A 144,179-nucleotide genomic window follows, 5' to 3' on the forward strand; every position below is an offset into this window, starting at 1 on the left:
TCCAAACAAAAGAGAGGATCTGGCAAACCGTTAGTCTGGACGCCTAAAGGCCACCGCACACTACACGATCAGACTGGTCTTAAAGTCTTAAGCCAAGCTGGGTCTTAAGACCAGTCGTACGACAGGACACCGCACACTATACGACCCGACTGTAAAGCGTGCGTAGTGCGCACTGCGTGCGCTTGCATTTTACTGCATTGTGAATGGCTGAAAGCCTACGACCAGTCGTAGAAATTCAACATGTCAAATCTCTACGACTGGCGCTAAGACCCAGTCGTACGACTGGAAACTGGCAAGACTGTGACGTCACACTTCTAGTCTTAAGGTCTTAAGACCGGTGAATCGGGGCAAAATCGTGTAGTGTGCGGCGGGCTTTAGAGTACACAAGCCCTCTGTGACATAGGCGTTATCACACACCACCATGTTGGTGCATCCCGAGATCAACGCTACGCTAACTGATGCATGATGCATCTGATGTCGCCGTGGACGGGTACTGCAACAACTTGTTGGAGATTCAATTCAATTCAATTCAATTCAAAGGTTTTATTTTCACTTCTTTCAACAGAATGTACAAAAAATATAAATTCGACATACGTTTGAAGGAATGATACATAGATAGCAAAGGATAGCATTTGTCAATAATCATTACAAATTTAGGCATTTTTCATACAGACATATTTATACATTCTGCCAAAAAAAAGTGGAGGTACCCACTCAAAAGACTATGCTTGTACAACGTGGGCACCTCACAGGAAGAAAAAAAAAGGTGAAAACTTAACTACAAGTGTGCGGGATGAAAAAAGAAGTGGAAAAGGGGAAAGGGAAGAAGCATAAATACAAGTAAAGAGACGAGACAACTAAGAACAAAAAGCCTAGATCAATCGGTACATTCAAGATCAAACCAACAGAGACTATTAGCCATATTAGAAGTGTAGAGCATTAAAAGCGACGAGAAAGTGATATATACAATTGTATTGAATTGCTGATAGCAGAACACATTATCTGTTCTGTGAAGGCACGTAAGTTTGCAATAGGAAAAACAGGGGATGCGATGCGGAATTCCGCGAAAGACGCGACCTAACAAGCCTATGAAAAATCAATAGCATCCTGGTGCTTACAAAACCTACTTACTGAAAAAAATAAACAAACAAAATTAATTTCTTTCTGTTACATTATAAGACTTAAGAAGGAATGATTTCAATCTTTTTTTTGAATGAAAACAAAGAAGGAGCATTTTTTATGTCTGGACTAAGGGAGTTCCAGTCTCTTGGGCCTGTATATATAAATGTCTGCTGAGCTAAAACCGTTCTAAGCAGGGGCAAATGAAATTCATTAGACTGTCTTGTTGGGTAACTATGGTATGTCAGGTTACGAGGAAACATAGAATCGAATATAAGCGGAAGACAGTTATTATTATAACTATACATAAATTGTCCTAAATGAAATAAAAACAAATCCTTAATTTTCAGAATCTTATTTTCAGAAAACAAAGAAGCTGTATGAGAGCAAGGAGCGGCATTACAAATGATTCGAAGTGCCTTCTTTTGTAACAATAAAACCCTATCTAATAATGTTTGATGCGTGTTTCCCCATGCCAAGATTCCTTAATTTAAATAAGGTAGTATCAAAGACGAATACAGTATGAATAATGAATGTTGGGGAAGAAACAATTTGAACCTGTTAATGACGCCTATATTGCGCGAAATAATTTTACAAACATAATCTATATGAAATTTCCAAGAAAGTTTATCATCTACTGTGATTCCAAGAAATTTTGTATATGAAACACTTTCTAAAACAGTGTCATCAAAATAAATATCCATATTCAAATTATCTAAAGTGTTACTAAAAAACATATACTTGGTTTTATTGATATTCAGGGACAGCTTATAAGCTCGTATCCAATCTCGTAAATTTTGTAACTCCGCATTTACTGTGTGCACAAGAATATTTGGATCTTCATGTGAAAAAACACATTTGAGTCATCGGCGAAAAGTATGAATGATAACACTTGGGAGGAAGCACATAAATCATTAATATAAACAATAAACAACAACGGCCCCAATATACTACCTTGTGGCACGCCACACATTAATTCTCTCATATCAGAGTTATAATTGTTTATTGAAACATATTGTTTACGATCAGTTAGATAACTCCTGAACCACTCCAAGGCCTTCCCACGTATACCATAGTGGGACAACTTATAAAGCAATATATTATGATTAATAGTGTCGAAGGCCTTGGAGAAGTCCAGGAAGATACCGATCAAATGAGAATGATTATCTAAAGCATATGCTACTTTATCAATAAAATTCAAAAATGCATGAGAGGTGCTATGCTTTTCTCGAAAACCAAACTGGGAGTTTGTCAGAACACAATGCGTCTTCAAAAAATTCATTGTTCTTTTATATATAATTTTCTCTAAGATTTTTGATATACAAGATAATAAAGAAATAGGTCTATAATTACTAATATCCAGGTTGTCACCATTCTTAAATATAGGAATAACTTTTGCTATTTTCATTTGTTCCGGAAACTGACCGTTTGACATTGACAAATTGAAAATATACACCAAAGGATCCACAATAGAATATATTGCTCCTTTTAAAATCATATTGCTTATATCATCATAACCTGCACTTTTTTTATTTTTCAAACCAGAAACAATATCAACAACCTCATACCTAGTGGTAGGAGTAAAGAATATAGAATGTGTATTATACTGATTCAAAAAATCCGTAAAATGTTTATCAGTATTGGGAATTTCTTGAGCAATATCTTCTCCAATAGTTGTAAAATATTTATTGAAAATATTTACAATATCTTGAGAATTATCAATAATCTTGTCATCAAATCGAATTTTTGATATACCAGAGATTTCGGTAGATGTATTCATAGCTTGTTTTAACACATTCCACGTACTTTTTATATCATATCTATATCTCTGCAATTGCTTATGATAATACTTTTTCTTTTCTATACGTAATATTTTTGTGAGGGTATTTTTATATGATGTGTATTTCAAACGTGCTTGCTCAGTACTTTTCATCTTAAATGAATAAAACAATTTATTTTTTCTGTTAATAGATCGCAAAATGGACTTTGTAATCCAGGGAAGCCTTGGTGTTGTTTTATAATTCCCCCGTTTGTATTTTCTTTTGGGAATACATATATCCAAATGATTATTCAAAACATCAAAAAAATTATTCAAAGACAAATTAATGTCATCTGTATCAAACACACATTCCCAATTAGCATTATCTAAAGAAGCACAAAAAGAAAACAAGTTTTCTTGAGTTACTCTACGCCTTTCCTGACGATGAAATGAATTAACATTAATATGATTATACTTAAAATGCGTCATAACAGGAAAATGATCAGTAATATCAGACAAAATTATAGAAGAATCTGGGAGAGTTAAAACATTACAAAAAATATTATCAATCAAAGTAGCCGAATGACTAGAAACACGAGTTGGTTTGGAAATAAGGGGTAAAAAAGAAGAGGATAAGAATGTGTCAAGGAATTCACCCGGTATATTGTCTGTTGTATGTTTTAACAAATCAATATTAAAATCACCGAGTATAAAGGACTCTGAGTTAGCAAATAAAGGATCTGTGAGCAACTCGGTGAGATATGATAAAAAATCTTTGTTATTAGAATTTGGGGGTCTATAAATGATACCTATCACAATATTTTTACTACCAGGAACATTAATTTGAACAAAAAGGGACTCCACAATGTCATTCATTTTACTCAACTTTTCACAAACAATACATTCAAAACTGCTTGAAACATATAAGGCAACCCCACCACCAGAACGATCGGGTCTGTTATTCACAAAAACATTATATCCTTCAAGCGAGAAAGATCGTTTGGGGCATGAAGATAACCACGTTTCAGTTAGTCCTATCACAGTAAATAAAGGGTTATTTGGGTTATCCAATAACTGTAATTCATCAAAATGCTTACTTAAACTTCTTATATTCAAATGTATCAACGAAAATGTGTCTTTACATAAACCCTTACGAATTTCTTTAAATTGATTCATAGTAACATAACTACATAATGGGGCTTGGGTTAAATCATCAAAATCATACTGCATTTCTTCAGCTGTTGAGTTCATATTATCGGCAACTAACTTATCATAAAAAGATGTATGCGAATTAGAAACATCATCTAGGAAATCAAATTCTGGTGTAGTAGGTCTAAATAGATCAAAAAACTCATCATCCAATACGGAACGAAAAGGCGCATTTATCCCCTCAGCCATTTTGAATGAGAAATTCTCTGACATTTGAGCGCGCAAATGATGCTAACAGGAAGAAACCAGCATAGGCATAACAGCAAAGTCGACGCGGCAGATACCGCACCGGATTCTGCGCAAAGTGAAAAGGTAGGCTGGCGCCATGTGTGACAATGAAGGGTAAGTGCCTCTCACGGGCATACAAACAAAATGTTCGGGCTAGTTGGCTGTCAGCAAAACCAGGGGTACTAGAGTAGTTAGAGGCAAGGAAATAAGAGGAACAGTGAACAATCAAGAAAACATAAAACATGGCTAATGTCTCTGTAGGCTTACACTTCGTTATAAAACACAACATACATAGAAAAGAAAAGAACAAAATGTTGAGAATACACATAATGGACAATGATCTTACACGATACACTACAGTACAGGTAAATTTCTCGTATGAAACGAGGGTGTAATCCCAGTTGCGGGTAGAGCTCCCGCCAATAAGTGCTAAAAAAAACATCAACAGCTGATTTATAACGAGATACACGGAATGAGGTAGGCCTTTGTGAAAAGGATAAAAAAGAGAGTGGGATAATCGATCAAGAGGGTGAATAGTGAGCGAGCATTATCAGAGCACCTTGTATTTTGAAAAGAAATAAGTGCGGCGGGGAGAGTCTCGTCTCAGTGGACTTGAAATATGCAGAATGAAACCGAATAAACCCAAGAGCTTCAAAAGGGTAAAGATTTGAGAGACTTTGACGTATTCAATAAAAACAGAAGATCAGGTTAAGAAAGATGTGCATATATCATGAAATAAAACATGTACATCTGAGCAATTTATCGACGTGTTGACATCAATCAGCGATTTTTTTTATCAATGTGCAGCTGTTCAAAAACTTACTCAACATCAGGGTCAAGGACTTACGTAAGACATAATATGAAGAAAGAAAAAAAATAAGAAAGAGAAAGAGAGAAAAGAATGTGTAAAGGGAAGGTGTCAGCAAGTAAAACGTATAGAACCGCATACTTCCGAACTGGGTGTGGACAAAACAACACCAATTGAACCCGGTAATCTGCTACATCGACAAAGACTTAACAAGGATAATGAACTGAGGGAATTTGATCTGTTCCTAACTTGTAACAAGACAAACAAAAATCGGAGAAAAATTCCTGTGACAGGGAACAAAACGTTTGTACTTGAACATTGAATCTATTAAAGGGAATGTGTATCGGTTCAAAAACTTGCTAAGCATTAGCGTTTAGTCAGAGGACTTGCGTAAGACAAGAAACTTGCATATCAAAACGAGTATTCAGGGGCGTCACCAGCTTTTTTTTGAAGGGGGTGCGTTTTGACACTAAATGTTTACGAGATTTTTTTGGACAGACATTTGGAATATAGGAAGCTCTCAATCCCTAGACTTTTAATGTTAGCTAGGATTTCATCGGGGGGGGGGGGGGGGGGGAGGGTGTGGAAGTGCCGGAGAGCGGGTTGCATCCCTTATAAATGGATTATGGAATGACGGTGTGAAACGACAAATTACTGGCAGCGATATCAGGGGGATGGCATAACGACTACATACGAGCGAGCGGAGCGAGCGAGCTTGGAAATTTTGACATTTTACAGTCCAAAAAACTGCCGTTTGTAGACATATTTTTTTTGCTTTGTAAATTAAGGGGGCGCACCGAGCACAACTGCTGGCAATTCCTGGCAGCAATATCAGGTGAATGGCATGATAATTAAATGCGAGCGAGCAAAGAGAGCGAGCTTGGAAATTTTGACATTTTACAGTCCCAAAACTGCCATTTGGAGCCATATTTTTTCGCTTTGGAAATAAAGGAGGGGTGGGGCGCAACGGGCGCAACTGCCGGTAATTACTGGCAGCAACATCAGGAGAATTGCATAACGACTACATACGAGCGAGCGAGCGAGCGAGCTTAAAAATTTTGACATTTTACAGTCCCAAAACTGCCGTTTGTAGCCGTATTTTTTTGCTTTGGAAATTAAGGGGCACACCAGGCGCAACTGCTGGCAATTACTGGCAGCAACATCTGGTGAATGGCATAACAATTAAATGCGAACGAGCGAAGAGAGCGAGCTTGAAAATTTTGACATTTTACAGTCCCCAAACTGCCATTTGGAGGCATATTTTTTCGCTTTGGAAATAAAGGAGGTGGGGGGGGGGGGTTCACCGGGCGCAACTGCCGGCAATTACTGGCAGCAACAACAGGAGAATTGGGTAACAATTAAATGCGAGCGAGCGAGCTTGAAAATTTGACATTTTACAGTAAAAAACAAACTGCCGTTTGTAGGTATATTTCTATATTTAAGGGGGCCCATCGGGCGCAACTTCTGGCAAATACTGGCAGCAATATCAGGAGAGCATAATGATTACATTCGAGCGAGCAGAACGAACGAGCTTGAAAATTTTACATTTTACAGTCCAAAAACTGCCGTTCTTTTCTTAGCCATATTTTTTCGCTTTGGAAATTAAGGGGGAAGGGCACCGGGCGGAACTGCTGGCAATTACTGGCAGCAACATCAGGTGAATTGCATAACGATTAAATGCGAGCGAGGGAAGAGAGCGAGCTTGAAAATTTTACATTTTACAGTCCAAAAACTGCCGTTCTTAGTCATATTTTTTCGCTTTGGAAATTAAGGGGGGCGCACCGGGCGCAACTGCAGGCAATTACTGGTATCTAGCAACATCAGAAGAATGGCATAAAGATTAAATGCGAGCGAACGGAGCGAGCGAGCTTGAAAATTTTGACATTTGAAGACCTGAATATAAGAACGACCCAAGTCCAATTTTTGGCCAAATTCAGTTTGACATGGGAAATTGTAGCTTATGCATGGACTCATCTTGTGTATAAATGATAAATCCCAATTACCCCCCGGAAGTGCCTGAAATGAATGAGTTAAATCTTATATTAATGTAAGAATGAAGGACTTGGGTCATTCTTACATTCATATAATAGCGCTCTCTCTCATCCTTCTCTCATCTCTATAGCAGAATATCATGTATATGAATCAAAGAACGACCCAAGTCCACCACACAAAATGGTCTCTCAACAATTAATGTAAATGTTAATTATTATATGGTTTTTTTTTAGTTTACTCGAAATGGTCTTCCATGGACTTGGGTCGTTCTTATATTCATATACTCATTTTACAGTCCCCAAATTGCCGTTTGTAGCTATAATTTTTCGCTTTGGAAATTAAGGGGGGGCGCACCAGGCGCAACTGCCGGCAATTACTGGCAGCAACTTCAGGAGAATGGCATTACGACTAAATGCGAGCGAGAGGAGCGAGCGAGCTTGAAAATGTTGACATTTTACTGTCCCAAAACTGCCGTTTGAAGCTATATTATTTTTTTTTTTTTCGCTTTGGAAATTAAAGGGGGGGCGGACGCCCGGTGCGCCCGGTGCGCCCCTCCCCCTGGATCCGCCACTGCAAGGGTGTGGGTTTATGTTCATGACTGGGGGAGGTATGACCAGCGAGGTGGCGTCGAAGTGACCAGCGGGGAAAGGATGTCCAAAATCTGCACTTTAGAGCATCCCCTAAACTAATTGTGCGTGTTTGTTTGTGTGTGTGTATTATATGTACATGGAAAAGTTAGGAATTAGCCCAGGTCAAGTCTTTTTATTGGCAATGCAAGACATTTTTACATAGACTAGTATGTAAAGCAACACTGCAAAAGCAATGATCTAGCTTTGATATAACGAAGCGTAAGGTACAAAGGTGCTGTACATTCTACATCACATTGCGCAACATTGTAGCGACTCTTCGTTCGGATGTACTGAGTACACTGCGCACATCCTGCTTATATGCAGAATGCCAACCAGGAATCACGCTGAATCACAATCTTTTGTCGGGTCCGGGCTTTTTGAACAATGTTTCACACTATATACCTATCTAAAATGGTTAAAAGAAATCCGATAGAAAAATATCTTATTTCTTGATCACCCTTTCATTCAAAAGCAGTTTACTAACACTTGAATTACTATTTCGGTAAGTCTTTTTTTTTTTTACCAGCGGATTATGAGGGGGCGCACCCCCCCCCCCCCGTAGTTACGCCACTGCTTTTGGGTGAAATAATTGGACATATTTCTTGAATTCTAACAAAAAAGCAAGACAATCTTTTCATCGCGGGAATTATGATCATGTGGGGTGGGGCAAATGGTGCGCTTGCCTTCCAATATTTTTATGGGGGCAACATTTTTGTTTTATTTCAAAAGCAAGAAAATTTCTCATTTCGAGAATTATTAATTATGGGGGGGGGGGGCAAAATTAAAATATGCTTGCCCCTCCAATATTTTATGGGGGTAACTTTTTGTTTTTCGGTCCAAAAAAAAGATAAGAAAATCTTCTCGTCTCTGGAATTATGGAGGGGGGGGGTGGGCAAAATAATATGCTTGCCCCTCCATTTTTTTTCATCTTTTTTTAATGAGGCTAAGGCTCGCTCTTGTGATGGGCTGGCAATATGGATTGGTCAGAAGTAATGTACATAGACCCTACTATGTACTTGTAAGTAGCACACGTACATGCAAACGTGTATAGGTGCTCGGTATCGTAGGGATGTACAGTACGGTCGATAAATAGTAAACACTGTAGAATACTAATAGATATGTATAAAATCAGTGCTGCCAGAACCAGGGGTGCGAATTGATTTTTTTTTTTGTGTGTGTGTGTGTGTGTGTGTCCCTGGTGCAAAATATGAAAAAAAAAAATAGAAAAGAGTAATTATCTAACGTCCGGCGTTGAGGTCGCTCGCAGACTGATTTTTTTTTTTTTTTTTTTTTTTTTTAGGATCTGAAGGGGGGTGCTTTCGCACCCAACGCACCCCCCCTGGTGACGCCCATGGTATTAAGTGTAGAATGAATGCTAGACAAACATCAGCAAGAAAGAGAAAAAATGTACATATATTTTGTGATAATGCACGTAAAGCTGAATATTCTGTCGATGTGTTGACATAAATCAACGATTATTCTATCAGTGTGCAGCTGTTCAAAAACTTACTTAACTTCAGGGTCAGGGACTTACGCAGGACAAGAATATAAAGGAAAACAGAACAAAAGAGAGTGAGAAAAAAATGTTAGAAGGGAAGGTGTCAACAAGTAGGATACGTGGGTATGAATAGCCAGAAAAGAATAACCATTTTAAAATTGCAGAACCACATACTTCCGAACTAAGTGTGATGGGCAGAACAACTCCAAGTAAACCCGGTAATCTACGACATCGCCAAACAAAAGACTTAACAAATCTGGGACAGGGAACAAAAAAGATTGAACCTGGGTATTGGGTCAATTAAAAAGAATGCGTATCAGTCATGTCGTTTCAAAGACTTGCTAAGCATTTGTTGGAGGACTTACGTAAGGCAAGAAACTTACATGTCAAAAAAGCATGTAGGAAGCATACATGACAATGAAAGCTAGAGCAACAACAGCAAGGTTGGAATTCTGAAATTGCATACGTTGAAATGTGCGTAGGAAGTGAAAGTACTGCTTGCCGACATGTTACAAAGGGCAGTGACTTAAAAAAGAATTGATACGTTTTCTGGTGTGTAACAGAAGGCTCGCTCAAAAGAGAACTGCATTCGTGAATAAATATAGCGTGTGCTAAAAAGCATTAATGACATGTACAGAGACGCAATAACAAAAATGTGGAGCAGTTCATGATGGAGTAACAGAAAATTCTTATCTGAGCTATAGTATGCGTAAAACAGCGAGAAATTTGAAAGGAAAACACACAGATACACACCAAAATTTGTACATTTACGCGACCCGAAAACCAAAATCCAAAAATAAGACTTCAGTATCGTAACATGAAGGCCTATGACATGGAAATAATGATTACATGTCTTTTCGATAATCAAGGAAAATTCAGCGCATGTTTTCAGTTATCAAACGCTTTTCGTTGACCTTACGTTGACATTGTGAAGAACATTTGAAATAAAGAGGGCACAGCGTAAATGAGTATGAATAGCCCAGAGAAAAAAGAAACTCCACTCATTACAGGAGCGTACTTTACAGTCATTACGTGTGAGTTACTTCATAAGGTAAATGGATTAAGATGAAAAAGTACCTGAACAGCTGTAGTACAATAAACTAACAAACCAGACCATTCAATACTCTGTGACTTTTCGAGTGTTGAATTCTCCTGCTTCTCGTTTCACCGTGAAACGTGATGATAGTACAGTGCCAGTGGCAGACCGAGGCCCGGAGCAGACAAAGCACTGGAGGGGTACCATGTGCGCCAGTCCAACGCCCCGCCAGCCCCAAACCCCAGTCCGCCACCGGCGCGTAATTGGTTACTCTGTTTTCGACATTTATAAAAGAACAACGATTATATATTGGGGAGAATGAGAAGTAGTTGCAAATCATGATATACAGGCAGGCAAAAACAGTCTTCCTATTAATACCCTAATTTGGAACGATGTATCTAACAACCATTTCATATTATCTTGGTATTGCAAACATACCGATATGAAAGTAATTTACAAAAATTGTTTTAAAATAAATACATGCAATTTAAATGGTGGATGTGTCTTGCTTGCAGAGAGATGTGAAAAACAATAACAGCGACAACGTGATTGCGCTGAGAAAAAGGATATTTATGCTTAGTGCAATATCAAAACTGATACATCTAATTTCCTTCTCTCAAATCACATTAATCATTCACCTGCCCATACACCTATCAAAGTATATGTTGCATTCACACATAATTAAATGCAATATAGTGATTATGAGTAAATCACTGAGTTGCAGAGAAAATTTTTATCATGAAAATTTTGTTTAGTGGGTTTTGTGGGTATGAATAGCCAGAAAAGAATAACCATTTTAAAATTGCACAAAACCACATACTTCCGAACTAAGTGTGATGGGCAGAACAACTCCAAGTAAACCCGGTAATCTACGACATCGCCAATCAAAAGACTTAACAAATTTGGGACAGGGAACAAAAAAGATTGAACCTGGGTATTGGGTCAATTAAAAAGAATGCGTATCAGTCATGTCTTTTCAAAGACTTGCTAAGCATTTGTTGGAGGACTTACGTAAGGCAAGAAACTTACATGTCAAAAAAAAAACATGTAGGAAGCATACATGAGAATGAAAGCTAGAGTAACAACAGCAAGGTTGGAATTCTGAAATTGCATACGTTGAAATGTGCGTAGGAAGTGGAAGTACTGCTTGCCGACTTGTTTACAAAGGGCAGCGACTTAAAAAAGAATTGACACGTTTTCTGGTGTGTAACAGAAGGCTCGCTCAAAAAGAGAACTGCATTCGTGAATAAATAAAGCGTGTGCTAAAAAGCATTAAGGACATGAACAGAGACGGAATAACAAAAATGTGGAGCAGTTCATGATGGAGTAACAGAAAATTCTTATCTGAACTATAGTATGCGTAAAACAGCGAGAAATTTGAAAGGAAAACACACAGATACACACCAAAATTTATACATTTACGCGACCCGAAAACCAAAATCCAAAAATAAGACTTCAGTATCGTAACATGAAGGCCTATGATATGGAAATAATGATTACATGTCTTTTCGATAATCAAGGGAAAATTCAGCGCATGTTTTCAGTTATCAAACGCTTTTCATTGGCCTTACGTTGACATTGTGAAGAACATTTGAAATAAAGAGGGCACAGCGTAAATGAGTATGAATAGCCCAGAGAAAAAAAGAAAATCCACTCATTACAGGAGCGTACTTTACATTATGTGTGAGTTACTTCATAAGGTAAATGGATTAAGATGAAAAAGTACCTGAACAGCTGTAGTACAATAAACTAACAAACCAGACCATTCAATACTCTGTGACTTTTCGAGTGTTGAATTCTCCTGCTTCTCGTTTCACCGTGAAACGTGATGATAGTACAGTGCCAGTGGCAGACCGAGGCCCGGAGCAGACAAAGCACTGGAGGGGTACCATGTGCGCCAGTCCAACGCCCCGCCAGCCCCAAACCCCAGTCCGCCACCGGCGCGTAATTGGTTACTCTGTTTTCGACATTTATAAAAGAACAACGATTATATATTGGGGAGAATGAGAAGTAGTTGCAAATCATGATATACAGGCAGGCAAAAACAGTCTTCCTATTAATACCCTAATTTGGAACGATGTATCTAACAACCATTTCATATTATCTTGGTATTGCAAACATACCGATATGAAAGTAATTTACAAAAATTGTTTTAAAATAAATACATGCAATTTAAATGGTGGATGTGTCTTGCTTGCAGAGAGATGTGAAAAACAATAACAGCGACAACGTGATTGCGCTGAGAAAAAGGATATTTATGCTTAGTGCAATATCAAAACTGATACATCTAATTTCCTTCTCTCAAATCACATTAATCATTCACCTGCCCGTACACCTATCAAAGTAAATGTTGCATTCACACATAATTAAGTGCAATATAGTGATTATGAGTAAATCACTGAGTTGCAGAGAAATTTTTTATTTTGATTTAACAAATTAACGTAAAATATTTCTGAGACATTGGTGAGACGAAAAGTTACAAAATCTCATGACAAAGTTTTAAAACCTATGCTATCTAAGTATAGGTTGTCAATTCTTACTTTAGCACAGGTGACTCAGTCATTCCAGGCTTTCCAAGGCAGTGGGGTTGCATTTTCATTTGGCTTTCTCGTTTGCAAAATTACTTTGGTTCCATTGACTATGATTCTTGTAGCCAGCTTTTGCTCCTTTCTGAGACGGTAGGCGGTAGCTGCCAGCCTTCCGCGCTCTCTCTTCATCGATGCCGGTAGGTCGGTCCTGACTGTTATGCGCGGTTGAGGGCTCGATGCTGCGTTGGCATAGGACATTTCAGCAGCCTGCGGTGGCCGGGGACCTGGACGTTCACGCTGGGATGCATGCAGGATACGCTCACGGTCGCACATTCGCCCAAATCGGACGATAATCGGGTCGGGATTCGCAACACCATCACCGGGCGATGTTTGGGATTGGTGGTCGTTGGGTCCTCGGGCTGGTTGTCTGTGCATTGATTACGGGAATTCGGGCCGCTTCCTCTTGGGATATGTTGAGCAGCATGGCGAAGACCTCCGCGCACACTTTCAGGACATTTTCGTTGGATTCCTTTGGCACCCCGTACAGCAGTAGGTTGAGTTTGCGTTCGTGGATCTCAAATAACAAAAGTTTTTCATTTAGCTCACTTTTGGCCTTTTCGATTTCTTTTAGTATGTTCGGCATTTTTGTAGACTCTATCTCGTCTAGTCGACTACTGGTGTTAGTGGCACTCACCTCCAGATCGGAAACGGTTTTCTTGGTGGTCATGAGGTCCAGCTTTAAGGAGGCCACGTCGCTCATGAGTAGGTCTATCTTTGAGTTGAGTTGGCGATTGTTAGCTTCATTTGCCTGTTTTAGATCAGAAATCATTTCAGCAATGTCTCCAATAGTAGCAGTGGTGTCAGCTTGGTCCGAATGGTCAGCTGCCGGCGCACGGTCTCCCACAGGATGGGAGGGGCTCCCCGCAGTGCTTGACGTAGCGTCGTCATGTTCCTGATCCGAGTCTGCCGCACAACTTTCATTTGCTGTTTTCTGGTTTCTTGTAGATTTATTTCTGGTTGACATTCTGGTAGATTTCACTGCTGGAACTTTGGGTCTCACTGCTGGGTTAGACATCCTCTCTTTGGTTGGGATGGGGTTAACGTAAGCTCACTTTCAGCTGAGTGTTTTATAGTTGAGATGAGTTATTGGGAGCGGGAGCTCAAGAGGACACGTCCTATCAGTTCCACGTCATTCGATCGAATGATTCATGGTAATCCATGGATTCATGGTAATCCATCGCTTTTTAGTCCCACAAACTCCTCCATGCAGCGACAAAATTTTTCTGGTTATTGGCTATCTATCTAACCATCCGGCATTTACGGCATATACTGGAAGGCAGACTGTTCTGCATTCACACGGATCATAAGCCACTAATATCATACACCTTCAATGCCTGCCCGGATCGCCATAGCCCACGTGATATACACCCACTAGACTTCACTGGAGGAAGCATCACCTGCGACATGTCTACAGGCAGTCCACGGCCCTTCGTGCCTAAAGGACATAGGCGAGCAGTATTTAATGCTATCCACGGGCTTTCCCATCCAGGGAATAGGGCGACTCAGAAGGGGAATTCTTCACGCTTTGTGAGGCCTGGAATGTGAAAAGATATCCACACTTGGGCACAGACATGTCTACATTGTCTGAAGTCAAATGTGCACCTTTACACATTAAAGCTCCACTCGGAGGAAATTAGCACCCCTGACAGTCGATTCTCCCATTATAATGTACACTTGGATATTGTTGGACCGTTACCAGTTTCACACGGTTTTTCCTACCTGCTGACTTGCATTGACAGATTCACATGCTGGCCGGAGGCTATTCCTCTTCAGGATATGATGGCTGAGACTGAAAGGCGTTCGTCAATAGATGGATTTCAGTGTATGGCACTCCTGCAACCATAACAACAGACCGTGGACATCAGTTTGAGTCGCCTCTCTTTGTGAAGCTGACCAGAGATTGCTCGGTACAAATAGACTTCGCACGACGGCATACCATCCAGCGTCAAATGGACTGGTTGAGCGATTTCATCGCACCTTGAACGCTGCACTAGCTGAAAGCACACGACGACCCCGACCACTGGTTCGAGTATCTCCCTTTAACCCTTCTCGGGATCCGCACCACAGTCAAAGCGGATTTGAACTGTTCTCCAGCGGAACTGGTGTATGGTACGACGCTTCGACCACCCGGCCAGTTCGTTGCACCAGAACCACCTACCCCTCCATTAGGTTCTGGTAGTTACGTCGAGCGAATTACGCAAATACATGCACCATCCTGCTCCAGCTCGCACACGAGACCAACAGGTAAAGAGTGATGTACCCACAAATTTAGCGAACGCTTCATTTGAATTTGTGCGTGTGGTCATGGTTAAGAAACCATTACAACATCCTTCCATCTGCCCCTTTCATATCTTGAAGTAGAGAGAGGAATTCTACACACTCGACATGAATGAGTGGAAGGAAAACAACACAGGGCGGCGAGTACTCACCGCCCTGTGTTGTTTTCCTTCCTCCCTGCATTCATGTCGAGTTGGCTCAGTCGGTAGCGCGTCTGGCTCACGATCACACGGCCCGCCCGGGTTCGGATCGAACCCGAGTCTGAACTGAGCAATGTTGTGTGTAAGCATACCGTCCCCTCTAGCAGGAGACAAAACACTCTGTCCCTCGGATAGGACATAAAATGGAGGTCCCGTGTATGAGAGAGTAACAACTCATGCACCATGCACGTAAAAGATCCCGCTTCATTCATTAATCGCAAAGAGCAGGGTGTTTAACCCGGTGAAGTGGTCCCACCTCACATCCAACTGGACCCCGTGGAAGACCAGCTTAACGTAGCTGAATATGGGCTATCCAGCCATCTTCTCAGATGGACATGAACAAACAAACAAACAAACAAAAAGAACAAACCTTGATCGCCTAAAAGTAGCCCATCTTGGACAGCCTTCATCGTCAGAATCTGAGAACCAGCCTGTTTCTTCACGAGATGCTGACGTATGGTCATATCTAGTCAAGGGTCAACTTCCCTCCTTTCCCCTCCTTTCCCCTCCCAAACCTCCCCAATGTCTTTTTTTATGTCGTAGTCAGATTTCACAAGGTCAGGACAATAGAAGAAAACGACGAAGACTCGTTGATTGAGGGGATGAGTTCTTTTATTGGGCTGGCAGCATTGGTGCTCGCATGTAGAAGATAAAACCAAAAAAAAAAAACCTCTGCATAAAGCAGAAAACAAGAGAAATCGTAATCAGTACATGGTCATGATTTGATTCACTTCATTTGAATAAACGTCATTAGACACATATCACCGACGGGAATTCATATCACCTCTTGCTATATCATTCGCCTGAAAAAAGGATTGTTATTTTCAGTCATAACAATGCATCTCGTTGATTAACTCTAATCAAACCAATTATTTATCTGTTTGTAACTCGATCCCTCCTTTTCATATTCTAACACATGTACATGATGATACAGAACACAATACTGACTGCAGTGTGCAATCTCACTTCATAAACACTAAGCAACAACTGGTATTGTTTGATGAACTACAAAAAAATAGGATAACACTCTACAAATACTTGACGTATACATTCGTTCACTGATGGCACTATAAACACTTTGGAACAAACCCATTGCTTGATGAGGATGGATGATACAAAAAAAATGAAAATACATGTATATCATAAACTCGGCCATCCTGACTCTTAACTCACCCAACTGAGGTTTTGCTCTCACCAGCCTTGGACGCCAACTGCAAGACCAGTAGACTCGCTCACCAGCTGAATCTATTGTGTGTGCAATATAATAAACCCTAAGTGTACCGAATTGTACTAAACAACTTTGAATCATAAACAATAATAACAGTGATTAAACCCAATGACACCATACAGTGTATAACATCACTGTCACCTAAGCTCCTATTCCTGTCATAATTCGTTCACAAAATTATCTGTATAAGTTATAAATCCACAACATGCAATTGTATGTATGTGAACACAACCATAATGCTCATATGTAACTGCATGTGATAACTCAAGACAGATGTTGACTGTCTCTGGCATGCTACGATTCACAGAGAAGGATAGCATATTATATCTCAAACATACTGTTAAATGCTTGAACACTTTTCATGTGTTACCAGATACACAAATCTCATGCGTGACACAATGTGCTTTTACATTTCAGTGATCAGCATAAAGTGTATTATGTGGAAACTCAAAGGAGTACAGTGTACATTTATATTCCACAAAATGAATAATTAGTCATGTAACTAATACCTCTTCAACACTGACCAACTACCATAATCATACAGGTATATAGTAAATATTACCATAATATTCACTTACTAATAAGCCATTACTGTGCTGTTATGCAATACACAAAATTCTTATAAACAAACATACCTTCACTCTTCGAAGAGCTGTAATCTGTGTCACCCTCTAGTGACTCAGACACCAGACTTTGACTTTGGTTCTCCCACGAAACGGAACCCTGATTAAAATTAATGATAATACTTAATCAATACCTCCAAATGTTATACTAATCACATTCCTAATTAACACATGTAACATCACCTCTAGTGTTAATCTGAGTATTACAGCACTATAACTTTTATCCGCATATAAAATAACCTTTGTCTATAAGTATGTTAACCTGCAACTGAGTCTGAAAAGTAGACTAACCCAAACTTTACGCAGGGCACAGTACCCGGTAGCGATTTTTTTTTCCGTAACCCTAACGCGTCGAAATTGCCCATTGTGTCACTTGAGCAAAGACTATCAGTGTACAAGTTGGTTTTTGTACGCATGTGCGTGGACTTCGCAGTTAGGCGTTGAGTTCGTACTGTTACACAGTATACAGAGTACCATAGGCATGGTCGTCTGCTAACCACAGAATCAGATTACAATGTGAGAATGGGACGCCGTCCTTCAAGCAGAAACATAACAACGGGTTTGTGTGTATGGGTATGTGTATGCGCGTGTGTGAGTGTTTGTGTGTGTGTGTGTGTGTGTGTGTGTGTGTGTGTGTGTGTGTGTGTTTCCACTTCATATGTCATCGCCATCGCGTTCGGCTTCGGTGGTATTTCTTGAGTTTTGTTCGCCGTCTGCTGACTTGCGTTTAATACTACTAGGATGCATGCAAACTCGACGTCGTCATCAATATCTTGCAAAAAGTAAATTGGAAGTCTAATTGAAGCTTGGAATAAATCATAATCAAAGTATTATATATACGTAGCGACACGTAGCGGTATTTAGGTTAGTGAAGCAACCTTCTTTGTCAAATTTGTAATCTGCTATTTACATGCAGATTAACGTCTGTATATCTGTTCATTTTACTCATGTTTGTATTCCCATATACACTATAATCTTGTATATCTTTTGTGTCATGTGTAATCGTTAGTATTGTATTCACTGGTTTGTTATATTGTTATTCATACCCTTTGTTTGCTACTCTCATACCCCGAGAGGAGGTCGAAAGAGTCAATGAAATTCACAAAATTCACAAATATTTAGGTCTGCAGCGATTGCTATTGTTAACATTGATCATGTTTATTAAGCCCCACAAAATCATATTCGAAGAGGGCATTTGGTCTTGGGTAACATGGATGAACTCCTAGGTTAATTTGGGTTTATCCTCCAACTTCACAATGATTCAGAAAGGCGTAGTATAGGCTCCTTTTTAGTTCAGGTTTATATATATCAACGTAAAGGTATGATTACATTCTCATGCAATAACATCCATGATGAAGATGGGGGGGGGGGGGGAAGAGAAACTGCGGGAGGCGGGGGGAGCTAGTAATCATCGATTTTGATCGATGAAATCTCTCTATAAATATTTTAATTTAATCAGCTTTAAAAAGGCATTTTGGATCGGCATTTAAAAATCAAAAGATGTGCTATTTCCATCAAATTCAATTTATTTTCCCAGTCCATACATGTGCAAAATTGCTCTAGTATCACGGTTTGAATGGCTCTATCAATAATTTTTTGATGTTCACTTTATCATTGCCAACCCTATAGTCCTTCTCATCACTTACCATCGTCACCTCTACCATCACGACCATCATTGAAGGAAACCAAAACCCAAAAAGAAATGTGGATTGAGTGAAAGGAGCAACATTAGTAGAACACATCAGTGAAAGTTTAAGGAAAATCGGGCAATCGATGCAAAAGTTATGAATTTTTAAAGTTTGGATGTTGGAACCACTGGATGCATGACATCATGTGTGGGCAACAACATAAAGAAAACCAAAGAAAACAAATATGTTTTCACTTTTCTTGAGTAATGGAAGAGCATTTGATTAACCACTTTCAGAAAGTATAGGGGGAATGATTACTACCCTTAACATAAATTATGTCAGTATCAATCAAGTTGATGGAATGTATAATTTTATCGATTTTTTTTTTGGGTGGAATTCTCTTCATATTTTCTTTACATTGTCGCCCATCATGGTCTCTAGTAGTCTCTTTATTCAGTGATTACAACACAAAAAATATATAAACGAAAAACTTTGCATCGATTGTCCGATTTTTCCTCAAACTTTCACTGATGTATAATGCTAATGTTGCTGGGTTCACTCAATCCATATTGGTCTTTGGGTTTTGGTTTCCTTTAATATCAACCAATCATCACTACCATCATTGCTTTTATTAGATTACCATGCACGACCATAAACATCATTACTATCATTTCACAACTGGATATCATCTTATCATCATCACCACGATTATCACTCGTATTACCATTGTATACATATCACCACAAGCAATATCTTCCACCACTATCAATACTTTTTTCCATGTCATCAATCCATCAACAACAACTTCACGAAATCTCTTTTAAAGTTGTCGGCATCATCATCATTATCATAAGTCTAAATAAGCATTGCGACTGGCAATATATTCATACTCGATCCCTCCCTCCATTGCCCACATGGCCTAGCACCCGTAATTGAAATGATGAAGAGAAACGATTGAATAGTAAAACACTGATTTGTTGGTTTGTTTGTTTGTTTGTAAGAACACTAGCTGTATTCACACGTACAAAATAGCTGGTTACCGAGCGCGCTCCAAAACTCGAGAGTTCTTGTTATACTCGCAACTTTTTATAAACTTCATGATCGATATATTATAGAAACAAACACCAGGCTTTAACTGGTATCAGATTCCCAGGTGGGTTCATGACTTTAAATGTGTATAAACCATTTGTTGTCGACTGACACTCAAAAAAGGAAGCCATGCGTAATTTGTTGTCTCGAAGTCGTGCAGTATCGTACACATAGAGCTGTGATAGTAGTTTACCAGCATATGAAGTTTATCAATATCAGAATAGCCATATGTTTACTATATGTGAGAGAGAGAGAAAAAAAAAATCAAACCCACAGCCCCGATTCTCAAGTACAACACATTTGTAGAAAAGATTTGAAACGATCGTTTTATAATGTGTCATTTGGCACAAAATAATTTCACTTATTTTTAACAATATTAATCGATAACCAAATTAAAATCAATTTGCCCGATATTCAGCCAAATTTAAGGTCTTTTCATTAAGTTGGAGCAACGAGCATTAGTTTAGAGTCACAGAGGCTACTTTCGAGTTTTTATGAAATACATTCATAGGAAACTGATAGCTATAAGTTTGAACGATGATAGCACCCCAAATATCATGATTACAGTTCGTTAGTGAGAAGGTTCGTTATTCCAAAGATTCGTTATTCCGAAGTTTCGTTTTCCAAAGGTTCGTTATTCCGAAGGTTTATTATGGACCCTATTTCATTGTCGGATCAATGAACCTTCGGAATAACGAACCCTATTTCATTTTCGAAAAAACGAGCCTTCAGAAAGCGACCCCTATTTTTTCGGATAAACGAACCTTCGGAATAACTAACCTGCGGAATAACGCCACAAATGTTCGGATTAACATACCCTTTTTGATTTCCGAATTAACGAACCTTCGGAATAACGAACATCCGAAACACTCAAATTCCCTATACTTAGAGGTTTGTTAACCCTAAATTCAAGAACAGTTCGTTAATCCGAGAATATTTAAGTGACGTTATTCCGAAGGTTCGTTAGTCCGAAAATAAAATAGGGTTTCTATTCCAAAGGCTCGTTTATAGGGTTCGTTATTCTGAAGGTTCGTTAATCCAAAAGTCAAACAGGGTTCTGGAATGGGTCATAAGACTTTTTTTGTTCAAAAGTTATCTGGATGTCTATAACGTACAAACGTTTTTCTGTCGGTCCTTAACGAATAAGAAAGGTTTCTTGTTATTTTAACGTTAAAAAAAAACGTTTTTATAACGTCCAATTGAAACGTTTTGAATTCGTCGAAAATCTTCCAGAAAAATGATGTTCTGAAAACATTTTGACAAAACGTCCAAATAACGAATTCGGAACGTTTCAAGAACGTTTAGAAACGTCCAAATGTCAGCTAGGACCCAGATTTGTATCATGGTTGTACTTTGAGGTACTCACATGCGCTTTATTAGACCTTAACCGCCCACGATCTAAAAATGACGTCAAAATCACGTCCATTTTCCTTGTTTACATAGTTTTCGTGAAAAAGGCGTCTTTCAGACGTCTTCCTTTTTTTTCTTTTCCAATATACATCAAAACGGCAAGAATTAACGTGTAGATGACGTGCTCGTGACGTTATTCTGACGTAAATCTTGTCTTTAGAATTGTGATTTACACGTCATTTAGACGAATCTAATGACCACCAATGACATCTTTGGGACAACTTCCATTTGAGCAAAAATACGACATAATTTATATTGACGTCAGTTTGAAAATTACGACATATTCATGTCAGTTTGAAACGATTATGATGTCAAGTATCTGTGTTTATTTTCGTCTATAAGACTTTAAATTAGTAATCTTCACGTCTTTACAACGTCGTCGTATAACCAACCAGGAGTCAGAAAGACGTCACAAATATGACGTCTTTTTAGATATGGGTTCAAACAACAATACGATTTATTGGCGTCAGTTTGAGACGTCTTAATAGCGTCTGTTTTCTTTGCTTATTACCGCAAACAAACGACAGTTATTACGCCTTTCTAAAGTCTAGATAATGACGTCTCTCTATGTCTTCCATTTGAGTAAAAAAAAAAAATATTATTTTTGACAGTTGACTGACGTGAAATTGTCGTCGTTCTGACGACAGTATATATGTCGCAAACTGATATAACTCTATAAGATTAAAATTCCTAGGCCTTATCATATGAAGTTACAAAGACGTCGCAAAACTGACGTAAAGTTAACGTCACGTCATTGATATGACGTGGTAAATAGATTGCAAAGCAAAGTAAATTTTATTTCACTAATACGTCGTAAATATGAAGTGAATAATGCGTCTCAAAACTGACTTGAATTTTACGTCTTTACCCAGTTAACACAAAGACGTTTTCTAAACGTTCTTGAAACATTCCAAGTTCGTTATTTGAACGTTTTGTCAAAACTTTTTTCAGAACGTCTTCTTGTGGAAGGTTTTCGACGTATTTAAACGTTTCAAACGTTGTTTTAAACGGTAAGATAACACTAAAAAAACTTTCTAAAGTTTTAAGGACCGACAGAAAAACGTTTGGACGTTATAGACATCCAGATAACTTTTGAAAACCCTCTAGAACGTTTAAAAACGTTTTAAGAACGTTCAAAAAAAAGTCTTATGACCCGTTCCAGAACCTTGTTTGATTTTGGGATTACCGAATCTCGGAATAACGAACCCTATTTCATTTTCGAATAAACGACCTTTTGGAATAGCGAACCCTATTTTATTGTCGGACTAACGAACCTTCGGAATAACGTCACAAATGTTCGGATTAACGAACCTTTCTTGAATCTAGGGTCAACAAACCTCTATAAGTATATAGGGAATTTGTGTGTTTCGGATATTCGTTATTCCGAAGGTTCGTTAATCCGAAAATCAAAAAGGGTATGTTATTCCGGACATTTGTGGCGATATTCCGCAGGTTAGTTATTCCGAAGGTTCGTTTATCCGAAAAAAATAGGGTTCGCTTTCTGAAGGCTCGTTTATTCGAAAAACTTATAGCTATCAGTTTCCTATGAATGTATTTCATAAAAACTCGAAAGTGGCCTCTGTGACTCTGAACTAATGCTCGTTGCTCCAACTTAATGAAAAGATCTTAAATTTGGCTAATATCGGGCAAATTGATTTTCATTTTCAATAAAATAGGGTTCGCTATTCTAAAAGGTCGTTTATTCGAAAATGAAATAGGGTTCGTTATTCCGAGATTCGTTAATCCCAAAATCAAACAAGGTTCTGGAACTGGTCATAAGACTTTTTTTTGAACGTTCTTAAAACGTTTTTAAACGTTCTAGAGGGTTTTCAAAAGTTATCTGGATGTCTATAACGTCCAAACGTTTTTCTGTCGGTCCTTAAAACTTTAGAAAGTTTTTTTTAGTGTTATCTTACCGTTTAAAACAACGTTTGAAACGTTTAAATACGTCGAAAACCTTCCACAAGAAGACGTTCTGAAAAAAGTTTTGACAAAACGTTCAAATAACGAACTTGGAATGTTTCAAGAACGTTTAGAAAACGTCTTTGTGTTAGCTGGGTAAAGACGTAAAATTCAAGTCAGTTTTGAGACGCATTATTCACTTCATATTTACGACGTATTAGTGAAATAAAATTTACTTTGCTTTGCAATCTATTTACCACGTCATATTAATGACGTGACGTTAACTTTACGTCAGTTTTGCGACGTCTTTGTAACTTCATATGATAAGGCCTAGGAATTTTAATCTTATAGAGTTATATCAGTTTGCGACATATATACTGTCGTCAGAACGACGACAATTTCACGTCAGTCAACTGTCAAAAATATGATTTTTTTTTTACTCAAATGGAAGACATAGAGAGACGTCATTATCTAGACTTTAGAAAGGCGTAATAACTGTCGTTTGTTTGCGGTAAATAAGCAAAGAAACAGACGCTATTAAGACGTCTCAAACTGACGCCAATAAATCGTATTGTTGTTTGAACCCATATCTAAAAGACGTCATATTTGTGACGTCTTTCTGACGCCTGGTTGGTTATACGAAGACGTTGTAAAGACGTGTAGATTACTAATTTAAAGTCTTATAGACGAAAATAAACACAGATACTTGCCATCATAATCGTTTCAAACTGACATGAATATGTCGTATTTTTCAAACTGACGTCAATATAAATTATGTCGTATTTTTGCTCAAATGGAAGTTGTCCCAAAGATGTCATTGGTGGTCATTAGATTCGTCTAAATGACGTGTAAATCACAATTCTAAAGACAAGATTTACGTCAGAATAACGTCACGAGCACGTCATCTACACGTTAATTCTTGCCTTTTTGGTGTATATTGGAAAAGAAAAAAAAGAAAGACGTCTGAAAGACGCCTTTTTCACGAAAACTATGTAAACAAGGAAAATGGACGTGATTTTGACGTCATTTTTAGATCGTGGGCGGTTAAGGTCTAATAAAGCGCATGTGAGCACCTCAAAGTACAACCATGATACAAATCCGGGTCCTAGCTGACATTTGGACGTTTCTAAACGTTCTTGAAACGTTCCAAATTCGTTATTTGGACGTTTTGTCAAAACGTTTTCAGAACATCCATTTTTCTGGAAGATTTTCGACGTATTCAAAACGTTTCAATTGGACGTTATAAAAACGTCTTTTTTAACGTTAAAATAACAAGAAACCTTTCCTATTCGTTAAGGACCGACAGAAAAACGTTTGTACGTTATAGACATCCAGATAACTTTTGAACAAAAAAAAAAAGTCTTATGACCCATTCCAGAACCCTGTTTGACTTTTGGATTAACGAACCTTCGGAATAACGAACCCTATAAACGAGCCTTTGGAATAGAAACCCTATTTTATTTTCGGACTAACGAACCTTCGGAATAACGTCACTTAAATGTTGAGATTAACGAACCTTTCTTGAATTTAGGGTTAACAAACCTCTAAGTATAGGGAATTTGTGTGTTTCGGATATTCGTTATTCCGAAGGTTCGTTAACTCGGAAATCAAAAAGGATATATTAATCCGAACATTTGTGGCGTTATTCCGCAGGTTAGTTATTCCGAAGGTTCGTTTATCCGAAAAAATAGGGGTCGCTTTCTGAAGGCTCGTTTATTCGAAAATGAAATAGGGTTCGTTATTCCGAAGGTTCATTGATCCGGCAATGAAATAGGGTCCATAACAAACCTTCGGAATAACGAACCTTTGGAAAACGAAACTTCGGAATAACGAACCTTCGGAATAAAGAACTTCGGAATAACGAATCTTTGGAATAACGAACCTTCTCAATAACGAACTGTAACCATGATATTTGGGGTGCTATCATCGTTCAAACTTATAGCTATCAGTTTCCTATGAATGTATTTCATAAAAACTCGAAAGTAGCCTCTGTGACTCTAAACTAATGCTCGTTGCTCCAACTTAATGAAAAGACCATAAATTTGGCTGAATATCGGGCAAATTGATTTTAATTTGGTTATCGATTAATATTGTTAAAAATAAGTGAAATTATTTTGTGCCAAACAACACATTATTAAACGATCGTTTCAAATCTTTTCTACAAATGTGTTGTACTTGAGAATCGGAGCTGTGGGTTTGAATTTTTTTCTCTCTCTCTCACATATAGTAAACATATGGCTATTCTGATATTGATAAACTTCATATACTGGTAAACTACTATCACAGCTCTATGTGTACGATACTGCACGACTTCGAGACAACAAATTACGCATGGCATCCTTTTTTGGGTGTCAGTCGACAACAAATGGTTTATACACATTTAAAGTCATGAACCCACCTGGGAATCTGATACCAGTTAAAGCCTGGTGTTTGTTTCTATAATATATCGATCATGAAGTTTATAAAAAGTTGCGAGTATAACAAGAACTCTCGAGTTTTGGAGCGCGCTCGGTAACCAGCTATTTTGTACGTGTGAATACAGCTAGTGTTCTTACAAACAAACAAACAAACCAACAAATCAGTGTTTTACTATTCAATCGTTTCTCTTCATCATTTCAATTACGGGTGCTAGGCCATGTGGGCAATGGAGGGAGGGATCGAGTATGAATATATTGCCAGTCGCAATGCTTATTTAGACTTATGATAATGATGATGATGCCGACAACTTTAAAAGAGATTTCGTGAAGTTGTTGTTGATGGATTGATGACATGGAAAAAAGTATTGATAGTGGTGGAAGATATTGCTTGTGGTGATATGTATACAATGGTAATACGAGTGATAATCGTGGTGATGATGATAAGATGATATCCAGTTGTGAAATGATAGTAATGATGTTTATGGTCGTGCATGGTAATCTAATAAAAGCAATGATGGTAGTGATGATTGGTTGATATTAAAGGAAACCAAAACCCAAAGACCAATATGGATTGAGTGAACCCAGCAACATTAGCATTATACATCAGTGAAAGTTTGAGGAAAAATCGGACAATCGATGCAAAGTTTTTCGTTTATATATTTTTTGTGTTGTAATCACTGAATAAAGAGACTACTAGAGACCATGATGGGCGACAATGTAAAGAAAATATGAAGAGAATTCCACCCAAAAAAAAAAATCGATAAAATTATACATTCCATCAACTTAATTGATACTGACATAATTTATGTTAAGGGTAGTAATCATTCCCCCTATACTTTCTGAAAGTGGTTAATCAAATGCTCTTCCATTACTCAAGAAAAATGAAAACATATTTGTTTTCTTTGGTTTTCTTTATGATGTTGTTGCCCACACATGATGTCATGCATCCAGTGGTTCCAACATCCAAACTTTAAAAATTCATAACTTTTGCATCGATTGCCCGATTTTCCTTAAACTTTCACTGATGTGTTCTACTAATGTTGCTCCTTTCACTCAATCCACATTTCTTTTTGGGTTTTGGTTTCCTTCAATGATGGTCGTGATGGTAGAGGTGACGATGGTAAGTGATGAGAAGGACTATAGGGTTGGCAATGATAAAGTGAACATCAAAAAATTATTGATAGAGCCATTCAAACCGTGATACTAGAGCAATTTTGCACATGTATGGACTGGGAAAATAAATTGAATTTGATGGAAATAGCACATCTTTTGATTTTTAAATGCCGATCCAAAATGCCTTTTTAAAGCTGATTAAATTAAAATATTTATAGAGAGATTTCATCGATCAAAATCGATGATTACTAGCTCCCCCCGCCTCCCGCAGTTTCTCTTCCCTCCCCCATCTTCATCATGGATGTTATTGCATGAGAATGTAATCATATACGTTGATATATATAAACCTGAACTAAAAAGGAGCCTATACTACGCCTTTCTGAATCATTGTGAAGTTGGAGGATAAACCCAAATTAACCTAGGAGTTCATCCATGTTACCCAAGACCAAATGCCCTCTTCGAATATGATTTTGTGGGGCTCACACACGCGCATACACATACCCATACACACAAACCCGTTGTTATGTTTCTGCTTGAAGGACGGCGTCCCATTCTCACATTGTAATCTGATTCTGTGGTTAGCAGACGACCATGCCTATGGTACTCTGTATACTGTGTAACAGTACGAACTCAACGCCTAACTGCGAAGTCCACGCACATGCGTACAAAAACCAACTTGTACACTGATAGTCTTTGCTCAAGTGACACAATGGGCAATTTCGACGCGTTAGGGTTACGGAAAAAAAAATCGCTACCCGGTACCACACTTCCAAGACAAAACTTCATTACTGTACTTATGCTCCACTGCTCGTTGAGGGATTTTGTTCATGTAACTTGACTCTTCCTACTATGCCTGTTCTCAAACCATTTCTTACAGTGTACCTCACACTTGAGAAAAGGAGCATGCATATTACATGATATACAATATAACATTATTCAACACAAATGAATAACACATAAAAGTTTCCCTTCATTAATCAGTCACAAAACTAAAAGTTTGTGATACACACTCTTCATTCTTATGGCGTGTGTGTACAGCACATGTATACTTAATCAGTGCCGCTGTCCACAATGTTGGCTCTATATTACACTGGACATATACTGTGATGCTACTCATACCACTAACTTCTGCAAAACAAAGCCAAACTTATAATGGTCATTAAAAGTCATATTCCTTTGTTGATCTGACCTTAAATCACATAGTGGATTATACAAAAGTATATCCTACATTACTGATACATAAATTGATCAAACATACCTCACAAGTCTGCCAAAAACCCAGCTCTTTCGATGACTCTTTTCAGCTAGCACATCCAGCAATCCAACACATCCAAAAACCACCAGTGCATCTCAGGAGGAGTGCTGGTCAAGCACTTTTCCTGGCAGAGGGCTAGTTTTCCTTGCCACCTCACCTCATTAAGTATGCAATATTAATCCACCAACTACTAGTCAAGTAGTCATATAACCAAATTTTGTACCCAATCAATTGCCTTTTACACGATATGCAATCGCAACATACTCTTAGTGACAATAACAAAATAATTATCTGAATATTTACGATGTGGCATGGTACTATATTTCCTCCTCAGTGGAAGGATATAGAGTGATGAGGCCTACTGACCAGCTGACCAGCTGCTCCCTGTCACTCTTTCTGGCATACAGTGCCTACCGTTGTCCTCCAGATCCTTATCTTTGACACTCTGGCTTGCTCTGGCACAGCCTCCTTTGTTTACACTGTGGATACACATCTCATAGGGAGAGTGCAAATTTCCACTCTCCTACATTTACACTTGCCACTGCCTCTTCACCTCCAACCCCAATTACACGTTCAGGGAAGCATGTTCATTTCCTCAAGCATTTCGCACAAAATGCTTTTGTGTAATGCGTTTAACACATGGGTATGCGTTGATATTTTTTTTTTCTTTTTCTTAAGAGATATATAATACATTTTTCCTGTTTAAGGTTGTGGTGTAATGCTCATGCAGTTTCATAACCACCAATGAATTAATGCTCATGTCCCTATACATTGTGTGCATGGGGTATTGTATGTTTGACACTACACATACAAATAATGTATGCACATTGCCTTGGTTTTTTTTAATTTGTTGACTATGCTGTTTCAATTTTTGTCGCCACTCAGAGGTTTTTCACAACTTCGTGTCTAGCGATGGGTTGATGTAGCAGATCAACATGTGTCTATGCATAAAGAGATATGACGTGCATTTTTTGTAACTCTTAACAGTATGAAACGCAGCGTGCTTAATATGAACTACACTGCTGTAAGTTTATACACAGCTTTTCAACATCTACTGTAGATTGCTGCTAACAAAGTTATTTGTTAAGTACCACAACAATCTATTTGCAAGCTAGACATACCCTGGATGCCCAGGTCTCTTCCTGTCTGGAAAGACACGTGACGTCTGGTTTGTATGCTAATGAAGTAATTATGAATAATTATTATATCCCTCATGTAAAGCTTCTTGCCATAGGATTGTACAGAGCACGAACATGGTGTAGTTTTACTAGCTAGCTACGAGCAGCTGGATGCGGTGCAATTGGTTACTAGCCAGCGTGATATAGTACTTTTGGGAATCCACGATTTGCACCCATCGTGATCGTGTGATCGATATCTACATTTCTCACTTAAGAATGTACGCAGTGCGCGTAGTAGCGATACTTTTGAGCGACAGTCCTGTGGCTTAGGTAGCTAGCTAGCTAGCGCTAAGAGAGCGCGCGGTGTGATGTGCGACAGCATTACAGAAATCTGTGTGGTGCGATGGATATGGCGTGGCCGGTCGGTGAATAACGTGTGGACGTGTGATACGTGATCAATGCATTCAGCTCAATTGACAAAGTGACTGCTTCCAGTAACGGAAGAATGATCGCAGGAGGACACCATATCAGGTACGAATTAGGAATAAACTAAAACCGATTTTGAAGATGATCTGGGTAACGAAGCCGCTTTAGGCCTACTTCTAACGTAGTCCTGGACCTCGATCTTTCGGAGTTTTGCACGCTGTAGTGTAGCTCGTGTGTAGGAATCAACAACAGCGCAGCGGTGTCGTTCGATACGCGCTGCACGCACTGCTGCTGCACTGCTACAGCCTAACGTTAGATTTATCGTTCACGAAACCTGCACACTTTTCCAAAAGGGAACCGTCATTACTCTAGTAAAATGCTCGAGAGGGATATGATATAAAACAAATATCGACTGCTTTCTTTCGGGCCATGGTAAAACTATTTGACCTCGGTGATGTCTCAACAGTGCCATGTCCCTCGACTTCGTCTCGGGACATAGCACTGTTGAGACATCAGCTCGGTGCAAATAGTTTTACCATCTCCCTCTGCAGCAGTCGATATTTGTATACTATATGCCAACCAATCATCCCCACAGACCTATATCCCTATATAGTGCGTGCAGACATTAAACTTCTTCGGAACCAGATTGATAACAAAGGAGAATGGTGTGTGACGTCAGCGTTGTGGTCTATTTGTTCTCCTAGTCTTAATCCTAAAGTTCCGGAGGTTCGTTAGTACACACTCTTTCTTTCTTTTTTTTTTCTTTTCCTTTTTCATTTTCAGATTAACAAAGCTTACTAATATCTAATTTTCGGACTATCGAATCTTCGGATTAACAAACTTTATTTCACTTTCGGACCAACGAACCCCCGGAATAACGCCTTGATAATGACCCGACAAATTAATGTTTGGATAAATAAACCCTGTTTCATTTTCTGATTCACAGACATCTTAGTATATAGAAAGTATGTGTTTCTGAATAGCGAACCTCATTTCATTTTTTTTTCCAAATTTGTTTACTATACATACAACACTAGATAATTAAATTGTTAATGCAATATCCTTCGTACTTTTATCTGTCCTTGAAATGGAGTGGCGTGCTCATAGAACTGTCTTCCTTTCTTGTCTGATCTTTGACCTTTCTCATCGTTCTTTGTTGTGAAGTAATTTCATTTTCTGTTCTTTACTGTAGAATATTACGTCTTTGTTCATGCGTGATTTTTTTTTCTGTTGCATGGCTACCTCTGTGTCTTTGTGTGTTGGGCTTTTGTTGTTTTTGTCACAATATTTTCCTGGCACACACTGCTCAATGAATGGTGTCTGAGTCGCAATATTGTTATCTTACTTTAAGTTGTTCTTTTTGTATTTTAAAACAAGCACTGTTTACGCTTCTACCTCATTACCTTCATAAAAGTTGATGATAATATGTATATATATATATATATATATATATATATATATCTTCCATTTAGCTGGCGCTAATCCTGTCGCACGACGCTTTGGAATTCTCTGCAGGAATATGTTGGGCCATCCCAAAAACATCTACGAGCAAAAAGTAGGCCTGTTCTTCACTCACCGAGCAGCCGAAGCATTCTATACTTCAGATGCTCATTACTCGTAAGTTTCTCACGGTTCTCGTTTAGAAAATTTACCACCACCCCGAACACGGACTCACGTACACAGCTTTAGCGCCATCCCCAGGACAGAGTTATAAATGTAACCAAGTTAGTTCGGTAAAACAAAAGTATATTCCTTCGGGCTGTGAAGAGGAATAAAGAACGGTCTATAACGTGATGATTTGAAAAGCTATCAGGACATTGAAAGATAAGTTATGGATCTTGTCACGTTGTCTTCCTCCTATAGCTTCCCTCAATAGCTCCTTCAAATCTAGCTCTCCCATGGAACATACAGTATTATGTTCCTAGTACAGTCATCGTCTACAAGTAGCGATTATCTTTATCACTTCTAAGAGGCCGTAAAAACAGAGAAGAAAAAGAATATACTCAGTACAAATTCCGATCCATATATTTCTGCAAGCACATTTTATTCGCCGTCTTGTTCAATTCACATACTAACTCTACTTGAAACCAGGTTTTCCTGGTATATAATACTGCCTATATAAAAACTGACACGTATGCCGTGCATTTATTATTATACAACGATATGACATTCCTTCTCTTTTTTTTTCCCGCTTGCTTTCTTAATATTACAACACAAACTCAACACAACACATTTATATTCAATTGCTATATACATCCAACTGCCACAAGTTATTTTGACTGTTACTCAGTCTTTAATTTTGGCAAATATATTGATCAATGAATCGATTTAGTTGTTTACTGAATGTTTTACGAACGATCCTCCTCCCCTTTGCCTTGTGCACAAACACATAGAAACAGCCAACAACGAAAACATAAACAACCATTGCAAAGTTTATAAAGGGCTAATGACATGATTATTAAAATGCTACAAACATTTCGTCACCTTCATTCCAGAAATATACGGAAAATGATTGTAGAATCTAGAAGGAACTGTGTTTTGCTATAATTACATACCAGATTATTTCATGAACAAGGATATTACAATCATAATGTGGTTTGTTATACCATCTCTATATAGTTATCTAGAACTGTTTTCTATGAATGTCATTTCCAGTTACTCCTGTCAACTTAATATGTTTAAATACCAATACATAGCTGCGGTGTAGATGATGAATTATAATTTAATCAAATCGTACATATAACTTTATTTCCAAGTTCTGAGGTATAGAGAATCAGACTGTAGGCCTATACACGGTGCTCCGTGTAGCTCTTTATTCAATTTGTTGATAGAAACTTTCTTTTGCAATAACGAATGCAGGGAAAACTGAATGGTATACTATGCAAAAGAGAATGCTATCTGGCAGGCCTTTGAGCAGAATTGAAGTGAGAAAATGATTATGAGGATGTACGTCTGAAAGTGCCACAAGAGATTGAAAGTTCACAATAAAATTTTAAATAACAGAAAGGATGAATTAAAGTGGATTTTCCTGCATTCCATCTAACCTGAGGGATTGGATAAGGAGCCTCTCTGTATATACTACCCAACATTTAAACCCCAGGACACTTACATCGACACATCCATCCTCGAGCGCATCCATCTTTTCAACTCTTTTGCTTGCTCGATTTCTCAAGAGATTGGCGGTTACTATTTAACTTTCCATTCCTATAGGCTGTAAAACCCTGATGTTTTGGCAGTTAAGCTTTGCATTTGTGTGCGTATGAGTGTGCGTGCGTGTGTGTATGCTATTGTGAATAGGGATCTTTCGATTTTGACGCGCGGACGTTTGAGACGACGCTTGCGCTGGACGTTCTCCTCTTCCTGCGTCGTGCTGAAAAGCAGGTTTAGATTACGCTGGGACGCAACGTATAGAAAATAAAATGGCGCCCCCATATTATGATCAATGCATCAAGTAGCTCTTTACGTTGCAAACTGTGCGGACGTAAAAATAGCCCAGTATGCGTAGTGAAAAACTAAGGCGACGCAAGCTAAAAATAGATCGACTTGAACCGCGCTTCTGCGCATGCTCAGAACATTTTTTTTTTCCTCTGCTGAGCGTCACCGTCGCGAAAATCTAAAGCTCCCTATTGTGTGTCGGTGCGCGCGCCCTTTCGTACACGGTTGTGTTGTTCTTTCACAGTCGAAGAGAATAGGGAGCTTTAGATTTTCGCGACGGGGACGTTCTGAGGAAGTAAACATATTCTGAGCACCGTATAAGGGTTAATTGTTAATTATACCAATATTTCGTGAAATAGTTTTACATATATCATCAATATGAAATTTCCATGAAAGCTTATTATCAACTGTTGCGTACGTCCCAGTGTAATCTAAAGCTACTTTTCAGCATAACGCAGGGGAGAGGAGCTCGTCGGGGTTGTCCAGCGCAGGCGTCGTCTCAAATGTCCGCGCGTCAAAATCTAAAGCTCCCTAATAAGGATTTTGATAGAGCATTCAAGCTGCAGGAGAATTATCTCCAGCATCGATCTTTTTGTCCTTCTCACTGTCCAAGCGGATTTGAAAGATCGTCGCCGAGCTGTTGGGGGAACAGGTGACCAACTCTGCAAGCGCCTGTCTGAACTTCGGATGTGCGGCAGTGTAGATGAGGGGATTCGCAACGGCATGGCTAGCTGCCAGTAGGCTGATCGCATGATCTAGGATGGAGCTTGTGTCTGCGTATTTGTCGATCCCACCGAAGTTGAAGCTGAGATCGACAACAGCGTGTGGAAAAAAGCATACGATTATTTTGACGTAGATCCCAAATAAGAGCCACAGAAACTTCTTGTTGGCTTTTAGCAATCGGGACTCAGCTGAGGTGGACGTACAAGCTCCCCCTATGTTTCTGTTTTTTATTTGCATTTGTTGCTTCTTCAAAGAGTGAGCCGAGAATCCGATGGCAGTGATAGTCACTAGAGAGGGCAGAGTTACGTGAGTCATGAAAGCGAAGATCCCTGAGAAAATATTAAATATTCTAGAAGAACGAGTGACTTCGCATCCACGCATCGTGACGTGCACTGGAACAGTTCCCAGGACATACACTTCTTCGATTATGATGACCGTATAAATGAATACATTGAGAGCCATGACAAGCGGTTTTGCCGACACGCCAGTGAACATTGAAGAATGAGTGATAGACAAATACCGTTCAGTGCACATTGCTGCAATGGTGTAGAATGAAACGGTGGTGAAGAAAGAAAATATCAGCGTAGCATACAAACCGCGACAGTACAGCTCTCCTTGCCAGGTTTGTGGAACCCGAGTCGCAATCGGACGGGGTAGGGTGCCGACAGCAGAGAAGAAGTCTGCAAAGGCCACCATGAAAATAAGAGTGTCCGTGAGATGTCTGAGACATCTGTGCCGAAACATGACGGCCATTACCAGGAGGTTGCTTGCAATACCTAAAGAGGACAAACCGAGTCGGCAAATACCCCACCAGGACTGAAGACTCGAGGACCACTCCCATTCTGGGGCCTCTTCCATCAAGATCGCTGGGCTCGTCATGTCTTTGAGAAACGCTGGCACCGCGGTTGCTGTGTTGTTTGACAGCCACTTCACTGTTTCAGGTGGGATGACTTCGGGATCTGTCGACGTAGTTATGGTGACCAGCATCCCCTCGTTTGGATGAGCAGTATTGACAGTGGCGGGGCTTTTCAGGATGATGTGGGTAGAATTGACAAATCCATTGTCTTCCGAACCGGTAGTCGTCATCGTCAGGAGGAACAGGGCCATGATTTTACCTACAGTAGTCTCCATAGCTACCCTGAGGATGAAACGATTTGGTGGAATGGTTAGGTCACCTTAAGCATCCTTGTGTAATTCTGAGTGAGACAGGAGATGTGTGTATTAATAGCCTACAAAATAGATGATTATAATATGGTGTTCTTTATCCAACGTAGTCTCTTTAGTGTTGCCGCTGGTCTACCAGAGGGCCCTGCCATTATCATTTTCCTGGAGTTGCTAGGTACCTGGGTCGAGAGGGACGTGTTGGCTTAAAACGTCATGTCCAAAGTCGAAAGCAGTGGGTGGGATTCGCATTCGGGTCCTCCGATTTAAAGTCAGAAGTGTCACAGTGTCCCCACTGTGCCACAGAAAATTCTGAAATCATACGATGAGCAATAAACTGGCACTCACAAGTATTATCTTCTTCCTTTTGTATATAAGCATTGCACTGGTCCACAATCTCCAGCTGGCACGAGCGACTACAGATTCAACAAATTTAGACCGCCCTTGACTTCTTCAATGCATATTTTACCCTATCCATTGTACAGATCTGTAACTTCACCAGTGCATACTAGTATACCAACGTCAAATTTGAGTGACATGACACCAGATGAATTTTACCAATAGGCCTACTTGGATCTTGTGACGTTTATGGGCATTGTGCAGTTGACAAATATAGGTCTACAAGTCCCATGTATAATTCCCCTCTCCAGCCTTTTACAATGTCTTCCAAGAGATTTCAAACCATCGATGCCTTCCAACTATTGCCAATCTCATACACACTCTGACGGAAGGAAAAGACTTCAAGTTGACTTCTTAATACGCATTACAAAACTGTAAAGAACTAGACATCCCATGAAGATATTTCTCTTTAGACGAAAGAATGGCGAAGTCCAAAAGTCCATATGGTATTATGTTATCATATCATATTATGTTTTACCTTCTTCATGATTGTTTTTTTCATGAACTGTTCGTTCACACATATCAAAATAATGATATCATATGTGCTTCCCATTGTTATTGTGAAGGGTCTATAGGGCAATTACCCCTTGTATGGGCAATTACCCCGGACCCTTCCTCTTCCCCTGACCCCCCAACCCTAATCCTAACCCTGAAGCTAATCCTAACCCTAACCTAAACTCCGAATCCTAAACCTATCACCATAACCCTAATCTTTACCCTAACCTTATCACTAACAAGTACTTAGCCGGGGGTAATTGCCCTCGGAGGTTATTGCCGTGATACAATTATGAAATGTGTACAGCACAGTATTCAAGCATATAGTCACTCGATGTACTAAAGATTCTGTCGATGGGGATCTTGACGATTAAAATATAAATATGGTTACTAAAAGACACTGAAATGCACTTCCCCAAACCTGCGCTTAACTTGCATATTGTTTGCAATAATGTTTTCAATGTTTCCTTTATTCTTTCCAATGATATAAATATAAGAAACGATTGATACTGATATTGTGGAATGATCTTTTGTGTGCGTGTGCGTGTGTGTGTGTGTGTGTGTGTGTGAACGTTGAAAGATTATTTAGAAATTCTTCACAGTTACTCTCTCCCTTTCCACTTTGTTTTACTCTCGGTGTATACAGTATTGTACAGTAATACAATAGTCATGTAAAAGAAATGTATAGTTAAGTTTATTTCTCTTGTCTATACCATTATTTGTATTTGTCTGAATCACGTTATTATTTGTCATTCTATCCTTTGTAACGATACAGGGCGCAATTGTAAAGCTAGCAAACTTAATGTGTCTATCCTATTTTTTTTTCTAAGAAAACATGAGTGAATGAAATTTCCACGCATGTTACGATTTAAAAGAGACATTATAAGGAATATCATACATGAAACATTTGGCACATAAAAACTTAGATAATATCCATTTGACCACATAAAAATCGTGATCAGGTATTATAAATCAGCACAAGTCCATGTGCTTTTGCATTGCAGAGGTCCTGTGAAGTATAGAATTGAACACTATTTTCTGTATCAGCATATTTTTTTTTTTTAAATCACAGCTTAATGCAAAATAACATAGAGAAATAAAAGTTAATTGAAATTGATTCGTTACCATGGCAAGACTTTTATATTTCCTCAGTTCCGTCCCTAGCTCCGTCTGCGCAGCATGCCGGCCCTTTAACGGTCCTCTGAATATGTACAGCAAATTTAGCTCTATCACTTTAACTCTTTTGGTTCAAGAGAACATTTGACAGATTCCCTAGTTTCTGGCCCGGGTTTGGGCCAGGAGGGGGCATGGTGCCCACTGAATAAATTGAGATTCTATCACCCTGGGGATGCTATAACTGCATGCTAAGTGTGTTGAAAATTCGTCATTAAAGCTGAAATATATTTGAGTACAGCGAATAACGAACGATGGACGATACGATCACATTAGTTTAATAGACCCTTTTGCTCAAGTGAGATATCAAACAAGATAAATAGGAAGTCTTGTAAGCTTTTAACCCTCTTTCTTTACAAAGAAAGGGAGGACTGTGAAAAAAATAAACAAACAAAAAACCGTTGGTTGGTTCTTCATGACAAGTCCTTCACAGTTTGATGCATGCAAATACATTATGACACCTGTAATATAGTTACGATCATAGTAGGCCTCCAAAGCAGATAAGACGATCAGGTATTCGTTCAAACTACATGAACAACACCGATCATATAATGATGGCATATTTCTCGTCTCCTCCAGGGCAAAGACGGTTACAGTAATCATTCCGAAGGTTCGTTAATCCAAAGGTTCTTTAATCAGAAGGTTCGTGAATCAGAAGGTTCGTAAATCCGCAAATGAAATAAACTTTGTTATTCCAATGGTTCGTTAATCCGAAAATGAAACAAAAAACGTCCGTAATTCCAAAGGTTGTTCATCCAGAAACGAAACAGGGTTGGTTTGTAAGCATCCACTTTACATTTTCAGATTGTTAAACGAACCCCATTTCAATTTCGGATTAATGAGCCTTTGTAAAAATCTATTTGCTTCCGAAATTACGGACCTAGCTTCGAAATAACGAAGAATCGGAATAACGCAACAAATTGTTGGGATGAGCGAACCCTTTTCTTTTCGCTTAGCGAACATTTTGGTTGCATACGGAATTTGTGTGTTTTTGGAATTACGATCTTATATTGACATTATGTCATTTTCGGGTTAACGGCACCTTCAGAATAAAGTGAAGACACCCTAATATTATTGTGTGATAGGGGGCCTATGTACTCTTACTCATTCTCCTCTGATGTTCATAATGTTGATGAATTTGCTTCCTTAATAGTCCCTGAGAATTGAAATCCATGGTTGATTGGTTCACAGTCCAGATGAGTAGAGTGTATACGATATTATGAGTTCGACTACATGACACATAAATTCACGTGCATTCTCACACGCCACTCTAAATAGATAGGGCCTATCCCATAGTTTTCAAACACAGTTTAACAAACACTATAAGTTCTGATGTTGCTGTTATAAAAGAAAAAATATTTGTTTGAAATGAAGAAAATATCCACTAAGCACAAAAATGGAGATTACAGAAATATACACTGTACCATAATGACGCATTCATAGCAACAACTTTCCTTTCTTAAATCACCATTATACCTATTGGTCTGTGCCACGATCATATAATTCACTTTTTTTTTGCTCGAAAGTATGATCGCATGAGGTCTCGCTCTCATCGACATATCAGGAGACGACAAAAACACATGACCGACAAAAAAAATCCTGTGCACTTGAAGACAAGACTGACTAAATCTTATTTGACTTTTTAAAGTTCTGTGGGCGACGGATGTTTAAATGGTTTACGGTTCTTTATCATAAAGGCTCGTTATTATGGAGGTTGGTTAATTCAAAAAAGTGTTAGTTATTCCGAAGGTTCGTAGGTACGCAACCGCTTTTCATCTTTGGATTACCGAAATTTTGGCAAAACGAACCTTATGATTTTCCTATTTTGATTGATGAACCTTTTTAGTTCGTAATAACGAACCTCATTTCATTTTCTGATTAACGAATCTTCGGAATAACGGACATTACTATGGTGGTCATGAAGGGACATCGTAAATCGCAACCAAATCTGCGACATCCCATACTTTGTCTCAAATATCGGCGTCAATATTCCTGACGAGTTGTGAATTCCATCGTGAATGTTGAAGAAAATATTCACGACGGGTCCTGAATATCGTCGAAATTCGCGACCAGTCGCGAATATCGGCGCCAATATTCACAACGAGTCGTGAATTTCGTCGCGAGTGTCGAAGAACATATTCACGACGATATTCACGACCAGTCGCGAATATTGGAGCCGATATTTGCAATTTCGCAGAGTAAGTCGCGAATATCGGCGCCGATATTTGCGACGAAACTCGCTACATCGCACACTTCGTCGCGATTCTTGGCGCCGATATTCACGACGAAGTTCGCGACTAGTTGCAAATTTCCCCGTGAATTTTATTTCAAGTACCTAACTTTAAGCAGTTGCAAAAAAAAAAAAAAGCGAGGCAGATTGAGTTTCTAGCCATATTTACTTCACGCATGGACGAACCAAAACCGATGTAGAACCTCAATCTGGCTCGCCTTTTTTATGCGACTGCTTAGGTACTTGAAATAAAATTCACGACGAAATTTGGAACCAGTCGCAAACTTCGTCGTGAATATTACAGCCGATATTCGCGACTAACTCTGAGATATTGTACAATTTGTCGCAAATATTGGCGCCAATATTTGCAACGAAGGGTGAGATGTAGCAAGTTTCGGCGCCGATATTCGCGACGGGTCGCGAATTTCGACGAAATTCACGACTAACTCTGCGAAATTGCAAACATCCGAGCCAATATTAGCGACTTGTCGCTAATATCGTCGTGAATATGTTCTTCAACATTCACGACGAAATTCACGAATCGTTGTGAATATCGGCGCCGATATTCGTGACTAACTCTGCGAAATTGCAAATATCATCGCCAATATTCGCGACTGGTCGCGAATATCGTCGTGAATATGTTCTTCAACATTCACGACGAAATTCACGACTCGTAAATATCGGCACGATATTTGCGACAAAGTATGGGATATCGCCGATTTGGTCGCGAATATCAGCGCCGATATTTGTGATTTAGGATGTCCCTTCAGGACAACCATACATTACTCGTTTCCATTAGTTACAGTGTAATCTGTCATTAGGATTTAGAATACATGGTGGTCTCGAGAGGTTTAATCATATGACTCTAAAATTTCAACTCCAAGCTACCTTGCTATTCATTCTGTCTCGAAATAGTATTTCATAACAAGTGCCACAAGGGATTACACAATCTGTTGAAAAATCTTTATAATTATTGATATTTGCAGTAATGATACATCATGCAATTATATTTGTTAATTGAACAAGAAAACCGACTGTTCTTGACCAAAAAAAAAAATGCTTACCACATCGCAAGGAACGCCGTTAGTTCTCTTTCACATCAAGTTGCGATATCGCTAATAGACGAAAATAATCATATTGTGTATACACAAGATGGCCTCGAGTTGATGGCTCAAAACATTGCGGAACTTTCTGCATTTGGCCTCTTTGTCAACAGTTAGATCCCATTTGCTGACTGTTTTTACCCAGAATGAGTAAAATCGTCTTTTTGACACCCAGAAACATCACAGCTTATAGTTTCAACGAATATAAATTATAGTATATTAGGCCTACAGATGTAAAATCATGTGTGTGTACTGATATCAAGATTTGTACACATATTATTATCAGGCGTTGCATGGACTAATATTCGCAGTAAACACCTCGTCTTTTAAAGTTGACAAAATATAAAAAAAAAAACTACGCAAGTCCTGTGTAATATCAGCGCCAGTAAATTAATGATATTGATATCTGTATGATGTTTATATCTATCGTGACTTCTTGTGTCACATTATGTTTTCAAGTGTGTGCCCGGAAGGCTTATGCAATGCAGTATTCAGTAATATGTTTACAGTGTTTGGTATTTATTGCACTTTGTTTTCTTTTGTTTTTATACTATTGACAGTAATGAAATTGACGATCATAAAATGGGCCTAAGCATGTATACATTCTGAGTGCAATATCCGTTTCTGGAAGGAAACTATAATGCAGGCGTAAAAGTAAGAGTTTACAAGAAATGAGATAGTTATCATCTATACCCTCAGTTACTCAAATATAATGATGAACAATATTTGATTTGTTTCTATGATATACGAAATGATAATTATGATGATTATCTACAATACGACCATGACTTACCGACTTGACAGGCTTAACGTGTCAGAGAAAGATCAGAAGCTCGAACAAAGTATATGTTTTAGGAAAGCAGAAGTGTAACAAACTCGGGGAGCATACGATAGCGAATCACTGGTCTGTTAGCGTCTGGATGGATGCTATTAAAGTACCAGCTAGGCGGGTTTTTGCAGCTGTCGACAATGTAAAGGCGGCTTTATGCGATACTTTGATGCACCTGTACCCAGCGCTCTTGTTGAGACAATGCGGCTCAAAAAAAAAAGGGGGCGTGGCGCAAAATTTAAGAGCATTGAAAAAGACATGCATAGGAGGAACTTTGTAAGCTGAATATGCAAGCCTAGTCCATAGGCTTTGACGTAGGTAATTTGGGACTTGACTGTTGCGCATTCGTATAATCATATTAATGAGCTTACCGTTGAGCTTATACATGGAGTTCCAACTGGCTGTAATTATTCAAGCAGTTGTCAGATTTCTATTGATGTACAAAAGAATTCCACAGGTGCACTTGTGCCTTTGATGATCGATGTTCCAAGCCGCCGTCTTGCTGAGCAATGTGAAGATTCATTTTGAACGTTATCATAAAGTTGGCCATATTTTGCCTATTAATTTATTAAATGAAATGAAATTTCACTTAATAATAAAGTATATAAAACAAAAGTCAATTCCGTTCAGAAATTTGCGCAAAAGTGTAAATCAGAGCCGATTATGTGAAAATATTTAAAACTACACCATCCTGGAAAGCTGGTTTTATCACTGTCGACTTAATTTCCCCAAATGAAACTAACATGGAACAATCTTCAAATATAATTTTTTTATTGATAGATATATCAGATTAGTGCCCGCGTATGCCCAGTCGAGTAATTTTCATCTTCATTTCAGCATTTTTCCTCAATTTCTGTTCGCGCATCCTCGTGTCTGTACCACCTAGCTTTAAAAGAAGGGATAGCGAAAAGTAATTACCATATCACAAAGACATATCTTCCTTTGAAAGTGGCTGGTGATTATGCAATGAGACACGAGTCAATTGTCTTCGTATCGGCGCGGCAGATCCTGTTTGACACATGCTTCAAATATTTTTGAGCGGTGGCTTCGAACATAGATCAAAGGGAATAACTCTGTTGTTACTCCATCTCTCCAACCTCCTTGATAGGACTCGTGGATGATTTCTTAGAAAGAAGAAAATCGAGTGAGAGTTATCAAATTTCAAAATTTTAAAAGTTTCAGAGTGCCAGGAAAACCGTATCAGGGCAATTACCCTCCGAGGGCAATTACCCCCGGCTAACTTCTAGTTAGTGGTAAGATTAAGGTAAAGATAAGCGTTCGGATTAGGTTTAGGGTTAGGAGTTTGGGTTAGAGTTAGGGTTAGGGTTAGGTTTAGGATTAGAATTAGGATTAGGGCCACGGGAAGGGTCCGGGGTAATTGCCATGGCGCTAATGAACACACGAAAACAAACTGCAATCCTACTTTCTCGTATAAAGCGAAAGAGACGACAGTCACGAGTGACGAATGCGGTTGATGAGTAGGCGTGGCCTCAGAAGATCGGCCTCATTCGAAACTCAAACCATTCTTCTCACCAATACTCATTTCCGAGTAAAATTTTTCGTAACTATTTTGCAGCATTTACAGCTTGAAGTAATTGTTTTCTTAGGCCTTTCTTGGCTCACCGCATTTTATGCTTAAACTCAGAACACCTGACACATTTAGCTGAGATTTGGCAGAGCCTTATGGGCAACGGCGTAAATCCGTAATGAGGAGTAGGGAGGATGATCGGCGATAGTCACCATTTCCACTGCACGATTACAAGCCCATAACTGGACCGGCGCAGCCTTCAGGGGGCGGTATAAGTTTTGTTTTGTTTTTGCTATTGTTTATTTGTTTGTATTCGTACATAATGTGCAGGTCGTCCCGAGTTGCTCGCGTCATCAGTGGCGTATATACCGTGGGTTAAGACATTGGGGGGGGGGGGGGGGGGGCACCACGTGGAAAAGTAATTTTGAGGGTGTGTATGCTTGTGCGTGCGTTAGTTTGTATGTATGTGCGCGTGTGTGCGTGCGCTGTCAGTCTGTAAACTTAATGGGGATTAGAATACATAACGGAATGTGATACATTCCACAGCGCAGCCATTGAGCAGCATTGTAAGTTTTCCTTACATGGATTATGAAATGTCCGTGTGAAACGACAAATTACTGGCAGCAATATCTGGAGAATTGCATAGCAATTAAATGCGAGCGAGCGGAGCGAGCGAGCTTGAAAATTTTGACATTTTACAGTCCCAAAACTGCCATTTGTAGCTATATTATTTTCTGTTTGGAAATTAAGGGGGCGCACTTGCTGGCAATTACTGGCAGCAACATCAGGAGAATGGCATAACGATTGAATGCGAGCGAGCGAAGCGAGCGAGCTTGGAAATTTTGACATTTTATAACACAGTCCAAAAACTGCCGTTTTTAGCTATATTTTTTCCCTTTGGAAAGGGGGGGGGGCGCACCGGGCACAATTGCTGGCAGTTACTGGCAGTAATATCGTGGCATAACGATTAAATGCGAGCGAGCTTGGAAATTTTGACATTTTACAGTCCAAAAACTGCCATTTCTAGCTATACTTTTTCGCTTTGGAAATTAAGGGGGGAGGGCGAACCGGTCGCAACTGCTGGCAATTATTGGCAGCAACATCAGGAGAATGGCATAGCGATTAAATGCGAGCAAGCGGAGCGAGCGAGCTTGAAAATGTTGACATTCAAAGTCCAAAAACTGCCGTTTGTAGCTATATTTTTTCGCTTTGAATATTAAGGGGGGGGGGACGCCCGGTTCTATACGCGAAGAAGAGATATACATGGAAAAGTTAGGAAATAGCCCAGGTCAAGTCTTATTACTGGCAATGCAAGGCATTTTGATAATAGACTAGCATGGAAAGGAACACTGCAAAATCATTGAGCTAGCTTTGATAACGAAGCGTTAAGGTACAAAGGTGTACATTTATACATCACATTGCGCAACATTGCAGCGACTCTTTTTACCGTTCGGATGTTCTGAGTACACTGCGCACATCCTGCTTATATTCATAATGCCAAGCAGGAATCACGCTGAATCACAATCTTTTGTCGGCTTTTTTTTTTTTACCAGCGGATGGGGGGCACGTGCTCCCCCCCCCCCCCCCGTAGTTTCGCCACTGCGCGTAATAGCACATGTAGGCCTTTACTATTTGACGTTGTCAACGTCTGGACTATACCTTATGTCGATATTACTTTCTTCGCGAGCGCTTGAGAAAATTATGTATACATTATCCTACAAGATGGAATACTGTTCAGCTCTGTTACCTCTCTGAAGGTGGGCGTACGAATGTCATGCAATATGCCAAAATTGATACAATCACATTTCTGCTTTCTCCATTTTTTTCTTCAAATTTTAGGGGGATGATTGTACAGGCCATCCTTCTTCTCCATTTCAGGGGGGGGGGGGGGCGGATTTACGCCAATGCTTATTGGTTGTTCTTTATTACACTGCTGACGACATTGTATACCACAAGGTGGCGCTGCTAACTCAATATCAACAGGAGATGTGAACATTGCACATGAAACTCCGTAACATCTTTCCTTCTTTGAAAGCTAATACCATAGAGTCACCACATAGACTGATCACTATGAATAATTTCTGAATACACTGGATACCTGTGCAAACTGTTGTTACTTTCCATAACCTGATGCATCTGTATCTACATCTAAATAATAGATGCAAATACACCGTATACTTTAGTTGTGAGGAAAATGACACATATTATAATCCATTTAGGCATGCAGTGGTTAATACCTAGCCTCTGACATTTTTCTGTCCATGTCTATTACAAATTTCTTTTTGTCAGCACACAAACATACTATATAACATACCGGTACAACTGGTACCATGATAATCTTTAGAGAATGCATTGAGCACCATTTTAACCTTTGGAGAGTGCACTTTGTATGAAGTGTTGTAATGAACCAACCTGTTCCTATAGTCGGATTTTCTTGTTATGTTTTTGTTTTGTTTTCATTGATACTCGTGCAAATCTCCTACTCACAAGTATACAGATATCAATTCTCATGGTAGGGGTAACTTTCCCAAATAAGTCTTATCAGCTTAAATAATATAACGCCTGAAGAGATCCTTGTAATTTGATTGGTTGTTTGACATTGATTATTCGGCCCATTTCACTATGACGTCATCATCCGTGCAATTATGGTTCCATTTACCGTGCAATTTTGGATCAATACGATTTGCTCCATTGCACTCTCACTGAGAGCCTGGCATACTACGCGTATACGGTTGCGTTTTGCAGTGTATTATGCGACAGCGCGCTACCTAGGGTAAGGCGCTAAGTGAGCGCTCCCGCGATCTCATATTCTCTATATATTGTTTCTATACAAATGATGCACAGGATAGAGTGCGTTAGTGTAGGCGTATAGTAGTGGGGGGCGCAAGGGATTTTTGGTTCAAATTTTTCCAAAAGCACCAAAATTTGGCACACATGTAGCCCAAACCATACTATTTCGATTTTTGATGGGCGCCAAGAAGGGCGCCCTCTGGGGCGGCCATATTGGCAAAATCCAATATGGCCGCCATATAGTTTTAAAGGTCACTTGCATTTGAAAACATAAAAGGGTTACAATCGTTTAAAAAGTCAGGTTAAGAGGTTTTTTGGATCAAGGAATTCGAATTTGAAGTTGTTTTTATGGTCTCAAGTCAATTTTTCCTTATAAGGTCACCTAAGGTCATTTAGGGGTCAAGCCATTGTATTCATAACAGTTTATTGAAAAAATGGCTTGCCCATGGTCAATATTCCAGGAATGCCAGACTTAGTAATAGAATTGCAGTTGTCGACGGCTGAAAAAAAAAGGCGTATTTCTTGTGAAGGGCGCCCTCCGGGGAGAATATTTGCAAAATCCAATATGGCTGCCACCTACGTTTAAAGGCAGTCCAAAAAAAAAAAAAACCTTTAACGTGTTACAATAATTTGAAAAGTCAGCTTTAGAGGTTTTATGGGTCAAGGAATTCGATTCTGAAGTTGTTTTTAAGGTCTGATGTCAACTTTTCCTTACAAGGTCTCCCTAAAGGTCATTTGGGGTCAAACCATTATATTCACAAAAGGTAATTTAGAAAATGGCTTGCCTATAGTCAATATAGGAGGAATGCCAGCCCTGCTAGTAGAATTGCAGTTGTTGAGGGCTGTGGGAGAGGGAGAGGTGGGCTTTCTCACGAGTAACATCAATATATCTGCTTTCGTGTTGAGATTTCAAACACTAGGTATACACTCATGAATTATGATAAGAACCCCTTTCTGAGAGTAATTAGGTTTAAGGGATCTTACTCAGATCCTTATTTCACAATCAAATTTGAAGACTTGGTAACCCTTTAATTTCATTTTTAATGATTACGTACGGTAATTTTTTTCTGCATCATTTCAATTATGGCCTGTTACAATATGGCTACACATGCTTTTAAGTGAGGTTCTGTCCAAAGCTATGGAATATCATAGTTCATGTCACAATCATTCCATTTATTATTTTTACATTACAGGCGCTAAGAGGAAATGTCCTCACCGACTGGTCATATTTGCGGAATTCAATATATTTGCATTTGCTTTAATGACAGCCAAAAGAGCTAGTTAGATTTATGGGTAATGCCCTTTAAAAGAATTTTCAAGATTTGATTATTGGATTATTATTTTCACCTTCATCTGAAAGGAATGCAATAAAAACATACATATATGAGAAATAGAATCCTATTGGTACCTAATATATTAATCGTTTAGCAATAAAGTGGGGGGGGGGTGCTACTCTTTATATTACCAGCGTCCTTGACGTTGCCACTAAAAAGAGAAGTGTTTTTATTTCTCTGTTGCAGTTCAGGGATCCTCAATCACAATAGATATTCACAATTCACATTTAAATTCAATGGAATAATAATTATGAAGATCACTCCTAATCTGGATGAAAAAAGAAAAAAAAAATCTGTCGTGTTTAAGAGAGTTTTTAGTACATCAAGTTGGCATCAATTTTCTATTTTCGAACTTGTGTAAGAAAGTTCGATCCTACAGTCCTTGTAGGAAATGTATGTGCCTCCACAGCTAAATATGCCGTTCAGAGAACATGACGGTCCTGGTGACGCCATGTAGGGAACAAGCATATTTCACAGGTGCCACAGCGACACCACTAACAGGGTATACAGATTGAGATTAGATATGCTATAGTACAACTTTCATGACACCTTCTAGGGTCTATTAAGATTCTATCCAAAGTGCTTGGACGCAAATTGGTATGATATCACAAGACTTTATAAGTTGGTATCTCGTTGGTCTGAAGACAATAGGTTGCAACTCTAGTCTCCGCAACATCTCTACGACGCACGTCTCCTGGAGACGAGCCCAATCTCCAGGATTCGCAGGAGAATCGAACATTTCCGATTTTTGCAGAGACTATTTCCGTCTTCCAGCTTGTCTCCGAGACGTCTCTGCGAAGTCTCCATCACTGTGGTCATGTCGTGGGAACTAAATTTGTCTGCAACATCTTTAAGATGTCCCCGCATCTTGAGGAGACCGTAATAACATAATGGCGACGAAAGAGAGAAGTCGCTGAGAAAAGACGTCTCTGATAAGTCCCTGCGACTGCAAAAGCCGTGCCAACATCCAAGCAAATAAGTTGTCCCTTTGTTTGAAGACGCATGTGCGACAATGTCTCCTCCCGTCAGATAGGCCCTCAATCCCCCCTCCCCCCCCCCCCCCCACTTTAAGTTTGCAGCAATATCAAACTACTGACCCATGGCTCGTCTGACACCTGCTCTACATTGTGCATTTTCACCTTCATTCATTTATTCATTTCATAAAATTTTTTTCCATTTCCATGTTTTCCACCTCCCAATGCATGCCTTGAAACAGTTGTGGTGCAGAAAAATGAAATTTGGTACTGAAGCATTGCGGAGAGTGGTTGATAGTACTAGTAATTGCCATGTACCTGTGCCATCTTTCCTCCAACTCCACTCCCGGAAGTCAGGGATCACATCAGATAGGATGATTTCTGATGATCTGCTCCCACGTTATGACGAGATGGTGCCTACGCAGGCTGCCCTATAAACCTTGTTGCTCATCAGTCCTTGCTGGACATGAGCACGATTATCAAAGTACGGGGTAGTTAATGTGTCAGTGAGCTCTGGTTTGCTGACCCATACTACTTAGGCATTTTGCATGCCACATCGAAGCATGTCTGAAGTAATGTCGCACCCTGTCAGTGCCTGATGTTGGGTTCTGGAAGAGAGGTATGCTGTACAGGAAAGAGCTGAAAAGGCCTTTATCTTTTCAATACCACGACCCACCCGTAACTCCCTCTGATCAAAGGGATAAAAAAAGCACACTACCGAAAATGTGATGTTATGCTCATCAGTGCGATTGTATAATGTTTTCAGAAAATGCTTTCAGAAAACATGATGTCATCCTTTGTAAGGATATCTTTGCGCAGATCGCATCTAAGTTGTTGGAAAGCTGAAGGGTTGTGAGATCACAATTCCTGTTGGATATTTCCGTCTCGATTCAGGTGCTCAGGATGAGTTGTCCGTCCCATTTATTCTTGGATATCTGTGCGCTGATAAATGAGGGCAGTTCTTTATTTTTCAATCTTAATTTTCAGGAAGCCGCTACGCTCTTCCAATCATAATTTGAGATTTGAGTGGTGCCATCACCATCTCTTGTCAGAGGACTGCACGGTGTTGCTGCGCAAAAATGTTAAGATTATTTTCTTCAGGATCAGTATCCCATACAACATCAATAGGTGTTCAGTTTCCCTAGTCATTTGCGCTTTCAGTAAAGAAACGGTTTCGTTTGATAAAAAGAGAATAAAAAAAGATAAGAAAAAACCTTCAGCTGAATTGTCTTCACCTACTCTGATACGATACTGCCATTAAAGGACTTTAATGATCGAATTTAGTTAACTGCCCCTAGAATACTGGTCTGACCTGGATTGAGGAGCTCGATTCCCCGGAAGCAAGGGAGAGCAGGCATACACCAATTTCAGCAGGAGGAGAATCATATCGCTTGCCAGCTGGAAAGTTATAATTGACCATGAAAGGTGACGAGGTGGCTCAGTCGGTAGCGTATGGCTTGCGGTCTAAAGACTTGTGTTCCCGCGCGGGTTCGAATCCCACTTATCTCAAGTCTAGCTGAGCAATGGTGTGTGTTGTCATACCTTCCCCTCTAGTAGAGGCACAACACTTTGCACCTCATCACTTGGATATAAAAAGTGGAAGTCCCTTGTGTGAAAGAATCACAAACCCAGACACATGAAAACATCCCGAATCGCCATTCCGTTATCGGAAAACTCAAGGTGCATAAACCGGTAAAGTGGTCCACCCCAAGTACATACAAGTAACTGACCAGCTAGTTGCATACGGGCTATCCAGCTCTCTCGTCAGAAGGAACAACGAAGACAAAATAAGATTAGGCGTGTTTATTACCCTCTTTGCCATTGCACCCTGATTCGGCACCTTGGAATAGGATGGCGGCCGTATTTAAGCATGTATATATATCTATATATATATATATATATATATATATATATATATATATATATATATATATTGAAACAAAGAAAGGAAAAACTGACCAGAAACAATTGCTAAATAGTGAAAACTTTGAGCAAAGAAAATGAGAAAAGAAAACGAAACCGATGGAAGCCCGTTTTCTGTGCTCAAAATTTCAATATATATATATATATATATATATATATATATATCTTAATTTTTCATTTATTTGTCATAATCATTATTGAGGAGGATGGAACCGCTCTTGGCCCTAATTGACCATTGAAGGAGTGTGGAAGAGATGACAAATGGGACAAAATAGGGGTACCAGTGAATTGCAGTTGAATGCTCACAGACGCCATTTCGAAAAATGCACAAAATGCCTGGTTTGACCCTTATTTGACCTTGAAGAAAGTGTCCTTGAGAGGTGATGGTGACCTTGAATTGCAGAAATGATATTTAGAATCACATTCTCTAACCCCGTAAAATCTTCCACATGGGATTCATAACATTAATCAACCTTTTCAATTTGTAACTGCAGTTGACCTTTAACGTGGATGGCGGCCATATTGGATTCCACCAATATGGCGGCCCCAAGGGTTTTAGTCTTGGCGCCCATCAAAAATCGAAAGAGTATGGTACAAGGGACCTATGAGCCAAATTTGGTGCTTTTGGAAGAATCTGAACCAAACAACCCATTTTGAGCCCTTAGGCCCCCAACTATAGTGCACTCGAGGGTATTTACAATTGTGAAACATGCACGAGGCTTCGCCTCGTGCATGTTTCACAATTGTAAATACCCTCGAGTGCACTATACGCCTACACTAACGCCACGAAATAATCCTGTGCATCATTTGTTTTATAAAATGGATCGAAAATTCGAAAACTAACAGCATTTTTCAGCGTTTTTCACGTATCTTTGTGGGTCAAGACGTCCGAAGATGTTCGTCCCAAACATTTACGCACGTCGCACTCGGAACTCCCGCACATATAAGTATGGTGGGGGGTTGGGTTTCCGGACACTTAAGTTCCCGCATGAAAACTTACTTATTTTACATAGAATATGCACCCTTTACCTTAAAGACTTGATATAGACTCCTCATATAGGCCTACTAGACAATATACTCTGAAAACGGCGTGAGAATTAACCTGCTAAATCGTTGGATTTGCCCTTCAAAGTGACTCCATGTACGCGTCCGGTCCCACAACGCTTGGTCTACTGTACACTGTACGTATGACACGTACGCCACACGTGTTATGCACAAGGGAAGAAAGGCCGGCCGGCCGGTGTAGCGGCAGATAGCGTTCCGCGGCGTTTTTTGCTCTAAAACAGTATCCGCCGGCAGATCGTGTCCTAACACTGGCGGATACTGTTCTGAAGAGCAGGTATCGGTTTATATCGTTACTTCTCGCTGTGGTTTCTTCTTCGGAATATTGTGTGTGTGTGTGTGTGTGTGTGTGTGTGTGTGTGTGTGTGTGTGTGCTCGTGTGTGTACGCGTGTACAACTCATCTGTGCACTAGCTGTCTGCACCAACCACGATCTGTATTCTGGAAGTAAGAAGAGGAGAGGTTCTCTTCCGCGGTTTGGGCAAATGATTATTGTACCTCCTTTGTAGAGCGATGGAGCTTCTAGTATTTGATCGGATGATTTTATAAATACTGATATATGGTTGTGAAGTATAAGGCTATGAAGATACTGCTCAATTCGAAAATTTTCAGTGAAAGGTTTAACGTTAGAGAATTATAAATGTACTCCAGATACAATGGAGTGTGGAGAAACTGGGCGCTCCGCTCTTAAGTCATGTTATAGCTGTAAAATGACAGGATTTTGGCTCAGAATTGTGAGAGGTCAGGAGGGCAACACGTTTTATTGATTTATCATGGTTTTGCTTTTAATATGGACAAAGATCCAATTATGTAGTTCACGTCAAGATGGATGAGTTACATTGAAGATACTACGGAAAGCATGCTTTGAAGTTTCTTTTAAAGGATACAATACAGAACAAGATTGGCATGCAGCAACATGTTCAAATCGTCTTTGTTCGAATTATAAGATGATTAAAAAGACTTGGCTTTTGAGACGTAATTCCAGTTTTTAAGTGATACTGATCGATGCAACTACATTGTGTAAGATTCAGATGCACGTCTAATATGTTACCCTTCACTAACAATCGATTTCTGGAGTTTAGTGAATGATGATAAATGAAGGGCCTAGATTGTAAGAGATGAGTTCCATTTAATTCATTTGTGTGCTCTTTCTTTACTAGAGAAACACAGTCGCTGTAGGCCTACATACCAAAACAATATTTCATCTAACCTTGTGCCGGGGCTTACCAAATGGGTAGATTGTTTTGCGTGGCGATAACAGGTGACATAAACAAAAGTAAAATTCACTACAATGTAGATGTTGTATTCTCTAAATCGTTAATTGATGAGAGTTTTCTTTTTTTAAATGATAATAATACAACAGTTATCACAGTTAATGTAACTACTGGTGAGCGGCAGCGTGGTTAAACAACCAGTGCGTTTTACAATGTAATTTTGCTAAACACTAGCTCCAGGGATATTTTAATTAATGAATTCGCAATGCAAACATTTGTGTTCATTATTGTATATATCTTCATTTTTTAGGAGATATTCATCACTGAAAATATGCTCATGAATATACACTTATTAATTATTGTAAATATGTTTTTGTTGAGACTGTCATACTCCCAATCGGGCGTCGGCAGAATTTAATAACATCTTACAAATCTTACAACACGTCATAGTACAATTGAGGATTAACAACTGGACTCACTTCCAATGTGCACGTAATGATTTTAGCTCTTCATCACTCATTTTTTCCCAGTTCGCCTTGAGCACATTAGTCATGTGGCATTGGCGCATTAAGTAGGCCCTACCCTGCACTAAAACGATAAGTCTAAACATTCACTACGGTATACTGGACCTGTATTGTGGTATGATTTGAATGTGAATTATATTTTTTTCTACAATACAATTCAATAATATTTATTTGAAAAAAAAGTTTGAAAAGTATCTTCTGAGTTCATACTGATGTTCTGTGTGAAAGCATTGGTTTTAAATTGTATGTTATGTATATGTATTTTGACTATGGCATTTTTTTTTCGTTTCAGATTTGTCTTACAAGCCATATTAAAGCTTTCTTATGTACATTTCATTTTTCATCATTACATGTATTGTGAATTTTGTGCTGATTTGTATAGTGCATTTTATGTATCAATACTTTGTGTCCACGTTGTTTTGATTTGTAAGTTATGTGTTTTTATCCTTGAATGATGGGAATGAATAGAATGAAATGAAATGAAATGAAATGAAATTATTGTGATTAAGCACCAGTGAGAGAGATAGGCCTATACAATATGCACTCAACAATATTGCCTATAGTATAGTGATCGTCCGTACCCAATAGTTGCGGTTCTGTCGTAGTGGTTGAGCAGTCTTTTCACATTGGCTACCTAATGTTTTCTTCCATATTGTATAGCATATTGTTTATCGAGCCCCATTATTATTTTTTCTTTTTATGATTGTTATTCCTCTCAATAAGCTGTGTGCTTGGAACCCTTGATAATTGGTGATTGTACCCGATACTTATAGTTGAAGTTCTGTGTTACTTAAGTTGGTAGGCTTTTCACAATGTCTTGATAAATGCCCCGGATTCCTTGATTGTTTCCAGATTGTATAGCACATTATTTGTTAGGTCCCATTATATTTTCTTTTTATTACTAGCATCCCTCTCAACAAACTGCATGCTGTGAACCTTTATATTGCTTAGTATAGGCCATGAGGTTGTCATGTATAGTGCTCAGCATTTGTATGCATGTTACTGATACTTAGAGTCACACCTTGTGGACTATGGTTCACAAGAACATATCCTATTAAAAAAATAAATAAAGATCATCTGTATATTTGTATCCACTCATATGCTTTCCCCCCATGGAGGTGGAGAGCATCTCATTCCATGATCCTGCTATACTACATTATCAACTTCAAAACTCACAACCAGCGATCTCTGCTTGATGTACCTTTATTTTGCTGAACACAAAATGCACATAATTATTATAGACTGTATGCCATGAACACAAAAATACATATTTTTTACGCCTTCACTGATTTATGATACAAGAGCCAAAGAAAATATCAAATAGCAAAATTATTCACGTGCACAATGTATTGAACATCTACATGTCTAGTTGCACTATATACTGATAATCCCCATTCACTCTGCTACATATTCGAGACTTCACCCCCCCCCCCTCCCGTCTGAGTAATAAATATTCATAAGATAATCCTCGCTTGCCTACGAAAAAAAGGCGGGATCCGTGCATGCGTACGTGGCCTCTTGATATACCAGGGCACGTGATCGGAAGCAATGCAACTCGGGTATGACATACATATATGTATATATTTACTGTTTAAAAGATTGTGAGTTCTAAATCATCTTTGACTTGCACAAATCTGAATGAGTAGTGGATTTCAATTTATCATATTTAATCAGTTCTTCAGGATCAGAGTAAAAAAAATCCCATTGCCCATCTGTTTGTATTGACGGATAAAAAACTGGAAACATAAACCTTTTTTTTTTTAATTTGTCTATTAAATGAAGATGAAATCGTTCAGTGTGTATAAGATTGTCAAAAAATTTAATTTGGACATCAAAAGAGAAGTTTTAGAAAAAGAAAAGACAGATTCTGAATAAAAGGTCTGGATTGGACACTGATGGCTGTCCCAGATTTTTTTTCTCTGCTCTTCTTACGGTTATCCTAAAAGAAAGTGGTCACAAAATGTTGATTTATAGAAAGTCACTTGTAAAGTGAAGAATTCAAGTTTTACATACTAAGTATGGGAGTATATTTCAGCAATAGGTCTATGTATTAGCTAACTGAACATTAGCATAAAATAAAAGATAGGAAACGGCCATGCATGAGAAAAGATAATTATGTTATTTATGTTGTAGTCAGGATCTCTTTTGGAGATTTTTGGGCAGTGAAAAATGTGAGCGGCAAACTCTATGTCAAATACCAAGGAGAGTTTATATCAAAGTCACCTAGAGCTTTCAAATTTCTTCAAATATTATTGAAAAATAGTAATTTGGGGGTTGTCCACAATTGTGCATTAGATATCTCGATTGAAATAACTTTGGGACAATTTCACATACAAAGCACATAGCTGAAGAGCAAGTCTCAGATTTATTGAAACCTAAAGCAACATGGGTGCCTTGTACCAAATTTTGATGAAATCTGTAGGGAGAGAGAAAAATACAAATGGGATAAGAACGCTTTTATGAAGACAAGTGTACTTCTTTTATATAGCTTTTAGCTGTAGCGTATTCAAAGAGAGGCAGATAAATTTTTATATGTCCCTGTTGCGTATTCAAAGGGAGGCAGAATTCACTCCATCGCGTGAGGTTTCATGCAGCATTTTGCTTACTAAAATGGCTGCCGTAAAGCTCGCGCAACTATTGGTAGGCAGGCCACTTGGAACCTAATCCGCAGCGCGGGACTATTCTGACAGTCACTGGATGACGAAGACCAAGGTGCACGCGGCAGGAAAATAAGCAACGCTAACGTAGTGGTCAGTACATGTACATACAAAATCCGCCGCTGTACAGTATCTGCCGTAACTTATCGCGGCAGATTTTAGCCCACGTCGGAACGATAATCGCGGATTGAAACGATAACCGCCGGCGGATACTGTTTTAGAGCAAAAAACGCCGCGGAACGCTATCTGCCGCTACACCGGCAGCCCGAACTAGAAGTTGTTTACAGGATTGACAGCGCGTATGCATGCAATTCAAAGGAGCCGCCGCGCGCACAGACGATCGGCAATAGGATTTAACCACGCAGTGCAATGGGACTGAGTAACCAAAGCACATGTGACTCATTTCAGCGCTTCCTATTGGCTACATTCTTGAACCCATTTTATAATAAATAAATAAAACATGAAAGGACAAGGATCTCTTTCAGGCGTTACATAAAACAAATAATAAATGTTTTTCATTCGTGCAATGGACAGAATATTTCATTCGGTGAAAGATGAAATGTTTGATCCATTCAACGAGGCGCAGCCGAGTTGAATGGATGATTTCATCTTTCACCTCATGAAATATTCTGTCCATTGCACTCATAAACATTCATTATTTGTATACTATTATACATTATCATGGATTTCAAACAAATATGAATGCCTTTCCCGTGTAAATCCATACACTCTACCATCACTTTAAATGATAGTCTTTCAGGTAGGCTAGTTGTTTACGTTGGCTTCTGCGAAGCTGCCTGGAGTTTGTGTTCGAACTGTCGTAGTCTCGCTGGAAGTGCGATTTGGTTCCTTCGCGTCACCGCTTGGTGTTGAACCATCGTTTGCTTAGCAGAAGGACTCGTTTGTTTTTCTCAAGTGCATGCGATTTCTTCGTAGAACAACTCCTTGCTCGTTTTCTCGTTTTAGGATCGAATTCCCACGCGTGCTAGCACCGTTGCTTTTTCCCACGTATTGGAGTGCTTCGTTGGTTTGAGCCTCACCGTGTCTCCAACACTCAAGTCTGGTAAGTCTCTTGCACCACGATTGTAGTAATGTGCCTGCTTCTCGTGATTTCGCTCTTTTCGCTCTAGTCCGCCACTTTGTAGTGGTTTCGTAGCCTTCGACCGAATAGTCTCTGTGCTGGGGAGCTATTCATTCCCACAGTCGGAGTGTTGCGCCAAACTACGGTCAGAATCTGAAAATTGACTGTTGTTTTGAAGTGTAAGTTTGACACCCACGAAGCAAACTGTACTACGACAGGGGCGGATCCAGGAATTCCGTAAAGAGGGGGCGCGTTTACAAAATTAAAGGGGACGCACGCACCCCTCCCCCATTTTTCTTTTTATTTCTTTTGTTTCCACAAAAAAATAATGGGGGGGGGGGGGGGCCTGCGCCGGTTGCGGTCCTCCCTGGATCCGCCCCTGCTACGAGGACGTGTGTGGCACTGCTCAACAACGCTGTGCTATCGGTATGTACGGTGCAGGCCCGTAACTAGGATGTTGGGGGGGGGGGGGTCAAAATTGGAAATAGTGGGCCTTTCTGAAGCAACCAAGCGGGATAACGGCGCCCGGGGCAAGCGCGAAAATTGCGCCCCTAATTTCTGAAAAAGTTTTCAACCCCAACCCCATCCCTTTATAGGGACTGTTAAAAACTCCACATAGTTATGCTCTTTCAAGCACTTAAAAGGGGTCTTTTGGAGGGGGATTTAAATGTAATAAATTATTTTGGCGAGCGAGCGCAGCGAGCGAGCAGAATTTTTTTTCTTCAGAATACAACTCTCGTATGATGACATAAATCAGTACCACAGACACAAAAATGGGTTGACACGAATATAAGAAGAAATACAAGCAGTAAGAAAGCACAAGGGGAAAAAATCATTCATACACAAAAGAAATGCAATATCAACTAGAGAAGCACTCTTAATATACGGCACTGCACTCTGAGAGCGCAGACCTCCGCCAAGCATGCATATCATTTTCACCACTGATCTTGTTCTTGTGCTGAAAGTTGCCTGATTTCCCAATATAGAAGCCTTTGTTACGTCATAAACCCTCAGCTGCACGGCGCGCCTCACCCCAGCAGAAACTAGAGCACGCACTTTAGTGCGCGCAGGCAAACCTCAAATACGCGCAGCCTGAACTTCCAAGTTCATTGAGTCTACCTGCCAAAATATCAAAAATCCTTAATAAATTCCCCCAAAGTTCTCGGATCACTATCAAAAGTTAATCGTTTGTTACTTGTGTCATTCTCAACCTTTCCTGCAAGTTTCATCCCAATCCGTTAACTACTTTTTGAGTTATTTTGCACTCGGACAAACTAACTAACGAACGAACGAACAAACAAACTAACGATAACGAAAACATACCCCCCCCCCCCCAAAAAAAAAAGAAATCTTAAAAAACATTCTTCTGTAGAACAAGAGATGATAGAACTAAGTTAATGCTATGAGTTAATACTTTGCTGATTGTAGTTTCAAATTTGTTCATGGCAGAAGCAGGAATGCCCCCTCCCCCCTTGGGACCCAGGGAAGAAGGATGGGAGGAGTCCCAATTGGGACCTATATGTTGTACATTTTCATCTTCTTGAAAACCCCGGGATGAACTTTCACCAAACTTGAAAAGTAGCGCATCCCTCGATTCTTTTATCTCGATTGCTTCAAATGGGCACCGTGCCGCTGGGGGAGGGGGGGGGGGGGAGAGACAGGAAATCTCCCCTCTAAAAGCTTATTTTTGCAAAATCTCCCGTTCTCCCGCCCTGGCTCTGTGTCTCCAGCTCTTAATGATTAAGTTCTTACTTAGTGTCATATGTTGAAAAAAAAAAAGCCTGAGATAGCACGAGAGAGCAACTAGAACCCTAAAGCTTCCAAAGCGGGTTCTGCACCCCGGCCGCAAGGAACTTCGCGCTTCGCGCTCATCAAGTTGGAGTCTCCCGTTTGCTATCTGTTTCAGGCGGGAGAATCTCCAGATCAGAAGGTGCTTGTGGTTTGAGTCTCTGCACACTCGAAAGGATATGACATAAAAGAAGGAGAAAGACTGAGAGACAGGAAGAGTGTAGAGAGAAGGTTCAGAATTCAAAGAAAGACAGAGTGTCAGAGAGACAGGAGACGTATACAAATTCTTAATTGTATACTTTACCTCCTATGGTACAATATTTGATTTAGTTTGATTCACCTTTGATAGTCTGATGTAGACCAGGTGAAGAAAGGGGAGATGGGTAAGAAAAAAAGAAACAAAAAAGTCTTACATGCATGCCACAGCCCATATCCTATGATGCTCTAGAGTTAAAATCGATAATGTCCATTAATAATGATAAACATGTATGAAATGAAATACATGTACATACGATAAAGTACCTCCATGACCACAATGTATAGTATACTGTATACAGTGTACCATACCTGTTAGCTCTTCACAAACTGCTCAAAGATTACCAACACGCTATATTATACCATTGGTACCTCGTGGCATAATAACAAATGATCTTATGGCACATAAATCAGAGTGGAGAGTACTGACTACAGGGATTACGACTTAAGACCATTTCACTTTTAAAGAGATAAGTAATGGCAGTAGGGAACAATAGCTATGATCAAAGCAAGATGTACTGACCTCGGTATTTTCATCTTTGCCAGTGGTGATGTTTTGTAAGTTCTAACATGTGTCCCTTCCCCCCGTCCCCTTTCTCTCCCTCCCTCCCTCCCCCCCCCCCCTCTCTCTCTATCTATCTCACTGTCACCTAGTATGCAGAAAAAGGGAAATTGAAACTCTTTACTTCGCTCTTGTATTGCAGTTTGAAGTACGTTGATGGATGGAGTTGGAGAAGTTTTTTAAAACGGATTCAGTGCAAACCAAGATGATCCCTATTTCTTCTTAACGTCTGCACTGAGCGAGATTGCTATCACGGTAGAGCTTGGCCATTAAATCTTGGCAACTATAGATTCATCATTATAATATACTAGTATATAATGAGGGAGCTATTGAGGAGATATCAGTGCTTGATTGGCACTCCTTCAAATGTCTGATACTCATTACTACAAGCTGTACATGCTGCAAAATAGTTCCGAAGTAATTTACTCGAAAATGAGTGTATATCGGTGTAAAGAATGGTTTGAGTTTCAAGCGAGGGCGATCTTCAGAGGTCATACGCCTACAATCTCATCGACAGCATTCGTCATTCGTAATTGTCGTCTCTTTTGCTTTTTACAAAAAAAAAGAATGATTGTAGCTTGTTTTCTTGTGTTTGTTTGTTTTCCTGACACTCTGAAAACAGTGTAATTGTATATAGGAGACAGTCATTTCCATAAACCCAATGGAGAAAAACCACGTTTCATCGGGGTCTTTTGAAGATTGAATGTGTGATTGCTTGTGTGTCTGTGCGTATGTGTGTGTGTGTGTGTGTTTGTGTGTGTTTTATACTGTTCTTGGAACTCGTCGACAACTCGCCATCAGTTTGAAATTCTATCAACACTGTGTTGGCTGGCCCACACGAAAAGCAAACATTTAAGACATACGCTGTCTGATAATGCATTTAACCCCTGATTGTTCAGCAAGTTAGTCTACAATATTGTTAAGAACTAATCTGATAAGAAAAAGTAGAATCTTACAAGCACAACGGTGAAAATTTGGTCAAATCGGATGAGATTTAAGAAAGATATGAAATTGAGAAGTGTTGCTAATTTTCACAAAACACTCAGTCTCCAACAGGCGTGTGATGATATCATCTCAACACAACTTGTCATAGAAATTTAGTTTGTACACTAAGTTCTTGAAGTTTCCCGTTTTTGTTCAAACGCATGGAGCCCTACGCCCCAATCACAACTCCTGTGTCTCTGACTAATCATTATTCAGAGGTACTTTCAGCAGGAATAATATGTACATTTTTATAAATTGGTCACTCCCACTCAGGCCAACCCTAAACTTAACTAAAAGAGTCCATTTTTTCTCTGTTCATATTCAAGACATAGCTCACAGCGACAAGTCATGTCCTGAACATGAAGAGAGAAAAAAAAAATGGATAATGGTTTAGCCTTTGTGGGAAGGATCTAGTTATTGACAACATGGCCATGTTGAAGGTTACAAACCATATGATGATTTGACCATTTTCATTGGCAGTTCTCATCCATGCAGTCAGACATGCATTAATATTTTTTCCTTCCAAATAACACACAAACTTGAAAAATGTGCAGTTTGTCATTGTTGTCTTTAACGTTATGTGCTCAGTCATGCATGACGTTTAGCAACATGCAGGTTTAATTAGGTACCAATGGGAAGAGGAAGAGTTCTCCTTTCCTGACAACCAACATTGCATTCTCCATAGTTGACAATAATTTATAAAAAAGTAGTCCTCCGAAGTTGGATTACCTTTTTTTTAATAAACATTGTATTTCGATATCCATCCCTGTTCGGAATTTCGTCGGAATGGTTAGTAAATGCCTCTAAGATACTCCAGCGCTGATACGTCATGTATTATCGAGTACACCATTACAGCAAAAACAAATCTCACATTTTAAAATTTGATAACTTTCACTCGATTTCCTTTCTTTGTAATAAATCACCCACGAGTCTTATACAAGCTCAACGGTAAGCTCATTAATATAATGATTGATTACGAATGCGCAACAATCAAGTCCCAAATTACTTACGTCAAAGCCTATGGACTATAGGCTTGCCTATTCAGCTTACGAAAGTGCTCCTACGCATGTCTTTTTCAATGCTCTTAAATTTTGCGCCACGCCCCTTCTTTTGAGCCCCATTGTCTCAAGAAGAGCGCTGGGTACAGGTGCATCAAAGTATCGCATAAAGCCGTCTTTACATTGTCGACAGCTGCAAAAACCCGACTAGCTGGTAGGTACTTAGCATCCATCCAGATGCCAGCAGACCAGTGATTCGCTATATCATATGCTCCCCGAGTTATAGTTTGTTACACTTCTGCTTTCCTAAAACATATACTTCGTTCGAGCTTCTGATCTTTCTCTGACACGTTAAGCCTGTCAAGTCGGTAAGTCATGGTCGCATTGTACATAATTATGATTTCGTATATCATAGACACAACTCAAATATTGTTCGTCATTACATTTGAGTAACTGAGGGTAAAGATGATAACTATCTCATCACTTATAAACTCTTACTTTTATACCTGCATAGTTTCCTTTCAGAAACGAATAAAATTTGCACTTAGAATGTATACATGCGGTCATAAATCCAAATCTTGTCTGTATTAGCTCTTGGGCCAGAAAGAGAGTGCCAATGAAATCTTTCCTGAGGACGTTCCCCTGACTGAAGCTCTTTCTGGCAAATCTTGCCCTGTAGATGAAACCATTCAGAATGATTATGATAAATGTCAAAGTTATATAGATTCTGTAAGTGGTCTCAAAGTTGGTCATTTAAATGTTAGAAGTTCGGTTGATAAAATTGATGTAATAAGATTTTTATTATATAAATTGGATTTTGATGTACTCTGTCTTTCGGAAATTTAGTTTAATAATTCTGTTAGTAATGAACAATTATGCACAGAAGAGTATTCAGTTTTCCGCAAGGATAGGAAAGAAGAGAAAAGAGGTGGTGGTGTTTGCATATTTGTAAAAAAAAAAAATTACTTTCATGTAACTCAAGATGTGATCTAGAACACCCTACACTTGAGTCGATTTGGATTGAAGTGAGTCTAAGTGAAAATGAAAAGATGTTATTGGCATGCTTTAATCGTCCTCCAAACTCAAAGGGTAATTTTTAATGATTTTATTGATTGTTTAGAGAAAGCTGTAATTGAAATGAAAGCCATTGTAATCTTGGGCGATTTTAATGTTGATAATATATCCCCCAATTTGTCTGGAAATAATTTCAAGGAAACAGTTGAAAATTTACTCATGTTAACTCAATCACTAAGCCAACTATAGTCACCACCTTCTCTTCTAAGTGTCTTGATCTTATTTTAAGCTCTATTCCTGAAAAGCGCTTATTGAGTGAAGTTGGTCAAATAGCCCTAAGTGATCATTATCTTATTTATACCGTGATAGATGTGCAGAATCCACCGAGTAAGCATAAAATGGTAATTTATCATAGTTATAAGAAATTTGATAATGATTCTTTTCTCTATGATATAAGAAAATCTCATATATTATCTGGGAATGATTCACCGGAAAGACCAATCGTTCAGAACAATGGCGTTTGTGGAAAGAAGCTTTTTTTGGATATATGTAATAAGCATGCCCCATTGAAACAATCTAGAGTGAAAGACAGGTTATCACCGTGGATGACTACAGATATTATTGAAATGATCCATAAACGAGATTATTTTAAAAGAGTTGCTATGAGATCGAAATGTAAATCTGATTTAGTAAAATATCGTGAATTAAGAAATGAGACAACAAAGTGTATTAAGAAGAAAAAGCAAAGTTATTTTGATGATATTTCAAAGAGTCACGTAAACAACCCCAAAGTACTTTGGGAAGAACTTCATAAAGTTACTGGTATTAAAATACTTTGCCTAGTAAAAAAAACACACTTTCCTGCCCGTTTTATGATACCAAATTTTAGCATAATGTAAAAGGAGACCCGCTCTTTTAGAAAATATGAGAAAGTCAAGTTCGGCTAGGTTGACCCATTTCACTTATTTTCAGTCCTGGTGCAAAATCAGTGTGTGCGACTTTATGTTCGTTTTGAGGTGCACGGTCACATTTCATAAATATTAGCTGAACCATAGCTAATTCATTCCAAAGAAAATTCCCGGTATGGGATTGGCATAATCCACCTAGCCTGTATAAATTTTCTTTCAGTGGTGTTGAAATAGATTATGTATGCATACAGCTTACAAATCTGGATGAATATAGTAAACTCGATGTACTTTCATTTGATACTAAGCTGTTGCGTATGTCAGCTGCGCTTATATCTGAGTCATTAATGCAGATAATTAATATTAGTTTAAAAACAGGTGATGTTTCAACTGACTGGCTACTTTCAAAAATTACGCCAGTTTATAAGGGCAAAGGTGATAAATCTGACAAATCTAATTATATACTTATTGCTGTAGAGTGTAACATTGCCAAAATAATTGAGAAAGTAGTAAATTCCCAATTCTTATCTTATCTTCGAAAATATAACTTTATTACGATTGATCAGCATGCATTTTTACTTAATCATTCCACAAATACTTGCATTCATCAAGTAGCAGATGATTGGTATGAAGCATTCAATGAACATGAAATGGTAGCAGCATGTTTTCTAGACATATCAAAATGTTTCGATTGTATTGACCATGATCTTTTATTATTCAAACTGATTAAATATGGAATTTCGGATACTGAATTGAAATGGTTCTTAAATTACCTATCGGGTCAAAAACAAGTCGTTTTTTGTAATGGTGTTTTATCAAGTATGAGAGAAATGAAAATAGGTATCCCCAAGGGAGTACATTTGGCCCCACTATGTTTCTTGTATTCATTAATGATATCCTAACAAGTTTGAAATCAGCTCGCTGTTGTATTTTTGCTGATGATGTTGTATTGTGCGTTTCCCACAAAAATCTTGATCAGGTTACTGTTACATTGCAAAATAGTTTAAATGAATTATGCAAGTGGTATGAAAATAATAGATTAAAAATCAATGTTGATAAGACTAAAGTTATGCTATTGAAATCTTTTTCGTCTGAAAAGCTTAATATATTTATTGAAAGTCATCAGATTGAACAAGTAAAAAGTATAAGATATTTGGGTATTGAAGTCGACGAGAACCTGTCGTGGAGACAGCATGTCAACAAACCTTGTGAATCTCTTTCATTTAAAATTCATTCTTTTGGTATGTTATTCTCTTTGTAAACATCTCAGCTACAGGAAATTATTCTTTTTGATCCTTGTTTTGAATTCATATGCACATGATTATTTATTTATATCATTAATCATTGTTTGGTGATTATTTGAAGGTTTCCCCTCTTTTTCAGTGAGTAACCTGTGCTTATTATTGTATGTTGTGAGTGTGTGCCTGCATTGTAATGGTTATATGCTGTGCCGTGATGTTTTCCATTTCAACTTTTTGTATGTAATGTGACTGATGTGTATGTATGTGTGTGCTGGCTTTTATGTATCAATGTGTGTGTGTGTGTGTGTGTGTGCGTGTGTGTACACGTGTGCTCGTACGTGTGTTGTGTGTATGTATGTGTGGTATTTTTTTTTTATCTCAACTGGAAAAGAGTTTCCCCTTTCAAGTGCAAAAATTTTTCATTTGTGTTTAATTGTAAATTAATAAAATGAAAATTTTTATTATGTATAATTCGCATTTTCCTTATTTTGATGAAACTGTAGCTGATTTTTCAGTATGTATCTGTATTTATTGTAAATGATTTTATATAATATTTGTATCTCAGGACCTCGATGAAAATCAGTACATTTGCTGATCATGTAATCCTGAATAAAGATGTTTTAATAAAATGATAAATAAAATTATAGAATAAAATAAAATGAATACCCATTTTATGATCATCAATTCCAATACTATCAACTATAAAAACAAAAGAAAACAAAGCGCAATAAATGCAGAACACTCTAAAAATATTACTGAATACTGCATTGTATAGGCCTTCCGGGCACACACTTGAAAACAGTGATACAAGAAGTCACAATGGATATACATAGGCCTACATCGTAAAAATATCAATATTATCAATTTACTGGCGCTGATATTTCATGGGACTTGCATAAATTCATATTTTGTCGACTTCAAAAGACGAGGGTGTTTACTGCTGATATTGGTCTTTGCAACGCCAGATAATATGTGTACAAAACTCAATATCAGTGCACTCACATATTTCACAATCTGCAGGCCAAATATATTAATTCAAACTCATTGAAACTAAGCTGTGATGTTTCTGGGTGTATAAGAGCGATTGAGGTGTGGGTACTCATTCTGAGTAAAAACAAATTAACGTTGACAAAGAGGCAAAATGCAGAAAATTCCGCAAAGTTTGAGCCATCAACGCTCTTTTGTGTATACATTATGTTTATTTTTCGTCCATATAGCGATATCGCAACTTGATGTGAAAAAGAATAACGGCGTCCCTTGCGATGTGATAAGTATACCGTCAAGCCAAAACAAAATATTTTTACAGTCAGCTTTTCTTGTTCAGTTAAAGGTCCAGTTTACCTTTGGGAGCAGTCATTTGCAAAATGTTCAAGATCTCGCCTTTCATGCACATGTGTAGGTCAGTTGTACCACAAAACACCCTTCCATGTGAAAGTTTTGCAATAAAGCCTACGTTATAAGGAGATGTCAACATTTTTCTCAATAAACCGTAGCAGTATACGGTTTGGTTTGGAAACATTTTTATTATAACTATTGTTCACATTTTGTGTATATAAAAATACTTAGAATCAATTTTACTGATTCAAATTTTCACAGTGGTTGTTTCTATTCCTAACTCACACTTCAGAACTATTTTAAAGCACTAATCCCGGGCTTTTGTTATACCCCCGCCAAACGAAGTTTGAAGGGGGTACATAGGAATCAGCGGACGGTCGGGCGGTCGGGCGGTCGGGCGGTCGGTCCGTTGCAAATCTTGCGTCGCGAACTACTTCCTCAGTTTTCAACCGATTCCCATAAAACTTGGCACAGATGTGTGCCTTGGGTTGTAGATGTGCAAGACGTATTTTTTGACAATACCCAAAAGTACGTTGCCATGGTAACGGCATATTATGGGCAAAAAATGGGTACAAATCTTGCGTCGCGAACTCCTCCCACAGTTTTTGATCAATTTTTATGAAATTAGGTACAGATGTTCATCTGAATATGTTAATGTGCAAGACACATATTTCCGCAGTGGTAAAAAGTGTGTTGCCATGGTAACGGCATGTTATTGGTAAAATATAGGCCAAAATGCTTCATGGCAAAACTGCTTCATCAGTGTTCTTCCAGTTCTCATGGAATTCATATTGAATGTTTGTCTTAGGATATAGGTCAGCATGACACATTTCTTGACAGTGACAAAAAGTATGTTGACATGGTAACAGCTCACATATTATGAGCCAAAATGATGGAAAATTATGTGTTGCAAACTACTTCCTCAGTTTTTGTCCAATTTCCATGAAACTTGGTACAGATGTGTGCCTTTGGTTGTAGATGTGCAAGACGCATTTTTCGACAGTACCCGAAAGTACGTTGCCATGGTAACGGCATATTAATGGCAGAAGATCAAGGAAAGATCTTGCGGATTTAACTACTTCCTCAGTTTTTTGACCAAAGCTTATGAAATGTTGTTTTGACCAAAGCTTATGAAATGTTGTTTGGCGGGGGTATAACCAGTCGCTGTAGCGACATTTCTAGTTTCATCTGCAAATGGTAAATTATGCCTTTAACAAAGTACATAATCTATCATTACTGCAATTATCAATGATTATAGATATTTTACAATAGATTATGTAATCCATTGTAGCACTTGCTAAACTATCTAGAGACAGAATGAATAGCAAGGCAGCTTGGCTGGAGATTGATATAGAATTTTATAGTGTCATAATATAATTAAACCTCTCGAGACCACCATTCTAAATCCTAATGACAGTTTACACTTTGTGTATAATAAAAATGGATGATGTTTGTTATTCCGAAGGTTCGTTAATCTGAAAATGAAATGAGGTTTGTTTTTACGAACTGGAAAGGTTCATTAATCAAAGTATGAAAATCATATAAGGTTTGTTTTACCGAAAGTTCGGTAATCCGAAGATGAAAAGCTGGTGCGTATACCTACGAACATTCGGAATAAAACACTTTTTTTTTTGGATTAACTAATATCCAGAATAACGAGCCTTTGTAATAAAGAACTGTGATCCATTTAAACACCCATCGCCCACGGAACTTTAAAAAATCAAATAAGATTCAGTCAGTTTTGTCTTCAAGTATACAAGGGATCTTTTTTTTTTTTTTGGGGGGGGGGGGAGGGTTTGTCGTCTCCTGGCATCTCGATGAGAGCGAGCCCTCGTGTGATCATACTTTCCAGTAAAAAAAAAAAGTGAATTGTATAATCGTGGTGCAGACCAATAGGTAAGAATGATCTAAGAAATGAGAGTTGTTGCTATCAATACATCATTTATGGTGCAGTGTATATTTCTGTAATCTCCATTTTTGTACTTAGCGGGTCTTTTCGTCATTTTAAACAAGTATCTCTTTTTTGAACAGCAACATCCCATCAGAATAGCAGTGTTTGCTAAACTGTGTTTGAAAACCATGGGATATCCCCTATTTGGCGTAGGATTAATGCACGTGAATTTATCTTGTGCCATAGTTGAACTCTTGATATTGTATATAAGCTACTCATCGGAACTATGAACCAATCAATCGTGGATTTCAATTCTCATGGACTACTGATGAAGCAAACTCCTCAAAATCATGAACATCTGATGAGAATGAGTAAGAGTATCACATAAAAACAAGGGTGTCTTTACAGGTGATGTTCGTTATTCCGAAGGTGCGTTAACCCGAAAATGAGATAACATCAACACAGATTTCGTATGCAACCAAAACGTTAGTTAAGCGGAAAAAAAGGAAAAAAAAAAAAGAAAAGAAAAGGGGTTCGCCCATCCAAACATTTTGTGGCGTTATTCCGATTCTTCGTTAGCTAATCCAAGTCCGTAATTCCGAAAGCGAATAGATTATACAAAGGTTCACGTTTAACAATCTGAATAGGTTAAGGAGATGCTTGCAAACAAACTTTTATTGCGTTTTTGGATGAACAAAATAATCTTCGGAATAACGGACTTTTTTCATTTTCGGATTTACGAACCTTCGGATTAACGGACCTTCGGATTAACGAACCTTCGGAATAATAACCGTCTTTGCCCTGGAGGAGACGAGAAATATGCCACCATTATGCGATCGGTGTTGTTCATGTAGTTTGAACGAATACCTGATCGTCTTTTCTGCTTTGGAGGCCTACCAGTGCCTACTATGATTGTAACGACATTACAGGTGTCATTATGTAAATTTGCATGTATCAAATTGAAGAATTGTCATGAAGAACCAACCAACAGGTTTTGTTGTTGTTGTTTTTTCACTATGCAGTCCTCCACCTTTTTTTTTTTTTTTTGTAAAGAAAGCGGGTAAAAAGCTTATAAGACTTGCGATGCAACTCTTTTTTTTAATTGGCTCACCTGAGCAAAAGGGTATATCAAACTAATGCAATCAAAATATCGTCCATAGTTCGTTGGGCGCCGTGCGCAAACATTTTTTCAGCTTTTTTCTTGAAAACCCTATGACGCATTTTCACCAAACTTGGCATGCAGTTAGTATCCTAAGGCTGGTAAAAAAGGATCAATTTATTCAATGGGGACCACGCCCCCCTGCGGGCCTGAACCCCGAAATTAGGGAATCTGTAAAATCTTCTTTTATCTCTTGAACCAAAAGATTTTGCGATAGAGCTGAGATTGCTTCTCATTTTCCCTTTCCCCTTGTACGCTAACATTTTTTTTTTCCGCCGTATCCGAGCCATTAGAGTTATGCATTGCAGTAACAACTAGGGCCTACTATTCTTAGGTGTGATTTGACGGAGCACGCGAAAGATTTGCGAAGGACGCGAATGGCAAAATCCAGCATTCGTACTTTAGTCTGCAAAAGATCGCCAAACGAACGTGAGGGTTCGGAAGCGTCGTCAGTTGTTCGCAAATGTCGTTTTTACTTCGGCGAGAATTTCAAAAAAAGTTTGAAATTTTTTTGCGAACCTTTTCCGCACACTTGGTCGCGATTTGCTCTTGAATTGTTCTCGAAAGTGTCCTTAAAGCCTCGTCATATGTCACTAAAAATCCATGTCTGGCAACTTTTTGTTTGTTTTGTGGTGCAGTGTCATATATCATAATCATTTATTTTGTAGGCTATTACACCCAAATCTCCTGTCTCACTCACTATCACACAAGGATGCTTAAAGTGACCTAACCATTCCACCAAATTGTCTCATCCTCAGGGTAGCTATGGAGACTACTGTAGGTAAAATCATGGCCCTGTTCCTCCTGACGATGACAACTACCGGTTCGGAAGACAATGGATTTGTCAATTCTACCCACATCATCCTGGAAAGCCCCGCCATTGTCAATACTGATCATCCAAACGAAGGGATGCTGGTCACCATAACTACGTCGACAGATCCCGAAGTCATCCCACCTGAAGCAGTGGAGTGGCTGCCAAATACCACAGCAACCGCGGTGTCAACGTTTTCTCGAAGACATGACGAGCCCAGCGATCTTGACGGAAGAGGCCCCAGAATGGGAGTGGTCCTCGAGTCTTCAGTCCTGGTGGGGTATTTTTCAACTCGGTTTGTCCTCTTTTGGTATCGCAAGCAACCTCCTGGTAATGGCCGTCATGTTTCGGCACAGATGTCTCAGACATCTCACGGACACTCTGATTTTCATGGTGGCCTTTGCAGACTTCTTCTCTGCTGTCAGCACCCTACCCCTTCCGATTGCCACTCGGGTTCCACAAACCTGGCAAGGAGAGCTCTACTGTCGCGCTTTGTATGCTACGCTGATATATTCTTTCTTCGTCAGCGTTTCATTCTACACCGTTGGAGCAATATGCACTGAACGGTATTGGTCTATCACACGTTCTTCAATATTCACCGGCAAGTCGGCAAAATCGCTTGTCGTGGCTGTCAATGTATTTATTTATATGGTCATCATAAACGAGGAAGTGTATGTCCTGGGAACTGTTCCAGTGCACACCACGATGCGTGGATGCGAAGTCAATCGTTCTTCTAGAATATTTAATATTCTCTCAGGGATCTTCGCTTTCACGACTCACGTAACTCTGCCCTCTCTAGTGACTATCACTGCCATCGGATTGTCGGCTCACTCTCTGAAGAAGCAACAAATGCAAATAAAAAGCAGAAACACAGGGGGAGCTTGTACGTCCACCTCAGCTGACTCCCGATTGCTAAAAGCCAACAAGAAGTTTCTGTGGCTCTTATTTGAGATGTACGTCAAAACAGCCGTATGCTTTTTTCCACACGCTGTTGTCAATCTCAACTTCAACTTCGGTGGGATCGACAAATACGCAGACACAAGCTCCATCCTAGATCATGCGATCAGCCTACTGGCAGCTAGCCATGCCGTTGCGAATCCCCTCATCTACACTGCCGCACATCCTAAGTTCAGACAGGCGCTTGCAGAGTTGTTCACCTGCTCCCCCAACAGCTCGGCGATGATTTTTCAAATCCGCGTGGACAGTGAGAAGGACAAAAAGATCGATGCTGGAGACAATTCCCCTGAAGCTTGAATGCTCAGGGGCGTCACCAGCTTTTTTTTTTTTTTTTCAAGGGGGTCGGGCAAAATTATAATATACTTGCCCCTCCACTGCTTTTATGGGGGCAACTTTTTTTTTCTGTCAAAAAGACAAGAACATCTTCTCGTCTCGGGAATTATTTAGGGCACAATGCTCCGTACAGTACGGATGTATAGTACGGTCGATAAATAGTAAACACCGTATAATAAATCTGTATAAAGTCAGTGCTGCAAACCCGGGGAGCGACTTGTTTTTGCCGACGAATTTTTGTCTCTGGTGCAGGGGAAAAAAGAGAGAAAAAAGTATAATCAATTAGCGTCCGGCGCTGAGGTCGCTCCTAGACTGAAGTGTTTTGTTTTGTTTTTTGTCTTTCTTCTTTTAGGGGCTGAAGGGGGGGGGGGTGCGTTCGCACCCAGCGCACCCCCCCCCCCCCCGTGACGCCCATGATGCTCCATCAAATTCCACATTCTCTTCGACTTTGAAATAACAACACAACCGTGTACGAAAGGACGCACCGACACACAATAGCATACACACATACGCACACACTGAAACACCATGTAGGGTCCTACAGCCTATATAAGAATGGAAAGTTAAAGTACTAGTACCCCCCCCCCCCATTCTCTAAGAAATCGATCAAGCAAAGACTTAAAAAGCTGGATGCGATCGAGGATGTAGGTCCTATGTGTCGATGTAAGTGTCCGGGGTTGAAGTGTTGGGCAATACAGGGAAGCTCCTTATCCTGTCCCTCACGTTAGATGAAATGCAGGAAAATCCACATTGATTCATCTTTTTTTTTTTTAAATTTAAACTTTTATTGTGAACTTTAAATCTTCTGACACTTTCAGACGTACATCCTCAATTTCTCACTTCAATTCTGCTCAAAGGCCTGCCAGATAACGTTCTTTTTTGCATTTAGTTTACCATTCAGTTAACCCTGCATTCGTTATTGCAACCTATTGAATAAAGAGCTATGGAGCATCATAAGTCTACAGTGTGATTCTCTATAGAACTTGGAAATAGGCCTAAAGTTATAATAGTACAATGTACGATTAACGATTCAATCAAATTCTAATTTATAATATACATCACAGTTATGTATTGGTATTTAAACATATTAAGTTGACAGGAGTTACTGGAATTGACGTTCAATGAAAACAGTTCTTAGATAAGTATATGGGGATGGTATAACAAACATGCATAGTATTCTTATTCATGAAATGATCTGGCATGTGATTATAGCAAAACACCGTCCTTTTTTAGATTCTGCAATCACTTTCCGTATACGTCTGGATTAAAAGTGACACAATGTTTGTTTGCATATGTTTTTCATGATCATGTCGTTAGCCCTTTATAAACTTTGTTTTGATTCGTTGTTGACTGTTTCAACGTATTTGTGCACAAGGCAAGGGGACGGAGTCGTTCGCAAAATATCTAATAAACAGTTCATTCGAATCATTGCTCAATACATTTAGCAAAATTAAAGACTGAGTAACAGTCAAAATAACTTGTGACAATTGCATGTATTTAGCAATTAAGTATAAATGTGTTGTGTTGAGTTTATGTTGTAATATTAAGAAAGCAAGCGGAAAGAAAAAGAAGAAAAATATCATATCGTTGTGTATAAATACACAGCATATATGTGTCAATTTTTATATAGGCAGTATACCAGGAAGACCTGGTTTCAAGTTGAGTTAGTATGTATATTGAACAAGACGACGAATTAAAATGTGCTTGCAAAAAATGTATGGATTAGAATTTGTACCGAGTATCATTTTTTTTTTTTCGTTTCTTTATTTCACGGCCTCTTCGAAGTGATCAAGATAATCGCTACGTGTAGACGATGACTGTAGTAGGAACATTATAATAATGTATGTTCCACGGGGAAGCTAGTTTTGAAGGAGCTTTTCAGGGAAGCTTTAGGAGCAAGATAACGTGACAAGATCCATGATAACTTATCTTTCAATGTCCTGATAGCTTTTCAAGTCATCACGTTAAAGACCATTCTTTATTCCTCTTGACAGCCCAAAGGATTTATTTATTTATTTATTTATTTTGTTTGACAGAACTTTTGGTCGCACTAGCTCATCATGGGGATGGCGGTGAAGCTGTGGGTGTCTGTGCGTGTGTGTGTGTGTGTGTGTGCGTGTGTGTGTGTGAGTTTGTGTTTGTGGCCGAGGGTGGTGGTATATTTTCTAAACGAGAACCGTGAGGAACGTAGCGAGTGATGAGCATCTGTATGCCTCGGCTGCTCGGTGAGTGAAAAATAGGCCTGCTTATTGCTTGTAGAAATTTTGGGATGGTCTAACATATTCCTATAGGCTATAGAGAAGTACAAATCGTGCAACAGGATTAACACAAGGTTAATGGAAGCTATATATACATCTTATATACATGTTTATTATCATTATATACATATATATATATATATATATATATATATATGTGTGTGTGTGTGTGTGTGTGTGTGTGTGTGTGTGTGACGGAGGAACGACTGCTGCATGGTAGACATTGCAGTATGTTCACTTGCCTTTAATAATTCTCCCGAGCTTACGACCGAGTTACCGATCTTTTTACCTTACCTGGTGTGTGTGCATGTCAATTGGGTGAGTGTGAGGGTTCGTTGCAAGCGTAATGAAATATATATATATATATATATATATATATATATATATACATATATGTATATATATATATATATATATATATACATATATTACTATCAACTTTTATGATGTTCATGAGGAAAACCCGTATGATAAAACAGTGCTTGCTTTAACGTACAAAAAAGTACAAACTTAAGAATCTGATAAGATAACAATATTACGACTCAGATACCATTCATTGAGCAGTGTGTGCCAGGAAAATGTGGAGAAAAAAAAAACAACAAACGGCTATAAACATACAAAGATACAGAGGTAGTCACGCAATAGAAAAAAAAAATAATGTATGAACAAAGACGTAATATTCTATATCAGGAACAAAGAATGTAATTACTGTACAACCAAGAACAAGGAGAAAGAAAAATGAGCAGAAAAAAAAGGAAGAGAGTTCAGTGTGAGCACATCACTTCCTTTCAAGGACAGGTGAAAAATACGAAGAATATTGCACTAAAATTCTATAGAAAACAAATAGAAAATGAAATAAGGTTCGTTATTCAGAAACATATACATGCCATATACATGGATCAAGATGTTCGTTAAGCCCTGGTCACAACTCGCCGTGCGTGCTTTTCGTCCGTACGTTCTTGGCGGAGGCCACGGCATTCACGTTTTTTCTAAAAACGTCGGGAGGAAGTGACTAGCGCAGGGAGGAAGTACGTCAACGCACGACACTCGCACGATTGCGCAGGGTGTAAGTACGTGGCCCGCACGCCACGCCTGGCCGTGAGGGGTTACGTGCATCGTACGTTGTGCACGTGGGAAGTGAGTTGTACGTGCTTACAACTTAAAATCTGCGTGCGATTGCCACGTTCTCTTGCGGAGGCTATAATTACACGTGCTGCTCACGTACGGTATCCCTACTCTGTCGCATGTTGTAAGTGCGTGCAGGTGCGATGATTTTGTTCCCCGTCAGAAGCTAGGGGTAGGCCTAATACTATTATAGGACCACCTTCCGAGGTTCTTCAGAATATGTATAATCATGCGTCTTCTCCATTCGTGTAAATGGTAGTTTAACCTTCTGTGTGCCATATTCATTTCATGTCTATAAGTTTAGGTTTTTATATTTTGTTGAAAGAAAATGAGATTGAAATAAATGAACTAAATGAAATATGTGAAATGTGTGCATATTTGACTCACTGACAGAGAAAGGGTTAATAGGCTATATCAGGTATAGGACATAGGTTACATCACCTATGAAATGGCATTGTATACCTGATGTAGGCTAATAGGCTACTGTCAATATCAGGACTGGTATACAATGACATTGTATGACGTTATTTTGGTTGAAACATCCTAACACAATGGAAATGGAGGTGAGATGCATATGATTTGCTGTTATGAAGTCTACCATCTTTATATCCAGTTTCAGAGGTGGTGGCATTTCAGCCATGGAGGCATTTTTGAGCTTGATTTATCAGCATATTACTAGAACAATGAATGTAGGCCTATGGTTTTGCACAGTTTTATCTGAGTCTGAAGGTGTCACGTTTGCAATTAAGGCTCTATAAGGTAATACTGTCATAGAAATTTCTTCCTTGCTTGATTTCAAAATATACACATTCTCAATTTCAGAGAATGGTACTGACTTTATAACTGTTCTACATACACAATGATGGTCAATGCCTTTTTTTAACCACGCTTGTGCAGCTCTTAAATATAAAAATTTTTCAAAACTCCAAAAACCTGGTCAATTCATGTACTGACCACTCAGAGCTAAAGATTTCTATATGCCTTGCTTCTTCAAGCAGTTTTTGACTGTGTCTTATGTGCCGCAAAATATGATACAAATATATATATATATATATATATATATATATATATTTCATTTCATTTCATTCATTTATTTATGCACGGCACATACTTCAGCCCGAAGGCTGTTCTTCCGCAGGTCCGTGCGGATAAAAATACAACATAGATATACATTTTATACAGAAATGAACAAAGAAACCGAACAAACAAAAACAAAACTCATACTTAAAAACCGAAAAAAAAAATATAGAAAAAAACACAATAACATGTTGATGAAACTGCGGCACACATTTCGACAGGAACAAACGTGATCAATCAAAGATAACCATGTACAATTATACAAGTGATCGCCGTATATATATATATATATATATAGGTCCAAACATGTTGCGAATTCACGTATTGGCTCCAATTTAACGAAGAATAAACCGGTAATGCAATATTTCGCCAATATAGAGTTTATTGAGCAACTCAAATTTTCGGTGGCTTCCATCCACCTTCTTCAGGAGTCTCGACGCGGAATGTCAATTTCAAAACATAAATTGAACATTAAGAGCGCGCACTCACATACACAGAATTGGTTGCTATGAGAGTGCGTACCCTTTACATGTCTACACCTATCCAAAAACTTGTAGTTATACTAACTACGAGCGCAAAAATGCGTTCCCCTAACCACGACAAAACTTCGATGCCGTTCACACCTACATGCAGTTAGCAAAACCTCGAGGTAAAGATAACTACGACAGAAAATAAAGGGCGCCTAGTTTGCCCATAGGGTTGCGCACTATTGTGGAAAAAACTGAGCGTCGTGGTTAACAAAACTCCGTTCACATCTGCCACAGCGCGCTTAAACTACGCGCTTAAACCACGACAACACCCTAAGAAATCTTGTGGTGTTGTCGTGGTGTCTTCGCCTTAAGGTTTTGTCGTGGTTTTCTAAACTACATGCGTCTACATCTACGCTAACTTGGAGTTTAGTGCCTCGTAGTTTACAAAACCTCGAGGTTTAGAAAACCTTAAGGTACAGGGACCTAGGTGTGAACCTCACTAATGATGTTGCCATGTAGACGCAATGTAGTCAAGGCACCCCACGCATAAGGAGGAGGACATTGACAAGCTTATTACGTAACAATGGTGTTCAATTACTTTGTATTAACACAAGTTATGATATCGACATACTATGTACTCATCAACGTACCATAGGTTACAAAAATAAGTTAAAGAGCGCTCCAGCAATTAAATTGTTTCATGTTGTGATATCGACACATGTAATCATAAGTTACAAAAATAGGTTGAATAGCGCTCAAACAATTAAATGACTCAGAATACAATAATCATCGGTAGGAAGAAGTCGATATAATAATTCCTGTTAAGAAACAGTTCAGTGTCTCACTGAAATCTTAACAGATTTGAACGTACAAGTGTGAAATTGATTGTATCATACAAATGAGTATTAGGATGACAGTGTGAATCCATCTATAGAAAATAATACAAAGTAAGAGTAAATTGATTATTAAGATGGAGACATGAAATCATAATATTCGCTTTAATTCATCATAATCTCAGACATGTCAGACAGAATAACCCACCAATTTCTCTAAACACCAGTGGTAGTGAAACAGTTATCAATTAAATATCTTATAATCCTCGACATGACATATTCTTCTCTTTAACGGAAGAATGAGTAACCATTTAAAATGGATAAATCCCTGTTCAACCCTTCACCTTGAAAGCTCTTACTCTTTACGATTACTCGTAACTCGGCGAGTTTTCTTTCCTCTGCTGATGTGTAACCTCCTCCGAAAATGCACACTCTGACATCCGTCAGTGAGTGGCCGGGGAGCTTGAAGTGTTTGGCAACGGGGAGGTCGTTCCGATTTTTCAGGATGGACGATTTATGATTATTAAAGCGCATCCGGAATTTGGTGCTGGTCTCACCAATATAGACAGCGTGAGGGCATTTTGTACACATCAGACAGTACAGTACATTACTGGAATCGCAGGTAAGTCTCTGTGGACGGAGGGTGACATTGTTGGAGATTTTCACCCTGGTGTCAGTAATAAGGTGTTTGCAAATTTGGCACTATAGGCTTAGCACATGGTGTGTTACCACTCGGTGGTAAAGGTGCTGGGAGTTTGGTGCTTACAAGCAATTTTCTGAGATTTGGGGGCTGACGCTGGGCGTGTAGAGGTTGATCGCCAACAAGTTTCCCTAACTCGGGGTCGAGAGCCAGTGTAGGCCATTCTTGCCTGACTTGTTTCACGAAAGATTTGGTAGCAGGGTGGTAAGTGGTCACGAATGGAAGGCGTTCCTTGTTTTTCTCCAACTTAGTTTGGTTGAGGAGAACTCTTCTGGATTTCCTTTTTACTCTACGAATTGCATTCCCGATCATTCTTGGAGGGTATCCTCGACTAAGGAATTGTCTACCTAGTGTAAGGACCTCTCTGTCAAACACATCCTCGTCCGAGATGATTCGGCGGAAGCGAAGCATCTGACTATAAACAATCGATTGTTTGATGTGGTGTGGGTGAAATGAGTCAAATCTCAAATATGAGAAAGAGTCGGTGGGTTTACGGTAAACGGATGTTTGTAACGTTTGGCTGTCCTGGTCTATCGACACCAATACGTCCAGGAAATGGACCTTCTCTTGCGAACTTTCCATTGTGAATTTGATGCTTTGATTGCATGAATTGAATGCCTGGTGGAAAGCAGCCAGCTCTTCAATAGAGTGATCCCAAATCATAAATATGTCATCAATGTAGCGAACATATACTGTAGGTTTCTGAGGATAGCTTGACAGAAATTCCTCCTCTAGGGCAGCCATGTAAATGTTGGCGTATGCGGGTGCCATCTTAGTTCCCATGGCAGTGCCCTTTTTCTGTAGATAATACTTGTCGTCAAACTGGAAAAAGTTGTGTTTCAGAATGAATTCTGTCATTTGGGCTAATGTGTCTTTATCTACAGCTTCGTCCTCATTAGCATGGTCACGGAGGACGCGGCGTATTGCTTGTACACCGTCCTCATGAGGGATGTTAGTATACAGACTTTGAACATCCATGGTGACGAGTGTCGAACCAGGGGCAACTTGAACCGATTCTATCCTTCGTAAGAAGTCTGTCGTGTCTTTGACGTAACTCTTGATTCTAGGTAAAAATGGTTGAAGTTTCTCGTCAACAAATTGAAACATTGGTTCAGTAAGGGAACCGACACTGGACACAATAGGTCTACCTGGTGGGATTATTGCATGTTGTTTGGCTGCTGCAATGATAGAATCAGAACTTGTTGCTTCCTGTTTAGTTACACTCGTCACCATCTTAGGAAGCTTGTGTACTTTAGGTAAGAGGTAGAATTGACTAACCCTAGCCTTCTCAGGAAGAGATATGTTACTGCATGTCAAATGCTTAACACATTCCGTAGCATTCTCACGAAATTTATCAGTGGGGTCCTCTGACAGAGGTTCATAGTAATCATTATCTGACAACTGTCGCACTGCCTCTGAGTGGTAATCCTGAAAGTTCTGAATTACCACAGCGCCACCTTTATCGGCGGGCTTGATAATAATCTCATTATTGTTCTTGAGTGATTTAATAGACTCACGTCTTATCTTGTCGGTTTTACTGAGCTCTGGTTGCCGGACGTCACGAAGAAAGTTGTCAAGATGACGTTGGACGTTAGCCGTGAAAGCGTCGATGTGGGAGTTTCTTCCCGGCGGCGGAGTCCACTTAGCTTTGGCTGTAGATGGTTTGTGTAGCTTGCTCGGCTGCTCGTTATTGTTGTTGTCGTTGTCGGAGAAGAACTCTCGCAGCTTGATTCGTCGGTTGAAATCTGCCGTATCTTGACATAGCCGAATGCCATCAAGGGGTTGAGGCGGGCAGTACGACAGGCCAAGTTGTAGAGTCTCCTTCTCTTCCTGTATCAGCTCGTAAGACGACAGATTGATAACCATTTCAGCAGAGTTGCGTTCATCTCGGGCAGGCTCTTCTCGAAGTAACGGGGATTGCTGGATAAGATGGTCAAGTTTTTGTGACTTCTGCCACATGAAGTGTTTCACCATTTTGTCATATTGGCGTTCCAGGTGCTGGAGGATTGTACCATAGTCGCCGTCTGCATTCGATTCTTGAAGGCGGAGAGCAAGGCCTTCCTTAGCTCGGTGGAGTTCGTTATCCAAGATCTTTTGTCTGCGATAGGATTCGTTCAGTGTTTCGTTCCTTAATCGCTCAGACGTCCTCTTGCAGATGTTTTCTGCCTTTGGAGTGTTGAGAGTTGAACTTAGAGGATTCTTTTTTTCGATCCCATAATCCTTACAGGTCATTTCTGCCCGGTAGGTGAAATAGAACAGTATGAATATATAATTGCCAACATCAGGACATCTTGGAGACGAAATGATGATACTCTTCCGCCGGCTCGGCTCGTGTTCATTGCAGAAATCACTGCGCACAACTTGCGTTTTAAGTGCGGAGCAGGTGCTTATTCGGCAAGTTCGGTACGGTCTGCGTGCTCTATTAAACAGTTGAATTCAGGGAAGTGTCGAATAAGCACGGGCTTCGCACATATTACGTGCTCAACACGTACGTGCTACGTGCGCCGTCCGTCGAGCAAGTGACGATGGGAAAATTTTAAAAGACGCACGGAGTCAGTGCGTTGTACGCACGTTCGCTGTAGAGGGCACGTACGTTGCCGCACTTCGGGTGAATCCGTATCCCGAACGCAGCGAAAGTTCCTCGTGTCCTAAAAGTGCTACGGCGTGTCGGCGTGCTCCAAAATCCGTACTGAGGCGGTACTTGCTACGTACGGATCCTCAAATTTTGCCCACGTTTTTGCAAGTAGACAGCACGCACTTGCAAGTACGGCGAGTTGTGACCACGGCTTACATCAGAAAATGAAACAGGGTTGTTAATCCAAACATTATGGGATCATTACGCAGGTTCGTTATTCCGGTGGTTCGTTAATTCGAAAATGAAATCACGTTCGTTATTTCCGAAGGATTGATAGCCGCCACGGAAAATAGATGGGTTCTTTTAATTCGGAAATGGGAAAAAAAGGAGAAAAATGCGTACTTACAAATTTTCGGAACTTTAGGATAAAGATTAGGGGAGAAAAACAAACCACAACGCTAAAGTCACACGCCATTCTTCTTTGTTATCTGGCTTCAAGAATGTATAGAGATAGGTCAATAATAAGGCCTAGTCATATCCAGAAAAAAAACGAGATATGGAACTCGTGACACTGAAGACGAGTTAGGTGATCACTTGGGGTCATCAGATCTCGGTCATCCATGATCGACAAAGAACAGAATGTGATTTAGCGCCTTGAAGTTAATTGAAATATGAAGTCGATTTTTTTTTTTTTTGGGGGGGGGGGGACATACATTATTCGGATCACAATTTTTTTTTTCTGTCACACAAACTTATTGGAAATTCCGGGCGTGTGCGACTAAGTCGATTTACAGGCTTTTTGAGTACCTACAGTGCATTTACCAAGTGATCCTCGACACGGACAAATTAAACATGACAATGACGTGTTTTAATAACCATCTTGACTTCAACATTGTTTTTTTTTATATGACCTTTGACCCTTATTAATATAACTAATATGACTTCCTATAATCTTGTTATCATAATTCAATATGAGCAGCTGAGAGAGCTCTTAAAGCTATCTACAAGCTTGTTAGATTTACCATCAGTAAAATCAATGAAGCCTCCAATACAAAACAAAGGGATATAGAGCGATTGTGTGAGTTTACATGACAATGTGATTTAAACCTCGACGAAAGTGGCATTACCTCAATTTATGAAAAAAGACCAAAAAAAAACTATTCTTGCTTTGCATTCTATGAGGTTTATTATTCGAAACTTCACCGGCCCAAACGTACGGCTCCGGCGACAGAGACAGCGCCTTTAAACATGTAACTATAGGTCTCCTCCAACCGAGAGTATTGAACGTAAGGTCATACGTGAATGATAATTTATGACGATCACCCGTGATCGACACATATTCAAAGGGGACAGTTAGAAGGGGAAGGAGTGCTAAGCATATTGTCTCATGAATTCCTAATCAATGACGCCCTTACATATAGGCATACCATAATTTAGCATCTAAAATCAATGGCCAGACTCATGCACTATTACTTGTATAGTGCATAAACTTTACTTTATAAGCTTTGAGTGAAACATACCATAACATAATTCTGTAATTCCATCAGCAGTAATTGACTTAATAAAAAAGAAGAAAGATATATCAAATTGAACGCTTAGCATCTTAACACCCCTCATAGAGAAGCAGGTATGACAAAAATAAAGTTTAGCCTTTTCATCGGCAGAACGACACAGAGTCCCTTTAAACACACTGTACTTGGCAGGGGGTGGCATGAAAGAGCTCTTTAAATACTCACGCTAAACAGTGTATACCTTCACTTCATGTGGCAGGAGATAGGCCTACCTCTACAGCAACATAAAGCCTGTCTACAACTCCGTTGGTCGAACAAATAACGTGAAATTTCAAAGATGACCGAGACGCTGTACACCTTGTCTAAAGTTAACTAATTCAGTTCTCATTTGCACACTCAAGTTGGGTTATGTTAATGTACACATTCACATCTGCAGTATAACAAAAATAAATGTAGCGAAAAGGGAAGAGAAAACGGCAGGTGAAAAAAAGAAAACTGCACAACTGCGAGTTTATAACCTTGCGTGTTACAGGTGATGCAAATGTATATTAGATGTTATAGCAGTGTTTAACCATAAACAGAAAAAACAGACAGGCAAGTCAAATTTCAAAACCATCAACTAAATGTCAGAGAAGAAGCTAAACAAGATGCAGTAAAACCGTAACTTAAATCGCTGCTCTACTACTCGGCCACGGAACATCCACACACACACACACAAAAAAAAAAATGTTAGGGGAAAGAAACAACTTTAAACATAACATTTTCTAATGAAGGAAAAGAAAAGAAAATGTCCACTTCAGGATAACAAACGTGTACGCATGATCATGCACTGTATTGGTAGACGGGAATACGGTCTTGTTGCAAATGATTGTGTCATAGATTCAAAAGTAATGATTCCTTTACCACCACCATTACCACACCATAATGACGTCTCTGAAATCAATGGTAGCACTCATGTACATGTGACTGAATCATGTATTAACTTCCCTTTTCCTAAACTCTCAGTGGAACGTGCCACATATTGTGTAATTTGATCAGTAGTGATTGACTGCAAAGAAGAAAGATAATGTATCAAATTGAACGCCTATCACATCACTCGATCGTATCCGGGTGATTCCAGTTTGACACCTATACCCTTTCTACTGCCCCAGATGCCAACAATACCTCACCTACGGCTACTAGTGAAACAGTTATGACGAAAATTAAAGACACAGAACCCCATCATAACTATCATACGCACTGCACTAATTGGCAGGGTGTGGCACGAAATACCTCATAACATATAGAGCCCCATTCCTTTCCCACCTGTCTGCAACTCCGTTATTGCACGGGTCGAACAATAACAACCTGAAATTTCAAAGAGATGAGCGAGACGCCATACACCTGGCCTAGAGTTAATCAATTCAGTTCCCATTCCTGCTAGTTATGTGAATATACACATTCCGCACATATCCTGTTGCAGCATAGAACAAGAACAAACGCAGAGAAAAGGAAAGGGAAAACGAAAGGTGGCAAACGGGGCACTATACCAAGAGCATTTTACAACATTACGTGTGACAAATGAAGCAAATCCAACCTCCAAACTCCGATACAAAATAAGGGAAATAGAGTGGCTGTGTTTGTGGGGTGTGTATACCTGATGAAATAATACGGACATCGTAGTAAAGCTGAACTTCCGAAAAAAAGAGAAAAATAAAAAGGATAAAAAAAGAGTCCTGCGGGACTTGAACTTCTCGCCCTTCGGTATAGCATCATGAACACGCAGCGCGCTAAACCGATTGAGCCACATGAATCTTTGGACTATTCAGTGAAAAACTTTAGTTTAGTAGGAGAAATGAATACGAAAACTCTTCGTCTTGATTTCAGTCACATATTTACTTTGATATTGAAATTTTTGCCCTGATAATCGTGTCCGATTGCTATTTCAGTGCCCAATTACGAAGATTTGTTGCCTCAGCTAAAACATACTATTTTATTTTCAAATGAAATAGAGCAAAAATCAAACGTTCGCACGTGAACAAGCATTATTGCTAGGCGGGAATACACATCTTCAAGTGACTGTGATTGACTGTAATGCCTTTTAGCGTGTTTGGATGTGAATTACTCAAAGGTAAATAACATCCGAAAGTTTACCTTAGATGGCGCTATATCATAACTACGTACAGAGCCCTTTTAAGGGCTCTGCTGCTTTAATATCTATGTTCAGCTAAATGAATTGTAATTGGCGATAACCAAAAATTCCCATTAGCAAGAGAAACACTCTAACCTCCGATACAAAGCAAGGGAAAATGCGTTTGTGTGTTCGTTGGGGTGAGTATACCTGATGAAATAGTAAGATAAATGGCATCTTAGTAAAGATGAACTGCCAAAAAAATTATTATATAGAAAAAGAGAGAGAAAAAACCCCCTAAAAGAACATCCTGCGGGACTCGAACTCTCATCCTCCCGTACGGCATTATAAACATGCAGCCCGCTAAGCGATTGTGCCACATGGCTCTCCCATCTAACATTTGCGAAACTGAAGTCTGCATAAGACAGATGAATACGGAAATTATTCGTCTTGATTCCATTCACAACACACATTCACCTTGATATTGAAATATTTGCCCTGATAAAGTAGTCTCATTAACTGATGTTTCAATGCCAAATTACGAACATTTGTTGTCTCAGCTAAAACATATTTGACTTTCAAATGAAATAGAACAAAAATCATACCTGAACATGCATTGCACAACATTTTGCCAGCCGGGAACACGTATTCAATTGACTGTGATTGACTGTGATGGCGCTATGCAACTTCAAGCAATCAGCCGGGTTGGTTCAATCAATATACAGTTGCAAAGATAAATCGGGAGTCATTTCGTCCAAATTGCATTTTCATTTTCAGGTTTAAACTACAAAATTGTCAACAGGATGTGGATATTTGAATAAAAACATGCATGATTACTACAGCTTTATTGTCTCAGCCAAAATATACTTAAGTTTTAAAAGACATAGAGCAGAATCAACTGAGATACAGATGCTAGAACGTTGTAAAGTCAATGCATGGTTCGGAAAAAAATCACCTCCCATAGACATAACACGTAAATTTGGCAGATTTTGAGTCTTTGCCTTTAATCACAATTTTCAGTGTGATGACTTAATCAAATTGCAAAACAATGACATGGACTGGAAAGACAAATGTTTAAAGTACAACATTTCCGAATTTGGGATAATATTGAGGTAAGACAACAGAGAAACTAGCAAATGAATATCAGAAACAGTACTTCAAAAAATAAATTCCAATTTTTTATTTTAGATGACGATATGATGACGTCATAGAGTTTTCATGGAAATATTGATACTTTAAATGTTACTTGCAATACATATGATTTTGTAATATGCAATGAAAACAAAGGGTCACTGAACATATTAAAGAGCTAAGGCGAAAAAACAAAGACATGTATTTTCACTATATTTGCACATAGATGCGCCCGCCGAATTTTAACTTTTACGCCAGTGCATTCCTTTGTTATACGTCAAAATCGATCGGAAATCAATGGATATTTTTACTTAATATATCGGAAATCCAAATCAGTCGAAAAAAAGTCCATGTTCAGGTTGCTTACGCCCTGTGTGCGCAAAAACGCGCTGACGGACGCGTACGCGCGGAATTTTTTGAAACGCTTAAAATTGTCTGAAACTTCGAGATTTCCCATTTGGAAGTCGTTTTGAGCATTTTAAATTTTTGACGCACGCGTACGCGCACGTCATGGTGACCTGGTTAATTAGCATAGTATAGGACGATCAGCCATGACTTGAACTTTATGTCTACAGAAAATGGTAAAGAAATGGCATTTAGTTATGAAGTTATGATCGATCATTGAAAATCACAAAATGGCGGCTAGATAACGTCACAGATCGTCTTGAAAAGGTTGCTGTGCTGAGATATTGTCATGAGATATGATGACTGAAAACTGTTAATTGGTCGAGTCATATTTTGTTCACAAAATTCGTCAGAAAGAAATGGGAATTTCGAGCAAACACAATAGGTGATACGCCTATAGCGTATCACCTAAATATAAATCTATCAATCAACCGATCATTCAAACAAATCAATAAATGAGACATTGAGTAGTGAATTACACTCATTCAAATAGAATTGCTATTAAAAAAATAACATTTTTTAGTTTGGAAGATAATTTTCCAGGTAAGTTCTCGTTCTTGAAAGTGTCACAAAACTGCTATCGTGAGAAATGTATACAGTCCGACACTATAGATTCAATACCCATCACGCCACAAAATCTACATATAGCAAAGGCATGACTCGTTCAAACACGTCCATCATATAACCTCACTTTCAGGTATAAGATAATAAAATATGAATGCACCACTCCTTAACATTCTGTAAAAGCACACATTATTGAATCAGTCATTTTATCTTGCTGCTTTATATGAGAACTTCATCCTCAATAAGGCACTTTTGTAACTGAAATAAAAGGAACGCAAAATTGTAATGATACTGTAGTCATCATTAACCTTTTAACTACATTAATATACTATAACTTTCTGCTCCTTTTTATTTTGCTTCACTCCATATATGTTGTGGGAATTCAAATACATTTTTGCTATATACAGGGCTCATATACTCACGTACTGACGTAAGTTCTAAATACCATAGAAAGATTTAATCACAGTGTTCGCCAAAAATTATATCAGTCAAAAATGTTTGCAGTCTACTATCATATTCAAGTTTAGGAATATGCGTTCTCCCTTTCTATAAGCAAATGGCATACTTATGAAAAATTCATAGGAATTATTACTTGTATGTTTGTTTGTTTATTTGTTTGTTTGTTTGTTTGTTTGTGTGTGTGGTTTGTTTGTTTGTTTGGTTTTTTTTTTTTGCTAGAGGGAGTGTGATGTTTCATGGTGTTATAGCGAAACGGGTAATTTGTTTTAGATAAGAACAGTAATGATGAATGTTTTTTTTTAACGTCTATGCGGTGTCAAGGTGAATTCCAATGCAGAGGATATCTCTTTTTTTTTTTACTTTGAAACAGAGCTGTCATTCTACTTTCTTTCATTTCTTTTCTTTTTTTTTCACTGTGGACGCCAAAGTAAGAGCCTTTAACAAAATAAACGAACAAACAAGTGGTAGAAGTCACTTCGTCAACTCCTTCCGCTATAAGTACCTCCGGTCAGAGTCAAAATAACAAGAAAACAACCAAAAAAAAAAAACCTATATTTTTGTCACTGGAAAGATATCGTTAGAGAAGAATGACAACCACAGAAGCAATCTATGTGAATATCTTGGTGGCAGAATCTTTAAGCTTATGCAAGATGAATTACCAAGATAACATCGAAAATCACACACTTGGTTTATCTCGATATCTCACCAAACATTTCGAGACAGTAACATAGACCAGGGACGCTGTACCAATTACACAGCAGAGATCACAGCTATTTGACGAGCACCGACCCACTTCATTTGCTTGCCAAGAGGAGAAAGAAATTGGAATTTTGGACTGATTGATGAAATGACTGTCAATTCAGTGCTATTCGAGTGTTCTTAGGTCGCAATTGGAAGTCAATATATTCCTTTAAAATTCACACAGCCTACAAAAGCTGCTATAGCAAAAACATTGAAATTACAGTCTACATTGTAATTACATTGTAATTACATCTTAAACTATCGAAAACAGCCGAACTTCATAGCGTGCAACATTATATAAAAATATAAAAGCAATAACACTTACAGACAATAGTGTCATTGTCCGGGGTAGAAGGTTTCAAATAACAATAGTTTGGCTTAGTGATGTTAGTCATGATTACGACATACCGTCCATAATTGAAGTCATTAATACAGAGAAAAGATTTTCCAAAGTAATAAGAATCCGTGATATTTTGTGTGATATGAAAGTTTCATATAAGTCTTTGAAATCTATGTGTACTATAAAACCAACAAACATTGATATCTGATACAAATCTGACAAACTTTTGCGAAAGCGCACGCACACAAATACACACAAACGCACACGAGCAGAATAAAAAAGTTTTTGACCACCGCACGTATACATGTTGACAATTTTCTTCTAAGAATTTTAATGGTACGAACGAGAATAAAATGTTATTGGTATGAGAATTAAAGGGGATGGCTAGTAACTGATCAGTGGGAATCAGTGGGAATGCTGGAGGATGATTGTTCCAATTCTTGTGGGATTCATTTAAGAGTACATTATATATCTATTGTTGTGTAAAAATAATTTGCTTCAAAACGGTCTTATATTCAAGTAATGTGCAGTTTAACGGCGAGAACATGCTTGCCGAAACGTCGGGATTGGGTATAGGCCCTTTTCAGGGCCACACACATATACCCTAGAAAGAATTAAGCCTTCTACCACTCAAAGTTCTATACCGCCACGGAAGCCTTCAAAGATTAAATTCTTATTGTGTTTGTATGTCTTCCCAGAAAAGGGTTTCGACTACTTCATTCATTCGTTCATTTCAGTCTTTATTGTCCATATGATTATCATGGATATTTGTTTTGTTCACATGCTTTTTACAAAAACAAAACAAAAATATACAATACGCATTACACGAACAACATTCAAATGACAAATAAAACATAAGAGAGGCACATTTTTGCCAAAATTATAAAACAGAAAAACATCATATAACATTATCTTATAACAATATCAATTTTCCAACATTCAACCTTTTCATTTTAATCGAAAATACCAGTATCCAAAACAAAACGATCAATGCGTTAATTCACAAGTAATTACATATTGAATCTACAAGTGTCATGTAAAAAGGGACAAGAAAGAGGTACTCGTCGCCATGATGTATCCTGGTTGTTACATCTTCACTGCGAAGGAGTATCCAATAAATGGCAATGATGATGATGTAACTAAAATTTGTCTATATTTTGTACGTTTTTGCCGAGACATCGTCTTCGCTATATTCTTTATGCCTAAATAAAACTGTTAGGTTTGTGAAATTTACCTATTATGCACTTTTCTTTTGATGATCTATGTCTGTTTTTGCTGGTATACCGTATCTTCGACTATAATTCTGCACTAAGTGGGCTGTGAGAGATGTTCAAAAGGACCGCAAAGCTTACATATCGATCTTACTCCCGTCATCTTGTTTTGAATCTCGACGCTCCCATTGGAGGAAAAGGGGAAGAGGTTGGGATACCACCTCATCCAATTTACCTTATTGTTTGTTTCTTTTATGATCTTTACCAGCGCGTTGATCTGATGAAGATCCGTTTAAATTAGACGGCACCAACATGCTAACACTAGACACCAACCTGTTCTCTTCCACCACCAGTGAATCCCCATCACCACCAGTGAATCCCCATCACCTCTCCATCTAAATCCTCCTCTCCATCACCAAAGCGGCTATTCCTCTTGCTCGACACAGAGAGTAGTCTCTACCAGTGGCGTATCTAGGGAAAACGGCGCCCGGGGCAAGCGCGAAAATTGCGCCCCTAATTTCTGAAAAAGTGTTCAACCCCAACCCCATCCCGGTAGGGACTTACAAAAAAGTCCACATGATATGCTTTTTCAAGCACATAAAAGGGGTCTTTCGAGGGTGATTTAAATGTAATAAATTTAGATAGATTTTGACGAGCGAGCGAAGCGAGCGAGCCGAAAATATTTGTATATTTCCGCGTCATCATCACGTTTTGTTCTTATCTTTTTTTGTGTGCTAAATTTTGGCGAGCGAGCGCAGCGAGCGAGCCGAAAATTGATGTATTTCAGCTTACAAAACACGGAATTCTTGTCATTTTTTTTGCCTATTAAATCTTACAATTCTAATCAAGATATAGTGACTGCCTTGTAGATAACGATTTATACCAACAAACTGAGGCGAGCATATTGATAAATTTTGGCGAGCGAGCGCAGCGAGCGAGCCGAAAATTTTTGTATTTCAGCTTACAAAATATGGAATTCTTGTCATTTTTTGCCTATCAAATCTTACAATTCTAATCAAGATATAATGACGGCCTTATAGATAACGATTTGTACCAACAAACTGAGGACTTAAAAAATACTCTAAATTAGTACGCACGAGTGAGCTGAAATTTGTATATTTCCACGCCATCATCACGTTTTGTTCTTATCTCCTTTTTTTTTTTTTGGATAAATTTTGGCGAGCGAGCGCAGCGAGCGAGCCGAAAATTGCTGTATTTCAGCTTACAAAACATGGAATTCTTGTCATTTTTTGCCTATCAAATCTTACAATTCTAATCAAGATATAGTGACGGCCTTATAGATAACGATTTATACCGACAAACTGAGGACTTGAAAAAAAATACTCTAAATTGGAACGCGTGAGTGAGCCGAAATTTGTTTATATCCGCGTCATCATTACGTTTTGTTCTTGTCTTGTTTGATTTGTTTTTTTTTGCGCCCCCCCCCCCCCGTATGTTCGACACCTTTGGCGCCCTCGTTTGATTCAATAGGCGATCGCTTCAGAACGAAAGAAATTGCAGCCGCTGCTCCGCGTAAAGCCTTCTAACGATGGCATGTGTGAACACAATATACATTGTCATTTTGTACACGTCATCATCACGTTGTGTTCTTTATCTTCTTTTTTATATATATAAATTTTTGCGAGCAGTTAGCGAGCGCAGCGAGCGAGCCGAAATTTCAGCTTACAAAACATGGAATTCTGGTGTGAACACAATAAACATTGTCATTTTGGTTGTCATTTTGTTTGATTTAGTTTTCCCCCCCCCCCCCCCCCCCCCCCTCCTCTCCCGGTCCGGGCGAGGTTTTTTTTCTTCTTCTTCTTCTTCTTCTTCTTTTTTTTTTACTTTTTTTTCTTTTTCTTCTTCGATTTTTTTTTCTTTTTTTCGTTTTCGGCGCCCCCAAGGAGTGGCGCCCGGGGCACGTGCCCCCCTTGCCCCCCCCCCCCCTAGATACGCCACTGGTCTCTACAGATTGACATCCTATACTGACTTCCTCGAGTGGGCAGCATCAGCGAATTTGACGTAAATATTTTCTAAAAGGCCTAATTGATTTTTTTCTAAACAGAATGTTTTTTTTATGAGCACTCTATGATGAACGATTTTGGTATGGCAAACATTGAAACAGAATTAAATTCGAATTATTGAAACAAAGTTATCTTTGGCCACAGCTTTTGCGTTTTCAGTTAAATAATATATATTGCGTCGAAAAGAAACGTATGTAATATTGTATATTAATTATGTACATCTTTATATAAAATAGATATGTATTCTGATAGGACATTGCTGATGCCGATCTCCTCATTAACATGTTATATTGGTGTGTCACAGTGGAATTGAAATGGCGTCATTTTCACTACTTAGCTGAGAGTTCTTACGTCGATGTTTTTGTCTTATTCCGCAGCAAATCAGTGCAATAAAAACTGTAAGCGAAGCTTCTACAGTGTTTCCGATTAAGCTTTCAAAACTGATATGACACAGTGAAAGTACGATGCCTATGCCCTCCACGTTTTAGGTGTTTTCAATAAATGGGATAAAATCTAATGTATAGCTTGTCAGAAGTTTCATCAAAATCAGACTTTACATACATGAGAAAGTCTTGAAGTTATAATTTTCCCAGAAAGGTGATACAGCTGTGCCTCAAGTTTGCTGCCGACCACAAATTGATATAAGCTGAGGTGACGTGTCATTAAGTGACAACTTGTTTGCATTACTGTGTCCCAATACAAGAATGTAACTAGAGAGGGGCCGTCAAAGGCGGCAGACCCACGCCTTGTACAAAGTCGGGGTAAACATACTGTGCATTCGGTCATCTACCAGAATTCGGTCACTTAATTGCCAGTGTCCTTTATCACCAGCCAGTGCGTTCTACCAAAGATCGTACACTGAAGTGTACGATCTTTGGTTCTACAGTCACATCACACGCAAATCACATCATTTCACATACGGTAACACTCATTCACCACAGGAAAGTCCTTTAGTCTCCTCCAAAAATCCATCGAAAATCCCAAATTCCACCGTCAAAAGTGCAGATTCGGAACTTTTCCAAGCGCGCGCGAATTAAGTCCAGTTTTAAGAGAATTGTCTACGCGACGGGTCGCCGAAAAAGCGCTAAAAATCGAGAAATACGCCGTTTTCTTGCGGGATATTTTGCTTATAGCAAGCCGAGAGTGTGTTGATATCAAAGGTCGTATGAGTGTACGATCTTTGATGGTATCCACAAAAGCGCAAAAGAAAAACAAAATTTACGTACCCCTTAGGCAATTACCCCTGTGATTAGTGTCTACGGGAATTATTCAATGCAAGGGTTAAATGCAAATGTCTACTGCACCAGTATTCGGTCACCAAAGAGCGCCGCAACGTCCCCGATGCTATTTTGCACCAACAGAGTAGAGCGCGATGCATTTTCAGCGGCCTTGCACACGCATTGGCATTGTACATTGAGCGCGCATATCGTGCAGTGTGACTGCGACCGAGCAAATGCTCCTCCAACGAAAAAAACAATCAATTTTAATTTGAAAAATCATCAAAATACGGGCCAGTTTGTGACGACGGAGAACGAACTTTCATAAATCCAGAAGGACATAGTCCTTCAAATAGGCCTAAACGTAAATTTCGGAATTCTTACGAACATTTGAGCAGCGAAGTCCGATCGTTTGGGAGTTTATGTTTTCGTATGGTAGCGGAAAATCGCAAAGTGAGAAACGGGAAATGTTCGGAGTGGTCACTATACCATGGGGTCAAAACTTAAAGGTCGCACAGAATTTGCAAGGGTCAACCGATTATCACCAAAATCTAATCGATTCTATCTAATCTAATCTATCCAGACATCCCCTGAACATTTCGTGCAAATCCGTTTACCCGTTCTCTTGTTATCTTGTACACAAACAAACAAACAAACAAACAAACACACAAACACACAAACAAACAAACAAACAAACAAACAAACAAACAAACAAACAAACAAACATACGGAACCCTTTACATAACCCCCTGCCGATTTTCATCGGCGTGGGTAACTACAATCCTTGAAATAACCCAATATAACCTGAAAGAACTGCTATAGGTTATTGGAACGCAATCATAATTTGACGCAAATGATCGTTTGTGTCCCATGATATCGTTTCTGTATATACCCGCTGCCTACTGTATGAAATTTCATGCTCCCTATATCAACCTGTAGCTTCCTAATGCTCCTATATATATTTTTAGCTTCTTTTCTTAATCTCACTAGTATGCCCCAGTTTAGTGTTCACAGAATCCATATTACAAAAGATGTATCAAGTAACAAACTATCGCATGTCTTTGCGGAGTTTTAGAATTTGTTTCGATTTCGTTGATTAAATTTCTTTTCATATTCCTTGGAAAGCCGCTGCATGTTTTGTGGTTATATCAATATGTCCTGTTTGAAGGACAACACGTTGTCAGACAGTAAGGTGGTCAAAGTCACTTTGAACCTAGTGTAAAACTTGCGTGTGTCTTGTGTTTGCCCGTGCAATTCATATGACGCTTTTAAGATTATAAATTGATTTTCTCTGACCAGACAAGAGAGTAATCAGGATCTGTTTCGAGTTATCAGTCCTATCTGTCTCATTTCCGTCCTCCGGCACTGTAGATATTGAGTTCTTATGGCCGTGTCACACCTTTCCGGGCAAGCTAACCGGGCTTGTTACGAGGAGGGAGTTTCCGCACGCCGGAGAATTTTTCGCGGGCGGACAAGGATGTTTGCGAGTTTCGCACCTGTTTCTGCCTACTAGACACGTACCTAGACACTTACCTTCTACTTGCTTGTATTCCGTGTGACCTGCGTGAGAGCTTTGAAACCGATTCGTTTTCTGTTACGAGCGACTTACAGGTACTAAGATGTACCTGCGTGGAATTTGCCTGCGAGATGCTGCTGGTAAGGGTCTCATACTGGTGTTCTGCGTGTGCCTCTGCGAGCGAACCCCCTTGACTCGCTCGGAACAAGTTTTGAGCATGCTCAAGGTCATTTTTGTACCGTATCTGGGGAAGTTTTGCGGGTTGACTGTCGGGGAAACGAATTTGCTACCCGGAGCTCTCCGCAGTTGGTCCGCACCTGACAGGTACCTAGGGCGGATCTCGCCTTCAGTTGCCCGGAGGTGGGGACGCAAGTCCGATTCAACCGCAACCAAGTTTTGAGTTTGACCAAAATTTCTTCCGGGTGAGTCGCGGGGATGCTCGGAGAGGTCCACGCAGAACGCCAGTAGGAGGCCCTTAGCGGCAGCACCTCGCAGGCAACTCCCACGCAGTTATTTCGCAGTCCCGTATGCAGGTAAGATAATGACATTCTGTAGGATTTCTGCCATTCCTTCAGAAGAATTCCTTCACCGAGTTGTGAGCCCCCACGCGACTGGTACAAAGATCACACAGTATACTCGCAAGCAGAATTTAAGTATTACGCATCCAGCAAGTAAGACACATGCACTGACGCGCCAAAATCTTTGTCCGCCCTCAGAAATGGTCCCGTCTGCTGAAAAATCCCTACACGCAACTAGCCCGAGTTACTTTGTAGCTCGCCTGGAAAGGTGTAGGGCCTAAACTGTCATGGTTGCGGGTTAAAAAAAAAATGCGTGCGCACCTCCGGGCGACTACGGTTGAGATACGTGCTAGGTACTGTCATGTGCGGATCATCTACGGGGACCTCCGGGTAGTCAAAATTGTTCTTTGAAAGTCGCACGCAATGCTTGCCCGGAAAGGTGTGACACGGCCTTTACTTCGCCATTTGACCATGTAGTTAAGATGACAGTACCAATCACGTATCTCACACATTAGTTGCCCGGAGGTGCGCACGCAAATCTTTTCACCCGCAACCATGTTTAGCTCTGTCACACATTTCCGGGTATGCTACGTGGTCTTGTGTGTGGGGATTTTCCAGCATACCATACAAATTTTTGAAAAACAATTGTTCATCTTTGCATAGGGAGAGAAGCTGATGACAACTGTCTACTGGATATGTGGAAGTGGAGAGAGCCAAGAGAAACCCGGAAGAGCATCAAACGACTAGGGTGGCTGAGCTGAACATCTGCACCAAAGTCCAAGCCATGGGATCATTATGGAAGGAGATCATAGCAATATATCACTGCAATCACAGACTTGCTCCAGACAGCACGCAGCGAACTTTTCACAAATGTGTGTGCGTGATGATTGGGCAGTTAGGTTCTGGCAGAACATTATCTCGATGTTCTGCTTAATGTCCTGTTTAATGACTTTGGGTTGTGTGTGTGCAGAAATGGGGGGGGGGGGGGCGTAGTGGGATTATAAAAAATGGCATCATTTTGATAATAATAATAATAATAATAATAATAATAATAGTGGTGATAATAATGATAATATTATTAATAGTAATGATATCAATGATAATAAAAGTAATAATAACAATAATCAACAGTGCTTATAATAGCACATAGAACGTTCTGTATTATGTCCCTATGTGCTCAAGGATAAAAATGATTACACAAAAACATACAATTACAATAACAAAGATACCTTGTTTCATGTTTAGACTGTAATGAAGGCATTCCAAGGCAGACTTAGATTTGTTAACATTTGTAAATCATTTTAAATTCTGGGGTAGATTATTCCATATGGTAGAGACATGACAAGCAAATACATGTATGTATGTTGTTGCTTTTTTTATGCAGCATAACAATTAAGTCCTGCCTTTTCAACAAAGTTTTCTCTCTGGTGTGTCTCCTATTTAAAGTTGTTCTCTCAAATAGTGTGTATTCAAAGTTATTATCAGCATTTTGTACTGAATATGAATTTTGATTTAAAGCCAGTGCAAGCTTCTTAGAACCAGTGAAATTTGTGTTAATGTATATATATATATATATATATATATATATATATATATCTTTTAAATTTGAACTCTACTCTTGCAGCAGAGTTTGGGATAGCTTGTTATCTCTGTATCTGTTTGACTGACAATCCACATTCTAATTAATGATGAAATCAACATTTCAAATGAAGAAACCATGAACTGAACGTACTGCTATGTGTTTATCAATGGAGTCTCAAATTTTCCAAATATTGTATGTGAAAGAATCAAGGGGACATTGAGGGACATCAATCCTTGTATGTACTGTATCTTACACTGTCACTTTATTCAATGGCATTACTCATGATAACCATCAATCCATGGGTCTCTCATACAGCTTTGTCACAATGATACCATCCTCAATTTCCACTGGGCTAAATTTGAGATATATTTCAACATTAGTATACCTAAGACCAAGGCAGGGAGAAAACGTAATAAACCTATAAAACCTTGGATAACAAGAGGAATTTTGAATTCTATAAATAAAAGAAATATTTTGTATAAAATAAGTCTTCATCAAGCTAGCCCTGAAAATGTTTCCAATTACAAGACATATCGAAATAGATTAACAAGCATTATCAAACAGTCTAAAGAAATGTATTTTTCTAAAAAGATAGATAATGCTCAAGGTAAAAGTTCAACTATATGGAAAATAATCAATGAAATTCTCAATAAGAGTAAATCATCATCTGATTCTCAAGTATTTTATAAAGATGGCAATACTGTAAGTAATCCGGTAGATATTAGTAATATGTTTAATGAATATTTTGTGCATATTGGTCCACAACAGGGCTCTAAAATCGATAAGAGTACTTGTGATTTCGCAGATTTTCTGCCACAACCAATAGATTCATCCTTATTCTTAAACCCAACTGATTTTATTGAAATATTAAGAATTGTCTGTGCTTTTAAAAATAGTTATTCTGTCAGTCATGATGAAATCAGCACCAATTTACTTAAGCAGATTATAGGTAGTATTTTGTCTCCCTTAGTCCATATCTTTAATCTATCTCTTTCTTCTGGTATTTTTCCAAGTTCCTTCAAAATTGCTAAAGTAATACCGATTTATAAAAAAGATGATCCCACGTGTGTAACTAATTACCGTCCCATTTCTATTCTCTCTAGTTTCTCCAAAATACTCGAGAGAATTGTGTATAATAGGTTGTATGGATTTTTGTGTCAGAATGATTTCTTCAATCCTGATCAATTCGGTTTCCGAACCAATCATTCTACTGATCACGCGTTAATGCAGTTATTTGATAGAGTACCGAGTGCCTTGGCAGATCGCAAACATGTAATTGGTATATTTATGGATCTGAGCAAGGCATTCGATACTCTTGACCACAAAATATTATTATATAAGCTACGACATTACGGGGTTCGGGGTACTGCACTTACATGGTTTGAAAACTATTTGTTATGTAGAAAACAATTTGTTTCCTTTGATTCAGTATCCTCCAATACACTACCTGTAACATGTGGAGTTCCCCAGGGTTCGATCTTAGGGCCGTTATTGTTTTTAATTTACATTAATGATATTTCAAACGCATCATCTATGTTACAGTATATATTATTTGCCGATGATACAAATGTGTTTTACTCACATGCTGACCTAAACCACCTAGTTGCTATTTTGAACAATGAATTACCGAAATTATCTACATGGTTTAAAAGTAATATACTGGCACTTAATTTAAGCAAAACTAATTTCATTCATTTTAAATGTAAAAAAGCTGATTTACCAGAATATGAATTGTATATTGATGGTATATCTCTTGAAAGGAAAATATTTAATAAATTTCTTGGTGTGTATATAAATGAAAACCTAAAATGGGATGATCATGTAAAACACATCATTTTGCCTATATCCCGAAACGTTGGCCTGTTAACTAAGCTTCAGTATTTTTTACCAACTCGTGTATTGTTTACCCTGTATAATGCCTTAATCTTACCATATATATCGTATTGCAACATTATCTGGGCAACCCACAAATGTAACACAGACCGTATACTTCTCCTACAGAAAAAAGCAATACGAGTGTGCAGTCGAGCACGCTCTCGAGATCACACCGACCCATTGTTTTTCCAGCTTAAATCCCTTAAGATAAATGATATAAATTTTCTCCAAAAAGCTGTATTTATGTTTTGTCTCAAGTCAAACCTCTTGCCTCCAATATTTAACATAATATTTCGGTCAAATTCAGAGATTCACTCTTATCCAACCAGACAATCCACAAATTTACATTTATTTAACCCCAAAACCGCACTCGCGCATCATTCTATCAGACACTCCGGCCCTGACACTTGGAATTCCCTTCCCATCGAAATAAAAAACATGACCACTATGTATTCATTTAAGAAGGCTGTAAAACTTCACCTCCTTAAGCAGTATTCCCCAGGATAACATTCTGATTCCTTTATTGTATTATAATCAAATGTATATGAATATGTACGTGATACATAATGCATGGATATGTGCATACACATATCGATTTATTTATCTATCCATATTTTGAATATGAGTATGTATATGTATGTATAGGATAGGTACATCATGTATATTATATGAGCATGTATGTGTACGATGTGCCTTACCATTACTGCGTACATAAAACAAACACGATATATTTTGTTCAATGTCAGATAACAATATGTATAAGATATTTTGTATTCACACATTATTATTTTCATAGTGCATATTTGGTCATTACTCCGGCAAAGGCAACTGAACGTGTTAACTTTAATATCATTATCATACTGTATTTATCATCATTACTATCATTGTAAAGTAGTTGGAGTGGTACCCATACACTCTGTAACTTTCCCTTTTTCCCCTATACCCTTCCCTATTTCTCTCTTTCTCTATTCCCTATTCTATTCAGAGTAGGTAAGCATATAGTCTCCATACCGTCAAGCCTCGGCTTATTTTGGAGACCCTTCTGTTTAAGTTCCATAAGCTAGATATATATTTGTATTTGTCTTGTATAATTGTACTAAAAACTATGTGTTGATATACTGTTTGTCATAAATGACATGTACATGATCCTATCTGATGTAACGGAATTAAGGAGAAATAAATCAAATCAAATCAAAAATATTATATTGAATTCTTCCCTAAACTGTTCTAAATCAATTCGAGCGTTTCATTTAAAATCTCACTGTGAAATAAAGCTCGTAATATGCTTCCATTCTCTTTTGCTTAACAGTGCTTTTCACAACAAAAACTATATAAGTATCAAAATCCATATAAAATGTATTTTATTTTACTTTGTTATATGAAGCCTATCATACTATTCATTTTGTCTCCTTTAGCCTGGCCGCCATTAGGCCAACCCCGCTAACGATTCTCAGTATGTTTTAATCATGCCTACCCCTGCACCTGGGACACCCACAGCAGACGTAAACTAAAGTCAGGACCAAGCTTCAAGTCAAGTTGTGAGAGTTAGAAAGGTATTTGGAGACTGCAAGAGGGTTATAAGCAATTGGATGCTTACATTTTCTCTGTTTGCTCTCTCTGCAATTCGATAATGACTAATAAACTCTGACAGAAAATGTTTGATTGGATGATACATGTACTGCAGTACACAACCATATTCTTGCAGTCTGTGTCCACATCAGGACTTATAGCATGGCCATCATTATCTATGACTTTTTATATTGAATGTTGTTGTGGATTTTATTTGTCAAAGAAAAAATGAAGAAATGTAGGTCTGATATGTTAACAGTCTACTTGTAAACAGATACAGTGCCAGAAAAACAGAAACGTTCTCCTAGTTTCATGGTGTCAATACTATTTACACAAATATGTGCAGAAAATTGTATACAGAAATATTTGTGACGTAAAGCACCACAGAAATATAAAAACATGTAAAATTTGATTGCGTAAACGAATCTGAATGTGGAAAATGTGATACTCGAAGAGATATGGAAACTGATAATTTCCACGTAAATCTATAGTAAAGATATCAGGTAGAAATTCATCTGTATGAAATCTTTTTAAAAGAACATTACTTATGTAGATAACTTTGTAAAGTGTTTAACAATATTTTGGTACTGTTTGAAGAAGTGTTTACTTAGAAGAAGTTGGACTTTATTTCTGGGATTAAAATAAATCATGCTTAAACAACAGTAAAGTTTAAGAAGTAAAACTTATCATTAATTCATGTATAGGGAATATCCAGTAACTGATTATGGAGTAAGGAACGAGATTGGTACTATGCCGATTTGGAATGAACATGAAATTTCTTTCTGCCAGAGAGCTGAAAGCTTCGAGAACAATGAATTTTATAATCGGTTCCGAAAAAGTAGAGATGACTAGTATTTCATTTGATGATAAAAAAAAAAAATCCTTCATTTTTTGGTCAAAAATGGATATAAGAAACGTTTATACTAAGCAATTTTTTTATTTTATAAAGGTAAAGGAATATTGTGTAAAGGTACAATGTAATATATTTCTATTTCATTGTGATATGGGCTCCTCGAAATTGTCTTGTTCATTAGAACATATGTTAATAACGTTAAGATTTCTGTCATTACGGGAAATATAGTTACTTTAAATTATGACTGAATGAACTACTGTCTATTCTCGAGATGATATGAAATCTCATTTTAACAGCTTCTTATTTAACAGCAATTTTGCTTATATATTTGTCGTTATACGGAATACCATAGTAATGAACTTTGAATTTGGCTGAAAATGAAATGTGAAAATCCGTTTAATGAAATGTACAACTTATGATACTTGGAAACAAAACAATATAATTATAGTAATGAATGTATACATTCAAACAATTATTTTTCCTAGATTTCTTCTTTTTTTTCAGTTCTGCACGAATTAAATGTTGAATATAATCTAACAAAAATAAATGTCATTTGTTAACAAAGGAATGTGTATTTCTTCCTTTAGTGAATGATTGAATATAATACAGGACTTGAGAGTGTTTGAAAATGTCATTATTTCTCGAAGAAGACAAGTGTAGAGGATGATGATGATGATGATGATGATTGAAAGAGAAGGAGTGATGGAGAGAGGAGGGGAGTACGAGGAATTTGTGTGAATTCTAATTTGATATCAATGTACGTCTGCATACCTGAGTCGGGAATTTGTTCATTTTCGTAAAAAAGCAAGTGCATGAAGAACATGAAGAACGTAATGAAAAATACAAAAAAGAAGTAAAGATCTAAACATGAAGCTCCATGATCTAAATAAGAACAACTAATCTACAATACTTTTATCCACGGATATTAGATTTACAATGCCAAGAGCATAGTGCTAGGATTTATTGGGTGCTGTTCGTTATTCCGAAGGTTCGCTATTCCGAAGGTTCGTTAATCCGAAGCACACAAATTCCCTATACCTAGACGTTCGCTAATCCGAAAATGAAGTAGAGTTCGATAATCCGAACATATGCGGCGTTATTCCGAAGGTTCGTTAATCCGAAAATGAAATAGGGCTCGTTATTACGAAGGTTTTAATCCCAAATGATAGGGTATAGGGTCCGTAACGAACCTTCGGAATAACGAGTTTTGTTTCATTTTCGGAATAACGAACCTGATTTCATTTCGAATTAACGAACCTTCGGACTAAAGAACCTTCGGAATAACGAACCTTCGGAATAACAAGCTGTAACCAATTTATTTTGCGGAGAATCCTATACGCTATGTGCGGCACAAGCGCAGTGTGCCGGTTCGTGAATTTATTTTGCGGAGAATCCTGAACGCCATGTGCGACACCGTAAGCGCTGAGTGCCGGTTCGTGGATTTATTTTGCGTAGAATCCTGAACAATATGTGCGACACTAAACGCTGTGTGCCGGTTCGTGGATTTATTTTGCGAAGAATCCTGAACGCGATGTGCGACACTAGCGCTGTGTGCCGGTTCGTGGATTTTTTTTTGACCTAGTCAGGAGTTTTCACAAAACGACACAACTTTATAGCCTTACTGTGTGCATATTTTACATCACTGGGAGTATTTTTATGTATAGCAAGAAAGAGCAGATTCTTCTCATACGTCACTTTGAAATTTATTGAATATCAATTCCATTAACATATCTTACTGATAGTTTGAAAAAACAGAAATCTTTAAATGCGATTTACTCGAAATGTACTTCGCGCACCGGCGGTACGCGTGTGCTGATTCGTGGATTCAGCGACGAATTTATCAATTACTTGAGATAAAATTCGAGGCAAAAGATGTAAGAGTTAAATTACCTCAGCTATGTGAAATCACAGATAACTAGAAATTAGGCATTCAAACAAAAGGGAGGAAAACCCAAGACGGAACAAAGATTAGAATAGATTAGAATTTTCCCAAATATCTTGTTTGCTCCTAATTTTACAGGGCAAGTCCAAGATAACGCGCGCATTACGTATGGGACATTCGGAGACTTTTATGACCTGAAAAATAGTGTTAATGATCATATTGAACTTTATCATGGTGATTGATATCTAGGAGAGGCATAATCATGTAAAAATGGAGAAAAATGATCTTCACAATTATATTCTAGAAGAGAAAATATGTGCCGTTACGTATGGGACCAGAAAATTTTGGGGTTTTTTTTTTGGAACATTTTTTCAACCTCAAAACTCTCTGAAAGTATTTCATTCTACAACTTGTAACTCATTGTGATGAAAGTCACGACACTCAAGATTATTAGGGCCTAGAGGTAAGTTTCATGTCATGAGGCAAAAACCTCTAATTACAGATTCTAATTAAAGACAAACATGACGTGTTACGTATGGGACAGTTACGTATGGGACACTTTGTCCCCCATATTTTGTTTATTGTGTGGAGAACCATGTTTATGGGTATCTTGCATGATTATTGCATTAAAATCAGTTGAAACTACTCAAATACTGATCCAGATTGTCAAGGAAACAATGTTCCCCAAATATTTACCATCAAAATCATATGCAATCATATCTTCAAATTTTTATGACCAACCTGAGTATGCATGCCCTTTGCCCCCATTCGTTTAGTGTGTGGAGACCCATGTTTATGGGTATTTTGCAAAATAATTTTGCAAAATACCCATAAACAAATTTTTGCATAATCATTTAAAGGTAGAATCAGTTGAAATTTCTCAAATACTCATCCAGAATGTCAAGGAAACAATATTCCTAAAATATTTATCATCATAATCATATTTAATCATATTCTAAATTTTTATGACCAACCTGAGTATGTATAGGATGCCCTGTATTTTTATCAGGATAGTTACTACTAAAAAATTTAATAGTATTGTTCCATTGATGAAGGTCAGTTTGCCATTCAGTTTCAATAAAAAAACAAGTTGACACAAGAAATATTAATTTTGATAAACATGCAATACCTGCTGCATGGAACCCTTAGTAATCGAGTAGATATATGATGTCTGTCTAGCAATCAGGTCATTGATTCGAGTCAACCTCAGTATGTATACCCATGAATTTTGTCGTGGCTACTACTGAAAACTGAATAAGGACAATTTGTTTATCACTTGCAATAAAAAAATGATACAAAAAACATTAATTTTAAGTAACATCTTCATTATCATCACGTGCATGTGTTATACAATGCAACTACAACGTAGCTAGAGCTCTACATTGTGTAGTGAACAGTACCCAATATACTAGTAGTTGAACTCCAATTTTTCAATCTGCTTGTGTATTCGGTTTCAGTACCGGTACCCTTTAAATCAGAGGTATCTACTTAGAATGACTGTATAGTTCTGGTTCAGATGGGAATTCTGATTTCAACTTTTACAAGATGATTGGAACTTCTTTTATGAAATATTTTAATAGCATACAATTCTAAGAGGAATTCAAAGTTAACATGACAAAATCCGTTTTGAAATGGCTGAGATATCCAGAAACGTGGTGTCCTAACAAAAGGTGGTTCACATTTTTATTAGGACCACTTCATTTTACTTTGTATTTTTTTTTTGATATCTCAGTCATTTCAAATTGGATCTCCATCAAATAAAATTTGAATTCCTCTAGTCTTAGAATTGTATGCTCTTTAATAATTCATATAATTAGTTTACAATCATCTCGTAAAATGTTGAAAACTGAATCCCCATTTCTACAAAACTATACCATCCCTTTAATACTGATTTTCATTGTGTATTTTGCCATCTCCCCATCCCCCTTTCTGAAAATTGTTCAGTCAAGTACATTGTATTGTTTCAAGTGTCTATACCTCAAAAGTAGCTGCAAAGTTGGGATGCTTTCTTCAGGATGATTGACCATTTGTGTACTGAGAGACCTTCCCAGCTAGCTACATGCATTCACATGCAATGTATATGAGGATGTCTCATATAACGTAACGCATTTGTCCCATACGTAACATTATTTCATTGCCTGATAAAAAATACTTCTTTTACTACTTTTACTTCTTTCTATGGTATTTATCTTCTCTATACAAACAGGGAATTAGAACTTTCCAAAAGGGCGTTCAAATAACCTCAGAAATTTCAGAAAAAAACCTTAAAAATAGACCTCAATTTGTTACGTATTGGACATCTCATAATAGGACACGAGCTAATTTGCATGATCATTTACATAATCCCTAAATTTTCATACCAAGTTAAACTATTTGATGAACTTCTTATGTCCACATATCAATCAAATATTGTTTGCTTTCCTTTGAATAAATATGAATTTTTATAAATGTCCCATACGTAACGCTGTGTTTCACATTTATACAAATGAAGCCCTTGAAATTTGCATAAATTTACATATTATTTTTCCTCCATCGAAATCAAAACTTCAACTCATAAGCTTCAAAATGATGCCAAACATGTCAATGTTGAGCAAAGATGAAATTTTGCCTTCTGAGGGGACCTTTTCTTGGACTTGCCCTACAGTATTTATCTATTCCTTTTTATTTTCATATGTTCATTTTCCCTCTCTCTTGTCATTCATTACTTCTTCATCCAATAAACCTTTAATAAATGGTAAGATAACTAAACCATATATTACTAAGTCTACATATCGACACTAACTTTTAGCTTTCATCTCTTTTGCCCCAAAGTGGCGTAATTTTCCCTGTCTTTCATGTCCCTCATGCTGGTTGCCGAGATGTTGAGATGCTGAGATGGTGGGGTTTCCTTGCCTCTATCCCTTCCCCTGCTTCTTCCATATTGCCCTGGATATTCTTATCATTATTATTGTGTATGCCTTCCCAGAAAAGGGTTCCAACTACTTTTCATGAAATCGGAACAACCAGTATTCAAAACAAAACGATCAATTCGTTAATTTACGAGTAATTGCATATTGAATCTACAAGTGTCATGTAAAAATGGACAAGAGAAGTAGACTTGACTCGAAAATGCCGATATTCAAAACAAAAGATCAATGCGTTGATTCCCAAGTAATTGCATATTGAATCGACGAGAATCATGTAAAACTACCAAAAGATGTAAATGTAGATTCGACTAGTTTGGTATTGATGACTTTTCCGTCACTTGCTATAGCAAATACGTGTAATTGAAAAGAAAGTTTCATTTCTAGGAGGCAAAAAAGAAAAGACGTAAGTGAATAATACGTGACCATGTATGTTTTGTTGGATGAATTTTTTTTTTTTTGGTAGTTATGTAAGTCGACAGTTGGCTGGAACTGTTTATTTATTTCTTCGTGCATGAGGCCCCAAGCTTGGCTTACTGGGATCCCCAGTACCTTGACTTTTTTTTTTCTTTTATTGTCTCAGTTCTCTGTCACAATGATTTGCTTACCTTTTATGTGCAAAATCAGCCATGAATTATTATTAACCATGTGTATATTTCTGAAAGTGATCATCTGTAGTTGATTATTTGTACCATAGAGAAACAATAAAATGAAATGAAATGAAATGAAATGGAAAAAATATTCTTTTTTGCTGGAAAACCTATTTAAATTTAATGATAACAACGAAATTATTCTTGTCTTGAAAGAATATATATTTTTTTTAATACACAACATTCATATCATTACGAGCAATGGTTCCCTTCATAAACCCCTGTAATTGCATATTGTATCGTCAAGTGCGATGTGAAAAGGTAAAAAGAAATGTTGACTTGACTGCTTGGTGAATTCAGTAGATAAAATCTTCCGCTATAGACACGCAGAATAATTGGTAATGAAATGTCCTCCTTCCTATTATATTCAGGAAAGAAGACACATGTTTCAATGACTTACCTGCTATAGAGAGGACACGTGATATTGAAATCTGATGACAACAAACATGCCTTAAACAAATACTTTGTGTGTGTGTGTGTTTTCTTCAAATGTGTGATCTGTTTCTGTTTTTGCTGAGATACCGTATCTTCGACTTTATTTCTACACTATAAGTGGGCAGTGAAAGATGTTCAAAAGGACTGCAAAGCTCACATATCGATCTTACTCCCGTCATCGTGTTTCGAATCGCGACGCTCTCATTGGAGGAAATGGGGGAAGAGGTTGGGATACCACCTGATCCACTTTATCTTATTGTGTTTTTTTTTCTGATGATCTTTACCAGCGCGTTAATCTGATGAAGATCCGTTTATATTAGACGGCACCAACATGCTAACACTAGACACCAACCTGTTCTCTTCCACCACCAGTGAATCCCCATCACCTCTCCATCTAAATCCTCCTCTCCATCACCGAAGCGGCTATTTCTCTTGCTCGACGCAGAGAGCAGTCTCTACAGATCAGCATCCTGCACCGACTTCCTCGAGTGGGCAGCATCAGCGAATTTGACGTAAATATTTTCTGATAGGCCTCATTGATTTTTTTTTTTCTAAACAGAATGTTTTTATGAGCACGCTATGATAAACGATTATTTGGTATGTCAGGCATTGAAACAAAATTAAAGCAAAAAACAAAGCAAGAAACAAAGTTATCTTTGTCCACAGCTTTTGCGTTTTCAGTTGAATAATATATATTGCGTCGAAAAGAAAAGGTATGTAGTATTGTACATAATTATGTACATCTTTATATAAAATAAATATGTATTCTGACAGGACTTTGCTGATGCCGATCTCCCAATTAACATGTTATATTAGCGTGTCGCAGTGGAATTGAAATTCCGTCATTTTCACTACTGAGCTGAGAGTTCTTACGTCGATGTTTTTGTCTTATTCCGCAGCAGATCAGTGCAATAAAAACCTGTTGATAAGCAAAGCTTCTATAATAATAATAATAATTGACAGTGCTTATATAGCGCATAACACATAGTGATAATGTCCCTATGCACTCAAAAAATGAAAAGATTGTAACAAGAACATATGATTCCAATTACAGTGATGGTACCGAGCTTCATTTTGCTTACACCGTAAACAAATGCGTTTTCAAGGCAGACTTGAATCTATTTATATCAGTGATTTGTCTCAATTTCTGAGGTAAATTATTCCATAAGGTAGGGGCATTAAAAGCGAATGTTCGTGCTCCGTAAAATTTAGTTCTTCTGTTTGGAATAACAAACAAATCTTTCTGGTGTGTAAATTTGAAGTAGCTCCCTTAGATAATGTGGAGCAAACATATAGAAACATTCAAATGCTAATAACAGTATCTTAAACTGAATCCGATTTTTCACTGGAAGCCAGTGTAAGCTTCTTAAAACTGGTGAGATTTGTTCATGTTTCTTGATTTTGGATACCACTCGTGCAGCAGAGTTTTGTATTGATTGTAATCTGCGTATATGTTTGACCGGTAATCCATAAAGTAAACCATTACAAAAGTCAAGGTGGCACATGACAAAAGCATGAACTAGTTGTTCTGTAGTGTGTTTGTCAATGAACTCGCGAATTTTCCCAATTTTATAAAGTGCGAATGAAGCAGAGCGACATTTTTGCGACACAAAATTTTCCATGAGTAATTCATCATCCAATATCACACCCAACTTTCTGCAAGTGTGTGCTGCATGGATTGTAGTACCATCAAAATCAAGAGACTGTATAGATTCTACTGCTCGAAAACGAGAAGAGATATGGAGAAATTCTGTTTTGGCGCTGTTCAACTTCAGCCCATTGAGTACCGACCATTCCTTTATCGCTCTGATACAGGATTCAATTTGTGGGATTACATTCTCAACATCAGATTTGTTAAAAGCTAAATACAGCTGGGTATCATCGGCGTAAAACATCTTTTGAACACCAAATGAATTGATTAAGGTTTCCAAAGGAGATGTGTACAATGAAAACAAAACTGGACCTAGTACAGATCCTTGGGGAACACCGTGCGTAACTACATAGTCAGTAGACTCATTTTCTCCTATTACAACTTTTTGAGTACGTCCAGACAGGTAAGACTTAAACCATGTGAGTGCCTTTCCTCGAATGCCAAATCTCTATATATTTCCGATTAAGCTTTCAAAACTGACGTGAAGAAACACGATTGAAAATACGATGTCTATGCCCTCCCTCCACGTTTTAAGTGTTATTAATAAATGGAATAAAGAATAATGTATAATAGAAGTTTCATCAAAATCAGACTTTACAAAAGAAAGTCTTGAAGTTTTGATTTTCCCAGAAAAGTGACACAGCTGTGCCTTTTTCCAGGCGACCACAAATAGATGATTTATAAGCTGAGGTGACGTGTCATCAGCTGACAGCTTGTTTGCATTGCTATGTGTATATTCCTTGAAACTTGACAGAACTTGTAACTGACAGAACTGCTATAATTGCAACACAAATATTATTTAACGCAAAGGATCGCTTCTGCATGCATGCCTGATAATATCGTCTCTGCATGTATCCGTTGATACTGTATGAAACTTCATGCTTCATATATCAACTTGTATAGCTTCATAGTGCTCTTATGTTTTTAGCTTCTTTTCTTAATCTCACTATACCCCGGTTTGCTGTTCACAGAATTCATATTACAAAAGACTTATCAAATAGCAAACTATCGCATGTCTTTGCCGAGTTTCAGAATTTGTTTCGATTTTTAAAATCAGAATTCTGTTTATATTTCTTTGAAAGCCGCTGCATGTTTTGTGGTTATATCAATATGTCTTGTCTCTGGGAGGTACCACGTTGTCAGACAATAAGGAGGTCAAAATCACTTTGAACCTGGTGTACGACTTGCATGTGTCTTCTGTGTGTGTCCGTGAAATTTAATTGATGCTATTAAGACTATAAATCGATTTTCTCTGATCAGACAAGTAATCAGGATCTGTATCAGGTTATCAGTCCTATCTGTCTCATTTCCGTCCTCCGGCACTGTAGATATTGAGTTCTTGCTTCGCCATTTGAGCATGTGGCAAAGCTACGGTCACAAAGGTTCGTACGAACGATGCGTTCGTACGAATGTCACTGTTCGTACGAATTCTGGAATTCGTAGAGATTCGTAGATGGCGCACAGATACTTACGGCCTTCTTTTGAATTTCGTACGAACGCCGTTAAATTTGAAAGAACAACTTCAGACCTTTTAGAGAAACGAAATGATTTTCAGTTATACAAAGGATCTAGAATTCGTACGTTTTTGGTAAGAATGCCTTGACTTATTCTCTTGTCAGACTTCCGGCCATCTTACGATTTCTTTTTGTGGCAAGATGGTCGTACGTGCAACTCACTGCATTGTTAAGTCATTCGTAAGAAGCTTTTACGATTTTTGTTTTAGATTGTGTCGGGTTATTTAAAAGACGCTGCGATGTCCTGTCGAAAATTCTGTAACAGTTCCCCTTCCCCGTTTCCCTTTGATTGCCTTCCCTTTTGGTCCCATATCTAACAGAAATGCTTTCTGATCGAACACCTAGAACAGAGTGAGGATTTGAACTTCGCGCGTTTGGCTTTATACCCCCTAAAAACTCAACAGTTGCACAAATTGTGTACCTGCCTTACGAGTCCCTTACGAACACCTTACACAGGGGCCGCGGAACGTTTTCCAGTTTGGGAGGCTGCGTAGCCGGGGGGGGGGGGGGGGGGGGGGGATCAGGATCAAACCCTGGTGCAAACTTTTGGTGCAATAATTGGATTTTTTTCTAGCTCCCCCACCCCCCCCCCCCAAAAGAAATATTTATGGAAATAATTTGGATTTTTTCAGGAGAAAGTATTAATGGCAAAATCACGGCATTTAGCTCTTATTCCGCGTGTGCATCATCTGCTGTGTGTATGTACAAAGTCTAATGGGGTATGAGGGGGAGGATGTGGGAGGGGGATGCCACCTCCCACTCTACGGAGATTTTGCGTTTTTAAAATCAATATAATATATAGTGATCTGAAGCACACTTTTTGTCAGAAATTCGGGTAGTATGATTTTCCCCCTGATTTTTCCCCTTTCTTTCTTTTTTTCTTATCTTTTTTTTCACGATCCAAAAGTGTGTGTGTGTGGGGGGGGGGGGGGGTCCGCGCCCCTGTTACAAACTCGAAGAGTTGTTCTTAAGAACGCCGTAAGAATCTCCGTTCGTAAGGCATTCTTACGAAAGACGTAAGAGCCCTCTATGAACGACTTAAGACGTTCTTACAATCATCGCGCCCCAGTCACATAATGCTCTGCGTCCGGCGTTACGTCCAAAAAAGTCATTTTTTCCACGGACCCCCGCGGATCCTTTGCCGTCACCAGAAATTTGTACAAAACATGCGGGCAAAAAATGCGGGCGATACGGACAGATACGACCAGATTCGAATACTTGCGTCCACTTGCGGATATTCTTACGAATTGACACATAATATAGTTCTGAACACTTGCGGAGAGTTGCGGATATTTTCGGATAGTTACGGATAGTTACAGATTGTTATTAATAACTATGGACAATTTGGTTTTTCTCTTACGATTCCTGCTAAGTCAGTGTATTATGACAGCAAGGTTATTACATTTTGGACTGTCTTACATTGTACACTGGGGAAAACTGAAATTGAATTACGTACAAGTTGTGAAAAAAAAATCGTAATCCTTTAATTTGCTTTACAATAATAAGAGATACATGGAATTTTGAACTTGAAGTTTGAATTTTGTTTGTGCAACTCAAATATGAATAAACGTCATAAATGTAAAGAATATAATTATGTGACCGTGCATCACAAAACGAACAAAAAGTCGCACACACTGATTTTGTGTGAGGACTGAAAATAGTGAAATGGGTCAACCGAGCCGATCTTGACTTGACTACCCAGGGTAAATAAGGTCTTATTATTATTATTGATATTATTATTATTATTACTACTACTATTATTATCATTATTATTATTATTATTATTATTATTATTATTATCATTATTATTATTATTATTAATTTCAGTTTAATCTGATAATCCCCTCATTGTTGTTACTCCGGTGGTTTCCATCCTGTTTTTTTGTCCCATTCATCGCACAACCAGCATAGCTTGATAAAGACTAAGCGCTTGAATAGACACTGTACTTCAGAGCCTCTTTTCTCAGTTTACACTTTTTCTGAGTGTGAGCATTCTTTCCACTATTTAGATAGGTTAGGAGAGTCCATTTGATTTGAAAATACATCATTTTAAAGCTTAAAGTCTGCTCTTTCAGAATATGCTCTCAACTAGAATTTCATGTGTGGCGACTTTTTGTGTGTTTTGTGGTGCAGGGTCACATTATAACATCACTATACCACAAACAAAATACAATATAGATCGACAAGTTAAACATTAGAGTAAGAAAATATTACTTGCAGTCATGGAATAGACAAACTGTGGTTACGCTGTCGTTGCTCAGCGATATTCATGACTTACTGGGTTATGTTAAGGAGATATTTATGATAAAGCAATGCTTATTAAATTTACAGAAAAAAAGACATCAAACATTTCAAACACCCCTCCAACACCCAAGTACAATATCAAGTCATCTCTTGAAGTAATGTATTTTCTGTTTGAATTTCTTGTATGCATGTCATTTTGTAATGCGCAGTAGAGTATGTTATTATAGTAGCTGCGCAATACAAATGTCCTTTATTATTATTATTATTATTATTATTATTATTTTAAAAAATGTAATACACATTCGATGGAGCGTAAAGTGCATTGGTAAGACTATAGAGAAATACTAAATTCGTTCTCATTTTATATAGTTGCCCCTGTCCCACACCTTCCCCGGCCAGAAAAGAGAATAAAATGCTATCACCCATTCCCCTACGCAAGATATTGCTTTTTTCGAAAAATATACATTCGAAGAGTACAAGAAAAAAAGTTCAGCACCAAGAGTCAACCGATGTCATGAGTATACATGGTATATGGTGCCACTTAAAATGACCATTAATTGTGGGATAAATTTCATAATTTGACCATGCAGTTCTGCCTCTCCACCGCTCCGACTGTGTTGTAGCATTCCTTCAGGTAAAGGCGCTGCAGCTTGGCAACAGGAGTAGTGTCCCTTCCCACGAGTCTCTGTGTTCCCATGCGAGTGGAAAACGGAAAACGTCGAAGGACGTAATTGTCCGCAACATCCGTAGCTGTCCGTAAATATCCGTAAGCGGACGAAACTGTTGTGATACGTTAACTTGCTGTTAATTTCGGATACTTACGGTGGACGTAGGCGAACGCAAACGGACGGAAGGTAGATTTTTTTTTTGCGGATGGTCTGCGTCCAAGCCACGGGTAGTTACGTTCAGTTACGGATAGTTACGTTTAGTTACGGTTACTTGCGTAAGTTTGCGTCCGTGGCGTCCCTCAGCGAAATTTTGAACATTTCAAAATTTCGCAGGTTCGGCGACGTCATTTAGCGTTTCTTTACGGATGAGTTACGGACAGTTACGTCTACATACGTCCCTGCGGATTCCTGCGTCCACGCTGCGTCCCCCTGCGTCCACTCATTCGTATCTATCCACGGCGGACGTAATCCATCGTAAAGCACTGTGTGACTGGGGCATAATTTAAGGCTTCGAGAATTGTCTCTCGACCCTACAAAATCTTGCGTAGTTCTAACGATGTTTGTACGACGTTCGTACGGCCGCCATACGAAGAGAGGGTTTTTTACGAAGTTAAAAAAAAAATCTTGGACAAGACCATCGACCAGGCTACGAACTTACGAACGGTCTACGATTGGTCTACGAACGCTGGTTTCGTATGGCCTCTTGAGAAGATCTAACGAAATTGTCTAATTATCGTTCTTGCGGCGTTCGTAGCAGTTCTGAACGGTATTTGTGACCGAGCCATCAGATGCGATTTTTGGCTTCACAATTCCCATTGTTTGGGGCACTGCATGTGGCATTGTGGATAAGACTCCCGATCGGAGGACCCGAGTTCAATTCCCGCCCAGTACTTACGTCCTTGTACAAGATGTTTTCACCACCATGTCTCTCTCGACCCTGGTGTATAAATGGGTACCTGGCAACGCTAGAGTAATAATAATACCAGGGGCCCTTTGATAGAGCAGTAGCAACAATGAAGAGGCTACCCTGGATACTTAATAAGACCTATTATTAATATTGTTATTATCATTACTGTTATTATTATTATTATTATTATCATTATCAAATCATTATCATGGAAACAATCAATTAGCACTGGAAAATGAACCAGAAATCATATCGATATTATATATGCATGCGAGTTTGATTGAATTCTTTTATGTCTATGTTGAATTGCAGATTGTCATCATGGATGTTGCTCTGTGGAAGGTTGGTGCTCTTTTTCTCTTCATGATGTCTGCCAATAATTGGCAACACATCGGTGCGGTTGCCCTGACTGAAGTCCACACGCGTAGACCCACTGGTACCAACATGGTCACCTCCACTACTGAGATGAAGACAAAAGGCTTCCTTTCTCACCAAGAGACAAGATCTCATGCTCCTCTCTCTGACGGCACGCTAGCCTTTGATGTCCAAACTGAAGTGATGACCACCGACGTAACTCCTCCGCCAGCTTGGGAATGGTTGCCTTTCTTCAGTGATTGGTTGGAATATCCTCAGCTCGTTTTATCCTTGGTAGGCATGGCTGGTAACCTCTTGGTTATTATCGTCCTATGTAAACGAAGAAGGGTCAATCATTTTACCGACACATTGATAGGAGCCTTGGCGGTTGCAGATTTCCTCACATCATTGACTATGCTACCGGTTCCAATTGCCATTCATGTTTCCCCTACTTGGTTGGGTGAACTCTACTGTCGAGTCGTGTTTCCTTCCGTGCTCTTTTGGATGTCTGTGACAGCTTCGATATACACTCTTACGGCAATATCAATAGAACGCTATTTTGCCATCGCATACCCTCTAAGATTCGCTCTTGTGTTGAAAAGAAGGTTCGTCATAACCGCCGTTTGCCTCATCTGGGTTGTCGCTTCCATTGAAATCTTGTTCATAATGGGAACGCAATCCGTCGATCCGATCTACCATTTTTGCCGGCCCATTTCAAGGACGAAATTGTCGGATTTCATTGAAAGTCCACTCGTGCTGTTGAGCTATTTCTTTCTACCGATCATCATCATGGCCATCACACAGGGATTATCGGTTCGGGCGATTTATCGCCAGCGCGTTGGGTTCCATGATCATAGGGACAGTCAGAAAAAACAATCTACTGGGGGCTTATCGATGTTTAAAGCCCAAAAGCGCATCCTGTCCCTCATCTTGGCTGTTAATGTTGTATTTGTGGTTTGCTGGGCACCAGAAGATATAGCCTACTTTCTGGATACCATTGGAAAGGGTTTTCTGGAGCTGGATTCAATCGTAAGTCGCTGTTTCACTTTGTTAGCATTCTGCAATTCCTGCGCCAACCCGTTCATTTACTCAATCCAATACCCCAAGTTTCGAGAGGCAGTAAAGAACATGTTCCTTCGCTCGAGCGTTCGACCGGTTGCGATCTTTCAAGTTTAGTGCTCTCACCTGACGAAAATTTGCAGTACACCAGGGATACTAGTAGTCGGCTCGGCTATGACTAATTTCCCTGCCCAGATGCAGCACCCTAAAGAAGACGTCACATCACTGTCCAGAAATTGAGCAAAGATGGACACACAATGAAGGACAATAAAAGATGTCCAAATTCCGCTCTGATCATAGAAACATCGGACCTTTTGTATCGTGAGGGCATCTGTGTACATATTAATGTGTGTGCAAGCATATGGCTGTGTATGTATAAACACTGTACCTGGATGTATTATATACGTACATATTCCTAACCTTATCTCTCCTTCTCCCTTCCCCCTTTCCCTCTCCCATCTCTGTTCCTCCTCTTTTCTGTATTGATACTTATTTTGAGAACCACTCTCACAATGCTAATATTTTCCCCATATTTCTGACATTCCGAATGGTGATATATGATTTTTTTTTTATTGTAAATCTTGAAACAGCTATAGAGGAAATATTATTGTAAATTTGATGTTGTTATATGGGGATGTTTAAAGAAGGATTGGGGTCACGGGGTCTCGAAGTACGGGTCGTGGTCGGATGAGAGTGCTAGGGTTCTTGAGTATTTGTTTTAGGGAATAATCTGGTCATTAAAATCAAATTTGGGTAAGAAATATATAGATAAATGATATATTTGGCGGTTGCGCAATTCTATTGTTGAATATGTTATTTTTTGGCTATTATCAGTAATGTGAAATTAATGTCTAATCGAAGATGTTTTGTAGTTTTATTGGAGGAATAGTTGAATATGGCAGAAGCAAACCAGTCGCCACAGTATTTTTCTTTATAGTTCTGTTTGTTTTGAAAAATGTGGAATGCGTCCTTATTGTGTATGTTATCTCATATATATTATATAAGATATATATATATATATATATATATATCGGATATTGCTTCACCAATTGATTTATGTAATTACGATATTTTCTCACTTATTTCTATCATATAGGTGTAAATGCTTTATTCATCTTATTGTCTGAAGACTTGAATTTGTCTGTACTTAGTATTTGTAATTTTGTACGTAATTTAGCCCCTGGGCTACGAGGTATGATACGATATAAACCTTTCTATATAATCTCGGGCCATCGCTTAACCGCTAGGATAATTTGTAAAGCTTCAGCAGCAACTTCGTGAGCGGTAGCAAAATCTTCGTCTATGTTCTCCGGTTAAAGTAGTTGATAAATATTCACTTCTTCATGTAGCCTTTACGTGTGGTCCGAGCGCCACCGTATGACCCTGTACTTGCTTCGTCTGTTGATTGGCTTGTCGCCATTTTCGGGGCCAACTTCGCGCAAAATTAAAAATTCCATAACTCTGTAGATTGATTGTATTGTTTATTTCGAGAAAGTGTGACGCCACTCTAGAAAGCAGAAGTGAACACCGCCCGCATATTGAAAAAGCACTCGACATCAAAGGCTAATACATGTACATAAAATATTCTTATGATAACATGTATGTGGATTTAGTGAGGTATTATAGTAAAGCATAGCAGCAAAGTTTGTTAAAATCAGGCGAACGCGCGATTCGTTCTTGTAAATTAAATTTAGTATACATAGTATATAAAGTAGACGTTGTAATTTGTCATTTTCATAGAAATAATGATAACGTTATGCATACACTTTACATCGAAAGAAATGTCAAGAGAAGCCTAATTATGCTTCTTAAGTTCCCTTATTATTGAGAAAATATTTTCACCCCCTTATGACTTTTTAATAATTCTAGTGACGTTTATACATATACAAAAGATCAAATTTACTTTCTATATCTTACATTTACCACATCCTTTTCTCTGTGAGAAGTAGGCCAAGTTTTTGAAAGTTAAGTCGCACATTTTATACGACGAAATCTTTTATCATTATCAAATGATTAAATTGAGGCTGTCTTATAAATCTCATCCGGTTTCACCGTTTTGTTAGTGCTTTGTTGTTTGACCATTTTGCCACAGTGACTTTTCATTTATACTAATGGTAGATCGTGCATTTCATTCGGAAAGTATTTTGATGTATGTTTTATCTGGTACAAACTCGAGATGAGAATGTTATTCACCCCACCGCTGATAGTGTTTGGTAGCACCACTTCGGTTGGGACGAGATCGTCTCTGCCGCATAGAATCAGTTGGAAATACAAAGTTTTGCAGCAAATAATCTTCTTTAGGGGCGACTTTGTTTGTGGTTGTTATTTAGAACTTTTAAGTCCTTAAAACACAATCATGTATGTTGTATTGCTGATATCATGTGATGCTGGATCGACACTGATGAAGTACTAAACACCTGAATGTAACAGGGAGAGAAGGTAATCTGCTACCATACAGTCTCTGTGATTTGCACACTATTTTGTTTTATCGCTACACATGTTTCATGCCTTTATGATTGATATAATTCACGTGTGGATCGGTGAGACGGGAAGTTTCTCATATCATCATTATTGTAATTCAATATTTAGTTTGACGTAGCAAACATTAATTGAAATCACAGTGTCAGCGTTGAGTTTTTTTAGTTATCTGCACACAATATAAAGCTTTCTGCGTGTCAGCGTTTCAGTAGTTCCCCCCCCCCCATTATCGCAAGGACACAAAAATTAATTTTCTCCTCCCCTGCCTGATTTTCATTTTATATATAAAACACAAAAACACAAGTATTAATGGTCTCATAATTCCACAAGTTAAAACTCAAGCAGGAAAAAAAAAATCGTTTTCACACTATGCATCATGTATTTGGAATCAGCTCCCCGCTGAAGTCCGAAACGCCACCTCTCTTCAAGCGTTCGTAAGAGCATAGATACATATCTCACTTGGGGTAGAATTCGGGTATTTTTGATACTCCTGTTTAATGTTATGGTGTTTTTTCTCAAATAATATAAGTTTGTGTATTATTATCGCCAAGGATTAATTTTGCATTTCTTCATTTATATAGAGTATTGATATTGTGTTGATGTTATGATGTAAAAAAGGAATGTCCTTGATTTGTTATTTTGTGTTTGTTGAACTGTTATATTTTGTCTTTCTGTTGCAGGGCCCCCTAGGATAACAGTGTGTAAACCACTGATGGGGCTACCCTGGGTAAAGAAAACTGAATAAATAAATAAATAAATATTCAACGCCCCTTCATAACTCATTCAGATTTGACATTTCATTTCAGCAAGTTTCTTCATCTCTCGTTCTCTCTTTTTAAGAGTATAATGTAAAAAAAGGAAAATACTATAAGATATAAGAGAATTTGATCAAATAAGATTTTCTACCAAAAAAAAAAAAATATCAAGTTTTACTAGCAAATTCAATAAATCCTTCAGATACAAAATAGAAATGCAATATAAATTGTTGCAATTTCTCTTGCAAGACATGTTCCAAGATACAGGGACTAGCTGTGACAATAGACAAACGTAACGATCGACGATTGATCATAATGGCAGTCCTGTCCTCATGGCAAAACGACTTGAAGGATTTACACGCAAAAGAGGCAGAGGTGCAAGTGTGCATCTGTGTGTGTGAGGGGGGGGGGGGGAGGGATCACGAATCGATGGTTTCATTTAATTTTAAACAAAATTAAGGGTAATAAGTGACCATGAGTTAACATAACCATATGCATTTCTCTTACAGTTGTCAATATCACACTGTATTTTTCATCATGATTATGTTTGGTATAAATATTATGATCATACAAAACTAAACCATTCCGCGAACATCAGGTCCGTTATAATGTAGCGTCTAAAGGATTTTGTAAGCCAACTGGGGTTCTTTGCTTTTTTCAAATGAATTCAATGTTACTATGGGTACACGTTATGTGGGTACATTTTGTAATACACGTATTTTGTTAATTGTACATATGAAAAATTATTGTTTAAAAAGCCAAGAATTTTGTATGTACCATGGTTCCCGTAATCAGATAGCCTTGGAAGTAACGCTACGTGTGTTTATTGATCTCTAATATGTATACTCCTATTTGCATGTTATATTGTATACTCGTGGTACAGCTGCATATAGATATTCTTCGATTTATGTGTCCTATTTTTGGAAAATGTGCAGCAAATTTAGTGGGATTAGTTTGAAAGTTTGAAAGTTTATTTACTCACAACCCAAACTCTGGGTATCGGAGTCCAATGAAAAACATATAGCACATTATGATATCAATAAATAATAGTTGCAAATAACTCTGAAAAGTGTACAAAAAAATAACAAAAAAATAAGAATGAAATGCGATTGATGAAAAGAAAAGGTGAAGAGGGAGAGTGAGAAGGACACAAGACTGGTGAATTAACAAAAGATATACGAGTGACTTTTGGTTCAGGAAAAAAAAAGAAAAAATAGAAACAGAAAAAAGAAAAACGCAAAGACATACGGAAATGAATTCATACGCTAAGTGAACAAGAATGAAGGAAATATGGAGACGAGAATGAGAAGAAGAAGAAGTAGAGAGATGGAAGAAAAAAGGAGGAGAGAGTGAAAAGACAAATAAGTTATAAATCAATTGTAAAGAAGGCACAGCCTGTAAAAAAGGCATGTAGTATTTGCAAAAAAGATAAAAAATACTAATAATCTAAACATGTGTCATTATATAATAACAAAACTTGGTTAAATTGGAAAGGACTGTTTTCTTTTGACAATTAAATAATTGATCCATCTTCATAGTGTTTGGGTATTTCCAGTAATATTTTTTTAAGTATTTCTTTCGTTGTTCATTAAAGAGTCTACACTGAAAAAGGTAGTGAAATTCATCACCAATTTTCTCTTCATTACAAAGGGTACAAAATCTTTCGTTTCTTGGAATCTGATTGTATCTTCCAGAAACAATTGGCAGTTTATGATTAGCGCAACGGAATTTACATAAAATTTTGGCCTGTGAATCATTAAGGTGTCGAAAATACTTCTCAAAATGAAGATCCTGCTTAAAAATTCGATAATTTAAACATTGAGAATTTTTGTCTACATTACTATGCCACTCTTGTTTATAAATATCATTTAATCTGGTACTAACTAAACTTTTGAAGCCAGCTAAAGTGAGATGTGATGCTTGGCTGTTCGAAATTGCAGTTAGACCTAAGTTGTTAAATATTTCTTTTATCCTAATCACCCATGTCATCGAATTTTCTTGCCTCGCCGATAAAACATATCGAAAATTATACAAAACATGCGCTATCTTTGACATATAAAATTACTGTTAACAAGTTTAAACCAAAACATTAACATCCGAAGGGTCACTGTTTTTTGTAATCTATCTTTACCTATTTCTCCGTAAACCATACAATTTGGAGTTCGCTTATGTAATGCAAGAAGTTCCTTACAATATCTACAGAAGAAAGTTTCAATTTGGGCGAGGTCTTCAAAACCCCAAATTTCACTGCCGTAAAGCAAAATAGGCATGATCAAATGTTCAAATAGCTCTAGTTTTACGTCGATTGGAAGGAGGAGAGGTAAAATTTCACTTTTCATGGAATACAACGTTCTTTTGGCTTGGGTTACTTGTTTGTTTATAGCTTTCTTGAAATTATTATTATAATTGAACGTCGTTCCTAAGTAAACATAAACATCGCAGACACAAATTTTGTCATCTCCGAAAAGAAAGGTAGGAGCTGTTCTAACTTTTCCACGGGACTATCTGTGGTAGTCTTAGCAGTATTAACTGTCAGATGCCACAATTGGCAATAATCAAATAGAGCATCAAGAGCTAACTGAAGTTCCTCAGCATTTTCAGCCAACACAATCGTATCATCTGCATATAGTAATGTGAATAAATCAACAAACATATTCACTTCTTCGGTAGATCACGTTTCATTGATACCTGACGAAAGAGACTCCAGGCCAGGGTATCTCTGAGACAGAAATGACGAAAAATTAATGAATTCAGTATTTTCATATTAAGATATCATATGTACAGCTGAGAATACAAGATTGGTTCACGCTCGCAAGCAATGATTTTTGTTTTCAATTCAGTTCAAAGTTTACTTCATTTTTCGACAAAACATATGTTTCACTTCCTTTGATAACAGAGAATAAAGTAAAGAGAACATAGTGAAATGAAAAGACTGTACAACAATTGAGTACCTATAGTAATCATACATTGTATAGTAAAAAAGAAACAGAAGTGATCAAAGTGAAGAACATGTATACCGTTGCTTAAAGTGCAAAAAATGGAGGGACCCACTAAAAAGACAGAGCTTGTAGTATGTGGGCCCCTCTAGAAAAGAACATCGATGGAAAGATATGTTGAATCATCGTAGATACAAAATAAAAAATTAAAAAGTGGAAGAAGTCTCGGATCCCACTGAAAATTAGAATAATAAAATACACTTTCATAGACGCGAACAAGCATGAAACAGGGCTAGACAACAAGACAACTACAAGTGTACTGAAGAAAAGGTTGTACAGGACAAAACGGGATGAACAAGACTGACAAACTGAAAACAAAATAAAATACAAGAACGCACGACAGAAACAGAAACAGAACAACAGAAACAGCGATCTTCGGCAGAAGCATGCCAAGGGAAACAGAAGACAGTTGTGGGAAAAAAGTCATATTTTGACGCCTGAAAAAAAGACAAGAAAATAGAGGGACGTATGAACAGGAGTAACAAACGGACAGTCAACTTCTAGACACTTTGGGCAAAATGGCAAAGATGACAACATTGCAAACATCCAGGAAAAAAAATACCATTAATTCTTCGAAGATGGGACAAAGTGAGCAGGTCAGTATGTAAGAAAAAAAGGCCAATACATGGCTCATCCAGTATTGTAGAGTCATACGATTGCAATAAAAAAGACTTCAGTCTCCTCTTGAAAGAATATATGGGTGGAGCGTTTTTTATGTGATGATTCAAAGAATTCCAATAATTTGGGCCTACATAAATAAGTATGTTTTTAGCAAAAAGCGTTCTTAAAAGTCAAGAGGTAAATGTCACTCATTGGAACGCCTAGTGGGATATTCATGAAATGATTGATTTTTTGAGGAACATAGAATCAAAAATAGATTGAAACAAATCATTACAATACTTGTACATAAATTGCCCTAAATTAAACAAAAACAAATCGGTAATCTTTACGAGCTTATTAGAGGCAAACAACATTAATGAGAACGTACAGGGGAATAACAGATAAGACGGAGAGCTTTCTTTTGTAAAAAAAAAAAAACAAAAAAAAAACACTCTCTCTAATAAATTCTGATGCGTGTTGCCCCAAACTAATACTCCATAATTAAGATAAGGCAATATTAATGACGAATGTAACATAAGTAATGATTTATGTGGGATATTATACAAATGATGCACAGGATAGAGTGCGTTAGTGTAGGCGTATAGTGCACTCGAGGGTATTTACAATTGTGAAACATGCACGAGCCGAAGCCGAGTGCATGTTGCACTACATTGTAAATACCCGAGAGTGAGCTACGCCTCCACTAACGCCACGAAATAATCCTGTGCATCATTTCTTTTATAAAATGGATCGAAATTCGAAAACTAACAGCATTTTTCAGCGTTTTTCACGTACCTTTGTGGGTCAAGACGTCCGAAGATGTTCGTCCCAAACCTTTACGCACGTCGCACTCGGAAATCCCGCACATAGATATAAGTATAATGGGGGTTGGGTTTCCGGACACTTAAGTTCCCGCATGAAAACTTACTTATTTTACATAGAATATGCACCCTTTACCTTAAAGACTTGATATAGACTCCTCATATAGGCCTACTAGACAACATACCCGGAAAACGGCGTGAGAATTAACCTGCTTAATCGTTGGATTTGCCCTTCAAAGTGACTCCATGTACGCGTCCGGTCCCACAACGTTAGGTCTACTGTACTGTACAAAGTGTACGTATATAAGAGTATACGTACGCCACATCTGCACACATGACTTAATGCACAAGGGAAGAAAGGCCGGCCGGCCGGCAGCCGAACTAGAAGTTGTTTACATACAGGATTGACAGCGCGTATGCATGCAATTCAAAGGAGCCGCCGCGCGCACAGACGATCGGCAATAGGATTTAACACGCAGTGCAATGGGACTATAAAGGAAGCACACGTGACTCATTTCAGCGCTTCCTATTGGCTACATTCTTGAACCCATTTTATAAAAAATTTTATAAAATGGGTTCAAGAATGTAGCCAATAGGAAGCGCTGAAATGAGTCACGTGTGCTTTGGTTACTCAGTCCCATTGCACTACGTGTTAAATCCTATTGCCGATCGTCTGTGCGCACGGCGGCTCCTTTGAATTGTATGCATACGCGCTGTCAATCCTGTAAACAACTTCTAGTTCGGACTGCCGGCCGGCCGGCCTTTCTTCGATCCCTTGTGCATATTGTGTGGCGTACGTATCATACGTACAGTGTACAGTAGACCAAGCGTTGTGGGACCGGACGCGTACATGGAGTCACTTTGAAGGGCAAATCCAACGATTTAGCAGGTTAATTCTCACGCCGTTTTCAGAGTATGTTGTCTAGTAGGCCTATATGAGGAGTCTATATCAAGTCTTTAAGGTAAAGGGTGCATATTCTATGTAAAATAAGTAAGTTTTCATGCGGAAACTTAAGTGTCCGGAAACCCAACCCCATCATACTTATATGTGCGGGATTTCCGAGTGCGACGTGCGTAAATGTTTGGGACGAACATCTTCGGACGTCTTGACCCACAAAGGTACGTGAAAAAACGCTGAAAAATGCTGTTAGTTTTCGAATTTTCGATCCATTTTATAAAAGAAATGATGCACAGGAGTATTTCGTGGCGTTAGTGGAGGCGTATAGCTCACTCTCGGGTATTTACAATGTAGTGCATGTTTCACAATTGTAAATACCCTCGAGTGCACTATACGCCTCCATTAACGCACTCTATCCTGTGCATCATTTGTATATGCAATCTATTTATAATGACTATATTACATGAATTTATGTTGCAAACATTATCAACATGTGATTTCCAGTAAAGTTTATCATCCACAATGACACCCAAAAATTTGATATGTGAGACTCTTTGTAGATGAGAGTCATCTAATACTATATTTGTACTTAAACTATCAACAGTATTACTAAAAAGCATATGATTTCGTTTTTTGAGCATTGAGTGATAGCCTATTGGGCCTGAGCCAGTTTGTCACTTTTTTCAATTCAGTGTTAATTTTATGAACGAGAAAATCAATATCATTATGGGCAAAAAATACATTAGTGTCATCTGCGAAATGAATAAAACAGAGGTCGTCGGATACGCGACAAAAATCATTAATATAAATAATGAACAATAACGGCCCTAAAAGACTTCCCTGTGGGACGCCACATTTAACTTCTGTCACAACTGAATCATTGTTCTTAATTGTAAAAAATTGTTTTCTATCAACTAAATAACTCTTGAACCACTCCAAGGCCTTCCTACGTATTCAATAATGCGATAACTTATAAAGTAGAATATCATGATTGATGGTGTCGAAGGCCTTGGAGAAGTCCAAGAAAATACTAACTAAATGAGAATGGTTATAAATTGCATGAACCACTCTATTAAAAAAATGCAAAAGAGCATGCATAGTACTATGGTTCTCACGAAAACCAAACTGAGAATTCGTAAAAACTTCACGGACCTTCAAAAAATTGATCATTCTCTTGTAAATAAGTTTTTCTAAGACCTTAGACATCTATCTCATCATAACCAGAACTTCGTTTATTTTCAAAAGAGGAAACTATATCAATAATTTCAAATCTGTTAGTTGGTATTAAAAAAAATTAGAATCAGAGTAACGCTGACCTAGAAATTCAGTAAAATGAGTCTTTGTTGCAAAAATGTTTTGAGCATAATTTTGGCCTATTTTTGAAAGATAAGAAAAAATGTTTGCAATATTAAGGGGATCATTAATCAATTCATCATTAAATTTAATTTTATCAATATCAGAGTTTTTACTCGGAACATTCATGGCCTGTTTTAAAAATTTCCAAGTATTTTTCATATCAAACTTATATCTCGTTATTTGCTTAGAATAATGTATTTTCTTTTCAGAACGTAAAATCATTGCCAAAGTATTTTTGTATGATGTATATCTATTCTTCGATGGCTCAGTTTTTTTTTTCCAATTTGTACTTATAATACAAACGATTTTTCCTATTAATTGAACGAAGAATCGATCTTGAAATCCAAGGTAACCTGGGTGTCTTTTTATACTTTGTTCTATTTCTTTGATTTGCATTTATGTCATCTAAATGATGATTAAAAAATTCAATAAAATTATGAAAAGATATATTAACATCATCACTGTCAAATACTCCTGACCAGTCAGTATTCCTGAGAGCCACATCAAAACTAGTTAAATTCTCAGGTGAAACTCTACGTCTTAACAAAAAAATGAAGTATGATATAGGTTCAATATTAGCTGGTGTTTTAAGAGTAAAACAAGTCATTATTGGAAAATGATCAGTCATATCTGGAAGAATTATAAAAGAATCGGGGAGGGGCAGAATATTACAAAACAAGTTATCAATGAGGATGGCAGAGCGATCTATAACACGTGTGGGTTTAGAAATAAGCGGAAGAAAGGACAGGGACAGAAGTGTGTGAAGAAAATCACTAGAGATATTATCATGTTCAGACTTCAGCAAATCAATATTGAAATCGCCGAGTGAAAAGCAATCCTTATTTCGGAAAACGTGTAAATTAGCCAGATCTGAAAATAAGTTAAAAAATCATGGGCGTTTGAATTAGGAGGTCTGTATATAATGCCCATACCTTAAGATTTTCTACCATTAAAAATCCCCATGCATGCAAACAATGTGGATGTGGTAAAACAAAAGAAGAAAAAAAAAGACTTTTCCCCACTGGAAGAATGGCTGAACATGCTAAGTTATACTGGATAGTATTATATTGCATGGGTGTCGGAAGAATAAATGTTATGGTAATGCGATTTGGGGCTTAGGTCGATTGCGTGTAATGTATTGATATAATGATAGTTTTCTCTCTATTCGGATATCCGTACATGTTGCATCGTATTGGAAGTATTTGCACTTTCAGTCACGCCTGGAAAACAGAAAGAAAAAGAAAACATACAATAAACTTCAAATAAGCCCCGACGGCGCTATCAGCGCACTCGTGCGTGGGTGTATGAGACTGTGTGTGTTGATGTGTGGGTAAATAATAGATTACTATTTGGATTTTTTTGTTTACGTCGTACCAACTGAACATGAATTCGTAATTGCTAAATGGCACAAACCTCAAAACATACAATGTATAAGTACAGTGTATTCATTTTCTCACCTCCCACACGAAAACGCAGTTTGGTTCAGTCGGTAGCGCGTCTGTCACGAGATCCTAAGGACCTGGGTTCGAACCCGAGTCTGGACTGAGCAATGTTGTGTGTAAGCATACCGTCCCCTCTAGCAAGAGGCAAAACACTCTGTCCCTCGGATCGGACATAAAATGGAGGTCCCGTGTATGAGAGAGTAACAACTCATGCACGTAAAAGATCCCGCTTCATTCATTCATCGCAAAGAGCAAGGTGTTTAACCCGGTGAAGTGGTCCCGCCTCACATCCAACTGCACCCCATGAGAGACCAGCTTAGCATAGCTGTGAATATGGGCTATATCCAGCCATCTTCTCAGATGCAAAATGAAAAAAAGAAACCAACAATAAATCAAACAAACTTTGTGCTCCTGCACAAGCCTATACTATAGAGCCGGAAAGACTACATACTCATTTCTTCATAACAGTGTATAGGGGATACTGTGCTGCAAAATCTCTAAAATTCCATCATTTTTCATGCTGTTTCATTCAGAGTGCAATGGTTAGTAAAATTCTATATTAAAACTACAATATTGTGCTTTTTGTCAGTCCTACAAGTTTTAGTGCGATAGTGTCCGTATGAACAATACATTAGCAGGTTACATAAAATGCTCACAGTCGTGTTTCAAAGATATTTTAGCAACATTACAGCTTACAAAGTCACAATCGCTGAAGATTAGTTTGTCTGAATGCCAGCTGTAGATCTAGCAATACCGATTGTAGGTCTATTATAGGTATATCATATTACTTATACTCCATGCATGAAAGATTAATCAAGGTCTGTAGATAATTACTATGAGTATAATACACGTACTGCATGCAAGGCATTCGATATGACTCGATCGCAAGCAACAGGCCGCATGCATAATAGATAGATGCAAATCATGTGCAACTATTTTGTCCGAGGCCTGGTAACAACCGATTTAATCAAACTTCCATCATTCCGTTTAATCTACAGGTTATTTTACTCTAGCCATTGCTATACACTGTAAAAACATCGGTGTTAGATTTAACACCACGGGTGTTAAATCTAACACCGATCAAACTTCAATAAAGGACCACACCCACAGGTGTTAAAAATGCACTGTGATGGTGTTGAAAAGTGTTCACCTGACACTTCGTGGTGTTAATTTGACACTGTACCTGGTGTTATTTTGACACTGTACTGGTGTTAATTCAAAAATGACACCACATAGTGTTGATTTGATATTTGTTGGTGTTAGTATCAATGGTTTAACACCCGTCCAGCTTCAATAAGAGACCACACCAGCTGGTGTTACTTTGCTGTAAATTTATTTTCACATTTTTTCAAAAATCTAGTATTTTAATGTAAAATTCTTGATCGTCTTGTTTAAATTAGAAATCAACAAGAAGTGCAGTTACCAAGAAACTCTTCAAAAAACAGTTTAAAATTTGGAAATGACACCCGTAGGTGTTAATTCAACACCATAAATGAGCACCGAAAATTTAACACCAGCTCGGTGTTCACTATTTAACACCGGACTTTTTGCAGTGTAGCATGTGTCCAAATCCCGCAGAAATAGACCGTAAATGATGAATTGCAGCACATCGTGGCACCCCTTACTTTCGTGAAACTTTAGCGTCGCCTGGTGCGTCACATAAGCAGTGCATTGTATGTTGTAAACTAATGCGTCACTATATACGTAAACATGCATTATGAATGGTGCATATTTCATTATTTCATTTCATTTCATTTCATTTATTAGGTTTCCACACAAATCATACAGTTCTGTGCTTACAACATCCGTCAATGAAATTGTAAACTGACACATAAATCATAAGTTATAAGTTTAGTATATACAAAATACATATATATATATATATACATCGTCCAAAATCAATTGAAATTATCATCAAGGGTACGTTCATGACGGATAAATAAAGTTGTGTGTGGAGGGAACCTACATGGAAGCAGATGCTTTTAGGAGTAGGTTCCCCGAAAGAAAATCAACACAGCACTCACACACACACTCTGCACGCACGCAAGTATTTTTTTTTTTGATAATTCTTTAATCGAATTTCGTTCAATATCATATCATAGAAACAGAAACGTTCACAGAAACAAAACAAAACATCATACAAAGACAAACTGCATTATACACAAACATTGTGCACTATTACGTCAATACACTGTATAAGGACAAAATGCAGTGACACCAACATTGTGCACACTAATGTCAAACTTATATTGTAACTCTTTCAACCAAAAACACGAAATCCGTTTTTTTTAACACATATTCTTGCCAAAAAAAAAAAACAAAACACAGCAAAACGGGAACATAATAGATAATTTGCTTAAAACACAAAACGGGGCATATTTCACTGTTTCTCTAAAGAAAAAACCTAAACAAACGAGGCCATTTGAACGACTGCCGTGTAAATTGCCATTTTGCTTCTCATACAGTATAATACTTCCTAATCATAATGTGGAAGTGATGTGGAAAAGGTAGAAGCAATAGAGAGGAAAAAAACTGACAACGATGTGACAATAACTCTCATATACATGTACGGCAAATTCAAAACAGAAAAAGATAATCACATAGGACTATCATCCTTGGTATACCTCATTATATTCCCACTTTGACAAATGCATTCCAACTGTTCCTCTTTTCCTCGCTATCTTATTTTCTTCTTCTTTACACATCTTGAAATACTTCATAACATCATTAAAATTTGGTACCTCCCCTTCTGATCTCGCTAAATATAAGACATCTTTAATCATCAATATAATTGTATCCCATGCATCCTTTGATTTTTAACGAGTTTCCGGATATACCTGTATAAACAACTTCCCAATTCATATTTCCTAATTTTTCTAAATTAAATTTCTGAATAATAATTCGCCACAAATCCTGCACCACACTCCCAAAATAAATGTGAATATGTCTCAGTGTTCTTTTTGCAGAAAGAACAGAGATCATTTGAAACAAACCCAAATCTCAACAGATTAACTTTTGTACAAAGTGCACCATGAAGAAGTTTAAACTGAAATTCCCTACGCTTTGGGATAAGAGTTGTGACTCTGGGTGGGAGAAAAATATCTTGGATTACTTTTGGGGAGAAGACAAAATTACTCTGTTGATCTCATATTTCCAATGTATACAAATGCTGTAAATCAGTTAAAAATGCGCGTAAATCTTTTTCGAAGGTATGTCACCAATCCTAATTTCTTTTCCATATAATTTTAACCAAATATCATACACTTGAAAAGGTTTAGTATTGCCCCAGGATAAACTAAACCGGACTTTTTGCAGTGTAGCATGTGACCCAACGACAGCAAGTTGCGACCGTGTTTCTTGAAAATAATTATTATTAATTATGAGATTATCTCACAATGCATTTGAATAAAGACGGTGTCATGCTGCTGGATGACAGTGGGTGGGTGGGGGGGGGGGGTGGTGGTGGTTACTCTCAGACAGTCTTCTTACCCTGTCCAAATCCCGCAGAAATAGACCGTAAATGATGAATTACAGCACATCGTGGCACCCCTTACTTTCGTGAAACTTTAGCGTCGCCTGGTGCGTCACATAAGCAGTGCATTGTATGTTGTAAACTAATGCGTCACTATATACGTAAACATGCATTATGAATGGTGCATATTTCATTATTTCATTTCATTTCATTTCATTTATTAGGTTTCCACACAAATCATACAGTTCTGTGCTTACAACATCCGTCAATGAAATTGTAAACTGACACATAAATCATAAGTTATAAGTTTAGTATATACAAAATACATATATATATATGTATATACATCGTCCAAAATCAATTGAAATTATCATCAAGGGTACGTTCATGACGGATAAATAAAGTTGTGTGTGGAGGGAACCTACATGGAAGCAGATGCTTTTAGGAGTAGGTTCCCCGAAAGAAAATCAACACAGCACTCACACACACTCTGCACGCACGCAAGTATTTTTTTTTTTGATAATTCTTTAATCGAATTTCGTTCAATATCATATCATAGAAACAGAAACGTTCACAGAAACAAAACAAAACATCATACAAAGACAAACTGCATTATACACAAACATTGTGCACTATTACGTCAATACACTGTATAAGGACAAAATGCAGTGACACCAACATTGTGCACACTAATGTCAAACTTATATTGTAACTCTTTCAACCAAAAACACGAAATCCGTTTTTTTTAACACATATTCTTGCCAAAAAAAAAACACAGCAAAACGGGAACATAATAGATAATTTGCTTAAAACACAAAACGGGGCATATTTCACTGTTTCTCTAAAGAAAAAACCTAAACAAACGAGGCCATTTGAACGAGAAAACATACACACATTCCCACACAACGCCAACATGGACCCCCCCCCCCCCCCCCCCCCCCCCCCCCCCCGTGCCTTCAGCCTTCAGCCCTCAGGTTTCAGGTTTTATTCACACTTGAATAACTCTGCCGTGTAAATTGCCATTTTGCTTCTCATACAGTATAATACTTCCTAATCATAATGTGGAAGTGATGTGGAAAAGGTAGAAGCAATAGAGAGGAAAAAACTGACAACGATGTGACAATAACTCGCATATACATGTACGGTAAATTCAAAACAGAAAAAGATAATCACATAGGACTATCGTCCTCGGTATTCCTCATTATATTCCCACTTTGACAAATGCATTCCAACTGTTCCTCTTTTCCTCGCTATCTTATTTTCTTCTTCTTTACACATCTTGAAATACTTCATAACATCATTAAAATTTGGTACCTCCCCTTCTGATCTCGCTAAATATAAGACATCTTTAATCATCAATATGATTGTATCCCATCCTTTGATTTTTAACGAGTTTCCGGATATACCTGTATAAACAACTTCCCAATTCATATTTCCTAATTTTTCTAAATTAAATTTCTGAATAATAATTCGCCACAAATCCTGCACCACACTCCCAAAATAAATGTGAATATGTCTCAGTGCTCTTTTTGCAGAAAGAAAAGAGATCATCTGAAACAAACGCAAATCTCAACAGATTAACTTTTGTATAAAGTGCACCATGAAGAAGTTTAAATTGAAATTCCCTACGCTTTCGGATAAGAGTTGTGACTCTGGGTGGGAGAAAAATATCTTGGATTACTTTTGGGGAGAAGACAAAATTACTCTGTTGATCTCATATTTCCAATGTATACAAATGCTGTAAATCAGTTAAAAATGCGCGTAAATCTTTTTCGAAGGTATGTCACCAATCCTATTTTCTTTTCCATGTAATTTTAACCAAATATCATACACTTGAAAAGGTTTAGTATTGCCCCAGGATAAACTAAACCGTCCACTTTTCAGAATTACACCATAAATCCTCCAAACATATTCAATTTCCTCACTACATAACCCTGCTTTTTGAATACAAATAATCGGCCGTATAACTTTTCCATCAAAATAATGACATAATCTATAAATATTTTTCCTGACAAGATTTTCGTTATATATCATTTTACCTTTCAATAAAATATATTATTAAATACTATATGATTCATATGTCCTTCTAAATCTTTCAGACTTCCCAAAGCTCAATCTTCCCAAGTAAACGCCTGGACAAGTGTGCGCGCACTCACACAACACACACACACACACACACACACGCACTCACGCAACAAGAGAAGAGAATGAGAAAGAGGAAGAGGAGAAATCACGAACTTTACCGTCATAGAGACATAAATGATGGAACCTGCAGCTGCAAGAGGAAAGAATAATGAAAGAAAAAAATAAAATAAAACCATGTTTAGACCTATTCTACAATCATGCCGAATAATCTATATCAGTATCCATTCTTTCAAATCATCTGCTAAGTCAAATTAATTCATATTATCACCAGAATATTGCGAAAGAAATATATTTTTAAGCTTACGTTTGAATGTATATACCAACAGGGATTTCGTCGTAGTTCACTATCTAAAGAATTTCATAATTTGGGGCCATTGTAAATAAAAGTATTCTGCAATATTCATAACCTAGTTTTCGGTATATGAAACATAACACTCTCTCGTGTGGGATATCTACGTATTTCTTTATTTGTCTTAAATGAAAACTCCAAAACTTCATGCAAAACACAATTATTCAAATTATACATCAAAACTCCTAATTTCATTGAATACAAGTTCATTTACTATTTAAGAAAAGCGGATCAATATGTGTGTATAATTTACATCCACAAATACATCTTAAAATTCTTTTTTGAACAACCAATAACTTATCCATATTCGTCGTAGCTGAGATTTCCCACGCTAATATTCCATGATTTAAATATGGCAAAATCATAGTTGAATACAAAATTAGTACTGAGTAATATCTTAATGGGAAAAAACGGTTTTAATCTAAAAATAACACCTGCATTTCTTATTCAAATAAACGAGGTGAGTGTTCCAATTCAAATGATCGTCAATAAAAGCCCCCAAAATTTTGTTGAATGTACACGGCGTGTTCTATATGTAAAAGTGTTTTATTAATAATTGTTATTTGTCCAGTAAAAATTCTGAAAAGTTACTATATAAATAACATGGATGCTATAATAACTTGAAATAGGCCCTGATGGTGCTATTATTGTATTTGTGCGTCGGTGTAATCTCATCTATTTGTGTTTTGGGTCCAATCTTTTGTCAGTGTAGCCCATTTACCAATAAGTATAGGCTAGGGGTCTTCCATGGAGTCCTGTATAATATTGATGAACATAGATTATTTCTATGAAGGCGTACAGTAAATTCCATAACGTATGTACAGAAAAAAATAAAGCCATTCGGCCTTGCAAAGTAATATAAAACAATAAGAATGCCGAATATCAATTAAGTCGCTATCATGTGCAGGATCGATTAGATATCACAGAATAAATTTGGTAGAGTTACGTTGCTTTGTTTAGGCTACGGTCACAACTCAGAGCGACAACCGACCGATTTGTAGCCTGTTCGGTCGCCGCTGAAATTTTGGTGATGTCGAGCAGGCTATAAAAACCCCCAGCGATACCAGAGCGATGCCCTGCCAATTTCTCGTCGATCATCGGTCGATTTCAGGTTAAAAAAAGCAGTCACCGAGCGATGCCCCGTTAGCAACTGGATGATCTCCCAACTATGGCAACGGGCCGATTTTTACGAAATCGCTCAGAGTCCGACGGGTGATCGATAGGTCATCTACCGGTAACCTGTAGGCGTACCGGCGGCGACCCGCCGGTCTCTGCCGGAAATTTCTCACGAATTACCTCGGTTTATTCATAATGATTTGTGAAGTGATAATTAATCAATTGATTGAGGCAGAAGATCCAAGAGTTAAATTACCAACTATAAACCTCACCTATGTGAAACCACAGATGAGTAAAAATTAGGAAATCAAACAAAAGGGAGCAAAAGCCAAGATGGAACAAAGATTAGAATAGACTAGAATTTTCCAAAATATCTTGTTTGTTTCTACATTTCACAGTATTTCTGCATTCCTATTTATTTTTATATTTTCATTTTCCCATATCTTGTCATTCATTTCTTCTTCATTCAATAGTCCTTTAATAAATAATATAACCAAACCATTTATTAGTAAGTCTACATACTGACACTAACTTTTAGCTTTCATCTCTTTTGCCCCAAAGTGGTTGTCCCTGTCTTCCATGTCCCTCATGTTGGTTGCCGAGATGTTGAGATGTTGAGATGTTGGTGGAGTTTCCTTGCCTCTATCCCTACCCCTGCTTCTTCCACACTGCCCTGGATATTCTTATTATTTGTGTATGCCTTCCCAGAAAAGGGCTCCGACTACTATTCATTAAATCGAAAATACCAGTATTCAAACAAAACGATCAATGCGTTAATTTACGAGTAATTGCATATTGAATCTATACAAGTGTCATGTAAAAATGGACAAGAGAAGTAGACTTGACTCGAAAATGCCGATATTCAAAACAAAAGATCAATGCGTTGATTCCCAAGTAATTGCATATTAAATCGACGAGAATCATGTAAAACTACAAAAGAGGTAGATTCCACTAGTTTAGTATTGATGACATTTTCCGTCACTTGCTTTAGCAAATATATACGTGTAATCGGAAATATAGCTTCATTTTTAAGAGGCAGAAAAGAAAAGAGGTACGCGAATAATGTTTTGCGGGAAAACCTATTAAAATTTAATGATAACAACTTATTCAATCATACCTTGAAAAATACACCTTTTCATTCATTTGAATGCACAACATTCAAATCATTACGAGCAATGGTTCCCGACATAAACCCCTGTAATTTCATATTGTATCGCCAAGTGCGACGAAAAAAGGTTAAAAAAAAGAATGTTGACTTGATTGCTTGGTGAATTTAGTTGATGTAATCTTCTGCTATAGACACGCAAAATACTTGCCAATGAAATTTCCTCCTTCCTACTAGATGCAGGAAAGAAGACAGATGCTTGAATGTAAGTACGTGCTCTACAGAGGACACGTGATATTGAAATCTGATGATAACGAACATGCCACAAAAAAAAAACCAAAAAAAAATCCCGTTTTCCTCAAATATATAAAGCACTCCGTCCAAATAAGTTTCCGAGGTCGTTTCTCTACGTTACCTTTTTAGACCCGAATGGGAATTTATAAGACAAGAAAGAAATACTCGTCGCCATGATGTATCCTGGTTGTTGGCATCTTCACTGCGAAGGAGTATCCGACAAAGGGCAATGATGATGATGATGATGTAACTGAAATTGGATTTGTCTCCATTTTGTACGTTTTTGCTGAGATCATGGAGTAGCTCCATGCTGAGATATCGTCTTAATTACTTTATGCCTAGATAAAACTGTTCGGTTTGTGAAATTAAACTGTTTGCACTATTTTTTTGATGATTTATTTCTTTTTTTGCTGGGATGCCGCATCTTCGACTATAATTCTGCACTAAGTGGGCTGTGAGAGATGTTCAAAAGGACCGCAAAGCTTACATATCGATCTTACTCCCGTTATCTTGTTTCGAATCGCGACGCTCTCATTGGAGGAAGAGGGGAAAGAGGTTTAGTTACCACCTGATCCAATTTATCTTATTGTTTGTTTCTTTTATGATCTTTACCAGCGCGTCGATCTGATGAAGATCCGTTTATATTAGACGGCACCAACACGCTAACACTAGACACCAACCTGTTCTCTTCCACCACCAGTGAATCCTCATCGCTTCTCCATCTAAAAGCTCTCCATCACCGGAGCGGCTATTCCTCTTGCTCGACGCAGAGAGCAGTCTCTACAGATTGACATCCTGTACTGACTTCCTCGAGTGGGCAGCATCAGCGAATTTGACGTAAATATTTTCTAATAGGCCTTATTGATTTTTTCTTTGAAAAATGTTTTTATGAGCACGCTATGATAAACGAGATTTTGACATGGCTAGCATTGAAACAGAATTAAAGGAAAATTATTTTCGACCACAGCTTTTGCGTTTTCAGTTACTCAGTAAATGATATACATATGAATAATATACATTCGAAAAGAAAACGTATGTAATATTGTATATGATTATGTACATCTTTATACAAAATAAATATGTATTCCGATAGGATTTTGCTGATGCCGATCTCCTCATTAACATGTTATATTGGTGTGTCGCAGTGGAATTGAAGTGGCGTCATTTTCACTACTGAGCTGAGATTTCTTACGTCGATGTTTTTGTCTTATTCCGCAGCAAATCAGTGCAATAAAAACCTGTTAATAAGCGAAGCTTCTACAGTGTTTCCGATTGAGCTTTCAAAACTGATATGAAACAAAGAAAGTACGATGCCTGTTTATGCCCTCCACGTTTTAGGTGTTATTAATAAATGGGATAAAATCTAATGTATAGCATGTCAGAAGTTTCATCAAAATCAGACTTTACATGAGAAAGTCTTGAAGTTATAATTTTCCCAGAAAAGTGATACAGCTGTGCCTCAAGTTTGCTGTCGACCACAAATAGATATAAGCTGAGGTGACGTGTCATTAACCCGTTCCTTACGGGAAGATGGTATACCAGGTTCCCGTGGGAACAACTGATATACGGGAACCTGGTATACCAGGTTCCCAAAATGAAGACAAGAGTGCCTGCTTTAGTGGCCTAAATTCATTTAACTTTTATAGTGTTAAAATTCCCAGAAAAATGGGTTTAATAAAAAGATCCTGAGTTTATTCTATCAGCATTTGTTCTCCTTCTGTTTGAAAAATGCGTATTTTACAGTATTGTGTACCTTTTTCCTGATTTAGTTTTCGCTTGTTCTGCTGTAAACTCGTACGAACATGTACATAGCGATCAAGGCTGTGATCAGTTAGATATTTTTGTTCGCTGACACCAGTCACCCCATTCAGGTACCTGGTTTTGTGTAAAACAAAAGATTCTGTGAGCTCATCAGCGTACGCTCTATTCATACCTCGCACCCGATCGATGTTTCAATTGTTCACTTGCACATGTAGTTGACCGTGGAAAGGGGGTTTACAATGCACCGCTTGACTGCCTTCACACAGGTGGATTACCAACCTGTCTGCCTCTCTGTCGGCGGGCAAAAAGAATCTCGTTTTGAGAATTGCGGAAGGAACGGGTTATATGACAACTTGTTTGCATTGCTGTGTCACCAATACAAGAATATAATTACAATCCTTGAAATAACCCAATATAACCTGAAAGATCTGCTATAGGTCTTTGCAACGCAAATATAATTTGACGCAAATGATCGTTTCTGTCCTATGATATCGTTTCTGTATACACCCGCTGAACAAGACTTGGTTACTGATTGTACATGAGTGAAAATTATTGAAAGAAACGTGATAATTAGCGAGAAAATGTCGTCGCAAAAAGCAAACAACAAGAGGACGACTTCGCCCGAGTTCCCTGGTCGGCCCCAGCTCAGAAAAGCCCACCAGCCTGGCTGGTCAGTCAAGTGTAATGCCCCGAAGACGCTCGAGGAGATAAGCGAGAATCTTGAACCCAGAATAAAGAGCGCATTGTGTTCGGACGACGTGCTTGAAAAGATTAAGTCTGTAATAATGGAGGCAATCGTGGAGAAGGTGACACAGGATGTGTACGAGGCTCTGACGCACGATCTGTCCAACATCAAACTGGAACAGGAAAGAATGAGCGAAAACATCAAAGGGATTACAAAGGAAATTGAAAAACTCAGAGAAAACCTTGATGACTTTGAGCAATATGGCCGAAGAGAGTCCCTCCGCTTTTTTCGGTGTGCCTGAAAAGCAATCGGAAGACACAGATAGCGTCATACACTGTACGTGACGTAGTCCAGCAACACCTCGACATTCTTCTAGGAGAAGGACATTGCTCGTAGCCATCGAATCACTCCAAAACCTGGTAACAGCAGCCATGGGGGAGGACCGAAGCCGATCATAGTCAGATTCGCCACCTACAACATCCGTCGCAACATCTACGAAGCCAAATCCAAGCTGAAGGGGTCTAACATCTTCATACAGGAGGATCTGACGCCGTTCAAGAGGGATCTGATCAACAAGGCGAGGAAGATGTCATCGGTGAAGCGAGTCTGGTCCAGTGACGGCCGCATCATCGCCCTTCGATCTGCCCCTGATGGTTATGAGAAAAAGGTAGTGGTTAGGAACGTCAGTGACCTAGCTCTACTTGAGTAAGAGCATGCACAAGGTTGATAGAACTTTGCACTTCGTTTACAACCTAAATGAAGAACATATACCCATGCATTGTTTGTGAAAAGAACGTCAAGGAAAATCAAAACGCTTTCCTTAGTGTTGCATGCCTACAATGGTGTAATTTGCCCAGTTCTGGTGAGGATAGAAAAATTTGTTAACACGGATAAAGATTATATGTCGTAAATGTTACTTTGCAGAACTTCCGGTAGAAATTTTTGATATTCAGCCTGAAGATGAACTCCGAGAAGAAGCGAACACTCCCGAATTGTCCCCAACAGCGAACTTCACTGTCATCCCAGTTCCCGAATCTGTCGAGGAAGAAATAGACATGATAAGAGAGGAAAAGGGATTCAAAATAATGCATCTTAATTGTTTATCACTAACAAAAAAACATTGATGAACTGCGACATCTTGTCAAGAAAATGAACATTGATATATTTACCCTTAGTGAAACTCACTTATGATTTGATTGAAGATGGTGAAATTCATATTGCATGACCGGCGGAGCCGTGGGGGGCCGTGGGGGCTCGCCCCCCCCCCCCCCACTTTTTGTGCACGTTACAAAGGAATACATAAGGTGTTTTTTTTTCTTTGCTTGTTAACTCATGAAACCCGGATGTGGGCCCCCAATACGCTCCGTCGGCCCTGTATCGATTCGTATTACCTCATCCGTAAAGATAGAACACGTGCAGGAGGAGGAGTTGCTGTCTATATCAAGAATACAATTGTATGTAAAGAATGACATGATTTGCCTAAAAAATGACTTAGAAATGATAATTTTAGAGGTTATACTGTCCAGTACAAACCCATTCTACGTAATTGTATGGTATAGGCCGCCAAATTCAACAATATCCACTTTAAACTCATTTGAAAATGTTTGAACTCATTTGAAAAAACTGGATGATATTAAGTGTGATTATATTGTACTATAGGCGATGTGAATTGTGATTAGAAAACCGTAAATCATGGCAAACTGAATGTCTTGTAAATCTAATCAACAATTTTAGTCTTGCTCAATGTATTCAGTCACCCACCAGAGTAACAAAATAGACCAGTAATCTTATAGATTGGATCTTGACAAACAATCGTGACAAAATTGTTTCAGCTAAAGTTATTCCTGTCACAATGAGTGATCATTACGCCTATTATTGTACTTGGGGTGAACGTAAATCATCACAAGATTATATGCATAACTATCTTAGACGTTTAAATTTACCTGGTTTTTATGAAGATATTGCCAAACTTACTTTGGAAGACGTCTTGAATGAGACCGATGTCGAAAAAGCGTATGATGCCTTTGAAAAAAAGTTTTACTGAAATTTTAAATAAACATGCTCCTTTAAAAAAGAAACGAGTAAAAAACGAAGAATCACCATGGATTAATGATAACATACTACAAATAATACGTGAGCGAAATAAGCAAAAGCAAAAAGCCAAGGAGTCTAATCTGGATAAGGATTGGAAACTGTATAGAAAACTTTGTAACAGAGTAACTTCTCAAATACGAGTTGCAAAGAGACATTATATCTTAAACTCAATAGAATCATGCAAGGGGCAATCAGGAGACATGTGGAAATCATTACAATACGTACTTCCCAAGAAAAATAAATCATGTGCAATCACTCAGATTAAACATGAAGGTAACGATGTGAGTGATAAAAAGAAAAAGCTGAGTTATTCAATTCACATTTTGTAAGTATTGGCAAAAAGATCCAAGTTAACATTAAAATCAGTTCAGATAAAGATTGTATAATGATAAGCAAACCACTTCAAGTGCAAATACAAATTTATTCCATTTCAGTGAAATTTGTGAAAGCGAAGTTTTAGATATCATTAAAACTTACAAGTAAAATGCAGGTGGACTAGATAACATAGGCCTACCTGTATCAATAGTGCAGCAGACAGCATCTTACATTGTTAAACCATTAGTTTACGAGTATATCATTAATTTGTCTCTCACTCAAGGAACGGTACCTGTGCCATGCAAGTTATTTATGAGTAACTCCAATATTTAAGGGAGGAGACAAATTAGATCTGGGAAACTATAGGCCAATATCAGTTCTGAATGTGTTTACAAAAATGTTAAAAAAAAAAATCATTTTCGGACAATTATATGGATACCTTAAACAACACTCATTATTATGTAGAAATCAATTTGGATTCAGACCAAAGCACTCCACGGAGACGGCACTTATAAATGTAACACAAAATTGGGCTGATTGTCTCGATAAAGGAAACGCATTTGGAATACTTACCCTCGATTTTCAAAAGGCATTCGACACTGTTGATCACGATTTGTTGCTTTCCAAACTCAAACGTTTGGGGATTAGAGAAATATCACTAAAATGGTTCCACAGTTACTTAACGAACCGGCACAATGTACTGTAGTTAACGGTATATCGTCTACAATGCAACCGATCGAGTGTGGTATTCCACAGGGTAGCAACCTCGGCCCACTGCTCTTTGTTATATACGTTAACGATATGTCAACTTGTTTGAAGGATTGTAACATCTCTTTGTACGCCGACAACACGTTAATAATTTATGCGCAAGGTAAGAATGCAAATAGTGTTGTCGATACATTGAATACGGAACTTAAATTAGTGGATGTAGGGCTTAATGATAACAAATTAGCACTGAATGCGAAGAAATGTGAATTTCTGATTATAGGTTCGAGGAAACGAATCAAACAAGCTGTGGTTCCAAGCGTTTATAGTACAAAAACAAATTCAGCGAGTACGAAAATGTAAATACTTAGGGGTTATGTTAGACGAACATTTGGACTGGACTGCTCAAACAGAATCTGTTATCAAAAAGGCGAATAAGGACATTTATTTACTTAAGAGGATTAATAAGGCTTTTATAAATCAAAAGGTAGCATTGGTGTTTTATAAGTCCGTAATTCAGTCTAAATTTGATTATTATGATATTGTTTGGGGGACTTTGGGGATAGGACTAAAGAACAGACTTCAAAAGCAACAAAATCGTGCCCTTGTTATGGGCCTAAACTGGGAATATCCCTCCGAATTTATATATCGTGAACTGAAAATTGATAAACTTGAAATTCGGAGGAAAAAGCGAATTCTTTATACAATGTATAAGATCCCACATGAAATGTTACCTCATGTTATTTGTAAACTTTTTCAATTTAAGAATAATGAGCACAACCTTAGACACCAAATGAGCAATTTTCAATAACCAAAAGTTCGTACTGAATTCAAAAAAAGAAGTTGTAGTTCAGTGGGGTAAGACTTCGGAATAGCTTAACGAATGCGATAAAAGGGCTTGGTTGGAACAACTTCAGGAGACTGGTGAATAATTTCATAACGTCAAACATTTGAGTTTAGTAGACACCGGAGATAAGTATAAATAAGTGGGGGGGGGGGGATTATTCTGCAATTAGCTGATTTCATTTGTGTATCTCACTATGACAATTATCTTAAATTTTGTATAATTTCTGATAATTTTGTTCTGTACATATTTGTAGGTCTTAAGTTTTTGAACTTTTGTTATGCTGTTTTGTTTTGTTTTGTTTTGTTTTGATTTGATTTGTTTCTTTACTCATTTTCAGTTATGTAACTTTTGTATTGTACAATTCATTGTGTATCGTGTATTTTTAATTCACGGACTGGCTGAAAAACAGCCTCCGGCAGGGCCCGGTATCGTGACAAAATAAAATAATGAATGAATGAATGAATGAATATTACAAAAGATGTATCAAGTAACAAATTATCGCATGTCTATGCCGAGTTTCAGAAATTGCCTCGATTATTTTACTCAAATATCTTTTTATATTTCTTGGAAAGCCGCTGCATGTTTTGTGGTTATATCAATATCCTGTCTGAAGGACAACTCGTTGTCAGACAATACACAACAAGGTGGTCAAAGTTACTTTGAACCATGGTGTAAAACTTGCATGCGTCTTGTGTGTGTCCGTGCAATTTATTTGACGCTATTAAGATTATAAATTCATTTCATCCGATCAGACATGTAATCAGGAACTGTTTCAAGATATCAGTCGTATCTGTCATAGTGGATAAGACTCTTGACTCCAAATCGGAGGACCCAAGTTCGATTCCCGCCCAGTACTTACGTCCTTGTACAAGATGTTTTTACACACCATGTCCCTCTCGACCCAGGTGTATAAAAATGGGTACCTGGCAACGCTAGGGTAATGAAAATGGCAGGGCCGTAGCAACACTAAAGAGACTACCCTGGATGAATAAGACCCATTATCATTATTGTTGTTATTGTTATCATTATAATAATAATAATTATTATCATTGTTATCATCATCATCGTTATCATTAATATCATTATCATTATCAAATCTTTATCATGGAATCAATCAATTAGCACTGGAAAATGAACCGAAAATCACATCGATATAATAATATGCATGCGAGTTTGATTGAAATTTTTTATGTCTATGTTGAATCGCAGATTGTCATCATGGATGTTGCTCTGTGGAAGATTGGCGCTCTTTTTCTCTTCATGATGTCTGCCAATAATTGGCAACACATCGGTGCGGTTGCCCTGACTGAAGTCCACACGCGTAGACCCATCGGCACCAACATGGTCACCTCCACGACTGAGATGAAGACAAAAGGCTTCATTTCTCACCACGAGACAAGGTCTCATGCTCCTCTATCTGACGGCAAGCTAGCCTTTTAGGTCCAAACTGAAGTGATGACCACCAACGTAACTTCTCCACCAGCTTGGGAATGGTTGTCTCTCTTCAGTTTTTGGTGGGCAGCTCCTCAGCTCGTCTTATCCTTGGTAGGCATGGCTGGTAACCTCTTGGTTATTATTGTTCTATGTCAACGAAGAAGGGTCAATCATTTTACCGACACATTGATAGGAGCCTTGGCGGTTGCAGATTTCCTCACATCATTGACTATGCTACCGGTTCCAATTGCCGTTCATGTTTCCCCTACTTGGTTGGGTGAGCTCTACTGTCGAGTCGTGTTTCATTCCGTGCCCTTTTGGCTGTCTGTGACAGCCTCGATCTACACTCTTACGGCAATATCATTAGAACGCTATTTTGCCATCGCATACCCTCTAAGATTCACTCAGGTGTTGAAAAGAAGGCACGTCGTAACCGCCGTTTGCCTCATCTGGGTTTACGCTTTCATTGAACTCACGTTCGTGATGGGAATGTTTTCCACTGATCCGATCTACCATATTTGCAGGCCCATTTCAAGGACGAAATTGTCGCAATTCCTTGAAAGCCCACTCCTCCTGATAAGCCATTTCTGTCTACCGATCATCATCATGGCCATCACACAGGGATTATCGGTTCGGGCGATTTACCGCCAGCGCGTTCGGTTCCTTGATCCTAGGGACAGTCAGAAAAGCCAATCTACTGGGGACGTATCGTTGTTTAAAGCCCAAAAACGCATCCTGTCCCTCATCTTTGCTATTAATGTTGCATTTGTGGTTTGCTGGGCACCAGATAATGTAGCTTACTTTCTGCATACCATTGGAAAGGTCGAGTCTTATCTGCAGCCCGATTCAATCTTAAGTCGCTGTTTCACTTTGTTAGCATTCTGCAATTCCTGCGCCAACCCGTTCATTTACTCAATCCAATACCCCAAGTTTCGACAGGCAGTAAAGAACGTGTTCCTTCGCTCTAGCGTTCGACCGGTTGCAATCTTTCAAGTTTAGTGCTCTCACCTGACGAGAAATCGCAGCACACCAGGGATAGTCGGCTCTGCTGTGACTAATTTCACTGCGCAGATGCAGCACCCTAAAGCAGATGTCACATCACTGTCCCGAAATTGAGCAAAGATGGACACACGATGAAGGAAAATAAGAGATGTCCAAATTCCGCTCTGATCGTATAAACATCGGACCATTCGTATCGTGAGGGCATCTGTTACAAAATAAATGTTCGTACATATTAATGTGTGTGCAAGCATATGGCTGTGTATTATGTACACTGTATTATATACACATATCTACATATTCCTAACTTTATCTCTCCTTCTCCCTTCCCCCTTTCCCTCTCGTAATTCTACTCCTCCTCTTTTCTGTTTTGACACTTATTTTGAGAACCACTCTCACAATGCTATTATTTTCCCCCATATTTCTGCTATTCCGAATGGTGATATATATTAATTTTTTAATGTGAATTTTGGGACAGCTAGAGGAATTATTATTGTAAATTTCATGTTGTTATATGGGGATGTTTAAAGAAGGATATGGGTCATGGGGTCTCGAAGTATAGGACGAGAGTGCTAGGGTTCTTGAGCATTTGTTTTACGGGATAATCTGGTCATGAAAATGAAATTTGGGTAAGAAATATATAAATAGTTGATATATTAGGGGGTTGTGCAATCATATTTTTAAATATGTTATTTTGGCTATTATCAGTAATGTGAAATTAATGTCTCATGTAAGATGTTTTGTAGTTTTATTGGAGGAATAGTTGAATATAGCAGAAGCAAACTAGTCGCCACAGTATTTTTCTTCATAGTTTTGTTTGTTTTGAAAAATGTGGAATGCGTCCTTATTGTGTATGTTATATCCTATATATTGTATCGGATATTGCTCCACCCATTGATTTATGTAATTACGAAATTTTCTCACTCATTTCTATCATATAGGTTTAAATGCTTTGTTTTATAACTGTCTGAAGACTTGAATTTGTCTGTACAATGTACTTCGTATTTGTAATTTTATACGCGATTTATCCCCTGGGCTACGAGGTATGATATGATATAAACCTTTCTATTTAATCTTGGGCCTTCGCTTAACCGCTAGGATAGTTTGTAGAGCTTCAGCAGCAACTTCGTGAGCGGTAGCAAAATCTTCGTCTAGGTCCTGCAGTTAAACTATTTAATAAATATTCACTTCTTCAAATAGCCTTTGCGTGTGGTTCGAGCGCCATCGTGTGACCCTATACTTGCTTCGGCTGTTGATTGGCTTATCACCATTTTCGGGGCCAATTTCGCGCAAAATTGAAAATTCCATATCTCTGTAGATTGTATATTGCCTATTTCGGGAGAGTGTGACGCCACTCTAAAAAGCAGAAGTGAACACCGCCCGCATATTGAAAAAGCACTCGACATCAAAGGCCAATACATGTACATGAAAGTTTCTTATAATTATGTGGATTTAGTGAGGTATTATAATTAAACATAGCAGCAAAGTTTGTTAAAATCGGGCGAACGCGCGATTCTTTCATGTAAATTAACTTTAGTACAGTCTTGATAAAGTCCATGCACATTATTAGCCATCGCCAAATAGAAAGGCTGCAGTCTTCTTCACGTCCTTTAGGAATAGAACGACAAAGAAAACTTTCAGTGAATTCCGTGTAATTCTAGTTTCTAGCACAATGAATTAAGAGCTGTTGAGTAATCTCTTTCAGATGATAGTGAGAAATGTCATCCCTATACTAGCATGATCTATTATGAATGCCAGTATAGACGTCGTGATGTGGTGTAATTTTCATAGGAATAATGATAACTTTATGCATTCTTTTTATATCGAAAGAAATGTCAAGAGAAGCCGGATTATACTTGATAATTTCCCTTATAATTGAGAAAATAATTTCACCCCATTGTGACTTTTTAGTGACATGTATCCATCTAAGATCAAATTTACTTTCTGTATCTTATTTATACCATATCACTTTATCTATGAGAAGTAGGCCAAGTTTTTTTAAAGTGCAGTCGCATGAAGTCGCTCGGGTGACTTCATTTGTTTGATCAATTTGCTACTTTTCTTAGCATCGATACCATAAGTTTAATCACGGATATCATATACAATACTTTAAACATTCCGTAAATTTTATAATATTCTCGACATCTTGTATTTTTGCATGT

The sequence above is a fragment of the Diadema antillarum genome, unplaced genomic scaffold, assembly GCF_040938485.1.
Source record: "Diadema antillarum isolate AM-2024a unplaced genomic scaffold, OU_Dant_1.0 scf00000052, whole genome shotgun sequence".
NCBI classification, from domain to species: Eukaryota; Metazoa; Echinodermata; class Echinoidea; order Diadematoida; family Diadematidae; genus Diadema; species Diadema antillarum.